The 143,508-nt window shown below is 42.6% G+C and overlaps 2 protein-coding genes across 10 annotated transcripts; both read left to right on the top strand.

The window, feature by feature from the left end:
- Window positions 1-39,414: 39,414 nt before the first annotated feature.
- Arid1a (AT-rich interaction domain 1A) lies at window positions 39,415-116,663 on the top strand. Of its 4 annotated transcripts, none has more exons than XM_020183233.2 (20): window positions 39,415-39,495; window positions 68,111-68,323; window positions 70,533-70,985; window positions 72,659-72,775; window positions 97,527-97,767; window positions 98,005-98,094; window positions 98,625-98,792; window positions 99,570-99,882; window positions 101,313-101,458; window positions 101,546-101,655; window positions 103,482-103,691; window positions 106,310-106,517; window positions 107,796-107,928; window positions 108,085-108,260; window positions 108,671-108,821; window positions 108,902-109,033; window positions 109,115-109,211; window positions 109,664-110,555; window positions 110,879-111,009; window positions 113,582-116,663. In XM_020183233.2, the coding sequence occupies exons 2-20, from the start codon at window positions 68,123-68,125 to the stop codon at window positions 115,307-115,309; spliced, it is 5,697 nt and encodes a 1,898-aa protein (XP_020038822.2). In that variant the 5' UTR covers window positions 39,415-39,495; window positions 68,111-68,122; the 3' UTR covers window positions 115,310-116,663. The 4 variants fall into 4 exon arrangements, with proteins under 4 accessions (XP_020038822.2, XP_073937000.1, XP_073936999.1 ...); XM_074080899.1 differs by lacking the exon at window positions 39,415-39,495 and adding an exon at window positions 39,739-40,926 and having other exon boundaries at window positions 108,088-108,260; XM_074080898.1 differs by lacking the exon at window positions 39,415-39,495 and adding an exon at window positions 39,739-40,926.
- Window positions 116,664-121,535: 4,872 nt separating this feature from the next.
- Window positions 121,536-132,138, top strand: Pigv (phosphatidylinositol glycan anchor biosynthesis class V). 6 transcript variants are annotated; one of them, XM_020183213.2, is made up of 6 exons: window positions 122,215-122,399; window positions 123,307-123,391; window positions 125,048-125,182; window positions 129,108-129,201; window positions 129,829-130,229; window positions 131,785-132,138. In XM_020183213.2, the coding sequence occupies exons 3-6, from the start codon at window positions 125,105-125,107 to the stop codon at window positions 132,064-132,066; spliced, it is 855 nt and encodes a 284-aa protein (XP_020038802.1). In that variant the 5' UTR covers window positions 122,215-122,399; window positions 123,307-123,391; window positions 125,048-125,104; the 3' UTR covers window positions 132,067-132,138. The 6 variants fall into 6 exon arrangements, with proteins under 6 accessions (XP_073936998.1, XP_020038770.1, XP_020038802.1 ...); XM_074080897.1 differs by lacking the exon at window positions 122,215-122,399 and adding an exon at window positions 121,536-122,201 and having other exon boundaries at window positions 129,108-130,229; XM_020183181.2 differs by having other exon boundaries at window positions 122,211-122,399; window positions 129,108-130,229.
- Window positions 132,139-143,508: the final 11,370 nt, after the last annotated feature.

Here is a 143,508-nt window from a genome sequence, read left to right as displayed (position 1 = left end):
ACTGAGGGTTTAACTCAGGGCCTGAACCACTATACCAGCCCTTTTTTGTGTTGGGTATTTTCAAGGTAGGATCTCACAAACTATTTGCCCCAACTTGCTTCAAACCATGATCCTCCTGATCTCTGCCTCCTGAGTATCTAGGATTACAGGCATGAGCCACCAACACCTGGCTTATCTTTTCCTTAGCTTTCAATTTTCAACAGTCACTTAGATTTCTCTCATTTCCTTAGTCTTTTTTTTTTTTTTATCACCATTTTTTTTAGCATATAATAGCTGTTCAGGGGCTACATTGTGATATTTATATATGTTCTTATAATATATCTTCATTAGATTCACCCCCTACATCAGGTCTCTGTTATCCCTTCTCCCCCACTTCTTAGAACAATTTCAAGAGGTTTCATTTTCATTATTCTGTTTTCATACATGAATACAAAATGCATCCACCATATTCATCCTCCTTCACCCTTGTCTTATACCCTCCCTCCTCCCACTGGTACCCACCCATATTTCCTCAGTCTTATTTCCTTATTCAAGAACAGTCTATGCTTGTGTGGTTTATCTTTCTCTGTCCATCTTTGCCATTGGTGAAAAGTGAAAAACATACTTGTATGCCTTGATTTTTACTTTCTGGGATGATGCATTGGGGGAGTAGCTAGGCTAATTCTATTTTAGAAATAACCAGGGCCTGGTACTTGTTAGGCAAGCACTTTACCACTTGTGACACACCTCTAGCCTTTTTCCATCAGTTTGTTTTTTTTAATTTTTTTTTTTTTTTCAGTACTGGGGTTTGAATTCAGGGCCTACAGCTTGAGCCACTCTGCCATTTTTTTGTGATGGGTTTTTTTTTTTTTTCAAGATAGGGTCTCGGGAACTATTTGCCTGTGCTGGCTTCGAACCATGATCCTCATGATCTCTGCCTCCTGAGTAGCTAGGATTACAGGCATGAGCCACTGGTGTGGGCTCATCAGTTTATTTTTCATATGGTGTCTTGTGCTTTTTCTCTGGCCTCAGACCTCTGCCTTCTGAGTAGCTGAGTTTACAGACATGCACCACCATGCCTATCTTGTTTTTTAAGATAGGGTCTCTGGGGCTGGTGGCTCAGTGGTAGAATGCCTAACTACCAAATGTGAGGTCCTAAATTAAAATACTTGTTCTGCCAAAAAAAAGATAGGGTCTCAATAACCTTGATGGTATTGAGGTTTGAACTCAAGGTCTTGTGAATGCTAGGCAGGTGGTCTATCATTTGAGCCACACCCCCCCAGACCTTTTCCCTTTATATTTACTTTTATTTTCATTTATTTTTTTTTTTTGGTACTGGCGGTTGAACTCAGGGCTTTGCACCTGTTAGGCAAGTGCTCCACCACTTGAGCTACTCTACCAGTTCTTTCTGTGTTCGTTATTTTTGAGATAGGATCTATTGTTTATGCCCAGGCCAACCTATACATCTATCCTGCTATTTACATGTCCCACATAGATGAAATGACAGACAGGAGCCACCATGTCCAGCTACTGATTAAGATGGGGTCTCTAGAACTTTTTGCTCATGCTGGCCTGGAACCTCCACCTCTTGCCTCCTGAGTAGCTAGGAATATAGGCATAAGCCATGTGCCTAGCTCCAGTTTTACTCTTAAAGAGAAAGCATGGTGTTTTTATTCTCTTCCTTCTCTGAATAGTGTTTGACTTTTTTTCTTAATCTTTTTTTACTCTCACTGGGCACCAGTGGTACACATCTATAATCCTAGCTTCTTGAGAGGCTGAGGTCAGGAGGATCAAGGTGAGGCCAGCCTGGACAAATACTTTGCAAGACCCTATCTTGGAAAACCCTTCACAAAAAAAGGGCTGGTGGAATGGCTCAAGGTGTAGGCCCTGAGTTCAAACCCCAGTACTGCAAAAAAAAAAAGACCCAATCTTCAAAATAATCAGAGTAAAATGGACTAGAGGTATGGCTCAAGTAGTAGAGTACTTGCTTTACAAGTATGAAGCCCTGAGTTCAAACCCCAGTACCACAAACAAAAAAAAAAAGAAAGAAAGAAAAGAAAAAAGGGCTGACGAAGAGGCTCAAGGTGTTGGCCCTGAGTTCAAACCCCAGTACCACACACACAAAAAAAGTCTAAAAACCAGACACTGAACTTTACTACTAGGCAGGGAAATATAAAATGGACATTTTATTTTGCTTTTTTTTTTGGAGATAGGGTCTTGATATGTAGCCTAGACTGGCCTTGAACTTGGTATCCCTGCCTCAATCTCCCAAGTGCTGAGATTACAGGTGTTTACCACCATGCCTGGACTGTAAAGGATGATTTTTTTAATGTTTCATCCAGCTGGCTTGGCTGTATTCTGTGAAGGGTTGGTTTGAATTACATAGCTTGCCATTATCAGCAATGAAAGTCCATTTGGTTTACTTTATTCTTTTGAGAGAAAAATCTCATTAGCTCTAGTTAAGGACTCATTCCTAGTATTCTGGGCAGAACAGGGTCATCTAACATGCAGGGGATTCAGCATATATTGGCTCTGGGAAGGGCAGGTTTCTAAGAAAGGGATGTTATCATAGGAGAAATTTCCAGCCAGAATTTCTTCCCATCAGTTCACCAGATAAACCCCTATTTCTTTGTCATGACTTTGCTCCAATATCACTATTTATTTATTATTACAAATAGTAAATTGTAATAACATTACAAATAATAAATAAAAATAAAATAAAATGCTTAAATCTCCTGTTTTATCACCTGCAAACTTGCAGAGTTCTCTCCAACTGTCAATTGTTCCTATTAGATAGCTAGAGCTGAAAAGATGGAGTATTTATGTCAGTAGGTATTCATGGTGTACAGTGTTACTGAGATGTAGCAAATGCATTACCAGATGCCTTATCAAATACAAAGGAATCAGTTGCTCATTACTCATGTCTCTATTTTGTAGGTATTCCCTATAAATACAACAGAAATTTTTTAAAATTTCACTTTAGCATATTTTACTAATAGTTGTTTTTATGTGTTAAATTTTCTCTAGGCCTCCAGAAAAAGATCCTTACTAATAAATGTTAACCAGTTAATAACTGGCTGGCAGAGTGGCTCAAGTGGTAGAGCACCCGCCTTGCAATGGTGAGGCCCTAAATTCAAAACCCTGGCATTGCCAATAAAAAAAAGAATAACTCTTTAAGGACTGACTTGCTGCCGATGACTTCTCTTTCAAGTTTCTTTTTCCCTGAAAAGCTTAGCTGGGGAATCTGACTTAGTCAAAAAGCTGCTACAAATTGGGCACTGGTGGCTCACGCCTGTAATCCTGATTACTTAAGAGGCTGAGATTGGGAGAATCACAGTTTGAGGCCCATGGGGGCAAGCAGTTTTTGAGACCCCATCTCAACCAATAGCTGGGCACAGTGGTTCACATCTGTCATCCCAAGGTACTCCAGAGGCTGAGAGGGGGAGGATCAAGGTTCCAGGCCAGTGAGACCCCAGCTCAGTAGAAAAAAGTTGGATGTGGTAGCATGCACCTCTTATCCCATCTATGACTGGAAGTATAAGGATCGTGGTTCAGGCTGTCCTGGGCAGAAAGGGAGACCTATCTCCAAAATAATCAAAGCAAAAAGGTCTGGAGGAGATGTGGCTCAAGCAGCAGGCACAAATCCCTTAGTTCAAATCCCAGTACCACCACACACACAAAAAAAAGCTTGAAATGTACAACTAACCTAGATATGGATAGTAATTGTGTTATATGTATGTGTATGTATGTATGTGTGTATATATGTATATATATATATATATTATACATATATATATGTAATTTTTTTTGTAGTACTGGGGTTTGAACTTTGAACTCAGGGTCTCTACCTTAATCCACTCCACCAGCCCTTTTTAGTGATGGGTTTTTTTTCGAGATAGGGTCTCTTGAACTATTTCCCTGGGGTTGGCTTCAAACTGTGAGCTTCTTGATCTCTGACCCCTGAGTAGCTAGGATGACAGGCATGAGCCGCCAGTGCCCAGCTAATAAATATATATTTTTAAAGCAGAACCTCTCCTACAGAAGGGAAGGTCACCTTGCTGGTCTTTTGTTTTATTTTTTATTTCGTTTATTTTTGGCAGTATTAGCTTTGAACTCAGAGCTCAGTGCTTGCTAGGCAAGGGCTCTATCACTTCAGCCACACCTCCAGCCCTTTTTGCTTTTTTTTTTTTTTTTTTTTTTGGCAGTACTGGGGCTTGAACACAGGGCCTTCATCTTGAGCCACTCCACCAGCCCTATTTTTGTGAAGGGTTTTTTCGAGATAGGGTCTCAAGAACTATTTGCCCAGGCTGGCTTTGAACTGTGATCCTCCTGACTCTGCCTCCTGAGTAGCTAGGATTACAGGTGTGAACTACCAGTGCTTTGGTTATTTTTGAGATACGGTCTCATTTTATGCCTGGGCTGGCATGGACTGAAATCTTTGTATTTATGCTTGAATAGCAGGTGCACCCACCATGCCCAGTTTTTATTGGTCAAGATGGGGTCTCATGGACTTTTTGCCCAGCCAGCCTTGAACCTTGAGCCTCTTGATCTCTACCTCTTAAATATCTGGAATTGCAGACTTAAACAACCACTCTAGCCTAAAACTATTTTATTATTTATTAATTAATTTATTTATTTTTGCAGTACTGTGGCTTGAACTCAGGGCCTACACCTTGAGCCACTTCACCAGCTAGTACATTTTTTTTGTGATACTGGGATTTGAACTCAGGGCTTTGTACTTGCTATGCACGCATTTTACCACTTGAGTCATGCCTCTAACTGAGTAGCTAGGATTACAGTTGTAAGCCACCAGTGCCTGGCTCTAAAATTATTTTTAACAGCAAAAATAGAAGCTTAGGTCCATTCTACTTGTTCAGGATTGACCAATCTGTTCAAAATTGTTTTGCTGGACAAAGTGGTGTACATGTGTAGTCCAAGTTTCTCTGGAGGCTGAAGCAGGAGTATCACTTGACTCTAGGAGTTCAAGGCCATCCTGGGCAACATAGTGAGATCCTGTCTCAAAAATTTAGTAAGGGCTGGCAGAGTGGCTCAAGTGTTAAAGCGCCTGTCTAGCAAGCATGAGACTCTGAGTTCAAATCCAATACTGCAAAAAAGACCCACAAAAAACAATAACAATTGTTACATCTACTCTCATTTTCTTAAAACTCATTTCATAATAAGCTGCCCAAGTATGGTCTGTTCTTCTCCTGTAGCCATCCACTAACATACATACTGGGATTCATTATGATGTTGCTGGACATTCAGGGTGAAGAAAGTTTAGTAAACTCTGTACATTAATTCACTTTCTTTGATATACTTACAACTCACATTAGTATACTAAAGGCTCTCAGAAGGTCTGTAGTTTAAAAAAAAAAAAAAAACCTGCTTAATTTTGTTTAGCCCAGTGTACTTAGTCAATACTTTGTCAATGGAAGGTTGTAATTCAAATGTCATTTTCCACATGAAGCTTTTCATAACTCCCTCAGGCAGAATCCAATGTGTCTGCCACCAAATTTATGTAGCTTAGAGTTATGTTATAAGCACTATAAAATGTTAGTTCTGTTAACATTCCTATGTCATAGTTTGGTTGCAAGCAACAGAAAATTCAAACTGCCTTAAATTAATAAGGGCATTTGATCATCAACTGAAAATTCAGACAAGACTGTGTCCTCAGTGATGCTAACAGAGACTTGGTTTCTTTCCATTTCTCTTAAATCATTTGACATTACTAAGTTTGTTCTTTGATGATGTCAATATGTCTATAGCTATTTCTAGGAGGGCTATATGTGCTTTTCCTCATCTCTGGTAGGAAGAAAACACCTCTCTAGGAAACTACTCAGAAAAATAAGGAAGCATCTCTCCCAGAAGCCCAAGCAGGGCCTTTAATATTTCATCAGCCTGTATTAAGGTCTGCTGTTTGTCACTGATTTAATCAAGGCCCATGGAAATAGCATGTGCTGGGCTTAAGCCAAACTGGGTTTATCCCTGGATGTAGGGCTAGAGTCAGCTTCCTTGGAACCTTCCTTATGTGGTTCCCCATAAGGGAACATGGGCACTATTACTTAAGGGGAAAGAGATGCTGGGCAGCCCAAAGCAACAACAATCACCATATGATGCTACCGTAGTCAACTACTTCCGCATTAATTAATACACTGATACATTAATATCTAATTAGCGCATTCATGAATACCTCTGTATTAATGTCTTTTTCACACAAAAACTTGAATATCCATAGCATCAACATTTATAATAGCCCAAAAGTGTATAAGCCCAACTGTCCCTCAACTGATGAAGAGATAAAGAAAATATGATACATCCAAAAAAATGGAAAATCATCAGCCATGCAAAGGGATGAAACAACTGCAACCTGAATGACACTTTGAAAACTTCAGTGAAAGAAGTCAGTCATGATACACATAGTGTATGATTCTGCTTATATAAAATGTCCAGAATAGGCAGATCCAAAGAGAGAAAGTACATTATCCATCACAAGAGGCCAGGGAGAGGGGGTTTTAGGGTGTGATTGCTTAGGGGATGAAGAAAATGTTTTGGAATTAGAGAGTGGTGATCTTGTGCAACCTTGTGAATATACTCAAAATTGCTGCACTGTACACTTAAATTTAAATGGCAGCTGTTAGGGTATGTGAATTCACACAGCAAGTGCTCATTACACAATAAACTCTGATGGGCTGGGGATGTAGTTCATTGGTAGAGCTCTTGCACAGTAAGTGTGAGGCCCTGAGTTCAACCCATAGCACTGCCCCCCACAAAGGTCTGTAGTATATATAGTGTGTGTATATATTTTCTTGCTCTCTCTGTCATATATATAAAAATATATATATATGAAAGACACTCACATGTTTGTTTATGTATATATATGTGCGTGTATATGTACAGACTACATATACACGCACATATATATTTGGAGAGAGAGAGAGGGAGGAAGGAAGGGAGAGAGAGAGAGAGAGACAGAATATATATTTTATCCAGCTACCTCTCCATGGTAACTTACACATAGCAGGTGCTTAATAATATTTAAATGTATATATAAGTGGAAAATTAAATTAAAATAATTTATTATATTTTTATCATTAGAATCCAGAAAGACAACTAAATAGCTCTTTCCCTCCCTCCCCATTCCTCTCTCCCTCCCTTTCTCTCTCTCTTTCTCTTTCTCCCTCCCTCCCTCTCTACCTCCTTACTTCATTTCTTTCTGACAATGTCTTGCTATGCAGCTCAGGCTAGCCTTGAGCTTATTATCTTCCTGCCTTAGCCTCCTGAGTGCTGGGATTGCAGCCCTACCACAGGTGTGCCCTACCACACCTGATATCTCTCTGTTAAATTAGCAGCACACACATACAATTGCTGAACAACATCTTTGCAACTAAAAGTCTGAATTTTATTCAAAGATTCTTTCCTTCTTCTCTTCCTCCTCCTCCTTTTTTAGAGATGAAGTTGCCCAAATGGGCTTTGAACTTCTGGGCTCAAGAAATCACCCTGCCTCACACTCCCAAGCATTGGGACCACAGGCACACACTTCCTCACCTAGTTTCAAAAATGTTCTTTGATTTAGTTAGTTTATTTTACAATCTGTCAGTCCACAGATACCAACTGGCCAAATATCATTAGAGAAATGATCTGGTTAGTCCATGTTGTCTCATTTCCACAGTATTTATTTTACTGATTTACTTGTAAAAATTGCTTCCATTTCATTTTTAACTTTAAGTAAAGATTTTTACTGACTTTATTTTAACTGGAATTTATTCTGCCTTATTACTACTTATAATATTTACATATTTTTAAACACTATTACATTGGATTTGTGTTTCCACCCCAGAAGATTTTAATCATCTTAGTACCATGAGCTAAAGGTCTCTGTACTTAACACCATAAAAGCAGAATGCGGAGAAACCTCTGTGATGCAAATAATCATGGTTCTCTCTGGCTTTATTTAAACTGCCACTCTCCCTTCTCCTTGACACTAGTTGATAAATAAGATCAATAGCCTGCTCAGCTCCATCATTCTGGGGCATTCTATGCTTCTCACAGCCCTTCCATCTGGAGGGCTGGAATAGGGGTGAGGGAGCAGCAGATCCTGCTGGTTTTGACTTGTTCTTACAGTTTCCAAGAAGCCTTGTGAAATAACTGTCCTGCTATGGAATGACATGGGTGTTGACAGCTTAATATGTGGTCAGGAAAATTTTAAGTTAGGTCAGGCACTAGTGGCTCACACCTGTAATCCTAGCTACTCAGGTGGCAGAGATCAGGAGGATCGTAGTTCGAAGCCAGCATGGGGAAATAGTTCTGTGAGCCCCTATTTTGAAAAACCCTTCACAAAAATGGGCTGGTGAAGTGGCGCAAGGTGTAGGCCCTGAGTTCAAGCTCCAGTACTGCAAAAAAAAAAAAAAAAAATTAAGTTAGACAAAGTCTCTCTTATTTTTTCCAAATTTTTTTTTTGTAAATTTCAATTCTATATAATAATGGAAAGAACAATGCATGAATTTACTATATATTTTGTATATATTTTGTGGATATATATTTATATAATAAACACATAGATAACTTTTTTTTTTTTGCATTGCTGGGGATCAAACCCAGAGCAAGTACTCTACTGCTGAACTATACTCCTAGACCTCATAGACATTTTGGGGGATTGAACTCAGGACCTCTCATTTGCTAGGCAGCAGCTCTAGGCCCCCCAAGCCTCCAGGTGAGATAGTGCCTCACTTATATACCAGGGCTAACTGGACTTCAATCCTCTTATTTGTGCTTCTGGGTGTGGTGGCTCAAGTCTGTAATCCTAGCAATTTGGGAGGCTAAAATCAGGAGAATTGAGATTCTAAGTCAGTGTAGGCAAAAAGTTAGCAAGACCCCATCTCAACCAATAGAAACCTGGGTATGGTGGTGCACATCTGTCATCCTATGTGGTGAGTGTAAATAGGAGGATCATAGTCCAGGCCTACCTGGGCAAAAACACAAGACTCTATGAAAAAAATAACGGAAGCTGGGCACTGGTGGCTCACACTTGTAATCCTAGCTACTTGGGAGACTGAGATCAGGAAAATAGAGCTTCGAGGCCAGTCTGGGCAAATAGTTTACAAGACCCCCATCTCCAGAATAACCACAGCAAAATGGACTGGAGTTGTGGTTCAAGTGGTAAAGCATCTGCTTTGCAAGCGTGAAGCCCTGAGTTCAAACCCCAGTCCCACCAAAAAGATTTGTTTCTTTTGCTACAATTGACCAGTAGTATGATCACTAAATATCCTTTGTATGGAAGAAGAAATAGAAATTCAGATAAATTGGGTGTAGTAGTCTGAGGCTATAATCCCAGCACTGGGGAGTTAGAAGCAACAGGATCATGAGTTCAAGGTCAGCCTGGGCTACCTAGCAAGTTCTAGACCAGCCTGAGCTATGAGATCCTGAATATAGCATGTGCTCTCTCATTTGTAGAACCTAGACCTAAAATGATGATGATGATGACAATGACGACAATGATGGGACAAGAATATATATGGAGGACTGTCTGGGTGGATCAGCAGGAAGAAGGAAGGGGAAAGGAATGGACAATAAGGAGTGAGAAGGATGGAAGTACACTGCATATAAACATATGAAGCCAGCATAATGAAACCCACCAAACACTGTTTGAAAGAGGGTGGAGGAAGGAGAAGGAGAATGGGAATACAATGGAGGGGGTAAAATCATTCATGGTACACTGTATGCATGTATGGAAATATCACAATGAAATCCCCTCATATTATTAATGTATAAGAAATTAAAAATTAAAAAACAAGACATGTGCTGAGTGGCTATAATCTTAGCCACTCAGGAGGAAGGAAGGAAGGCAGGAAGGAAGGAAGGAGAAAGGAAAGAAAGGGAAGGTTAGAAAGGATGACACCATGGAAGGGAAAAATAAGAGATTGTGGGGATAAAGAGGAAAGTGGACAGTGTGAAGTAGCAATAAAGCCAGCTAGTGTGTTTGAAGTCTTGTCTTCCAGGCAGGAAAATAAAGAAAAAGAGTCAGAAATCTGAGTGCTCCAAATCTAGTAGAGTATAAGACGTAAGAAATTCTTTCTCAGAACATTCCTAGTACTGGGTGCCAGTGTCTCATGCCTGTCATTCTAGCTACTTGGAGGATCACAGTTTGAATTCAGCCCAGGCAAATAGTTTGTGAGACCATACCTTGAAAAATCTCAATATAAAACAGGGCTGGTGGAGTGTCTCAAGTGGTAGAGTGTCTGCCTAGCAAGTGTGAGGCCCTGAGTTCAACCCCTAACATTCCTAGTTCCTTTTTCTTTTTTTTTTGTTCCCCTGGTTCTGGGCCTTGCACTCTGTACTCTCCAGGCAAGTGCTCTTCTACTGAGCTAAATTCCAAAATCCCTCAAAACATTCTGTATTCTTTCTTTTTTTTTTTTTTTTTTGCAGTACTGGGGCTTGAACTCAGGCCTTCACCTTGAGCCAATCCACCAGCCCTTTTTGTGAAGGGTTTTTTGAGATAGGGTCTTGCCAACTATTTGCCTGGGCTGGCTTCAAACTGAGATCCTCCCAATCTCTGCCTCCTGAGTGGCTAGGATTACAGATGTGAGCCACCTGTGCCCAGCTATATTATTTATTCTTAGAAAGAAGAGGAAAAAGGTTTTTGGGTTAAGGTCCAGTGGATGACAAGCCATCAAAGTAAGTAATTTTTTGGAGTTAGAACACAGAATCATTGCGTGTAAGGTCTGAGGAAACTCAGAAATTGTTTGGTAAAACTATCATTCTTTCCTCTTATTCATTTAGCAACTATTTGTTGAATGTGCCTGGCAAAATCTCAGGTCACATAACTGAAAAAAACAATTCGTATCCTGAAGGATAGAATAATTGCTATGAAAAGCTGTAAGCCTGGTTTTCTTGATTTGCTTGTTTTTGAGGTGAGGCAGTGATATTGGAGCAAAGTCATGACAAAGAAATAGGAGTTTATCTGGTGAACTGATGGGAAGAAATTCTGGCTGGAAATTTCTCCTATAATAACATCCCTTTCTTAGAAACCTGCCCTTCCCAAAGCCAATACATGCTGAATCCCCTGCATGTTAGATGACCCTGTTCTTCTGCCCAGAATACTAGGAATGAATCCTTAACTAGAGCTAATGAGATTTTTCTCTCAAAAGAATAAAGTAAACCAAATGGACTTTCATTGCTGATAATGGCAAGCTATGTAATTCAAACCAACCCTTCACAGAATACAGCCAAGCCAGCTGGATGAAACATTAAAAAAATCATCCTTTACAGTCCAGGCATGGTGGTAAACACCTGTAATCTCAGCACTTGGGAGATTGAGGCAGGGATACCAAGTTCAAGGCCAGTCTAGGCTACATATCAAGACCCTATCTCAAAAAAAAAAAAAAAAGCAAAATAAAATGTCCATTTTATATTTTCCCGCCTAGTAGTAAAGTTCAGTGTTTGATTTTTAGACTCTTTTTGTGTGTGTGGTACTGGGGCTTGGATTCAGGGCCTTCACTTTGAGCCATTCCACCAGCCCTATTTTTGTGAAGAGTTTTTCGAGATAGGGTCTTGCAGAACTATTTCACCAGGTTGGCTTTGAACCTCGATACTCCTAATCTCTGCCCCCTGAGTAGCTAGGATTATAGACGAGAGCCACCAGCACCAGGAAAAACAAGTTCTTGCTCTGTAGCCGGGCTGGACTTGAACTCTTGATCCTTTTACCTCAGTCTCCTGAGTGTTGGGATTACAGGCATGTGCCAACACACACAGCTTAATTCTGTTTTAGTGTCTGTCTATTTCCTTCACTGGGGCAGAGACTACATCTAATATTTCATCAACCACAACTCCAGAATTCAGGAGGGATTCAAATATTACTTAGTAAATATTGAGTAACAAACAAAGACTCTTAAACCCAACAGTGATTTGCTACCAGCATACTCCTGCAACATGTAATATCTTTCCCCAAATCATCCATCACATGAGATCAGTTATAGTATTTATCACACCAATAATAATAATAGTGAGCAGTTTGTGAGCTCATCAGGACAAGATCTTAGCCCATCATCTTTATAGTTCCATTTATAGTTCCAGCATTTTTCTATGTGCCCACTGTGGAGTGTTCAATAAGTGCTTATTGAATGATAAATTAAGAGAGGTGATCAATTTGTGGAATGAGTAAAGATGGGCTCAGTTTTTTTTTTTTTTTTTTGGTGGGACTGGGGTTTGCAAAGATGGGCTTTCCATGGAACTATTCAAGACTTAAGTTAATGCTATCTCAAAAAAAAAAAAAGTCAGCTGGGCACTGGTGGCTCATGCCTATAATACTAGCTAGTTGGCAGTTTGGGGGATTCATTGTGATGGTATCATCTGTTACATTGAATTAAAAATAAATCCCTCCAGTCAGGCACGATGGCAAATGCTTGGAATCCCCAGCACTCAGAAGGCTGAAGTAGGAGGATCTCAAGTTGGAGGTCAGCCTAGGCTACATAATGAGACCCTATCTCAAAAAAACAAAGCAAAGCCAGGCACAGTGGCTCATGCCTATAATCTTAGCTATGTTGGAGGCTAAGATTCAGAGGATCATGGTTCAAGGCCAGCCTGAACAAATAGTTTGCAAGATCCATCTCCAAAAAAATAACTAGAGCAAAATGGACTGGAGGTGTGGCTCAAGAGGTAGAGTGCCTGCTTTGCAAATGTGAAGCCCTGAGCTCAAACTCCAGTCCCACCAAAAAAAAAAAAACTGTACACTGTTTAAGTAACATTCATAAGTGGCTATGAGTACAAGTACTATGGTGTCAAAGAGTCAACAGATACTTTTTATGAAATTAATTTTTACTTTGTTACTGTGCAAATTCATAATGGAGCTGTTACAGTCATTCTAAAAGTAAAATATACATCTAAAGCATTGTATTATGTTAGGCCATATCAAACATGATCTATTCTGACTTCAACCAAAGCTACTATGTACAAATTATATAATAAGTATACATACTAATTAAAACCGGCAAGAGTATCAAATGAGTTAGGGATAACTTAGAATTGAATCAGTTAGTTTTTTCCTGTTACTTCCACTTCTTAGTGCAGTAGCTACAGAATTAACTAATATATACTAATATACTCATGTAGAGTTCCAGCATCAAAATAATGAGAGCCTGACAGCGTCTCTGACAAGTGTTAAGGATATAGTGGTAAACAAAGAGAACAGACATTGCCTGAGCTGGTGGCTTGCACCTGTAATCCTAGCTACACAGGAGGCAGGGATCAGGAGGATTGCAGTTCAAAGCCAACCCAGTAAATAGTTCTCAAGAACCTATCTCCAAAATACTCATCACCTAGGAAGTGTGAGGCCCTGAGTTCAAACACCAGTTCCACCAAAAAAAAGGACAGAAGTATCTGTCCTCTGTCAATACACATGCAAACACACACACACAATGCGTTGTTTGTTTCCAATGCGTTGGAGAAAAATAAAGCAGGGAAGAGGGATAGGAAATACCAGGGCTCAGAGTCAGGCAGGGTTTCCATTTTAAATAGGATAGCGAGAAAATACCTCAGTGAGAAGGGAACAGCTGAGCAAAGTACTAAATGTGAGGGAGTGTATCAAACCAGCTAGGCCATAACAAAATACTGTAGACTGGGTAGATCAGTCTAGATTCAATCTAGGTCAGGGTGACAACACTGTCCTAGTGAGGACTCCTAGCTGGCTTGTAATGAGCTACCTTTCCTTGTGTGCTCATTTGACCTTTCTTCAGTGCATGTGGGTGGAGAAAGAGAACAAATTCTTTGGTGTTTTTCTATGTGGACCCTGATCCTCTTGGATCAGAACCCCACCCTCATAACCTTATTCAACTTAGTTACCTCTGTAAAGACCCTGTCTCCAAACAGAAGACAACATTAGGGCTTAGAGTTTTCAACATGTTCAGTCTGTAGCAGGGAGTAAGCACATACTGCGGATATTTGGCAGAGGAATGTTTTAGGCACAGTTAGGGCCAGGGATATGTTAGAGAGTTATCCACATACAGATATTTATATACATCAGGGTGGATAAAATCACCAAACAGTGAATATAGAAAAGAGAAAGAAATCCAAGGTCTAATCCTGATCTACTTCAATGTTTAGAGGTCAGAGAGACAAAAAGGATCCACCAAAGGAGGCTGAGAAGGAGCAGCCAGTTAGTGGGGTGAGGAGGAAACCAGGCAAATGTAGTGTCCCAGAAGTCCACTGAAGAAGGGTTAGTGTTTTAAGGAGGGAATGAGAACTACGTCAAATAAGGATGAAGGCTGAGTCTTTACCATTGGATTAACATCAAGGTCACAGATGACTTTACCAGAGCAATTTCAGGGGAGTGGTGAGGGCAAAACCTGATCGGGGTAAGTTCAACAGAAGTTTCAGAAGAGGAATTCCAAACATTAGTACACAGAAAGAAAATAAAAAAATTGATAAATGGACTATATCAAAACTAAGAACTTTGTGTTGCAAATGATATCATTAAGAAAAGAAGAACTGAGGGATGGATTCAACCCCTGAAGCACTAAAAAATAATAGTAATAAATAAGGAAAAGACAAAAGTAAACTGAAAGCTGGGTGTGGTGGTGCAGGTCTGTAATCTCAGCTACTCAGGAGGTGGAGGCAAGAGGAACAGATAGTTCAAGGCCAGCCTGGGGGCACAGCTCAAGTGCTAGCCTAGCATGCTAGGCTTGAGTTTAATACACAGCAGTACTGGAAATAAAAAGGAGTTCAAGAATAGCCTGGGTCTACATAGTGAGACCCTGTTTAAAAACAAACAAACAAAAAAAATAAAAAACAAAAAAGGAAGGAAGAGACTAAGAGAGAGAAAGAGAGGAAAGGAGGGAAGAAGAAAGAGACAGAGGGAGGGAGGAGGGAAGGAGGTAGGGAGGCAAGGAGAAAGGAAGGAAGGAGGGAAGTGAATTGAAGCCAGGCATAGTAGTGTGTGACTATACTTTAGACAACTACTTGGTTGGCTAAAGAGGAGGATTGCATGAGGCCAGGAGTTCAAGGCCAGCCTTGGCAACACAGTAAGACTAAGACCCTGCCTTAAAAACAAAACAAAAATTAAAAAAAACAAAACAAAAAAAAAAACCTACTAGAATAAACAAAAACCAAAACAACAAAAGACAATATTTTCCTCTTTTTTTTTTTGGCAGCACTGGAGTTTGAACTCAAGGCCTCTGGCTTGTTAGACAGGTACTCTACCACTTGAGCCACTCCACCAGCACTTTCCTGGTTGGGTATTTTTCAAGATAGGGTCTTGCAAACTATTTGCCCAGGCTGGCTTTGAACTGAGATCCTCCTGATCTCTGCCTCCTGAGTAGCTAGGATTACAGACGTGAGCCACCGGTGCCCGGCTTACAGTATTTTCAAGTGGGCAAAGGATTTGAATTGATATTTCTCAAAAGCAGATATACAAATGACCAATAAGCACATGAAAAGAGGTCCAAAATCATTAGCCAGCTGAGAAATGTAAATCAAAAGCACAAGGAGATACCACTTCACACATATTCTATGGCTCAAGTGGCAGTGCATCTGTCTGGCAAGTGTGTGGCCCTGAGTTCAAACCCCCCAGTACTGCCAAAAAATAAATAAAGAGACAAAGCTGGATGCCAGTGACACATACCTGTAACCCTAGCTACTCAGGAGGCAGAGATCAGGAGGATCATAATTCAAAGCTAGCCCAGGCAAATAGTACTTAAGACTCTATCTCAAAAATACCTAACCCAAAAAAGGGCCGGCAGAGTGGTTCAAGTGGTATAGCAAGTCTGAAGCCCTGAATTCAAACCCTAGTACCAGAAAAAAGAAAAAAGACAGATAATAACAAGTGTCGATGAGGATATAGCAAATTTGATTCTCTCATCTACTGCTGGTGGAAATGCACAGTATTTGGAAATCAGTTTAGCAGTTCTCCAAAAAGTTAAAAATAATTATCTTATGACCCAACAGTTCCATTCCTAGTATATACACAAGAAAAACACAACATGTGTCAATCCCAGCACCGACAAAAAAAAAAAAAAAGAAAAAAAGCATGTGTGAAACAAAAATGCATGTTTTCAGAAAGTGTACATGAGATTTCACAGCAGTATTATTCATAAGCAAGGCAACTGCTGAATTGATAAAAGAAAGCAGTATGTCCATTCAATGGAATATTATTTGGCAATAAAAATGAATCAAGTGCTAATATGTCCTGCAACATGGATGAACCTCATAACCTTATGCTAAATGGAAGAACCCAGTGACAGATGACCACACAGTGTATGACTCCGTCATAAGAAAAGTCCAGAATAGGCAACCCAATAGAGTCAAAAAGATTCAGGATTGTGTAGGGTTGTATAGGATTGGGAATGACTAATGGGAAGGGGGTTTCTTTTTAAGAGTGATGAAAATGTTCTAAAATTGTGGTGATGGTTGCACAATTATATGAATATGCTAAAATTATTAAATTGTGTACTTAAAAGGAGTGAATTTCATTGCATGTGAAGTATTTCCCAATGAAAATATTAAAACATTGCATAGCAATGACTTAAGGAACTAAAACCCTACAAAATACTTATTCAACCAGTTGGGATTCAATTCTGTGTCTGACTTAAGCATTTGTGTTTTGTTTTGTTTTTGGCAGTACAGGGGTTTGAACTCAAGGCCTCATGTTTGTGAGGCAGGCACTCCTACCACTTCAGTCACTCCATCAGCCTTTTTTTGTGTGTGTGATGAGTTTTTTTGAGATAGGGTCTCAGGAACTATTTGCCTGGGTTTTGGCTTCAAACCTCGACCCTCCTGATCTGTGCCTCCTGAATAGCTAGGATTACAGGTGTGAGCTACTGGCACCTGGCGGCATTTGTGTTCTTAACCACTATATCATATTGCCTCTCAAGGATTACCTCCTTATAAGGGCTGATTCCCGTTAGAATCACAGAGACAAAGGATCTGAACAATTTACTAGAAGGGTTGAAGTCCATGCAGCCATGTGGGCTTGCCAGATACATGTTCTCTTTCTGGCTATTCACACAACCTGTTTTATTTACTTATTTTGTTTTATTTTAATTTATTGTTGTACTGGGGATTGAACTCAGGGCGTTGAATATGATAGGCAAATACTCTACCACTGAGCTAAATCCCCAGCCTTATACAAACTGTTTTTAATGAAACAAATCTTACTATTACAACTGATTAGCCAATGGCTTTCACTCAATCCCAAAGCAACTATATGCAAGCTAGCCAACTGCAGTGCAGTGGCTCAGTGTTCAAAAGCAGCACTCCATACTGAGTAATGGCAAGTCCGTCCCATCAGGCTCTATCTTTAGGGACATATAAATGCCAGGTGAACAATGAGAAGGCAAGTAACTCAAGCTCAAGTTGTCGAGCTTTTAGCAGCTGTGTGGTAAGTATGGAAAATGAATTATTTACGGAGAAGCTTTCAATTGTCAGTCAAAGGGTGAACCCACACACCTCTTGAAAATGAGCTCACCCCACTAGGATCCCAGGTCCAGCATGTTGAGGCCAAGTCGCTGAAACTATTAGAAATTATATGAAGCTCTCACCAAGGATAAAGCAGTTTTCAAAGTGAAACCAAGTCATTCTATCAGATTTGCAGAATTGGATGAATACAAACTTTAAATAAATTATCTTTTGTTCCAAGGAGGGAAAAAATGGAGAGAAGTTGTAACACCTAATCCAATAAGGCCTCTAAACCATCTAAGTCTTCATTTTCCCCTAAACCTTAAGCTTCTTTCCTGTCCTGCACTCTCAGCTAATGGATTTGCCTTTTATGTCACTGGGAGAGTACAGGAAATCAGAAACTTTCTCCTCCTCTAACCCCAAAATTGATCAGTCTGCCTGCACCAGCACCCATAGTCTCTCTTCTCTTTGATGACAAAGGGAGAAGTGTTCCTGTCCCTACTCAAGGCCAATCATTCTAGCTGGGCTCTGTATCCGCTTCCTTCCAGCCTGGTCGTGGCCTTTGCTCCTGAAAATTTTCTGAATCCTTTCTGAACCATCGATTTTTCTTTCTGTTGAAAATATGAAAGCATGCTCTAGGTTTCTCCCTTCCTGTACTTAAAAAACAGTCTAGGGCTGGGGATGTAGCTCAGTGGTTGAGTATTTGCCTAGTGTGCATAAAGTCTAAGGCTCTGGGTTCAATTCCCAGTGTAGCAAAAAAAAAAAAAAACCTGTCTGAGGTGGGGGGGGCAGGGGCTTATCTCAAGTGGTAGATCACCTGCCTAGCAAGCACAGGGCTCTGACTTCATACTGCCAAATGACAAAAAAAACAATTGTCTAGGAAATGAAAAATTTAAAAAGAAACCAAAAAACTTTAGAGTGGAGATAGAATTTCAACTACATAAAAAGAAAAATATTTCCAGAAGGATTCATATAAGCCTAAAAACTAAAGTCAGGTGTGGTGACATACCTGTGTACTCCCAACATTCAGGAGCTGGAGGTGGGAAGATTAGGAATTTAAGGCCAGCCTGGGCTACAAAGTGAGACCTTGTCTCAAAAACAAAACTAAACAAGCCAGGCACTGGTGGCTCATGCCTATAATCCTAGCTACTCAGGAGGAAGATCAGGAGGATCATGGTTAAAAGCCAGCTGGGCAAATGGTTCCTGAGACCCTATCTTGAAAAAAACACTTCACAAAAAAGGGCTAGTGGAGTGGCTCAAGGTGTAGGCCCTGAGTTCAAGCCTAGTACTACAAAAAAAAAAACTTAACAGAAATCATTGAAATTAGGGTGGGAAACACTGTGTGTGTGTGGGGGGGGCGGAGATGTGTGAGTTAAAATTTTGTATCTTTAATATTTTGTACAACTTATATAATCTACTGAAATTTTCGTTTTGGGCTGTGAACATAATTCAAGTGGTAGAGCTGTTGTCTAGCACAAGGCCCTGGGTTTAATGCCCAGTACCACAAAATAAATACATAAAAATAAAATAAAAATAAATTTTGTCTTTATTTAACAATATCTTTTTAAAGATTTTTAAAATTATCATTGTACTGGGGGTACATGGTGACATTTATAAGAGTTCTTATAATATATCATAGTTGAATTCACCCCTCCATTATTCCCCTTTATTCACCCCTCCCTATTTAACAATATCTTAAGAGTTTTCCTTGACCTGCCTCCTACCCCCCTCCACTGCTATTGTCCTATTTATTGATTGGTTGATTGCCATGCTGGGTATCAAACCCAAGGCCTCGTACATGCTGGGCAGGTGTTCTATCACTGAGCTGGACCTCTAGCCCATGTTTGCTTTCTCATGTCCATTCCCTGGTACTGGGGTTTGAACTCAGGGCTTCAAGCTTGTGAGGCAGATACTCTACTGCTTGAGCCATGCCTCCAGCCTTCATTCTCTTTTCAACCCCCTCACACCTCTTCTTATCTCCACCATTCTACTAAAACTGCTGTGTTGGGTTCCTTATAATCTCTATCTTTTCAAATCCTGTGGCTGCATCTCTTCCTAAATCTTAATTTCTCAACAGTATTCAATACTGCTGATTACTCCCCTCCTTGAAATTATTTATTCTCTCAGCTCTAGGACACTTCATTCTCCTGGTTTCCTTCTCGCCTCCTTGCCTACTTCAATCATCTCGGTTGGCTTCTTCTCTTCTTCTACCTAAGTCTAAAGACTGGCTCTGCCTTTAGCTCTTTTCCACTGTATCCATGACTTGCTCTAGGTGATCCCATCCAATCCCTTACCTTTAAGGACTATCTATCTACCATCCATCTGCCAAATTTATAATCCAGCTGTACATTTCCTCCCTGAGCTCCAGATTCATATGTTAAATATACACGTGACAAATACACCATGTGGTCTAGTAGGCATCTCAACTTAACATATCCCTAAAAGGCTCTTCCAGATATTCACACTTACTCAAGTCTAAAACCTAGGCATCATCTTTGAACCCTATTTCCCTGATTATATATCCAATCATCAGCAAGTTCTACCAGTTTTAGTTTTAAAATCCATTCAATTCTTTGGTCTACAACTTTTTAGCTAGGCATGAGCCACTGGTGCCTAGCTATCATTATTGCTAATTTCATGTTTCCAACTCCCTAAATATTCCACAAGCCTCCCCAAAGCAGAACCCATGTCTTGGTTACCTTTGCATTCTGTTATAATACCGTGCTCGCTGTGTTAGCTAGAGATGTTTGTTGAAGGGACCTGAGGGTATAGTTCAGCGATAGAGCACTTGCCTAGCATTTGAAAGACCCTGGGTTTAATTTCCAGTGCCACAATGTTTGTTGAATGAATAAAGTAGTGATGGGCAGACCAACTGAGCGGATAGAGACAAGCAGACATCTGTGGTATGTACATCTACAGTGTACCAGTCACCATTTACTCATTTGGTCCATCTACACACAGATGGTGTACTTGTCACACAGATAGTTAATAGCACAGTCAGTGTTTCTTGACATTTCCTTGAAGTTCTTTGCTGAAGAACAGTATCTTTATAAAACTTCACATAGTAGTCACTGATCAGGTTTTCTGTCCCGCATCTTATTTTCTGAGAGCTAGCTGCCTTCCCCTGCTCACACCACACTCAATTCACTTAATAATGGTAGTAGGACGTTGGTAGCCACTCTGTGTGTGTTATTTATACAAAACACAACATAGACTAAATCAAATGGAAGAACAAGGTATACTGAAAGAAGATGGAATTTAGATAAAGGAAATCTACTTAGCATAAATTATTTTGTATAATAAATTATTCCCCAAACTTGGTAGCTTAAGATAGTAATAGACATTTATTATCTCTTATAGTTTCTGTGGGTCAGGAGTTTAGGGGTGTTCAAGTAGTGTGACTCAAGATCCCTCATGAAGTTTGTATTAGTCAGCTTTTCATTGCTATGACAAAATACCTAAGAAAACAACTTAAAAGGAGGAAAGAGTTATTTTGGCTCATGGTCTCCAAAGTTTCTGTCTATGGCCAATTGGCTTTGTTGTTTCTGGGCTATGGTGAGGCAGAACATCTTGGGGAAGGGGGGCAGAAAGAGGGAGGCAATGTGGGAGCAGACATGAGCATAGGAAAGGAAGATCATTGGGGACCATCTTGGAGAAGGTTTCCACATACATAAATCTTTAAAGTAAGCTTGCTGAAATCAAATTTTTCAGAAGAGCCCAAAGGAGCTACTTTACAAATAGCATCTGATCACATTACTAGGGAAAAAAAATCACATGCAATCACGTGTCAGTAGGGGATTTGTATGGTCCTGTTTCCTGTTAAATAGGATCCCACCCCCTTCTTACTTTTCTTCCCCACTTTCTTCCGGAAATGCTTATAGAGCATAGAGTATCCACTAGGAGCTCAGCTTTGCTCAGTTCCTAGAGATGTAAAGATAGAACACCTCAAGGTGTTCATATTCTGGTGGAGGTAGATTTACAGAATAGAATGGATAACAGAGGCATGAATAATGAGACTGAAGGAGAATGATCTGAGCAGAACAGGGTTAACAAACCGTGGGCCATAGGTGATGGTGGTATAGTGATAAGCATAGTTACCTTCCAAACCGTGGGCTACAAGTAAAATTTAGCTTATAGCCTGCCTTTGTCAATAAATTCTGTTACAGTTGGTATGTGTGGCTGCTTTTGTACTACATCAGTAGAGTCCAGTCTTTGCGACAGAGACCTTTTGTAGCATTCTCATCAATCCTGGCCTGTAAAGCCTATAATATTTACTCTCTGGCTCTGTACAGAAAATATCTTCTAAGCCCAGGTTTGGAGGTATTAGAGTCTGCTTCCAAAAAGGTGATGCCTGAATGACAGACATAGTGGTACACTCCTGCAATCACAGCACATAGGACGCTGAGACAGAACTGCAGGCCAGCCTGAGCAACGTAAGTAAGACTCTGTCTCAAAACAACACAAAAATCAAAGCAAACAAGTTGGGCGTGGTGGCTAATGCTGTAATCCCATCTATTTGGGAATGGAAGCAGGAGGATGGATTCGATTCGGGGCCAGCCTAAGCAAGACCCTCTCTCAAAGACAAAATAAAACAAAAGGGCTAGGGACATAGCTCAAGAGGTTCAAATTCTAGTATCACAAACAAATAAACAAAATAAAGAAAAACAAACAAACCAAGAGGTGATCATCTTTGAGATGAAGTGTGGGGAGCGGTGGATTGCTTAAGAGTTGAGAAGAGGTGAGAAGGGGCAGACTAGGAACATCCTGGAGGAGTCATTTATTGGAGCCAAAACCATGCCAGGTTAACCTCACTCTCAATCAGTGTGATTCACAACTATAGGAACTTAAGGCCCCAAAAGGAAAACACCAGACCCATTAAGGTGGTCCCACAGCTCATGCCCACATCCCCGCTTCCCCTCCCCCTCACATCAAGGCCCAAGCAAACCTTCCAGCGGTGAATTGTTGCCCTTTGTAAACTTTCAGTGCCCTGCATTTTGGCAACAACTGAATTTTGATGCCAACTTTGATGGGCAGAGGGTTTAAAGAAAGGAGAATTCCTCAAATCCCAACCCTGCATCTGGGTAAAAAGGTGGTTGGTGTACCAGAAGGCCAAGTAACAGACAGATTTAAGACAATGAAAAGGCAAGAAAATCTACAAAATTAAAGACTTCAAAAAGTACAATTCTTGGGCTGGTGGAGTGGCTCAAATGGAAGAGGCCCTGCCTAGCAAGTGTGAAGCCCTGAGTTCAAATGTCAATGCTGCCAAAAGAAAAAAAAAAAGTGTGATTCTCTTAGTCATTTATTTTTTAGGAGCTCATGCCAGTGACTAACAGAACTTGTGAATGGCTCCTCTGGTCAAGCGTGCTCATTTTACCAGATCTTTGTTCCATTTTTTTCCCCCAGTACTGGGGTTGTGGTGGGGGTGGGGGAGGTGGTAGTAGGAGCAGGGAGTGGGGGCAGGGACCACTGATCTACATCCCTAGCTCTGTTTTAAATTTTTTCTTGATCTCAGGGCCTCACATTTGCTTGGCAGGTACTCTACCACTTGAGCCTCTGACCCGGTCCTTTTCTGCTTTAATTAAAGGAGAGTTTTTGCTGGGGCGGTCTGGGACAGTGATCCTCCTACCACAGTGACCCTCCTACCTCTATGCCTCTGTGTAGCTGGGAACATAGACGTGCACCACCATGCTTGACTTGTTTGTTGATAGAAGGTCTAATGTTTTGTCCCGGCTGGCCTCGAACACACCCTCACAAGTAGGTAGGATTATAGGATGCACTGTGTCAGGTCCTGAGTAAATTGATTTTCACTTAAAACTACAACTTTAAGCCTTTTCTTATCAGAGTAAAAAACAAAAACAAAACCAAAGCAAAAATCTTGGATTTTTACCAGGTGTCTAAATTACTTAGGCTTTCCTTATGTTTATTGGAAGGACTAATGGTTTGAAATCAGAAATCAGGAAGAGTAGGTTTTTTTTGTTTGTTTTCTCAGAAAGAAAGGTTTTAAAACAAGGAGAACTTTTTTTTGGTGTTACTGGGGTTTGAACCCAGGACTGGCACTCTACCATGTGGTGAGAGAGCTTTGTTTTTTTGTGGCCACTTAACCAACCTATTTTTTGTGAAGGGATTTTTCGAGATAGGGTCTTAGGAACCACTTGCCTGGGTTGGCTTTGAACCTCGAGTTTCCTGATCTCTGTCTCCTGAGTAGGTGGGGTTACAGGTGTAAGCAACTGGCGCCCGGCTAAAAGAACTTTTAATTTAAAAAATAATGTCTGGTTAAACTGTGTTGGCAGAAAGATGGAGAAAAACACCTCAGTTTTCCACAAAAGGTAATTTACTCAACACTCTAGGACATCAAGCAGTGGAGATGAAAATACTGGAGCAGGTGGAATGCTTTTGAAAAGCTAATACTACTCCCTTCTGGGAAAGACACCCAGTTTCAAAACCTATTTGCTCTTACTTTACATACAATGCTAATACTTTGATTATCTGACTTCCTAGACACAGATTAGGAAGTCAAAAGAGTGCTAAAACCAGATACCCAGGAAGTGGCAAGAGGAATTTTCTAATAGCTTAACAAAAGAAGGGGACACACACACACACACAAAGATAATTATTAAAAGGACATAAGAGAATTCAAAACCACACCTGCCTTGGATCATTTTGGCCAAAGCGAAAAACCTAGCCTATATTAATATTTCCCGAAGATGTATTACTTTGTGATCTAGTTGTGAATGCAAGTGACCACCATGAATATACGAAGAGGTTAAATTCTGTTTGATATACAGTTCAAGAAGGCAGAAATCCATTTTATTTAATGTACTAGTTCATTAAAGGCATATTTTTAAACAGTTTGTACCCAAAGTGATTAGTTTCAATTATTTAGAAAATTAGTTCAGGCTTTTCACATTCTCCAATGATGTTAGATAAATGAAGCTTTACTATATTTTAATAGCAAAGTCAAGAGTAAATGCACACCTGTTTATACTGACAGGCCTTCAGGCCTTCTAAATGTGTCCTTAAATCTAGTTGGGTGCTTTGACCCCCAAGCAAGAAAGAATAAATAATGCATTACTCCACAAAGTGACTAACAGTAAAAGTTTAACAAACTCCTATTGGTATCCCAGTCTTGTGGAAGACAAAAGTAATACTTTGTTCTGAGTTCACAGGGTTAAGAAATGACCATATAAACAAGCCTACAAGTAAATTGTTCATATTGCTAAACAATATTTAAAAAATAGGACTGGTACTGGGCACCCATGACTCACACATGTAATCCTAGCTACTCAGGAGGCAGAGATCAGGTGGATCTCAGTTTGAAGCCTGGGGCAAATAGTTCGAGAGACCCTATCTCAAAAAACCCTTCACAAAAAGGTATCTGGAGCCTTAACTTGGAAAGCCTAGGACATGACATAGAGGTACATGTGCTACTTGAGTACAGGGTAGTGTGGAAGTATATGCTCTCAAATGAATTCAGACAAGGTCTCAAATCCAGGCAAAACAGAGAAAGTGTTTTCCTTTTTCTTTCTTTTTTGATGGTACTAAGGTTTGAACTCTGGGCCTCACGCTTGCTAGGCAGGCACTCTTATTACTTGAGCCACTCCACCAGCCCTTTTTAGTGTTGGGTATTTTTTTTTTTTTTCTTTTTTGATACTGGAGCTTGAACTCAGTGCCTACATCTTGAGCCACTCCACCAGCCCATTTTTTTCTTTCTTTTATTTTATAATTTTTACATTTACTTACGTGTGTATACATTGTTTAGGCCACCCCTCCACACACAAAGGCAAATTTGGATCTATATTTATACCTTTTTTTTTTTTCTCTTTTTTGTTTTGTTTTCTTGGTGACACTGGGGTTTGAACTCAGGGCCTCATGCTTGGTTGTCAGGCACTTTACCACTTGAGCCACTCCACCAGCCCATTTTTTGTGATGGGTTTTTTTCGAGATAGGGTCTCACAAACTATTTGCCTGAACTGGCTTCAAACTACAATCCTTCTGATCTCTCTCTGCCTCCTGAGTAGTTAGGATTACAGATGTGAGCCACTGGCACCCAGCAGAGAAAGTGTTTTTCCTGCTATGCTAGTTTTTCTTTGGCACTGATAATACAAGTATATCTCATAACAATGATTTAACTTAAGGAAGAACATCTTGATTTTGGAGAACAGAAAAACTTTGCTTTATTTTTCCATTTAGTAAGGCAGAATGTTTAGACTTTTTTTTTTCTTTAAAATAGAGTAATGTTAGCATATTCAATACCCAAATATACAAATATTATACCACCTGGAAGTGACAAGAAAAGACGATGCAGGTAGACTTGAAAAGGGTGAAACATTCAGGTTCCTGTTCTGTGAAGAATAACATAGGGAAATGAAAGTGAACTGAGGAGAGGAAGAAAAAGGGAGCTCAAGAAATAGTCGAGAGAATCAGGAAGAGACTTTAAGATTGTGTGCCTCTTTAGCCTCACATGCATTCGCACTTGCTTTTTTCTGTCTCTTGGTTGTTTGCAGGTACCATGCATGAGTTCCCACAAAGCAGACCCTCAACCTCTCCTGATCTCACTCTGTCATGAGTCACAATCTTGATTGCTATGAAAATAGGAAACAGCAACGCTCTTAGGGAGGGAGGAAAACAGTGCCTGACCCAGTGTCCACTACTTCAAGACATGGGCATAAGGTGGCAGCAGTGGTAGTGCCTGCAGGTATCTGGAGAGGAAGCTTGGCCAAGGGCCAGTTGCACTTGAGCTGCTAAGTCCCAGGGAAAGATGGAAAAAGAGAACTCTGCAGAAGGCCTCCTTATTAGGGTGGTTAGAAATGAAAAAGGAAGACTCCAATGTGTATTATATGATTTCATTTTTATATGAAATGTCTAGAGTAGGCAAATCTGTAGAAACAGAAAGTAGATTAATTGTCCACTAGGTGTTGGGGCTTAGTAGCATGAATGAGGGTGACTGTTAAAGCATATGGAGTTTCTTCTGAGGATGATGTGATGCTGTGAAATTGACTGTGCTGATGGTTGCGCATCTGAATATGATTTTTAAAAATCATTGAATTATACACTTTCATGGGTGAATTGTAATTATATGTCAAAGCTGTTATTTAAAAGAAGAAGAAGAAGAAGAAGAAGAAGAAGAAGAAGAAGAAGAAGAAGAAGAAGAAGAAGAAGAAGAAGAAGAAGAAGAAGAAGAAGGAGGAAGAGGAGGGGGAGGACTGGGGCTATAGCTCAGTGGTAGAAAACTTACCTAGGTCCTGGATTCCATTCCCAGCAATGCAAACAACAAATAAATAAATTAATTTTTTTAAAATGGCTAATTAACATTTAAGTAGAAACCTGAGAAGAAAGGTTAAAAAGTGAGTGCATTCTTTTTTTTTTTTTTTTGCGGCACTGAGGTTTAAACTCAGGGCCTACACCTTGAGCCACTCCACCAGCCCTTTTTTGTGATGGGCTTTTTCAAGATGGGGTCTCACAAACTATTTGTCTGGGCTGGCTTTGAACTGAAGTCCTCCTGATCTCTGCCTCCTAAGTAACTAGGATTAGGCTTGAGGCACCAATGCTCAGCGTGAGTGCATTCTTACCATCCCCTCCCTCCCTGGTCCTGTGAATGTGAGAGGCATCCTTCCTGAAATCACCCATCCCTGAGACAGTGTGTCAAAAACTTGAACTTGCATACAAATCACTTGAGGATCTTGTCAAAATGCATACTCTGTTTCAGAAGGTCAGAGGTGGCACCTGCAGTTGTGCTATCTTTTAGTGGCTTTCTAAGAAGCTCCAAGGTGATACCTTTACTACTAGTCCTGGGATCACACTTTAATGAGAGGCTCTATGAGATCCATAAAAATTGCATTCTTTAAACTGGGTGTGAGGGTGCATGCCTGTAATCCTAGCTACTCAGGAGGATTGCTGTTCAAAGGAGCCAGGGCAAATAGTTTGAGAGACCCTATCTCGAAAAACCCATCACGAAAAAGGGGCTAGTGGAGTGGCTCAAGGTATAGGCACTGAGTTCAAACCCTAGTACTGCAAAAATAAAAAAATAAAACAAAATAAAAGCTCAGGATAGTCAATGAGAACATATAGTCTCCTTGACTTTCACTGTGAAGTTGAAATAATTTACCAAAAATGATTCTTATTTTTGTTGAAAGTTCTTTCTTACATGGAGTTAGCTCCTTCATTGTGTTTTAGGGCCTATGTTCTTTTCCTTGATATCAGGTAAGTTCCCCTAATGCCTGGGCCTCTAGGAAGTCTTCAGAGTGAGGCAATTTGGAAAACCCTCAATAGCTCCCAACAGAAGCAGGATTTCTGACATTGAAGATGGAAAGACACCACAGGCAAAAGCGTGGCCAGTGATGAAAGATGGTTCTTCCTACCTGAGGCTCTTTGAACTGTGCAGGGAGGTACATGGACTGTAGCACTGGGTGAGATGAACACCTAGCTGTTGTTCTCCCTTGAATATCTGGGCTGTTTTTCCCTGAGTTTCACAAACAGAAGAGGCTGCCCAACTTGTTTGTTTTCTTTTTGTTTTTATATCATTTCAACTTTTAGGCCAAATTCATCTCTGGTTTTCCTGGTCTCTGGAAGAATATATGCAAATGCTAATTGTCACAGGCAAGTTTCTGGCATGCAGCATTAGTGAAATTTCTCTTTTCTCTCTCTCTTTTCTTTTTTTTTTTTTGGCAGTACTTGGGTTTGAACTCAGGATCTACACCGTGAGCCACTCCACCAGCCCTTTTTTGTGATGAGTTTTTTTGAGATAGGGTCTTTCCCTGGGGCTTGCTCCAAACTGCAATTCTCCTGATCTCTTGCCTCCTGACTAGCTAGGATTACAGACGTGCACCATGGGCACCAGCTGAAATTTCTTTTCTTTTCTCTCTCTTTTTTTAAAATTTATATTCTTGTTTTTTTTTAATACTTCCTTTTTTTTTTTTTCAGATTAGGTCTCACACTCTTGTCCAGGCTAGTCTTGGGCCATGAACCTCCTAACCTCTGCCTCCTGAGTAGCTGGGATTATACATGTCTACCAGCATAGCTGGGTTATTTTTGAGAGGGTCCTCCTAACTTTTGCCCAGGCTAGCCTTGAACTGTAATGCTCAAGCTTCTTTCCTGAGTAGCTGGGATTCATAGGTGTGTACCACCATACTCAGCTTGCCAACACCTTTTATCATTGTGTACTCAGCATTACATATAAGAAGGCCTAAGAAGGATGTGAGGGCGATCTGGCTGCGACATCTGTCACCCCATTGATTGCCAGGGTTGATTCGGCTGATCTGGCTGGCTAGGCGGGTGTCCCCTTCCTTCCTCACCGCTCCATGTGTGTCCCTGTCCCTACCGAAGCTGTGAGCTCGGTGGAAGAGGACGACCATCCCCAGTAGAGGAGGACCGTTCTTCGGTCAAGGGTATACGAGTAGATGTGCTCTCCTGCTAGAACCTCCAAACAAGCTCTCAAGGTCCATTTGTAGGAGAAGGTAGGGTAGTCAAGCTTCCAAGACTCCAGACACATCCAAATGAGGCACTGCACGTGGCAGTCTGCCTTTCTTTAAAAAAAAAAAAAAAAAAAAGACCTAAGAAGACTAATCCTAAAGAGACTTAAGAATTTTTTTTCTACTCTACTTGGTTGCTTTTTTTTTTTTTTTGGGGGGGGGTGTTGGTGATCCTGGGGTTCGAAATCAGGGACTCATGCTTGTCAGGCAGGCATTCTACCACTTGAGCCATTCCACCAACCCTTTTTTGTGTTGGGTATTTTCGAGGTAGGGTTTCGTGAACTATTTGCCTGGGCTGGCCTTGAACCTCCATCCTCTTGATCTCTGCCTCCTGAGTAGCTAGGATTATAGACGTGAGCCACTGGTGCTGTCTCTACTTGTTTTTTAAATTATAGATAAGTCTATTGCTGTCAACTAGCAAATATTTATAGTTTAAGGAAAATATCAATCCAGCTTTTACAAATAGTGTAATGGAAAACCAACTTTGGAAATGACATTTTTCTAGTGTTTTTATTTTATTTTATTTGTGGTGCTGAGGATCAAACCCAGGGTCTTAGGCATGCTAGGTAAACACTATACCACTGAGTCACACCCCTAGGCTGTGAGATGCCACTTTAAAAAATCTTTTTTTTTTTTTTTTTGGCGGGGGTTTGGATCAGGACTTCATGCTTGCAAAGCAGGTGCTCTGCTGCTTGAGCCACACTTCCAGATTTTGCTCTGGTTATTTTATTATTTATTTTGTGTGTGTGTGTGTGTGTGTGTGTGTGTGTGTGTGTGTGTGTGTGTGTGAGACTGGGGTTTTGCTCTGGTTATTTTAGAGATAAGATCTCTGAACTTTTTGCCCAGTCTGGCTTTGAACTGTGATTCTCCCAATCTCTGCCTCCCAAGTAGCTAGGACTTCAGGAATGAGCCACCACCACACTACTTAAAAAACTTTTTTTCTTATAAAGAATTCTGTTGAACACATATCTTCAAACTTGAAAAAGAAAACAAGGGGTTCTCTATATTCATTGCAATTTTGAATAGTTAGGATTTCCTTAGTTAACTGTTTCGTTTTGTGTTGCTGCTAGCTGAGGTGCTTACAAAGGTTGAACAAGGAACCAGCCGCTAAGAGGGACAACCACACACATTCATGGAGTGAGGAAGTGCTGGCTGTTGGTCTGGGACTTCCCAGGTCACTAATTTTGAAACCCACCCAACACTGATCTAAAGATCAAATTCTGGTCTTTCAATAGCAAGGATCAAAAGACTGGAAGGCTGTTTTGTTTCTTCCTCTAGCACCAGGATTCTGTCAGAGGGGTACAAATAGACTGCAAGTCAGGCTTGCCTTTTCCTTTCTAGTCCATCCAATTAAGGGCATTATTTGATTTTGTGTGTCTTAGCTATTCATTTTGGTGGACAGTTGTTTCTCTTCTTACAAAGACCAAGGACCATTCTAAACCCAGAGTTAGTCAAATAGGTAGAACAAACATGTAATTCCATGTAGCTGCCTTAGGATCACTGAGTTTCAAACCATGCTGGAATCTCTGTCGGGAACATTGCTCTGAGCAGGAGTCTGAGCTTTGCGAGCACATGGTGTGGTATGAGTTGCACATTGTGGACATTTTTATGCCATTTAGTCTGAGTGCATTCACCCAATGTGAAAGCCTAAAAGATCCTGAGACAAAAAAGAGGAAAAAGAGGGAAGAGAGGAACGAGTAGGAGAAGAGAAGTTACTTTTACTTTATTTATTTATTTATTTTTTGGTGCTGGGGATTGAAAGCAGTTATCTTAATTCTCTTCTCCTCTAGGGGAGGAAAACAAAATAAAACCAACTAAACTTGAACCTGAGTGTAAGAGTAGTAAAAATGTTAATAACAATAATTACACCAATGATCTTGAAGTACTAGCCTGTATTCACCCAAATCTCTTTAAGTTCCCATAGAATGAAAATTGCCATGTCTTCTGTTTTTTCCTTTCTTTGTTCCTCAGTTTTCTTGGAAAATGAAGCATCTGGATCTGAGTCCTAGAGACTTATAAACAATCTTTTTCACTTTTTTTCCCTCTGCTGAGTATGGAACCCAGCACCTTGATCCTGCTAGCAAGTGCTCCACAACAGAGTTACATCTCCAGCCCTGTAAATAAATTTTGAATGAAAAAGTCAATATTGTTTCGGAGGTATGTTTTTTTCCTTTTAAGTAGTCACCCATTTATAATGAAGTGAATGAAAGGATTGACATCCTAAATCAAAAAGTGTAAAATCCTAGGCTGAAGAGATGGCCATTTGGATTGAAGGGGACCTAAGAGCTCTGATGCTTCTGAGCAAACATGATCCTTATGATCAGATTTTTGAGTCTAGGGCTGGGGGTATGGCTTGAGTAGTAGAGTGTCTGCCTAGCAAGTGTGAGGCCATGAGTTTAAACCCAATACCACAAAAAACAAAAGTATATATATATACACACACAGATTTTGTGAGTCTATTTGAAATCTTGGTCATTACAGTTTGGAAATGTAAATGGATATACCATTTGGAAACTTTAGAATGAAAGTTAGCCATTTGTCTCAAATGTTGAGCTAGCTCTCAAACTGTAGGTTCCTTGCTTTAGAACATTAGGTAGCCATAATACATCAACTCTTGTTTTGTCTCTCTTCCTCCCTTACCCCCAACTCATCTCCAAAACACTTTTAATAGAGTTTTCCTGTCTTCCCACTGCTGCATTCCTATAAATTAATTCTCCATGTTTTTGCTCTATTTCATTTAGTTTTGGAAAATGGCAGTGTATATGTTTGGTATAACTTTAATTCTGGCCAGCATCTGTGATCCCTGTTTTTAAAAAAGTGTGTGTGTGTGTGTGTGTGTGTGTGTGTGTGTGTGTGTATAGGTGTGTTCTGGTGTTAGAAAGTATAGAAGCCAGATGCCAGTACTCCTGTGATCCTAGGTTACTAGTAGGCTGAGATCAGGAGGTTCAAGGTTTGAGGCCATCCAGGGTAAGTCATTTTTTGAGACCCCATCTCCAACAATAATTGGAGCAAAATAGACTGGAAGTGTGGCTTAAATGATAGAGTGTCTGCTTTGTAAGTGGAAAGTCCTGTGTTCAAACCTCAGTCCCACATACAAAAGAAAGCATAGAAGCAAAAATAAAATAGAAAAATATGCCCCTTATTATGTAGGTCCTCCTTTTTTTTTTTTTTTAATTTCTTGGAGGTATTGGGGTTTGAACTCAGGGCCTCATGCTTGTTAGGGCGGGTTCTCTACCAGTTGAGACACTCCACAAGCCCATCTATACTTTTAGTTCTTTAGAAAAATGTTTCTCCTATTGTCCCCATTAATTATTTCTCATATTTTTGCATCACACATTAAAATTTAACGTCAGAGGTACGTGTGTATGTGTGCATATGTGTGTAGTAGAGGGAAACTCAGATACCTAGTGTGTGCAATGGTGAACTTACCAAACTAATTAATCTTTAATTAGCAGATCACTGAGGATATGAATCACTCACGGCAGTCAAGGCAATGTCCGTGAATGGCTATGGCTCAGCATGACTGCTCCTGCATTTGGTTCTGGCACTATTACATTGCAGAGCTGTCCTGTGAATTTCATTGTGGAACTTTAGAAATGTCTACTGCCAAGAAATAGCAATAAATGCAATTTCTATAACATTAACAAGTATTCTGGGAGACAGTTAAAGCAAGGAACAAGGTACTTAACTGTTTATAAATATGGCTTTAGTATGATCTTATCAGTAGCAATAGACTTGCTACTAATTTATAGTCAAGAGAATGACATGCTCACAAAATTTCTGAGCCTCAGTAGAAGACTAATTTTGGTGGAAACTGGGTCAGGGCAACACGTGCAACTCAGGATTGCTGAAGATGAGCAGGTGCACAGGGTAAAGTTGCTTCATCATAAGAGAGAAGCATTTAGCATACAGACTGCATACCCTTGATCTACAGTATTTGGTTATGCTTACAAAGTGGTTTCTGTCTAACCTCTGTACAATCAGTGACAAACTGTGCTAATGATGGGTTACTAAAAATCCTCAGTAGCCAATTGGGCTGCAACCTCCTTACCTCTAAGCTTCTTCCTGGAGAGTATCTCTTTTATGAGGCCCATGTGGTACCTCAACTACCCCAGGATTCCAGGATTCCATCTTGGAAACACTAGCTGCTACTTCATCAAAAGCCAGAGGGTAGATGTGGAGTCAAAGAATCTCTCTTTTCTAGAACACTTTGGACTTCTAATTTTATTTATCTGGGCTTAAGTTGCAAACACATCAGCTATAAACTCTGGGTTTTGCTAAACAGTGTCCATATTTTTAGTTAGCTGTGATTGATTGGCGGGAGGGAAGTACTTATATGAGCTATTGGACTTTGTTCTGTGGTCCAAGGGACCACTAAAAGTGTGTTATCAATATCCTGGTTTGGTGTTTGGGGCAAAAATAGTGCCTAATGTTGCATGGCATTGTGTATTCTTGTTTAAGAATATCGTTTGTGGGTGGGCTCTACTAATGAAAACACATTGTATTGGAGTTTATATCTGTGTGCTTCAGTGCTGTTTTTAAATGGCCTGTTGGGTAAGCTAGATGAAGGGTGTTGGGTTATTTCCTCCTTTTGCCTCCTGTTCTCCACCCCACAGTAGGACTGGAAGGGCCACAGTAACACTTCTACAGAGGCCTCCAGTGATCTCTTTGGAGAGGAGGCCAATAAGAACCAACCTGTTGCTCCCACACTCAAACCCTTCTGGTGATTTCTGAATCCAGTTTCCATGTTGTTAAATTTCAGGGAAGAAAGTGATAATGTGGAAAGTATAACACTCGCTGTAATTTTCTGGCAGCTTTCCCTTGGTGTCATTGCTAAGTTCTTCCTTTCCCTGGAGTGGCATGCCACACCACTACTACTGCTACTATGGTGATTAGTTAGTTTCATGACTGGCTTTTTTGTTTGGTCCACTTTGTCTTTGGAAGAATATGTTTTCTGTAGGGATAGATGGATTTTAAACCTGTTAACTCAGTCAGAATGCTTTCCCTGGGGGGCCATTCGCTTCCTGTCTTGTGCTTCATAGATTTCTTTGGGTTTTCTTTGATTCTACCATAAAAAGCCTCAGTTGATCATGCTGGCGGATTCTCTTGAGGGAGCTGAGTTGCAGAGAACAAGCGCAATTGCTTTTCTAGCCACCTAGCCTGTTTTATAGGACCTCGTGCCTGCCTCTCTCCCTTTGGTCTATGTTTACAATGTATTTTTGCTTCTTTTTCTCTTTCTTACAGAATTTGTAATGGAGCAAAAGACTCCATTCCAGATCCATTCCAGAGTTGCTGTGAAAAACTTCTCCACCCTGACTCTTTCCTATCTCAGTAAAATGGCAGTATAAGAAAGCTTTATGCAAGCAAGGGCTGAAAGACCCACCTAGAATAATTGATTTTCCTTCTTTGTCCTCAACTTTCTTTCTTTCTTTTTTTATTCATTTATTCACATTGTCCTCAACTTTCAAAAAAAATTTCATCTACAATCATTTTATATGTGTGTGATTTTCCTAGGTTAGTTTTACAGAGCAAGATAAAACAAAAGCAGCCTATATTGGTTTAATATGGGAAGTCAAAGACAACAGACTTTTCCTGTTCTGGGCAGTAGTCTTCGTTCTGTAATAAGATGTATGACCTTACTTTTCCTGGGTGATATGGTTGGTGCTTAGCCCTCCACATCTGAAAGCAGTACAAAATTGTTTTTCTTTTGATGGACTATGAAGTGGCTACCAAGCTTCTTTGCAAATAGGTTTTTTCAGATACTATTTTTGTATCAGTTGGTGAATACAAATCTTCATGAGATTCAGCAGAAATGAGAAATTCTGCCGGGTGCCAGTGGCTCACGCCTGTAATCTTAGCTACTCAAGAGGATTGCAGTTCAAAACCAGCCCTGAGCAAATATCTCAAAAATACCCTCAAGTGGTAGAGCACCTGCCTAGCAAGTTTGAGGCCCTGAGTTCAAACCCCAGTGCCACCAAAAAAAAAAAAAAAAGAAATTCAAAATCCTGATCTGCCCAGTGGTTATATAAAACCCCAGTCCCTGTTTTTGTTTGGTTTTTAAATATTAGTAGTAGTTTTATTCAGTCTCTCAAGAAAATAAAGTCAGCAAACTCACCAGTGAGTGTGAGAGACTTGGTGCCTTTCTCCTCGCACTAGATTGACCCTGGGAGCCATTTATTTATTTATTTATTTATTTTTGGTGGAACTGGGGTTTAGGACTCAGGGCCTCATGCTTACTAGGCAGGCCCTCCAGCACTTGAGCCACTTGGCCAGCCCTGTTTTGTGTTGGATATTTACAAGATAGGGTCTCTCAAACTATTTTCCCAGGCTGGCTTTGAACTTCAATCTTCCTGATCTCTGCCTCCTGAGTAGCTATGATTACAGGCGTGAGCTCTGGGCGCTCAGCAAGCTATGTTTGATTTGAAACTAGACCAGCTTGGACCTTTAGTTATTTTTTTAAATTATGTTTTGCACTGCTGGGAATCAAACCGAGGCCTCATGCATGGTAGGTAAGAGCTCAATTACCGAACTTTATTTTTGATTTTAGTTTTGGGGGAGGGGATGGTGAGAGTAATAATTTTTACTGAAAAAGAAATCTCAGCTAGAAATTAACATTTTTCAAAATGTGTCCATTATTGTGAAATGTGTATTCCCCAAATTGTTTAAGACTTCAAGAGTGGAAAAAGGATCTAGAAGAGCAGTAATTGAGCCCTCACCAAGTTGGAGGCCTCCTGGTTCCCTCCTTTTGGGTCTTACTTAGGTCCTTGGCAGGCACAATTCCCCAGTAAAAGAGCCATGGAGCATCATTCTGACTCCGTTCCACTTTTCCCGGTGTCGATCCAGTTCGTATCTTACCGCTCCCGTCTGGAAGCCGGGAACATAATGAATTGCCTTGACTCTCGCTTCAATCCACTTTCCTCGCTTAATATGCAGCCCAAAGTTTTGCGGCTCGCTGTCAGATGGCAGTGCTAGACTTTCACACTGATCCCAAAGCCTCCGCTGGGGCTGTTTCTTAACACGGAGTTACAAACTTTAAGAAACAGCTCCAGACGGAAATCCACGCCAGGCTTTGAACTCTGCTTCTGGCTTCCGTCAACTGACACAGTTGCCCTTTTGCTCAAACTCGCAGCTCCGGTTCGCACTCGGGAGCGCTCGGCTGGGTGTCTGTGCGGTGCCACGGCAGGAACGTGCGGGGGCCACAGCCCGCCGCTGCGCGCCTCACTTTCCAGTCCTACCGAATCCTCGCCAGGATCCCTGAGCTAACTAAGAGATCCCTGTGGAGAAGACCTCGGTCTTTTGTTTATTTGTGGAGTTTTGTATTTCAGATATTTAGGGAGAGCAAAACTGCGAGAGAGGAAGGATTGTCCTCCTTGCAAACGCTTCCTTCTCCTAGCATACTCTGCGGGCCCCGCTGCCACATTTTGCAGTTGACTGTGTGGGATTTTCATAGGTTGTTTCTTCATTCTCGGACCCAATCCATGCACGCTGTGCATCCAGAGAAAATGAGAGCACATCCTCTGCCATTTTCAGCCGGTTCGTCCTGGCAGCCCTGCCCCCCTTCCTTGGCTGCCGCAGCCGCTGAAGTTCCTGCGCCCAGAAACTTCGCCCGATCCGCGGGGCGTGGATCCGGTCCGCGTTTGCCGAGTGCCGTCCGGCCCGGCTCGGTGATAAGAACTCTCCTGTGAGGGAGAGCAAGCGAGACTTTAGTCCGGTTTCCATGTCAACGATTCAGTCCATATTTGCCATCAGGCTGTTGGTGGCCGAGGCGCCTTGCGAGAGGGCAGCGCTGTCCTAGTCCTAGTTTTCTAATCTGCGCCGGGATTCCTAAACTGCCTGGGTGTGGGGTTTAAAGGCTTAGGACCGTGGGGGAGAAAACTCCACCGAGGGGAGGACCCACGGCTCCGACCCGGGTCTCGCTGCTCGGGCCAGCCACGTGCCCGGCTTTTCCCCTCCCCCCGCTTCCCCGTTTCCAGTGCCCTAGGGAAAAGCAGATGGGTCAGTTTCTAAGAAAGTTCCCCAGCCTAGGAGTTCCTGGGTTGGTGGCTTGAGTTTCTAAAGATAGGAGTGGAAAAGACACTGACGGATTTAAGATAATTTAAAAAAAAAAAAAAAAAAAAAGGAAAGGAGAAACCCCACATTATCTCTCTCGACCCAGGTGGATAGATTTTGTGGTGTGTGTGTGTGTACTTCACCTTATTGCTAGATTAAAATGGTGACTTTTCAAACCAGCGTGCCCACGTGTAGGGAAAGCGATTTTGGCGCTTTCCAAATTTTGCAGTCGTCGAAGGAGGGAGATGAGGGCATTCGTTTGGAGACAAATCCTTTCTGGCTTCCAGATTTTCACTGGGCTCCAGGTTTCCCATCACACTCCAGCTCTGAGGAAAATGGCAGGGTAATTGCATGTAAAAAATTCCTCATTTGTGTTCAGGACTCAGGACTGTTTGCCAGCTCTGAGGCAGTTGATTAAATAGCAAAGCTCCACTTATGAGGCAGCCTATAATTTGGTTTCTAGGACCTAATGCACCAGGAGAGTTGTTGCCTCTGAGGATTGTGAGTGAAAAAGAGGGCACTGGCCCATACCAGACATTCCCATCTTCTGGGTAGGCTTGTTTGGCTCTTGGCTTGGGGGGTGGGAAGCAGAGGGGCATTTTGTTGTTCTAACAGGAAGACTTTGCCTTTGTAATGCAGAATATTCTTAGTCTTCTTAGGAGCAGAAATGAATTCAAGCTTTTCAGTGACATGGTCAGAACTCCAGGGATATATGCAGAATCTTGAAGTTCTAAGATAATGGTCTGTGGCATGAAATCTCCATTTATAAAATCCGAGTTTAAAAAGAGGTCCTGGTGTCTTGGTGACTGGCCTGGGCCTGGTTGAGCCTGGTGAAAAGCTGGAATCCCCTTTGGTTGTACTAGCTTGTCCTGTTAGAGCATTCTAAGTCAGCAGGAGGAGAAAAGGCCTCTGCTGGGATTTGGTGGGGCCTGGAGATCAGGACAACAGTAGAGTTTTCTGTGAATGCCTTGATCACTTCAGATAAATCTAGCCTTAGGGTCTCTTAGAATGTAAAGGTAAACTTTAAAAGAAGCTTTACACAGGATACAAAACAAATCCTGAGTAGCATCGGTTTTCTAAGTGACCTGTTAGACTATGACTTTTCTTTCCTTCAGAAGAAAATGGGACTGGTGGAATGGCTCAAGTGGTAGAGTGCCTGCCTAGCAAGTGTGAGGCCCTGAGTTCAAACCCCAGTACCACTGCCAAAAAAAAAAAAAAATGAGAAAATGGTTTCTATCTTCCCTATTCTGGATTGGTTTAACACGCAGGTTCCAGTCAGTCCCTGAGGCCTCTTTGGTGGGCTGTTTGGTCTAACAAGGTACTGCCTTTGGAGACTCTGGCTACTGGTCATTTTGGACTTAGGAAGTGATGATAGGGCTTTGGTTGTGTTGGAGTACTGTCCCAAGCCCCCAAACCAGCTTCAGTGGTCACCATTTTTAAGTCAGTGGTGAGGTGATCAGCTTTGATTCCAGACCCCTTCTGACACTCTGATCCTAGAATTTGGATTTGCTCACTTTTTTTTTTTTTTTTTTATTTTAAGGCTAAGTCGACAGGAGGTATCTTTGGGGTACTCCACTTCTTTTCATAGCCATTTTCCTTTGCCCTGTGACCCAGGGAGAAACAGAGCGTTTGTCTTTCTGTAAAATGGGAATAATCGGGCCTCATGCCCTCAGGGCCTTGTCAAGGAGGGCTAATGAGGGCAGAGCAGTGGGAAAACTGATAGTCTGAACAATGATCTGTCCTTTCTGTGGGGTTGCCAAAGGGGGTAAAAAAGCTGGGCTGGTTCAGCTGGGTCTCTAGAGCAGGTCTGTAAAGGCTTTGAAGGAGAAAAGTGCTGTAGAGGTGCTAAGTAGCAGCCAAGAGACCAGGCCCTGTGCCAGGAGTTAGGGCTGGGCCGAGGCGGCCGCGGTCTCGGGCTCAGGCCAATTTTGCAGGCGCGGGTAAAGTTCACGCTGCCTGCTCCCCTCTGTGCGGCCGCCGGGAGGGGACAGGCCAGGATAGGAACGCCAAGAGGGAAAGGGCGCACGCTCCGGAGAGGCGCGAGTTCCGGGCCGGGTTTTCCCCGAAGCCTTCGGCGGCGGCGCTGCCGAGCTGAAGAGGCTGAGGGCCTGCCGCCGCCGCGGCTCGTTCTCTCCCCTCCTCCTTTGTGAGGGGAAGGGAGCGAGTCCATTCCACGGCCCGCGCCCGCTCCGCGCTCCACTCCGGGTTTTCCAGGCTGCAGCGACGGCGCTGGGTAAAATGGCAGTGCTGAGCCTCGTGTCGGAGTGAGGGGGACTCGGAGGAGAGTGGGGCGCTCTAGCCGCCCAGTCCGGCCGCCCGCTCGCTCGCCCGCCCACTGCCGCGCAGCAGCCTAGGCCCGCGCCGCGGCTGGGGAGGGGAGAGGGCGCCGGCCCGTCCCGCGCACCGACTCTGCCTCCCGGCGCCCCGGCTACTGCCGCGCGCCCTCCAGCCCGCCTGTCCCGGGTCCCCCTCCCCCCGCTCCCTCCCTCCCTCCCCGCCCCCTCCCCCTCGCCTCCCTCCCTCCCTCCCTCCTCCTTTCTCCGGCAGCAGAAAGCGGAGAGTCACAGCGGGGCCAGGCCCTGGGGAGCGGAGCCTCCACCGCCCCCCTCATTCCCAGGCAAGGGCTTGGGGGGAATGAGCCGGGAGAGCCGGGTCCCGAGCCTACAGAGCCGGGAGCAGCTGAGCCGCCGGCGCCTCGGCCGCCGCCGCCTCCTCCTCCTCCGCCGCCGCCAGCCCGGAGCCTGAGCCGGCGGGGCGGGGGGGAGAGGAGCGAGCGAGCGCAGCGCAGCAGCGGAGCCCCGCGAGGCCCGCCCGGGCGGGTGGGGAGGGCAGCCCGGGGGACTCGGCCCCGGGGCGGGGTGGGAGGGGGGAGAAGACGAAGACAGGGCCGGGTCTCTCCGCGGACGAGACAGCGGGGATCATGGCCGCGCAGGTCGCCCCCGCCGCCGCCGCCAGCAGCCTGGGCAACCCGCCGCCGCCGCCCTCGGAGCTGAAGAAAGCCGAACAGCAGCAGCGGGAGGAGGCGGGGGGCGAGGCGGCGGCAGCGGCCGAGCGCGGGGAAATGAAGGCAGCCGCCGGGCAGGAAAGCGAGGGCCCCGCCGTGGGGCCGCCGCAGCCACTGGGAAAAGAGCTGCAGGACGGGGCCGAGAGCAATGGGGGTGGCGGCGGCGGCGGAGCCGGCAGCGGCGGCGGGCCCGGCGCGGAGCCGGACCTGAAGAACTCGAACGGGAACGCGGGCCCTAGGCCCGCCCTGAACAATAACCTCACGGAGCCGCCCGGCGGCGGCGGCGGCGGCAGCAGCGACGGGGTGGGGGCGCCTCCTCACTCAGCCGCGGCCGCCTTGCCGCCCCCAGCTTACGGCTTCGGGCAACCCTATGGCCGGAGCCCGTCTGCCGTCGCCGCCGCGGCGGCCGCCGTCTTCCACCAACAACATGGCGGACAACAAAGCCCTGGCCTGGCAGCGCTGCAGAGCGGCGGCGGCGGGGGCCTGGAGCCCTACGCGGGGCCCCAGCAGAACTCGCACGACCACGGCTTCCCCAACCACCAGTACAACTCCTACTACCCCAACCGCAGCGCCTACCCCCCGCCCCCCCAGGCCTACGCGCTGAGCTCCCCGAGAGGTGGCACTCCGGGCTCCGGCGCGGCGGCCGCCGGCTCCAAGCCGCCTCCCTCCTCCAGCGCCTCTGCCTCTTCGTCGTCTTCGTCCTTCGCTCAGCAGCGCTTCGGGGCCATGGGGGGAGGCGGCCCCTCAGCGGCCGCCGGGGGAACTCCCCAGCCCACCGCCACCCCCACCCTCAACCAACTGCTCACGTCGCCCAGCTCGGCCCGGGGCTACCAGGGCTACCCCGGGGGCGACTACGGCGGCGGGCCCCAGGACGGGGGCGCGGGCAAGGGCCCGGCGGACATGGCCTCGCAGTGCTGGGGGGCTGCTGCTGCTGCTGCGGCGGCGGCGGCCGCCTCGGGAGGGGCCCAACAAAGGAGCCACCACGCGCCCATGAGCCCCGGGAGCAGCGGCGGCGGGGGGCAGCCGCTCGCCCGGACCCCTCAGGTACACAGCTGAGTGGGGAGGGGGCTGGGGACAGCGGGACCGGGGACGGGGGGGTGTGGGTGGCGGCCGCGGAGAGCAGGCCACAGCCGTGGGCTCCCTTCAGGCCTGGGCCCCCACTGCCGGGGAGCTGCCATTGTCTGGCTCTTCTCTCTTAAAATGGCTGCCTGTCTGCCTTCCTCTCTTTCCCTCGTTCAGCTTTTGTGTGGGGGCTTTTCCAGAGGTGTTCTGCTCCGCTTCTCCCTCTCCCCGGGCCCCTTCGAAACCCAGGGGTCTTCAGGGGGGTGCTGAACAGAGTGTGCCCGGAAGGGCCCAGCACGATCGAGGGAGTTCTGGGGGGCTCAGGTGAAGGATTTAAACAGTGGTTGGAGCCTAGGAGTTAAAAGAACATTTCCTGGCTCACCTGCCGCTCCTCTGCCCCCTGTGACCTCTTCTAGGCCGTACCCCCCATGTGCTTTCAAAGAGGGGCCCCTGAGGCTGAGGGGACCTCGAGGGAGAGCAGGGCCCTGCTTGAGGGCAGGTAGAGGCCGGCTGTGGTTCACCCAGGGCTGCCCAGACCATCTCCTGTCTTAGTCTCCGCGGCCCAGTGGCCTGGGCTTCTCTCTGGAAGTGCTGGTAAACAGCTGAGTGATTGGAGTAGTAAGTGCAGATTGCTTTGGTTTGGGATTTGAATTATGGAGGTAAAATCCTTCTGTCAAAGCCAGGAGACAGTTGGTCTTAGGTTGACATCCTATCTGTGATCTGATTGGCTCCCCATCTCCTGCTCTTGGCCATTTATAATTGCCTCTGATGTAATGGTACAACAATCCTGATGAGCTCATAAACTTTTACACTCTGCTTTTCTGCCAGTGATAACCCAAACCATCGCTGCCACTATCTGCCTTTTATTCCAGTACTGAAATTGGCTGTGACCTTGAGGAGGGAGGTTTAAGCAGCAATACTGTATCAGCAGGAGCAGAGGCCCCAGACAGGCTGCCCTTGTTACATTGTGCCTGAAACAAAAGAGGAGGCAATGGCATTTTGCTTGTACCTTGGATTTATTTTGCTTGTTATGTTTTATGCAGCCTGAAATAGATGCTGTGTTGTTGGAACAGTAGCTGAGTTTTTCTCTACAATGGGTTTGCTGTTTGTTTTGGTTTTGTGACTTTTCTGATGGTATAAATGACTTCTTTGATGGCTCTGAAGATGCGTTTGTCTTGAGTAATTTTAACACTGTTCACTTTGCAGAACTGAAATTATTTTACTGGCTTATTGAGTGGCAAATGTGGGATCTGTATGGGGGAAGAAAACGTTTTTGTTTATGTTTTTGCCTAGAACTGGGAGCTTTCTGACAGGATTTTATATTAGGTTCAAGTGTTCCCTTTTAAGCAAGGTTGGCCTCATTCTTTGTTTACATGTTGAATCTTGTTAACATTTTCTTTTGTTATTTGAACTTTCAGAGAGCAGCTCAATTTAAAGAGAAACTCATTTCTTTCATGATCTTGACAGAGGGGTTTCCATCTTTCTCCAAAAGTCTTTGTTGGGCGAAGTTTTAGTTTTCTGTTTTGTCATCAAATCATTTTAGATTTTGGAAATAGAGCTTGGCTAACTTTTTATTTGCATTTTAAATTATGTCCCTTTTTTTTTTGGTCTTAAATATAAAGATAGGACCTACAATGAAACTTAAGTTTGGCTTAGAAATTGCAACTTTTAGGTACCTTCCCTCTTCATCAGTGTTTTGGTCAGGTATATTGGGTATTATACACAGATAGAGTCATTTATCTTTTCAAAAGGGGGAGAGGGGAGGAGCTTCCAACAGTTGTACCTCCTTTGTGCTAGGAGGTTTTGTTCACTTAGAACAAAATAATTAGCTATATTCCCTCCCCATCCTAGAATTTCTTTTCTAATGTCTGTTGAGCTGGGAATTTTGAAAATATGTTTTAGACAGTGGGCATAGAGCTCTGTGGCTTGACTCCCATCATCCCTGGGTGAGAAATAGAGAAATGTTAAATTGTTTTTTTGCTGCCTGGAGGATAAGCTTTGTCTTGGAAGACAAAGTGTCCTCAAGTCTCTGGTCATTCTGTAATTTAGCTCTGTTTCTCCTCATTCCCTGTTTTGTTTGGCTGTGGAATTTGCCTTTCTTGAAAACTATTAGAGGAAATAATTTGGGATAAGTCAAGGCTCATTTAAAAGCAAAACTGAGTTGAATTCTGTTGGTTTGTGAGGATATTTAGGCAAAGATTTTGCTTTTTTTTTTAATCAACTTTTATTGAAGCAATTTCTGTTTTTCAGTCATTAAATAAATGAACACTTTCTGTGTGCCTATGCTCTGTTCTGTCCTGGTTAAATGATAGGAAAGTAGATACAGTCCCTGTTTAGAAAGAAACCTGTCTGTGCTGCTGTTGGAAGGATTTTCTTATTCTCTTTTAATATCACCAGACCCCAGCACTCAACACAGCATATTTAATTTTAGTTCATTTGCCTACTCCTGAGACATAGGTAATGAGAGAACACTTGTAAAGACAGTGCAACTTCAGTTTTGTGGGCTTCTTAAGGTGTATGACAGTAGTCTAGGTGAAAATTGTAGAGGGTCAGATTCTGAGGTCCTCTATTACTTGAAGATAATGATCACGATGCCCTGCTTGTCAGACCATGATGCCCTACTCTTAAGCATTATTGAATAAGAACTGGTTCCCTTTTTTCCTAACCCCATCTTACATTAAGAATATTTTTTTGACATATGCTTAGTATATGTTTTTATTTGACTCTGCCTTTATGAAATATAGATTAGCCAAGTGTATTTTTTATAGGAGCTAGGATCATCCCAGCAGACAAACTTTTCCTTTATCCTTTTCATATGTAGTATTGTGTTTCAAGGTGTCGAATCCTGGTACAGATGAAATAGTTTTTGGTTATCTGTGCATTTGAGCTTGATGTAAGGCTTTTTACTTGGGATACTTTTAGCAGTAACACCTTGACAGTAGTCCTAGTTCATTATGGTAAAAATGAAGTACAGGGACTGGACGTGTGACTCACACATGTCCATGAGTTCAAAATTCCAGTACCGCCAAAAACAACAACAAAAATTTTATTTATATATACATATATATATATTTATTTATATATATGTATATATAAAATAAGTAGTTTGGGATCAAGTTGGATTTGATTGTAGAAGTTTGGCAGTTAATTTCTGCTATGGAAATATCAAATAATCTCTACTCCTGGGAAACATACAGGAATCCTCATTTCATTATGGGAATGCCTACTGGCAGAAATTCTGGGCTGGCTGAAATACAGGACTCTTGGAGCTCCCTCAAGTAGGAGGGAGCAGGAAAACCATGCTAAATGGCACTTTAATTTTTGGGACTTCATGTTTCTTTCCTGTTTATGAGAGAATTGAGGATGATTGGGAGTTGGGATGGTGGTGTGAGAAGAGAGAAAGCAGCCAGGTTGGTTTCTTTTGTATTAAGGACTTAAAAATCCTTAGATGTGTGTGATACAAAGTAACCATGACAAGCAGCACCTGGTGCTGTAACAAGATGTCTTGAAATGCATTAAACATTAATATGTTGGATCAACTCCTGCAGGGTGTGATGTTTACTATAGTAAGCCTTTCACAAAGAAGTTAATGAACTTTTTAAAAAATGTGGGAATAGAGTGGTAGAGTGACTCAAGTGATAGCACACTCTGAGTTCAAAACCTAGTGCCGCCAAAAGGAAAAAAAAATTTTAAATGTGGGACTAGGCTAACAAAGGATGGACTGGGTCCTTTCCAGTTCCTCCAAAAGGTTGTCTTGATTGGCTTCAAATGTCAGAATTTTAGAAGCATGCAGATATGGTTAAAATATATTCAAAAGTAAATTGGCACTGAATAGTTCTTTCCTGCCAGTGAGCTTTGATACCTGGGGCTCTGAAATGGAGTCTGGATTCACCTGGCTTTTATTTGTGTTTTTTTCTTGCTTAGATTGGTCATTATCATTACTGATGCACACTAAGTTGTATATTGTATAGTTGTTAAGGATTAAAGAACCTAGGACTCAGAAGAAGAGAAGGCTGCTTTTGGGTTCTGTATGTAACTCCAAATTAAGCTGTGTGACCTGGGGCAAGCCATTTCCTTTCTCTTTTTTTCTCATCAGTAAGATGAAATTGATGGACTGTATGCCATTTTTACTCTGTGATGTTTCACAATCTGTCTGTTCCATTGCAGGCTTATTATGGAGGGCAGTTTCTTCCAGTATATCAGTAGGGGACTTGAGACCATGTTTCTTCCCCTGGGTTTAAGGAATTTAAGGCCATTCCTCAGTATTCACAGGAATAAGCTCTGAATAGTTGGGTGCTACAGTGGTCTTTGGACTTTACAAGAAAAGTCCTACCAGACTCTTGTCTTAAAACTGTTATTCTTTTTGTCATTAGTCATTCTACCTGGCTGGTGGCTTTAAAACACCAAACAGTAATTGAAAAATTAGACTTCATTAAAGCAAGATTTGGAAAACAGTTGCTTCAAGATCCCCAGAAGGCTTTACACTTGGGGTAGGAGAGGGAGGGGCTATTCATAAAATTTAACGTTAACATTCTACGTTCTACTTTTTGAATGTAGGGAGGTAGAAAGGGAGGTAGGTAGCATTTAGCTCTTCAGATGCTTAGTGTTTGGGCAGGTCTGGGTCTGGTTCAGGCAGTTGGTTGTAATTTGAGTGCCTGGACTTGCCCTGTAAGTTTTGCTGAGGAAGGAGGAAAAGTTAGGCATCTAGAACAGGAAAAGCTAAGTGTCTCAGGGTCAGTTTTATAGGTATATTAGTCTTTCCCATAGCCGTGGCTTAAGAAACTGCATGGTGTAGTTTACATACGCTGTTGGCAAAGCTGTTCTTTCTCCAGCACACCTGAATTTCCATTCTTCGTCATCTAGGCTTAGTAGTGTGTTGCACTATTAAGAAGTGTAATTTAGGTATTTTGGAGTTACGCTAGAGGAAAACTTCTTCCATAAAAGAGGAAAAAGAGTAGAAGGAAAGTTGTTTGATAATTCTCTACTTGACACAGCAGCTTTTTCCTCTCTGAAGGAGCCAAGTGTTTCAGAGCTTTGTGTAAATACTTGCTGAGCTGTCAATATGTACCTAGGAGGTTTCTGTAGTAAGATGTAAATGGCTCTATAGAATGTTTGATAGGCAAATTAATAAACAGTTTTCAAGCAAAGATAATGTTAGTCACCTCATGTGGTAGAATAAAATAATATTGGTGAAGGGAAGAGGGTAGTGCTGGGGAGCAGGGAGCATTAAAGCAGAGGTGATCTAAAAGATAGGAAGTAGAAAGATGCTGCCCTGGAATTGAATGGCCCTGGCTCTATGCTAAGTTCAGGTCATGTGAAGCCTTGTTAAAATCAGTTGCAGTTCCATAGTGAAAACCAGCAGAAGTTTAAATAGTATAGTAAGTGTGCGCTAAAAGCTTGGTTTATGAGACTTGATTTTTAAAACCTTGTTCAGGGCTGGTGGAGTGGCTCAGCTGGTAGAGGGTCTGCCTAGCAAGTGTGTGGCCCTGAGCTCAAACTCCAGTTTGAAAAAACAAAAAACCTTGTTAATTTAAAAAAGATGTTTTGTTGTTGTTTGTTTTGTTTTCTTTTTTGTGGGGGGAAGGGGAAAGGCGTAGGTTTGCATCTTTGCAATAGCAGATAGGAGAGAAAAAGATACTGGAAGTAGAGCATCATCCTTACCCGTGTTTGGTTGTGTATTATAAACCCATCACCCAAGGTGGGTTTATTTACATAGTTTCTGAACATCTCTGTATCATTTATATATACTAAAATTAGTGTCCCTAGTTCTTGGGTCAGTACAAAGTTCAAACATTGGGGGCTCACTCGATCCTGCTTGAAGGGCTTATGTGGGTAGATTTAGTTATAAATGCTGTTTTTGAAATCACCATTTTAGGATTAACATTTCTGGGTCCATTTAGTGACGCATTCTTTTTATGGAGGAAGAAGAAGAATCTGAATATATTAGCTGTCTGCCTGTGGTACCCTGCTTTGGTAACAGTAGCCTTGTGAGATGACAAAAACAACTTTCTCAGTCTATTTAAACAAACTTCACTGACTATATAATACCAGTTTTCTTCATGAAAAGTATTTTTTAGGTCAGAGCTCTGGAAGTACCCTTTTGACTTAGCTACTTAGATAGTAGTAGTAGATAGAATGAAATTATTGCCCTGACCATAACATTTAGGTTCAGCTATTTTATCGAAGGCTGTCAGCTTGTTTTGAAGCAAAACACAAAAACTTGGATCAACACTGACTTTAGTTGTTTGGTATTGTCAAGGCCTTTCCCAGTAAGGGTATTAGAACTTCATTCTTATTGTTGAGAACATCATTTCTAGGTCAGGGAGATCTGGAGATTCCAATATAGGTAGGAAATAGCCCTATACAATTATACTACTGACTAGGTTCTGAAGGTAAGGCAAAATCTGCTTCAAAGGAATTTTATCTTGGGGAAGCATGCTATGCACACACATGTGGAAAACTTGGCAAACCAAAGTTTTATAAATGGATAGAGAACTAAATATATGGGCCGGAGTTCTAGAATAAGGAGCAGTCAGAGTTGGGCAGGGTTAACCTGGGACTGCTGGTCAGAGGTAATATTTTTGAAGCTAAATGTTCAAGAAGGGAGATTTAAAATAGATTAATTTGCCTTTTATGCATGATGATACTCTTTAAATTCCATGGGCTTTATAGAATCCAAATTGTACAACCATCCGCAGATCTATAGTTACCTCAGTGTTCCAGAGCCTTTGAGAATTTAGACTCCAACCACAAAATTCCCTGAAAAAGAGTGATTCCAGGGTCTTTGTGGTTTCTGTGACTATCTAAGACCTTTGGTACAAACTGGTAAGTTCTTGGACAGTTCATATACTAATTTGTTATAATTCTGAGTTTGGAAGGTCATGTCACTTCCAGAGTTGTATATTCTGGATAGCTCTGCAGTGATGGTGGTTCAGCTTTGTTGGTAAACCTGGACTTCTTTCTTAGTAGAGTTAATTGACTTTTTGTGGTGTGGGGAATTGAACACAGGGTCTTGTGCAAGTGCTCTACCACTGAGCTGCATCACCAGCCATTGTTGGATATCTTACACTGCTGTTATTTCTGAAGAGCTGGGAGTTGTGCTCAAGTTGAGTTGCTTGTACTAGACTTTATATTGAGGATTGATGGGTTGGATAAACCTGCACATCTGCAGTTTGCTCTTCTGTTTATAGAAATAGCATTTACTATTGTTTTTGGTTAGGTTGGCTGTGGCCAATAAGCTCATAAATGCTATAAACACATGTGTTTTCTTTATGGAACCTCTGAAACGTAGTGACTTTGATTTCTCTTTACTTACTAGTCTATGTGTGATTGGGCCTGGCAGTGGATGCTTAACAGCTGAGGACACATGGGATATCCAGTACCAAGTTGTTACATTGCTTCTTCCTTCCTGGAAGAGGAGAATGGGTTGTATGGACTATGGAGTCTTAAATATTGTAGTATAGAAATATCTCTTCCAACATCTTTGTTGTTTTGCCATTTTGGCATTTTGCAAAATTGAGTTTTTAGTAACTCAGAATTGAGCATGACAGTAGATGTATAGGGTCTTCACATGAATTCCCTATTAATCCCAGGTGGTAGAGAATCCCAAGTTAGGGTGAACATTGACTTAATAGCTTTAATTATTCTTTCTTGAAATTCCCCCAATTTAAATGGATGAAATTATTATTGAATATGAAGGAAGATACATCTGAGTGGTTTTTTTTTTTCTTTTTTTCTTTTTTTTTTTTTTTCTGTTGGTTGCTTGTACATAGCTGGAAGATTGTTTTGGGACAGGTTGAGTATTTCCCAGTGGGTTCTGCATTTTCTAAGGGTGGACTAGAACAGAAAAAAATCTAATGCCAAGAATGCATTCCAACATACTGCAGAGTAAGAAATGTGATCCTTAAAATGTTGGTTTAGTGTTGGCTATGGTACGTATTAGAAATCACCCAGTAATCCAGGACAGATTTTTGTCACCCTTCAGGAAGTTATGTTGATATTAAATACTAGGGGGCTTTGGGTACTGGGCTGTGTGCTCTGCAGGCCCAGAAAACTGCTTTGAATTGCCACCCATATGAAGAGGAAATATGCATGTGCCTTTTTTTTCTCTCATTTGCATTTGGGTTTCCTTATGGCTTTGTTGCTTCTATGTTCCCAAGTCTGCAATGTTAGATATTAGACTTCCTTTTCCCTTGGCAGTGGCACATTCATGATTTTTTCTGGCAGCCAAGATTTTTATATGCTGTTCACTCTTAAACTTGTTAGTTTCCAGCTTGTTTATCTCTGTTAAGGAACCCTACACCTTCCCCCAAGATCTAGCACTAGTGTGATGGCAGCAGGGGAGTGTGTGGGGGGGGGGTCGGTGTGATATCAGTTGTTTTTAAAACCCTTTTGCTGTGTGCCTGGTTGTTTTTATTTTGCCTTCTATTTTCCTTGAGCTCGCAGCTTTCTTGCAGAGCATGAGTGCATTTCGGCCCAGCTGTTTACTCTTAACTGACTCAAGCCTGGTATACTTTGACTTTAAGAAGAGGGTGAATTCAGCCCTGTGGTAGAGGATTAAAGGTTACTACGTTGTACTGGGTACATCCTTTTGGAGGAAACAGACTTGTCTTTGGGTTCTTGTCAAAGATGCCTATGAGGTAGGCATTACAGCTTTCTGTTATACTTAGAGAACAGGTTTCCTGGGCAGAAATGCTAGGAATTAGTTGCTGCTTATTACCATGTTTTCTCTGGCAAATCGGTACGACTTTATCTTTTGTCTTTTGAACAACATTTTGTTCTGGTCCTGAGGTGGTGGAATTCACAGGTTGTCCCAGCATTAGTTTAGGAGTCTGAAACTCTTTGTAATTCAGACTTGGATAACTGCTTTTAGTTTCCAGACTTCTTTAGCATGTTTAGGATTCTGGACTGCCAGAGTAAACTATATTATAAAAGATTTAGGGAACAGTTCTGTAGGTAGTTTGTCCAAAATGTCCTGGGCCAGGAATCCTCACTGAGATCTTTGAAATGATAGCATGAAATGATAGCTACCATGTATTGAATGGCTACTAGTTTAGGTCTCTTATGAGTTTCCTCCTTTAATGTTCAAAACTCTAGAAGAGGTAAGTGCTATTACTCCTCTTGCTTTACAGTTGAGAAACTAGAATAAGAAATATGCTGTAGGGGAAAGAGCTAGTTTAAGATAGAGGGCTGGAGGTGTGGCTCAAGTAATAAGAGTGCCTGCCTTATAAGTGCAAAGCCCTGGATTCATACTACAGTACCACCAAACAGGGGAAAAAAAAAAAAAAAGAGTTGGGATTTGAATCAAGGTTTGTTTCATTTCTTCAGAGCTATGACACTGTAAAATATTTGATTTGTTTTGCAATGCTGGAGATTAAACCATGGGCCTCTACCACTGAGCTACACCTCCAGCCTAAAATACTAATTTTCCTTCTCCAAAATAAATTATTCAAGAACCAGGTCTGATTGGGACATTATTTTTGCAATTACCTGGAACTCTTAAATGAAGTGAAAGACTGAAAAGCCTTTAGTTTCAATTGGATGTCATCCTTAGAAGGGATGTTTCTGTCTGTCCCTTCCATTTAGGTTTTACTTTTTTTTTTTCTTTTTTTAAAAGTTTTTTCTTTCTTTTTAGGTTTTATTATTTTGAGTTTCTGATGAGTAGTCATGGCACTTGGTTCATATCTGCCTTGTGATTCCAGCGAAGAGAACTGGGAGCATTTGGTCTTTAGGTCTCCTTCTCAGGAGAGATCTTTGAGTTGAGGGTGGGATTCAGGCTCTCACATAGAGTCATTTTGGTCTAATTGAATGACTTGCATAATGAGCATGTTTGCAGAATAATTTTCATTTTCAGAAACTTGGAACACTTGCTAGAAAGGAAAGTATTACTATCTTAATTTGCCTCTTGGGGAAAGTGAACACACGAGGCGCTAAGTACCACATACAAAGCTTCATAGGAAGAGTCATCTCTAAAACCTAGTTAAAGTTTCCTTTAGGTTGTGTGACTTTAGACCAGTCACTTTTCTGAATTCCCATCTACATAAGGGAAAAAAAATCTGCCTTGCAAGCTATAGTTTAATACTAAATAAGATACAGAATACAATTAGTTTATCAACAAAATATATATTTTTTTGAGCAGGGTCTCACTATGTAGCACAGGCTGGTCCGGAACTGGCAATGCTCCTATTTCATCCTGTCTCGGCATACTGAGTCTTATGATTGCAGGATTGTATTACTATCCCTGCCTACAAAAACCCCAAATTTTATTTGTTGTAGTGTGAAAGGTGATTTTTAGTGCAGTGGTTCCAGATTACCTGGGCCCTGTTCAGAAATGCAAATCCTGGATCCAAAACTGGCAGTATGTTTTAGAAGGTTCTTTAGACCACTCTGATGCACGCTCAAGTTTGAGAACTACTGGTTTTATGCATTTGCATTCAACTGTACTTCTGGGTATATCTGAAATTACCTTTAAATTTCACTGTGGATTGTGTTTCATGTATGTACCATTCCCATGATGTGTGTGTTTCTGGATAGAGAAAAGACTAAAAGTGCTTGGGGTTATATTAGTTTGCTTGGGCTGCTATAACTAAATACCATAGTCTGTGGGGCTTAAACAGCACACATTTATTTCTCACCGTTCTGGAGGGTAGGAAATGCAAGATTGAAGTGTTGACAGGTTTGATTCTTGGTGAGGGCCCTCTTCTTGGCTTGTAGACAGTGATCTTGGCATCTTTTCATTATATGTTGGCATGCCAGCCCCTGACCTGAAAAAAAAGCCCTCTTGTGTCCCTTTTTTGTGGTTCTAGGATTTGACCTCAGGGCCTTGTGTTTGCTAAACAGGTACTCTACCACTTAAGCCACACCCCCATTCCCTTTTGCTCTTTATAAGGGCACTAATTCTGTCATGGGGCCCACCATTGTGAACTAATTTAAGCTTAATTACCTCCCAGGGCCTCACCTCCTAATACTATTACATTAGGGGTTAGGGCTTCAACAAATTCATTTCAGGGATACCCAAATATTCAGTACATAATTGAGAGAAGAAAGATAATATTTTTCAGCTGGATCTTCTATGCGGTGATGATAAACTCAAGTGACAACACATCTGTTTATTTATAAGACTTGGGTGCTTCCTGCCTTTTTTCTTTCTCCTAGTTCTTTGATGAGATGATGTAAGGATAATCTGGATCTATGGTTCTGATAGTTCGATTAAGTGGGGAAGATTATTTTAGGATTATGATTGATGGTCCAGGAGTATGAAAAGTTCAATAACTGCCTAAGAAAGTGATTCCTGAAAATGCTACCTAAAGGTTAGTATTGGAGCACTAATTAAATGCTATGATGTCTCTTCTGCCTGTGATGGCAAACTGATCTGAGAACAGGTTGTTTGGTGATCTGATGATCTTTCAGTAACCTTTCTTCACCCCCAACTCCCTCACGGCCAGCCTGAGTTTTGCTTTGCCTTTCCTTGTGTCCCTGTCAAATAAACCCTCTAAGTAGAATCACTCCATCTCTGAAGTGAAGGAGATTTCTCTGAGGAGTGGACATTTGAGGCAAGAACTTTCTCCAGTTGAATAAGGATTGTGCTTTGCACAAAAATGGAAGTTTAAAGAGATAAGCAATAAATATTGACAATTCAAAGACCAAGTGAATAACCAGTGTTCTTGTTCTGAAAATCTAATGTTTCTATATCTTTCCCACTAAAAACAAATATCCTAAATCCAGGCTTCTTATTCCCTCCTGTCTGAAAAATGTAGCTTTGATTATTGAAACCTGCAACGAAGGCAAAGGCAGTAGTTTCCAGAAGGCAGTGTGCTGACAGTTTGACCTATGAATTGGTATTTATATATACAGATAAATAATTTAGTAGAGAACCTAATGTTGTGTGTGTATGCATCTGTGTGTGTTTTAAACTTTATCATTTTATCCTTCTACATTTTGTCCTTTTGTTTCCTTATTCATTGCTCACTTGGTGTCTAACTCAGGGTTGGAATGCAAGGGACATGGAAACCTCATTAACTTTACTACAGCAGAGTTGGTAAAAGGCCGGGAGATACAATTTATACCATTTTCAGAGTAACATCATTTCAGTGAAGAATCTTAGTATCTGCTTTACCTCTGTTGGAGAGGCCTGGCTAACTAGAGACAGGACGTGCCTTTGACTATAACAAACAGATGCTCCTAAATTGTCTTAACCTCTTCCCATTGCACACTTTATTGCCTTTAGTCTGGAGACAGATTCTTAGCCCTCCTTAATCTATTTTTTGGGTTCTGTTGGCCCAGGACAGATTTGTAATGTTCTTTTTCTTTACAGTTTGTGATTTGAATTCTTTGCTTTCCCAGTGCAGCTTTGAATTGGCTTCTTTCAAATCCCAGCATAAAACCTTAAGTGACCAATAGTGGTTTCATTATGGCATTTTGGGTTAAAATAAAATGAGATTGAGATAGTTGAGCTCACCCACCCAGACACATACACCAAAGGAAATTTTTTGTGTGTTGAAAAAATAGGATAATCTCAGAAGAGAATGTGACCCTAAGTAGACTGGAGAGGAAAGGAGGGTTAGATGTTGGCTAGATTTCCGTGGCATAGTATACCAACTATCTATCTCAATGTGATTATACTGGTCAGAGTGCAAATAAAGAAGAGGCTTCTCAAAAGACAGCTGGTAACTGGTCTGGTGTCATGATTTTTTGTTGCACATCATGAAGTCAGGGTCTCCTGTACATATCTGTCTGGACAGTAATATAGAGAAGTGTGGCACCACCATACTAATAGAATTTAAAAGATACAGAGAATTTGTAGAAATCTGGTTTTCTATTCTGCAAATTGCTGATCATAAATCCTAAAGATTTGGAGGCACCTCTAATGTTAAATAAGATTGGCTTATGTGGGTTGAGCTATCCTTTTTTTAAATGATTATTTTGGTTCTTTGGTGGTGGTGGTACTAGAGTTTGAACTCAGGGCCTTGTGCTTGCTAGGCAGGCACTCTACTACTTGACCCATGTCTCCAACCCTGGGTTAGCTATTCTTCTAACCTTTAATTGTGCCTTAGTAAGTTAGAGTAGATTTAGGGGGCTCTAGTTGAAAGACTGACATTTTGGGGATGTGGTCCAAGACAGCCATAGGAGTTAATGAAATAAACTCAGTGAAAAGTACAGAAAAAAGCACTTCCTCCCACAAACCATCCTCTACTACATCTACTAGAGAGGACCTTGGTGTGCATGGTTCACAAGCTTGGATGAGTGAGACACCGCAGCTTTTTGGTGTCTTACCAAAATACAGTATTTGTTGGGATTGATGTAGAAAGATGATGACAAAGGAATCCCTGATTGCATGTAAATTAAGTTCTATATTTCAGTGATGTCCTAAATATCTTTTTTAGTATAGAGGTAAACATTTGGCGGAGGCAGAACTGTGGACTTAGAGAAATTCAGTATCTTTTTGTGTAGTCCATACTCGAAGAATCCACATTTGGAACTGTAGATAAAATAAAAAGCGTGGAAGAAATGAGAGGGTGGGTTTTTTTTTCTTGTCATTGAGATAGGGTCTCCCTGTGTAGCTCAAAAGGACCTCAAATGCAGAGGTCCTTTTGCATCAACCTTCCAGGTTTGTGCTATTGCTGCCCAGCTGAAATGAGGGTTGTTTTTTTTTTGTTTGTTTTTGCTTTTTTAAGAGAAAGCAAATGAGGCCTTAAAAAGGGGCAGTTTTTGCCTTTGTTTGGTTTTGAACACTGTCTTCAAATCAGTTTCATTTGGAACATGGAGTATTTTAGAAACTAATCAGAGGAATGCAGGCATGATTGAAAACAATGTTGTCTGCTGAAAAGTTGGAATGTATGCTGCAGGATAAAGCTCCCTTTATAAGGTTACATGACCCTTGCCTCTCTATATTTCCTAACTGTACATATCACTTAGTGAATATGACAAACAAAAAGGGCAGACTATATAAAAAGAACTGCTCCACTCATCCAAGCTTGTGAACCATGCACACCAAGGTCCTCTCTAGTAGATGTAGTAGAAGATGGTTTGTGGGAGGAAGTGCTTTTTTCTGGTGTCAAGCCATGTTACCTCATCAGTTAACAAGGTCTGTATGTAAGTTTTAAGATTTTTAACATCTACTGGGATGTCATATACCAGTTGTATCTGCTTTAGATACCATCAAAATTTTCCAGACTTCAGACATATTTCCCATTTCTCAAGATTTTTTGGGCTAATATTTAATTTGTTTTTTTATTATTGGCAGTTCTGGTGTTTGAACTCAAGCCCTCAGGCTTGCTAGGCAGGCACTCTGCCACTTGAGCCATGCCCCAAGCCTCCCTCCTCCTCCCTTTTTGCTTTATTTATTTTTCAGGTAGGGTCTCACATTTTTGCTTGAGGGGGGCCTCAGACTGTGAGCTTTCTACCTCTGCCTCTTGTAGCTGGGACCACAGACATGTACCAACATGCTAGGCTTATTTGTTGAGATGGGATCTCTGTAATTTTCCCTCAGAGCTGGCCTTGCACTGCCATCCTCTTGATCTCTGTCTCCTGGGTAGCTGAGATTACATTTGTAAACCTTGAGACCTGGCATTTAGGATAGTGACATTTTAAAGGCTCACTTAGTTCTCCAGTCTGATTGAAATGTCTAATTTTAAAGCATAAAATAGTTGGGGAGTTGTCAATGTAAGAAATCTATGTCAAAATCTTTTTTGAATAACCTGTGAGTACTCACCATATGCTGGTTGCTTACATTAATGCAGCAAACACTAATTGAGCCTCTGCAATGCTATCAGGCAGTGTGTTGTGAACATTCCATGGAGAACTTTCTAGTGGGGAAGAAATATGTAAGCAAATAATCACAAGTAATTGTATAATTACAATTGTAATAAATGCACTAGAAGTAAAGGATCACTTTGATAAATTATCTTCCAACTATTGTTTAAAATAAAATTTTATTTATGTTCATCTTGGCTAGTGGATGGCTTTGTGCTATTGGGGTTCTTGGGGTGGTTATTGGTTAGTTCTGATGCCTTTCCCTTCTCTGCTCCAGGGGTTAAGTGTTACAGGAAATTATCCATCTGAGGTGTAATGGGCGAGGGCCCATTGTTTCTCAGCAAGGCTCTTCTTTCTGTGGAGCTGCACTGCAGGACATTTGGCATCTTGCTCCCCAGGTAATAAATGCCAGTAGTATTACAGAGTTGTTGGGACAACTTAAAAAAAGGGCACTTTCATAAATATATTTGCAAATACTTCTCAGTGACTGGTATTGCCCTGGTTGAAAACTATTGGCTGTACTATCAGAATTCTTGGAAGGAGTTACTGACAAATTCCTCTGGGAGAATGGACTGAAAGTAGGTGGTGCTTGAGACTTAGACTGGCAAATCTTGTTGGTGTCTGACTTGTGCAGGATGATGCTAGCTAAGGTTGCTAGAGGATAGAGCAGTGAGTTAAACACACACAGACGCATACACACTTTCTGTACCTTAATTCTAGTGTAAGATACAGCTATTACTCAAGATAAGCAAGTGCACCATACAGTGTGCCAGTGTTGTGTTGGGAGAAAAAGTTAACCAGGGGCTAAGTACAAAAGTGTGCAGAATTAAAAACTGAAATGGGTTCAACCAGGGAAGGCCACATTGACATAAAAGATTTTTTTTTTTTTTTTTTTTTTTTTGCGGTGCTGGGGTTTGAACTCAGGGCCTACATCTTGAGCCACTCCATCAGCCCTTTTTTGTGAAGGGTTTTTTCAAGATAGGATCTCTTGAACTATTTGCCTGGGCTGACTTCAAACCATGATCCTCCTGATCTCTGCCTTCTGAGTAGCTAGGATTACAGGTGTGAGCCACCAGCACCTGGCTAAAATTGAGCTATTTGGGAGAAGAGTATTCCTAGTGGTGAGATTTTGAGTCTGGAGTTTGTCAATCTGGATTGGGGAGAATTTTATATATATATATATATATATATATATATATATATATTTTTTTTTTTTTTTCAATTTTTCACTTACTCCATTTAACCCTGAGGGTGCTATTAGAGTAGGGCTCTTCCCTCTCCTCTTAATCTGTAGATTTGTTTCTGCAGATTCTATATTTGTTACATGTATCTGACCAGAAACACTAAATGGAAAACTTCATGTTTTGAGAGAGACCACATTCATTTAACTTTTATTATAGTATATTGTTGTAATTATTCTTAGTTATCGTTGCCAACCTCTTACTGTGCCTAATACATAAAATTTTATCACATGTATATATAGGAAAAACATTGTGTATACACATATGCACACGCACACACACATATATACACACATACATATGTATGTACATATACATATGTACTGTTATCTCTATTCTCTTGGTAAGGAAACTGAGGAACAGAGAAGGTTGAAGATACTACTCTGCCCATGACTTGGCCATGTAGGTTCCCAAAACACTTCCTCTCAGCATGAATGGGAATAAGAGTTTCGTTTTCTCTTTTAAGGTTGTCTTTCTTTTGCCACTTTAAAGTAGGAAAGCTTGCTGGCACACAAATCTCTACCTTCCTAGAATTTATGTTCTAGTCAAGGATGCAGATAGTAAATAAGTAAAGCATATATGTAATGTTAGTAATATGTGTTCAGATGAAACTGGGTATAGGAATTTGGGAAAACTTGGCTTTGAGGATTTCTGCTCATTTGGAAATCTGGGAATCAGGCAGATTACTTATTTTTCTCTGTTGGCCAGCCACTACATTGTTCAGCTAAGGAAACTGAATATATACATCTGAGTTCTAGAGTCACTCTGTATTGAAATGAGAAGGGCTTTGGAGGAAGGCCATATGTAGCTCAAATGGTCCCTCACTGAGATTAAACATACAGATTTTTGGCCCCATTGTGAACCTTGTGATTGAGAATCTGTAGAGTAGGATTGGATTATGTAGCTGAAGAAGTGAGGTTGAGACCTGGTTCAGTGCCTTGCTTGCTGTCCCAGGAACATGGTCTGAGAACTGGGATTGGAACCCAAGTGTTCTGCTTCACAATTTAGTACTTTCCCTATCCCTCATACTGTTTTATTTTTATTTTTTTATTTTTGGGGCAGTACTGGGGTTTGAACTTCCACTTGCTATGCAGGCACTCTACCACTCCAGCCACTCCCACAGCCCTTTTTTGTGTTGGGTTTTTTTCAAGATAAGGTCTTGCAAACTATTTGCCTGGGCTGGCTTTGAACCGTGATCCTCCTGATCTCTGCCTCCTGAGTAGTTAGGATTACAGGTGGGAGCCACCTGTGCCTGGCTATGTATTCTTTTTTTGAGACAGGGTCTCACTTGTGTAGTCCAGACTTGCCTAAAACTCTTGATCTCTTGATCCCCTTACCTCAGTCTCCTGAGTACTGAGATTACAGGCATGTACCACCATGTCCAGTCTGCCTTACTCTTTTGAGAGCTGTAAAGAAGACAGCATCCAAAAAAAAGAGAGCAGTTAATTTTATTAGATGGCATTTTGGCATTTCAGTTCCTGCTTAATTGTCTTCTTGGAGTCTCACTGTAGTTTTTATAGCTCTGGGTTTTGATCCCCCTCCTCCCCAGTGCTAGGTATTGAACCCATGGATTTATGCCTGCTAGGCAGTGCTCTGCCAGGGAGATACATCCTCCAGCTCTAGCCCTAGGTTTTAAGCAAATACCTGAAGGAAGGTTTTTTGGTTGTTCCTCCCCTACCCCCCAGAGAAGTTGCTTGGTTTTCTTAGAGGGTGCTATAGTTAGTTGGAAATAAGGAGGAAATTGGTTAGCTAAGTTTGGTCTTAAAAAAAAAAAAAAATCTTCACCAGGCAATGGTTCCTAACATCTGTAATGCCAGTTACTCAGGAGGCAGAGATGGTGAAGACCAAGGTTCGAGGCCAGCCCAGGCAAATGGTTAGCAAGATCCCATCTCAACCAATAGCTGGGTGTGCTGGTGTGCACCTGTCATACCAGCTTATTCGGGAAATATAAATAGGAGGATTGCAGTTCAGCCTGACCTGGGCATAAAAGGAGAGACCCTGTTCCCCAAATAACTAAAAAGCAAAGAGGGTTTAGAAGAAGGATCAAGTGGTAGATCACCTTCCTAGCAAGCACAAAGCCCTGAGTTCAGCCCCCCAGTACCCAATACCACTACCACCACCACCATAGAAAAACAAAAGTGATCCTTTATTATTTTGGGAAGAGCCTTCTCTCTGTAAAAGGCGGCTAATGAAAGTGCTGTTGATGAAGAGAAGGATTTTAACATTTCTTGGAAAATTCATTCGTTTGTGCTCTTGCTGCTTTATTTGCAGGGCTCTTTATTTGCCAAAGAAGAAATAAAGAAATATCAGCCACCTGGTTGTGGTTTTTCTGGCATGCCTCTTTTAGGTGGACAGCTGTGAAGTGGTTATTACAGTTGGCTCTTAGAATGTGTTTGAGTTTTGCTAGATTTCAATGACTCTTCCCCTTTTGGTCTCTCTCTTTTTTTTTAACCTTAGTGAGTTTTTTTCTGATCTTCTGGTGTGGAAGGATAGAGCACAGAGGTCCATAAACATCTCTGAGCCAGGGAATGAATGAGGTCTTTTGTATTGGGGGTGTGTGTGTGTGTGTGTGTGTGTGTGTGTGTGTGTGTGTTGTAGTTTGAACTCAGAGCCTTGCATTTGCTTGGCAGGCATTCTACTGCTTGAGCCACATCCCCCAGCCCTTTTTGCTTTAGTTTATTTTCAGATAGGCCTTGCTTTTTTCTGGGCAGGCTTTGGCCCTTAATCTTCCTACCTCTGCCTCCCATGGACTTGCAGTTTCGGGATTTCAGTTGTGTGCCACCATACCATACTTTTTTTTGGTTGGGGACTCCCAATACTTGTTATGTAAACCAGGCTGGCTTGACCTGTACCTCCCATGCTCCCATGTCCTGGGATTTGCACACCTGACTTTTTACATATCATTTTGAGATAGAGTGTGGGTTTGGAAGGTCCTGAGTCTAAGATCCGGTTGCAGACCTTTCTGGGTGTTTCCTCACACTGGTACTTGAGGTGATATTTTGGAAATGGGCTCTTCTTAATCAATTCAGAAACTCAGAGAAACTTGAAAGAATTTAATGCAACAAAACTTGTCTTTTGAGGGTGGTAGTGAAAACTCATGGTTGGTGATCTCTCTCACCAAAGGCTTGGTAAACCAGTTTGTTCTGAACTTGAATGAACTAGAACTAGAGTGAAGGAATTGTTTGCCATCAGTTGTGAAGTAGAAAATTGGGATATGGTTCCCAGGTTATGAGTGATGACAATCATAGGCCAGTTGGGTTTGAGTCCCTGGGTAAAGTGTTGATATATCTGATGAGATTTTCATTTTCCTTTCATCAGTTTAGCTTCAAGAAATCTTTTAAGATGTCTCTGAGGCCAAATAGGAAGTTAGGGATTATTTTATGGTCTTAGGCCCACGTTTTACAATTTTTGTTGTTGTTGTAGGGCTGGGGGTCAAATCCAGGGCTTTGCATGTGCTCTATTACTGAACTATAGCCCTAGCATTTTTTTTTTTTTTTTGTGGGGCTGGGGTTTGAACTCAGGGCTTTGCACTTGCAAACCAGGCATTCTACCACTTGAACCACACCCCAGTTCATTTTTCTGGTTATTTTTGGAGGTGGGGTTTCCAGAACTATTCGCCTGGACTGGTCTCCAACCTTGATCCTCCAGATCTCAGCCTCAGCTCTCAAGTAGCTAGGATTATAGGCAAGGTCCACCTGCTTGTCTTTTTTTTTTTTTTTTTCTTTGATGGTACCATCCTTTGAACTTGCTAGCCAAATGCTTTACCACTTGAGCCACGCCTCCAGCCCTCCAACTGTTTAACAATAAAAATGGCTGGGCACGGTAATTTGTGTTCTGTAGTTCCAGCATTTAGGATTCTGAGGTAGGAGGATCACTTGAACCAAGGAGTTAGAAACCAGCCTTGGCAAGCTAGCAAGATCCTATCTCAAAAAAAAAAAACCCAAAAAACCAAAAACAGAATAAAGGTAGTCTGCGGGTAGAACTAAAATTAGTAGGTTTCTAGACAGTTTCTTTGACTAGTCTTCAAAGTTATGAAGTGCTGGAGGTGTAAAGAAAAGAAAAAAAAAAAGGCAGGATTAAGATGTCTGTGGCTAGGGGAGACAAGGGAATGATTTATACAGATGTTCTTTTGGTGGACATTTACTCTGTCCTAAGATCTTAGTCTTGGGAGCTAAGTGAGCCCTGTCAAGCTAACTGGAAAGTGAAACTTGTTCCTTGAGAGAGGCCTTAACTTATACTTTATCTCTGCCTGGAATGCCCCTTATCAAGGGATGGTCTCCTACAGGAACTGGATCAACAGCTGCCGCCAATCCCTGGAATCACAGGAAGCAGAGGCCTGGTGCCTTTGTATAGGAGCTCTGCAGCTAGACAATAGTTTGTGCTGGCGGGACCATGTGGCGAATCACGTGACCTGGGGCTGTTTTCTGCTGGGGTCCTTACCCATCTGTTCACTCGGCTCTTTCTGGGTTATCAGGCACCATTCCAAGTCCTCCCAGGCAGCCAGCTTCATGGCCAGAGATTATGAGCACTAACCTTCCTGGCAGGGGCGGTGTGGCTTCGAGTTTATGCAGATTAGCCATGTGTTTCTCACTTCAAGGCGTTCCACAGGAAAAGCCTTTTCCTGTGTTTGGCTCTCAGTGGGCGGTTCCCAGCTTACTGTACTGGGACTCAGCAAGTAGCAGGCATGCATGAGAGAGGGATCACAGTACACTGGCCCCCCTCTCCTATTCCACCTCCAGTGCTACGTCACCACAACACAACCACTTGCGCTCTCATACTGTTGGTGTCATTCATTCGGTGCCAAGATTGCTTTAAAAAATTCCCTTGGCCCCAGTTCAAACAGGAGTACAGCTGGGATGTGTTAGATTTTAGGCAGTCTGCCCTCAATTTGAGATGAGTTATAAATAGCAGTGCCGACTTCCTTAACTACCGCTCTCTGAGGTAAAATGCAGGTTAATTACTGTGGGAATCAATTAGGGGGTTCTTTTGGTTAAAGAGCCAGAGATGCATTTTTTTTATTGTTATTATTAAAAGTCATACAACAAATCTGGCCAGGAATAAATTAAAAGCACAAGGAATAAGAAATAGCATTTAGATGTCCGAGATTCAAGGTTGTGGCTCTAGTTTGTACTGGCTCCAACTAATTGGCATTTAGGGTGTCAGAACAAGTAAGCATTGTCAAGATTTCTCCTTGACTCATCCCTGTGTACTCTCACTCTTTCTAGTCCTTGGCACTGTTGGACATTTATTCTGGCCCTTAGGGTTGCTCCCTGGTCACTTCTCTTCTGTATTTTTGAAGTAGTACTGGAGCTTTCCTCTGGTGGGTTATATTTGAAAAAAAGTTTCTCTTTCCTGGTACCGCTAATACATAGTGTGGTGCATTTTAGTGAATGGTATCTCACTGTGCTTTGAAGTTTGAGTGCTTGGCTCTATCTTTTCTCTACTTAGTTATTCCTGACCAGATAGAGAATTTGTAACTATGTTTAATTCCTGAGTATTCTGAAACTGTTTACTTTTGTTTATCTCACACTTAGCCCAGATCCACCTTAAAAGACCAGTCAGTCTTGATACATTACCAACCTCAAGGGTCATTGTGGCTTTATTTGGTACAACAAGAAATTGTGAGGGTTTCTAGTAGTTAGCTATCTGGTCTGAAGGGGCTTGGAAATTCAGAGAGCTCTGAGCAAGCAGTTAGTCTGCAAGCTTTTCTGAATATATTCAGGACAAGTGTGCTAGGGTATACTTGCCTTGATGCCACAAACTGCATCTTTTGATGCATTTCATTTGGCGGTCAGTTTATAACACAACCAGTGATCTGGAAGGAGATAAGTGGTAGGATTGAGATGAAGAGTTTTCTTATGGCTCTTTCCCCCTTTCTTATTTTTATTTTTTATGAATGCAGGAGAGTATATAGTAGGGGCCTGACTTCCTTGATCAAGGGGCAGCATTTTCCTCTCAATTATGTGTCTCCATGGCAGACCCTTCGCTTTTGAAGTGTAATCACAGTAATCTACTCCTGTGGTTTCCCATTGAAAGGATTTCCTCTCTGTCTTTCCCTGAGTGGAATCTCTGGCTCTTTGTAGCTAAGATTTGCTGTTTCCCATCCCTTTCCTTGTGTCTATAGACTGCTGATTTTGGCTTTCTATCTTAACTTGTAGTAGGGATTTTTCTTGTTCTAAAATCACAACTTTCCAATAAAACTGATTAGTGAAGATTGAAGGCCCCTTCTCTGTTATGAGAGATTGAATGATGGCATTTCATCTTAACTGAAAATCACAAACCTTTCACAATGGTCAGAAGTGTGAGTTAGGTTCCTGCCCATCTCCCCTTCTGATGTGAGCAGATATTTAACTTGGACTTGAGACCAGGGTAATTTGATTGTTTGAATATATTTTTGTTTGCCAAATAACCTGCTTTTTTTGTTGATTATAAGCCTTTGATGAGAGGAGTCAGAAATCTGATAACTCGAATAAGGAAGTGTCTTATTGTTAGGTCCCTGTACCTTACACTTACTATTTTTAGAAAAAAATTTCTTTGACTGTTATTTATTGTGGGGTTGTAAAGATTTACTAAAGTTGTGATGAGAGATTTCTTCAGCCCTTTATGGATCCCATGTAAATAGCTATGTGCAAGAAGGTGACTTGTCTTTAAAGCTTTTCCGGACCCCCCAAGGTCCCACTATGTAGCCCAGGCTGCCCTTGGACTTGCAAGCCTCCTGCGTCAGCTTCCCAAGGACTGAGAGGGCATGTGCCCCCGACATGCCTCATGACCTTTTGTTTTTAAGCAGTGTGTTTGAGGATGTCTGTGCAGTTTTGAAATCCTCCCCAGTATAGGATGGTTATTCTCAAAATGTGCTTGTCCTTCCTTGACTGTTCTAAACTTCCCTCTTCTATTTCAGTCCAGTCCAGTTTTTTTTTTTTCCTGCCTCAAGGTCATTACCTGTTTTAGGATTAGGTTTAGGATGTGTTCCTGGCCTTATGGCTGGTTTGATCTGTACTTTCTCCTCCCATAATATCCCTTACTCATTTCTTGGAATAGGCAGCATTGCATTTGAACAGTTAATGAGCCCGATGCTCTGCACTTGGGTATTTGGGGGAACTTTGAAGATAAAAGGCTTCCCAGAGCTTAGTCTTGAGGCCATGAGTTCAAGGGCCACGTGGGGTGACATAGTAAGACACCTTCCTCTCCAATTTAAAAAAACAAAACAAAAAAACAACCAAGCAAAAAACCTTAATCTTAAGAAATGCATTTGGTTAGTTGGAATAGTTAGAATTGTTGACTCTTACGATGCTGATTGAATTTATAATAAGACATTGAGAAAAATGAGAGATCAAAGTGTGCTGAAAATGTGGGAAGTGGCTTCAAGTTAAAAGGTTTGAAGATGGGTGCCTCATACCTGTAATTCTAGCTACTTGGGAGGCAGAGATCAGGAGGATCTAAGTTCGAGGCCAGCCTGGGGCAAAAAGTGAGACCCCATCTCAAAAATATCCAACACTAAAAGGGCTGGTAGAGTGCCTGCCTAGCAAGCATGAGGCTCTGAGCTCAAACTCCAGTACTGCCAAAACCACAACAAAAAAGGTGGTTGAATTTTGCTACTAGAAGTTATGTGGGCTGGGGATGTAGCTTGATGGTAGAGCACTTGCCTACCAATAGTAAGGCCCTGTGTGTTTGATCCCCAGCATGTAGGGGTGGGTAGCCATTCTGGACAGGAAGGCAGAGCAAGGTACCATTGATAGCATATGACTGGGAAGGTACAATATTAGGGAACTGTGGAATGAAACTGAAAAATGTGTAAAACTGAATCACACTGGAGAGCCAACAGAAGCACTGTTTGTCATTGTTGATAATAGCTAATATATATTTGGTACCTGAATACCAAGCACTGTGGAAAGTTTGATATGTACATTTTCGTTAGATGAACTAATGTGTTCAAGATCAAACTGTGAGAATGTTAGGATTTGTACTCAAGTCTATCAAATTGCTATACTCTGCTCTTTCTATATGATAATACTGTACAGGATTTAATAGGTAGGAAGCTTGGAGTTATTATTGAGCTGGGAATGATGAAAATTATTTGAGAACATTGCTTTAGAATTTCACTATGCAACATGAATGACAGCCACTAGTCTCGTGTAATATGAATTTAAATTATTGAAAGTGAATAAAAGGGCCAGGTGTGGTGGCACATGCTTGTAATTGTCAACACTTGGGAGGCGGAGGCAAGAAAATTTGAGTTCAAGACAAACCTGGGCTACATTTAAAAAAAAAAGATAAAAATAATTCAGTTCTTTAGTTATATTTCTTCTCTCTCCCCCCAGTACTGGGGCTTGAACTCAGGGCATACACCTTGAGCCACTCCACAGCCCTTTTTGTGTTGGGTTTTTTCGAGATAGGGTCTCTTGGAATCATCTGCCCTGGTTGACTTTGAGTGGCGATTCTCCTGATCTCTGCCTCCTGAGTAGCTAGCATTACAGACAGGTGTGAGCCACTGGTACCCGGCTTATATTTCATACTTTAAGTACTAAGTGGTCACACATTGCAGAAATTTTATTTTCACTGCTAATCAGGTTCCCAGCTAATAACATACATCAGAATCTTTCATGGGTCTTAAATGGAGGGGCAGAGAGGAGCCCAAGCTCTTCCAGACCCACTAAATTAGAATCTTTAGGGAGAGGCCCAAACATTTGTGAAGATTCACAGAAAATTACAGTCTGCCACCCTTGTTCAAGTCCACTGCACTAGAAGTTCCAAAGTAACTATGGTAATGACTGTCCCTTATGTTGTGGGGAGACTTAGACTGAGCAAGCAGACTGGTATCTCTGTTTAGCAAATGTCTCTTCACTTAAGGGCCACATACATAGTAATTGCAGTCTGGGATGAGATGAGGACTTTAGTATGATATGTGGTATAATATGGCTGTGTAAGCCCTTGAGCTCTTTTCAGGAAAAGATGATATTTTGGTTCCATTGCCTGCTGTATTGGGGAAAACAATATATTTATTACTTAACAGTCCAATTGCTATTAAATTTGAACTTCCTAAATAGTCCCATCTAACTCCAAAATTGTGGGAAATAATGGAGTTTCTAATGTAAATATAGGGCGTGAATAAAGTTACTAGGATTGTCTTTAATAACACTAACATGGAGTAGTAATTTGGGGCACAGCTTTACCTATGATTTCTTACAGTTTGTGAGGGAAGCATTCCCATCATCACTGGCAAACATTTTAAGCAGAGATTTCAGCTATAGTTTGAAAGAACTTTGTTTCTGCCTTTTTGCTTTTGATATTTACAACAACAGTCTTTATAGATTATCATCTTATCTATTTTCCTTCATGACAGCTCTGCATCCTCTGTTACAAAACTCTTGGCATTCTTTAAGAAAAAAAAAAAAAGATAAGTTCAGATAATACAGAGAACCAACTGTTTGAATGCTCTGCTCCCTCATTTTGGAGGTTTCGTTGTTGTTTAAGGTCTTAATGTATCTTAAATTATAGAATAACTTACTATTTTTGGTGATACTGGGGTTTGAACTCAGGGCCTTGCGCTTGCTAGACAGGTACTCTACCACTTAAGCTATATCCCAGTCTTTTTTGGTTTATTTTTCCACTAGGGTCTTACATTTTTGGCTGAGCCACACTGGACTGACTATGATCCTCCTATTTATGCCTTCCACATAGCTGGGGCCACAGACCATACCACTACACTGATTTTTTGATTGAGATGGTCTCAAACTTTTTTTGTCCAGTCTGGCCTTAAACCTCTGATCTTCCTGCTCTCTGCCTCCTAAGTAGCTAGGATTACAGGCATGAGCCACTGTGCCCAGCCTATTAATCACTGAATAATATAACTTAAAAGGGTCCTAGGAATAATCCAGACCAGTAGTTCTTAAAGTGTAGCCTCTAGACCAGGAGTACAACCTTACATGGGAGCTTGTTATAAGTGTGTACGTAGACCTTATCCTGAGCCTACTGAATCAGATCGGTTTCAGTGTCTTCGCAAGCCCTTCTGATTTTCTATGCGTGCTAGTGTTTGAGAACCACTGAACTCCTTCATTTGATAGTTAATGATACTAAGACCTAGAGTACTAATACCTACCCTCCACCTCCAATTTAAGATTCAGTTGCAAGTTTTATATCAGGCCCAAGCCTACCCTCCAACAGGGTATATCTAAGAGATGTTTAGAGAAAAATCTCCCTTCTCCACATCACTGGTAGATATAGGTAGGTATATATCTGGCAGAGGAAAGTGTTCTGGGGAATATCTCATTTGCAGCTCCAGTAGGATAAAGGCATGTCAAAAAGTAAATGAGTTGGAATTGAAGGTGTGGCTCAAGTAGTAGAGTGCCCGCTTTCCAAGTGCAAAGCCCTGAGTTCAAATCCCAGTCACAAACACACCCCCTAAAAAAAAAAAAGAGCTAATTGAACCTGGAAAAGAAGCTGTTTGTAGACAGATATGTATGATTTGAACTTTGAGTTTTATGTTTGTGGTGCTGTATCTTATTCTTCAAAGAGTTCAAAGAGACAGAAGTTTTGTCCTTTTTATACCCTTAAATGTTCAAGGAAATGATGTACAAGGCTCTAAATTCATTTACTGTTCCTCACCAACTGTTATTTAGCCATGTTCATATGAAGAATGCACAAACTTAATAGTGCTTGTGCCATACTGCAAACAGGCTACAAATGTGTAAAGGGAAAGAGTTTCCACTAACGGAGGAATAGAAACACCTAGAGGCTTGTGTATCTGAACTCTCAGCCATAGTATTGAAGCATCAGTTTTGATGTTGTGGAACAAGGTTCAGCAGTACATAACATCACTGTCCTCTCCAACTGAAGAGTCTTTTGTTTTGATTTCCACACCCATAGAGTACATATATCAATTGCTCTATACCTGGCTGATCCCTTGAGTTTCCAGTAATACAATATTTACAAAGTAGTTTTTAGCTTATAAGATGCTTTACAAATAGGTGGTATTTTTGTTTTACATGAAATAGAATCAGAGTCCTGAGGATGGTTAAATGACTGAAGTATTACTGGATCTGTTTCGTTACTTCTTTTAGAAACTGGTTTCCTATGTTCTATACAGACTTCAAAAGACCTGTATGCTTAGGTTGTATGTTTATATTGACCAGAGGCCATCAAAGATAGAGGTTAATGAAATGCTCTTTATTTTGTAGCCTTCCAGTCCAATGGATCAGATGGGCAAGATGAGACCTCAGCCATATGGCGGGACAAACCCATACTCGCAACAACAGGGACCTCCGTCAGGACCACAGCAAGGACATGGGTACCCAGGGCAGCCATATGGGTCCCAGACACCACAGCGGTACCCAATGACCATGCAGGGCCGGGCACAGAGTACCATGGGAGGCCTCTCTTATGCACAGCAGGTATATTGTGACTGATTACTTTGATTCTTGCTGCTGTTCAAGATCTGGTCTGTGAGCTATAGAGTCAGAATGTATTCTTAGCTTCCAGACCTTGATATGAGCACAGGCCAGCTGGCTGGGATAGTTATGGTGTGCTACTAATGAGGCCAAGATTTTAAGCACCATCCTATGTGTATTCTGTTTCTGTCTGTCTGTCTCACTCTCAGTCTGGGGATTGAACCCAAACTACCAGTGAGCTGTACCCCTATCCCCTCATTTATTCTTGACCTGGTTGGCCTTCCTGTACCCACTGAGTGGTGATCTCTGAAGGAGGTGAGAGGAACAGTGGCTGAGCCACCTGTCCACTGCTACTAAAAAGAAATCCATTCATACCATTTGCCCCAGGGATGGAAGAGGCCCTTCATGTTTCTCAAAGCTTTCAACGTATGTTGTTTGGATCAAAATGAATGTTGAAGATGAACTGAGGGTATAAGAAAAATGGACTCTTGAACAATAAAGATGCTAATAATACTATTATAAATGTTAGGATTTTCTTTCATCTCTGGCCATCTGCACTATTATCTTCTTTTTTTTTTGTTTGTTTTGTGATGCTGGGAACCAAACCCAGGATCTGGAGTATGCTAGATAGTGCTCTCCACTGAGGAACATCCCTAGCTCTCTACATTATTGTCTTCTTATTGTCATTTTTGAGATGATAAAATTTTTGCTATTTATATCTGAGTGATACACTGAAAACGGCAAGGGTGCAAAACCTAAAATTATTTCTAAGACTTTAAAGCAAAGGGATGAATGCCCTTAAATAGAGAAAATGAGATACTCTCACTTCTCCCTCCCTCCTCCTTCCTTCCTTTCCCTCCTTCCCTTCCTCTTCCTCTTCCTCTTCCTCTCCCTCTCCCTTTCCTTCCCCTCTCCCCTCCCCTCCCTTCAATGAGAATATTGAAGTAAGATGGGGTGGTTTTTTTTTTGTTTTTTTTTTTTTTTTTTGCAAGGTGGTGCTACTTAGTAGACATTCTCATTGCTTAAAATATTTTGTGGTATAAGGAAGCAACAGGCCAAATATATATATTTGAATAAAGACTAGGACTGGTGGCATGGCTCAAGTGGTAGAATGCCTCGTTTTAAATAAAGACTAAATGAAAGAACCAAAGTAACTTAGATTACTGAAGGATAGGTTTTCAGTTGACTGAGCCAGGCTGCTATTGACTCTTCATTGTGGTTGGGACACATATTCCTAACACTTACGAAAACACTCTAGGTATGATAAAATGAGTAGGCTGGGCCTGGCATGTGGCTCAAGTGGCGGGGCAATGCCCTGAGTTCAAAACCCAAGTACAGTTTAAAAAAAAAAAAAAGTAGGCTCATTGGCATACCTAGCTGTTCTTGAAGTCATGTTAGTTGACAAAATATTAAATGGTGTAAGTTTTCAGTGGATGAATGTAAAACACTTGTAAACAGAACAACTAACAAAGAAGTTTACCATTCTTCCTGGCTTAATGTAGACAGGGATGCTAGACCTGGATCTTCTTACTGTGTGCCTTGTTCTTCCCTTCCTCCCTTCTGTTTTTTTTTTTTTCTTCTTTTATGAAACACTTCCTTTGAAGCCTTCAGAAACACATCAGAAGATCTCAAGTTGGGTAGAAAGAAAAGATAAAAAGAATAATAAAAAAACTAAACTAGAGCCTTTAGTTTTTTGCAAGTGGTAGAGCCTTGCAAGTGTGAAACCCTGAGTTCAAACCCCATCACTGCCCAAAAGAAAAAACAGAAAAACTCCTAAATGAAATAAATTAATGAAGAACCTGCTAATATTTGCAACCATCAAATAGAGCCTTAACCTCAAATAAAATAGATTTGTTTTGCAGAAACTCTTAAAAAATTATAATTTATACTTGTTAATGTGTGTGATTAGTTCCCCAGAATGATTCAGATAATCTGAAGATGTGAGAGAGCATTTTAAAAGAAGAAAACAGAGTCCAGGTTAGGGTGTGAGGAAAGGGATGGGTCAGGAACCTGGAGAACCTTTTAGAAAGGGGATCATGGAAAGAGAGATATCACAGTAGTTGGTCAGTGCTGAGGACAGCTGGCAGCAGCTTGGTTTCCCATTACCTGCTTTCTGTACCCATCCTCAAGGCACAGCTTCTGATAGACTATATAACTGTTCTTCATCTAGAGGGGGGTCAGTGCTAAAAAAGTATCTTTTTCTTTCCTACAGATTCCTCCTTATGGACAACAAGGTCCCAGCGGGTATGGTCAACAGGGCCAGACTCCATATTACAACCAGCAAAGTCCTCATCCCCAGCAGCAGCAGCCACCTTATTCCCAGCAACCACCATCCCAAGCCCCTCATGCTCAACCTTCATATCAGCAGCAACCACAGTCTCAGCCACCACAGCTTCAGTCCTCTCAGCCTCCATATTCCCAGCAGCCATCCCAGCCTCCACATCAGCAGTCCCCAACTCCATACCCCTCCCAGCAGTCCACAACACAGCAACACCCCCAGAGCCAGCCCCCTTACTCACAGCCCCAGGCCCAGTCTCCCTACCAGCAGCAGCAACCTCAGCAGCCAGCATCCTCGACGCTCTCCCAGCAGGCTGCATATCCTCAGCCCCAGTCTCAGCAGTCCCAGCAAACTGCCTATTCTCAGCAGCGCTTCCCTCCACCACAGGTAAGATGGTCCTGTCTCTTGTCCTATGTGTAATTATAAACAGTGTGGAAGTTGGTGTTATGAAAACTTTGCCATACAAATTAGTTCTCTAATGTGCACTTAAAAACCAGTTAAGCTTGGTTGATTATACTAATGAAGCAATAACTTAAAAAAAATTTTTTTTGGTGTTACTAGGGTTTGAACTCAGGGCTCAAGGCCTCATGCTTGCTAGGCAGGTACTACTTGAGCCACTCCTCCAACCCTTTTTGCTTTAGTTATTTTTGAATAGGGTTTCACTTTTATGTTCAGGCTGGCCTGGACTATGATCCTCCCTAGTAGGTAGGATTGTAGGCATGAGTCATCATACCTGACAAGGAATAACCTTAACTGAATAAAGACCTGTAGCTGTCCTTACTCTGAAGAAATAGGGTAATGGAAAGTTGTATAAGATAAAGAATTAAAGGTAATGGTACTGATTTTTTTTTTTTTTTTTAAACCCGTCATTTCAGGACTTGAGCACCCAGGTGACTTTGATCTTTTTTCAAAGTTGTCATTTTGGGAGACTGTATTGTGTGTTATTTTATTCTGTTGCTCAAAATATTTTCAACTTCTTCATTTGGAATTGCCAGAAGAGCTGATATCACATTCTTTAGAATATTATTATTGGTGGCAAGTCTTATTATTTTTGAGGGTAGATTTAATTTTAGGAACTAGAAATTCATTTGGGCAGTCTGGTGAACAAGTTACTGAATCCTAAATGAAATTGAAGCTTAAAAATAGTAATTTGGGCTTTATTTTTTATAGAGCCATATGAGGAGAAATAACTGAGGCATCATTGGAATAAATCTCTCGTTCCAGGCTGTGTCTTTGAAGGAAGCAGGTTCTAGCATGAGTTTTTTGTTGTTGTTATTGTTTCTTTTTCTTTCTTTTTTTTTATTAACTGGGACAGGCACAGTGGCTCATGCCTATAATCTTAGCTACTTGAGAGGTAAAGACTGAGAGGATCACAGTTTGAGGCCAGCCCAGGCAAAAAGTTAGTGAGACCCTATCTCAAGAAATAGCTGGACATGGCTCATGCCTGTCATCCCAGCTATTTGGGAAGCATAAACAGGAGGATCACAGTCAAGGCTGGCTTGAGGCAAAAATGCAAAGACTCTATCTCCAAAATAACTAATGCTAAGAGGATGGGAGGAAGGGGGAATGGCTTAAGTGGTAGAGTACCTGCTTAGCAAGTGTAAGGCCCTGAGTTCAACCCCCTCCAAAATTATTTGATTTCTGTCCTTCATAGGCATTAGTTATCATTAGTCAGATTTTAGCATTTAACCTCATGGTTATTCCCTGTAGGTAACAATAAAGGGTCAATAATTCCATTAGAGTCCATTATTGACATTTTTTTTTTTTCTTCTCATCGAGAATAGGGTCTTGCTATGTGGTCCAAGCTGACTTCCCATCCCCACCCTCCTCCCCCATCCCCTGCCTCAGCTTCCCAAATACTGAAATTATAAGTGTGCATCACCATATTTGGCTCACTGTTGACATTCTTATCCTAAATCATTGCTTGGATTTTTCTGTCTTCAGATAATATTGTTCGCAGTTCCACCGTGTGAGAAAGTTCCATAGCTCTTTCACCATGAAGTAAGCTTGCTTTTTTAAAATCAATACCAGGCCCTTAACAGCTTTTGCTTTTCTTTTAGGAGCTTTCTCAAGATTCATTTGGGTCTCAGGCATCCTCCGCCCCCTCAATGACCTCCAGTAAGGGAGGGCAAGAAGATATGAACCTGAGCCTTCAGTCAAGACCCTCTAGCTTGCCTGTGAGTATTTCTGGCATCTCTAAAAGGTGATGGTGCAGAACAGGCACCAACAAAAACCAGTTTCTTGTTGGATGTTTTGGTGGTGCCAATCTAAATGAATGATAAGCTATTCTTTGAATTTGCACTTATATTCTAAATAGTAATTCATAGACTGAACTTGTAGAATGTCTGTTCTGCCCACCTTCCTAGGGAATAGGTTTGTGTTCTGTTTAGAATTTTTGTTGTGTTGGTTTTTTTGTTTGTTCTTTTAAAAAATCTTGGGTTTATAGGCATGGATTTACGAGAGGGACAGAGAAGATGGAGATGTTAGAAGCACTGTCTGATCTCCATCAAAATTGAAAAGAGTATCTATTTTTTGACCTTCTTGAGGGCTTAAGTTTTAGATTTTTGGTTTAAGAGTTTAAAAGGTAGGATTCTGGAGCCAGATGCCAGTGGCTCATGCCTATAATCCTAGCTACTCAGAAGGTAGAGATCAGGAGGATAGTAGTTCGAAGTCAGCTAGGGCAAATAGTTCTTGAGACCCTATTTCGAAAAAACCTACCACAAAAAAGGGCTGGTGGAGTGGGTCAAAGTGTATGCCCTGAGTTGAAGCCCCAGTACTGGGGGTGGGGGAGGTAGGATTCTGGGGTACATTGAAGCTTGCATTATCACGCTGAGCATGGGTAGAGTAAGTTTTTTTTGGTGATAATTTTGTTTGAATAGGTGCTTTTGTCTACTAGAGTGTTAGTTTCTTAGGTATTTGATTATAGAGTCTGGTGCTTGTTTCTGGAATAAAATAACCATATTCTGAGAAAGGCAGTTATAGCCTGGTAACTAAGAGTCTGGGCTAGAGTTCCTGGGTCTGCATCTTGATTCTGCCATTAGTTTTGTAGCCTGGGGCAAGTCACTTACCTTCTCTGTGTCTTAGTTTTCATATCTGTAAAATGAATTTAAACCACCTTTTTTCAGGAGGTGATAATTAGCATTAAATAGATCAGTAGAGAGAAGAGAGCTTGGTGTATAGTAGACATTCCATAAATATTTGCCATTACAATCATCATCTCAGAGTCAGAGGGACTGATAGTGCCTGAAAGGCAATTAACACCAATCATTTAATAGTAGGTTGATTGTGGGAATGTTTACTCTTAGTTTTAGCTTTATCACTTTTTGTGTACAAACTCTCAGATTAACAATGAAAGTTAATCTGTTGGGCACAGAAATAAAATAGACTACTCTGAAATTTAGTAAATTTGTAGGTAGCAAACCCTTCATTATAAATCTTGCTTCAGTTAGGAAAGGGAAGTTCAGTCACACATATCTTTTAAACTTTTGACTCTGCTTAGATTTAAAACCTGTCTCTAGTTATTCTGACTTGGGAGGAGAACATGGTTTCTGGACCTTTAAGGAATAGATGGAAGGCAGGAATTCTCTTCATCATGAAGTCTCCTATGGCTTACTCCTGAAGACCTCCTGGCCTCAGAAACATACTGAGGGTAAGGTCTGACACCAGGATGAAGAGTTCTTGTCAGGACAGAACTTGTGAGAATGTTTATTTTTTATTTTTTTCAATTGAGATTAGAAGGAATGTCTGAATAAAGTGATCACTCATGTTCCCTTCTCATTAGTGTCTGTTGCAATCCTTTTCTGCATCCTGAACTTCACTCTAATCTGCCTTTTAACCTGATTCAGTCAGAAATGTGTAACCACTCCCTCATCACGTATGGTTTGTGGCTAAATCTGGGTGGTGTGCTATTGTGGCAAGAACCCAAAGTGGTGGATTTCTGTCAGTGTTGTAAGTTGCTCCCCTTCAAAAAGTTTCTTCTTGCTTCTGGTATCTTCCCCCTCCCCCCCACACACATAGGGTTTTGCTATGTAGCCCAGGCTGGCCTCAGTCTGGTGACCTTTTGATCAAAATGTATTTAGTATTTCTCAGTCCTGAAGATGCTCATAAACAGTCATCTTGTGTGTCTTCTAAAGGTGGAGAATCTAAGAGCTCCTAGTTTGACCTACAGAAATGAAGGTGTTGGCAGCTTTTTTAGGCCTAGGGAAGGTATGTTCCTGGGAATCCTAAGAACAAGGAACATTCCCAAGTTTAATCTTCTGTTATAGATTCATCCTAATGGGTCATTCATACTATGGTAAAAGCTCCATGTAGAAGGTAATCTGGCTGAGTTACTGGCATTTTAGATTTTGAACTGCTTTTTACCCTTCTGCTACTTTGACCAAGAAACCAAAGGTGTTTCTCTTTGAAATTTTGCTTCGATGCCAGATTTGCATAGCCAGGCTAGGAAGAAATCACTTCTAAGAAATGAGAAAACATACTCTCTCCAAGACCCCTTTCTTTTCTTAACCAGTCAGGATCACCAGGTTTTCCAGTGCATTCGGTCACTGAAAAAGGTTTTATGGCCACCTGTTTGAGTTTGGCACTAGAGCAGATGCTGGACTGTAAACAGCCCCTTCAGTTTCACTGTCTTCACTCATTCACCCAACTTGCTTGGCTCTAAAGACATAAGGATTAGGCCTCTTCATTATTATTCTGAAGAAGTTTTGCTTAGCTATTAATACCAAACCATTTAGCTGCGGTTATCCCGATCATGTTATCTCAGTATTTAAGAACTAAGTTACTTTTTATTAATCTTCAAGTAAAATCCAAAAATCCCTAAGTATCTGCTTACCCAGGCACATCAGAAATACAGATTGTTATGCCGCCAACCCAACCATTACTTTCTGAGTTAGTAGGTCTGGAGTGGGGCTTGAGAATGTACATTTCTGTCAAGTGCCTTGCTGATTATACTGCTGTCGGACAATCTGTATTTCATCTTTTTTTCTCTCTGTCTGCCTCTCATCTTTCTTTCAGTTTCTCCACGGCCTCATGTATGGTTTCTCCTTTCAGATTTTTGCTCCATTCTTCTCTTTGCTTCCCACAATCCCCCAACTCCTCCTTTTCATCTCAGTCTATATCTTAAAATCACTTCCTCAGAAAACTCCTTCCTAATCAAGCTGCAGGACTCAGTTTAAATAACTTCTGTGATGACTTCAAAAGTGACTAAAGGCAGTTTTTATTTTGCCTAAAAAAAAAAAAGACCTGTAATACTTAATTCAAACCATTATAAAGAACCACTCCAACATAAGTAAAAGCCTTATATAGTCTACTGGAATCCTTTCTCCCTTCCTATACCCAGAGAAGATCTGTCTTATACTTTGAAATTTCTTTGATTCATATTGACAGATCATTTTGCTGATAACTCTGTTTACTTAAATGGTAAGCCCTAGAGTGCAGGCACCACATTACCAGCTTCTGTGCCCCCAACACTTACCACATGATGCCAAGACCTGTAGTTGTTTACCATGGTTACATGTTAAAATTACCTGGGGTAGTGGATTATCTTTAAAAATAGATGCCTAGGGTTCTGATTTGTTTGATGATGGGTGGGGCTTGGGCATTGGTATGCCTAGGAGTTTTCTCAAGTGATTTTGATTTGCAACCCTGATGTGGATACCTGCTACTCTAGATTGTGTCAGGTTTCTTTGCTGTAGTAGACTTTTACCACCCATACTTCTTACTAGGCAGGCGCTTTACCATTCTAGCCACCCCAGCAGCCCCACCCATACTTCTTGACAGTGTTTATCTCATATATCTCAAGTATAATTTAAAGTTCTTATTTAATGCAAGCCCATTGAGGGCTGACTTGCTGTGTCTTGCTTATTGCCATCACAGTGATGGGGACATCTTGGCCATATCACCTGATTGTTGCTGCCACTTCGAGGGCAAGGCAGATATGATAGACTGTTATGAGAAGACCCAAACTCTGTTTTAGAGGATGTGTTAATTTATTTGTGCTTGCTTACAGAGGCCTTAGGGAGTAAGGTTAGAGTTGGCATTTGTCTTATATACCATTTTGCTTTAAGAAGGTTCCTATAAGGGAACCTCTCAAAGTTTCATTAAGGTCTTTAAATTTTCTTCCTTGTGGGGAAAAATCTTGAAGGGACTAACTGGAAATTTAATGTCTGACTTGTGAGGATAGTAATTTTTGAGAATGACTTGGAGTTGTGTCTACTTAGCTAGGTATGTGGTGTATACTTATATAGGTATTGGGTGTATGCCTATAATCCCAGCACTGGAAAAACTGAGGTAGGAGGGGTGGGGGTCGGGGGGAGAAATGACCCAAGCCTTGTATGCACATATGAAAATAAAACAGTAAAAAAAAAAGACTGAGGTAGGAGAATCTTGAATTTGAGGCAGTCTGGGTTACAAAGTGAGACCTCTAAGTATATGTGGTTTCCCTAGAATAATACATACTTTCCTGATTTTTCTTACTAAGGCATATTTGTAAATTTACATTTGGTCTTTTTTTTTTTTTATGGGTTTCATTAGGACTTTTTCATACATGTTTATGGTGTACTTTGATTACATTCCCCCTTCCCTCCCCTTTCTTGCTGGTCACTCCTCCCCTTTTATGTTCATGCACCTTTAAAAAAATATTTGCTCTTGAAAGGATGCCTGTTATAGAGTGATGGAAAATGGATACAAGATTTAGAGCCCTGATGTGGAGAGTTAGCTAGCACTTCTCAGATTTTTAGCATGCATTAAGAATTACCTGGGGTTAGCAGAGTAGTTTGGGTAGTAGAATGTCTGCCTAGCATGCATGCGGCCCTGAGTTCAAACCCCAGAGTCACCACCACCACCAAGAAAAAAAAATGATCTGAGCAGGAGATGATTAATTAGAACACAAATTACTGAGCTCTACCTAAGAGATATTCAGTAGGTATGGGGTAAAAATCCAAGAATTTGCATTTCTCAGTTGGTACTGATGCTGCCAGTTTAAAAGACCATAATTTGAATAACATTGAACTAGGTAGACTTTTGAAAGGGAAGGAAAAAATGTATTAGACCAGGAGGCCACAGTGGTAACTTGGATATTGGTGGTGACTTACACTGTCCCTTGACTCTTGGTGATCTAGACAGAATGCTATGGGTTAAAAATGAAAAGAGACTCAGAAGAAACAGACTTCTTGGAAGTACCTGAGGCCTCAAGTAGTTTATTCCTGGGTTAGGGCATCTGTTGTACTGCTACTGTCACCTTGGGAACACCTTGGGAGTGTTCTTCCTCTCCTGTGGTACTCATCAGTGGATCCTTTCCATTAGTGAGGCTGCTCATCAAATCCTGAAACACATTTTTTTTTTTTTTTTTGGCAGTACTGGGGTTTGAATTCATGGCCTTGCACATTAGGTAGGCTGGTGCTCTACCACTTGAGCCATGCCCCTAGCCCACCAAATCCTAATTTACCTCAGAAATACTATTTATCATTTGAATCTTGGTTCATTTGCCCTAGGTCCTGTTAACTTTTCATCTGGTATCTTGCCTTGGGCTCTTAACTATTCTTTTTTTCCTCTCCTTTCCTTCCAAGTCTGTCCTCAACATAATCACTACGAAAATCACTGGACAAGTTATACACCTGCTTTAAAAACTCTGGCTACTTGTTGTCTACAGGTTTAAGTTCAGGCATGACAACATATAACTCGTTTGTGATCTGAACAATGAGCATAACCCCTGCCCCATGCCCTTGATCTCATGATCCTCCTGTTGCCAGCTTCTTAAATGTTGGCATTATAAGTGTTCACTTTACATCTGGGTATATTGTTTTTACTTCAAGTTTCTTTTTGTTTTGTTGTTTAGGCAGTACTCGGGTTTGAACTCAGGGCCTCACACTTGCTAGGCAGGTGCTCTACCACTTCAGCTACTCTGCCAGCACTGGTATATTGTTTTTAAAAATGTAGGCAAGTTCCCTGTCTCTGGAGTAAAACCTGGCACACTTTGCTACAGATATGATAAAAAGCATTGCACAAGGGTTGGACTTGGGTGACTTCTGAGATGGTTTGAACTGTTAGGTCTATGATTCTGAATATAACTTGGTTGTTATCTTCAAGGATCCTCCTCTATTTCATTAGTATGAATATGTGTCTGAATATGATAATGAATGTTAATCATTGTTAGTGATCCATTTATGTCTAAGTAGTTGAGGACTTTGTGAAAGAAGTTGAGTATGAGATGGACATGGATGGAGTTGAGTGGTTGGGAAGGAAAAGTTCAGCTTGAGTAGAGGCCAAGCAAGGGTGGGGGTAGGGTGCATGCAGACATTTGTGGGCTGGTTAGTCTTCCTGGGGTGGAAAGTAACAGAAAGAAAAGCTAGATCCCAGGGTTTGAAACACTGATGAGTTAAGATCTGATCTGATCTTACAGGTCTGCAGATATTTTTTAAAAATGATCTTTGGGTATATAGTATGAAAAGAGGAAGAGTCTGAAAGCAAGTTAATTGAAAACAGTTAAACTGTTGAACTACTTCTGGCAAGAGATGTGGAGGTCTATCCCTTCTGTCTCATTTGCATAGCTACTTAGTCTCACATACAGTACATGCAGGAGAGAATGTATAGACCTTAAAATAAATGGACTCTACTGGGTAGACAATTTAAAGATACTGGCTTTAACAAACCAATGGCTGGTTTGTTATTAGTGGGGGGGAGAGGGAAAAAATTTCTTTGACAGAAATTGAAATATTAATAGACACACTTCATTTTTGAATGTTAAGTTCAGTTATTTTTTTGTAATAATTGATACAGAAAAAAATGCCTAGTTACTAGTCAGAGATGAAAGACTAAAATTTGAGTAACTGAATCTGATTGAGTGGGAGAACTGTCTATGTGGTAGTTAACAGCTAAGCCATGGAATGAAGTAAACCTCATAGGCTACTGAGCAAAGCCAGTTGGAGCCCTTCGTCCACCGGGTAGATGAAGTCAACAGAGTTGAAGAGACTAGCAGAGGACCAGGATTGTGTGATATTTCCGGAAGCCAAGGGAGAAGGAAAAATATCCATATCTTTTTTTTTTTTTTTTTTTTTTTTTTTGGTGTCACTGGGGTTAGAACTCGGCCTCATGCTTGCTAAGCAGGTGCTCTACCACTTGAGCCACTTCGCCAGCCTCACATTAAACTTATATTTTAAGGAAAAGTTGGACTTGTCCTGAAGCATTTTTATCGGGATCCTTTTTTACATAGGGAAAAGACTGATTTCTAAGGGTTTAAGGAAAGGAAATGAACAAGGGAAAGGTAAAGAGCGCTTTTTTTTTTGGTAGCACTAGGGTTTGAAATCAGTGTTTATGCTTGCTAGGCAGGCAGTCTTACCACTCACGTCACTCCATCACCCCTTTTTTGTGTTGAATTTTTTTCAAGATGGGGTTCTCTCCAACTATTTCCCCAGGGAGATCCTCCTGATCTCTGCCTCCTGAGTAGCTAGAATTACCAGTGTGAGCTACCACCACCCAGCAAAAAAGAGCACTCTTGAAAGGCACTGAATTTCTCAACTTCCTTTTTAGGCCCACATGTGTATACAGTAGATAGAAGAGAGGGAAAGGTAAAGATGCTAGCATATATGTGTAAGGGATAAATAGTCACATCTTTTTGGAATTACAAGAGGGAATCAAATGTACTACTGGGTAAACTTAAAAGGAACACTATACCCTTAACTATAAAACATTCCAAGAGGCTGCTGTTAAAAATCTGCACCCATACTTTTTCCTCTGGTTAAGGTAGCAGCGGATGTTATTGATGATGGGAATGAGGTAGAGAACAGGAATAGGATTTTTAATGTCTTTTAAATTAACCATAGGTATTGTTGTTATCTCTTGGGTTTCCAGGCCATTTTTTAGATTTCACTTAACAATATAGCTGTTAGCACTCACTTTTACTTTTGTGATATTCTCAGATTGAGAGCTTGGATTGTAGTTGTTGAAGAGGACGCTATGCTCTCCTTACAGAATCTGAATCTTAGGGAGCAGGAGTAAGGTCAGAAAACAGCTACAGTCAACACCAGAGGTCCTGGAAGGGCAAAAATGTGAAATGTACTGAGTACCCACTCATGTTTTACATATGGGAAACCAAAACTCAAAATTACAAGATTTGAATCCGGCTCTGATATTTCACGTGAAATATTTCCTTTACCATGCTGTCCAATATAGAAAAGTATGGACAATCTGCTTCTGTATTCATTTTTAGACAAAAGCCTCAACTCTTTGCTATTTAGCATTTACTGAATTTGTCCTAAAAGAAGGAATATGAATAGATTTCCATTTTACTTTTATTTTCATAGATGTTCTTGTAACAGAGGTACAAACCAGATGTGAAAGGGGTGGTTGCAGGGAAGAGCTCCATTACCAAACATACAGGATCTGCTTGGAGGAACCAAATTAGGAAATGGCCTGAGAGAGTAAAATGATACGGATTAGCATTTGGTTCTTTGGTTCCCCCATGTAAAATGGTTGGAACCAGCCCTATTCTGTAGACTTTTCTGCTTCAAACACAGCATCCTATTTAATGTTAACTTAAATCATATCTTTGCTATACAAAATGTGTTTCATTGGCCAGCAGCATGGAAATCACCTGGGAGCCTGCTAGAAATGCAGATTCTCAGTGCCCACCCCTGTGATCAGTTAGATCTAATTCTGTTAAGATCCTTGAGTGATTTATATGTCTAATGGTTTATAAACATAGAGTTAAATTCTGAGAGCTGGGAGTAAAATTCTCAAAGGAAGTATCAGGCTGGGGACATTGGAATGCAATGCATTTTTCTGGCCATGTGTAGTAGAACTTAACAGTATCTGGTATAGACCACCACTAGTTTTGTATTTTTAAAGCCCTGGTTCCCTGTGTCTATCACCAAAGTACACAGTGGAGCTATCCACAGATCCCAGCATACCTCTGCAGCATTATCTCCCATAAACTGTTAAGCCCCTCACAACTCTTGGTCCTTCCTGTCATTGTCCTTTTGCTTTAGATGCTTATCTGTCTCTGTGTGGTTTTTTAATTTGATTGGTTTTATTTGTTTATTTTGAAACAGGGTCTTGTTATGTGGCCCAGGCTGGCCTGGAACTGAAGCTCTTCCTGCCTCAGCTTCCTGAGTACTGGGATTATAGTCATGTGTCAATATGACTTGCTCTCTGTATTTCTGATGCCCAGAAAACTTCTATTTTAGCTTCAAGACTAGCCGAAATGCCTTTTTCTGGGATTTCTTTCTTATTTTTTCCATGTTGGCAGAGTGTAGTGAGCACTTACAGCTATTATTTGACAGCTGAGTGTGGTGGTACATGCCTGTAATCTCAGTACTTGGAAGGCTGGGGCAGGATTATGAGTTTGAAGCCAGCTTGGGCTACATAGTGAGACCCTGTATTGTGTAGGCACCTACTGCCTACACAAGCACAGATGGATATTCAGTAAATCTTTGTTGAATGAGCCCTAGATTCTTGATACCTAGCTGAGCTTAAGGGCCAGCCTTTTGTTGTCTAGGTCTATTGGGAGGAGTAACAGAAATCCTCTGAATGCTTAAAAAAAAAACAAAAAAGTAAGGCTGAGTGTTTTAATGTTATACTATTTTTGTTCTGTTTTCTCCATTTCATGGTAGGAGAGAAAGCCAACAGTTTTTGCTTAGGGTTTTGATGGCTTGTTTTCTAAAAAGATAATAGAAATGCTACCAGCAGTTTTGGTAACCAAAGAAGTTAAATGTTCTGAGGTTGGTGATTTGTTCTCTTTTCATTTGACCATGTGTCTGTGCTTACTCCCCTTGAATTGTATCTTAGATGTTCTCATAGTCTTGAAAAGGAAATCCACACTCCTCCCACCCCCACTACCACCAACTATATCTGCCCAAACTTGTTAGGTATACCCAATGTATGTAGCCGTCCTTCTCTGAAGAATGCTCATTCTCTGGCAGGGCTGACCAATCTTCTTCTCCATCTTAGTCACACTGCTCCAGTCCTGTACTATCTAATGCCTGCTGGAGCCTGTGTTGCTTGCCACAGATTACTGCATGCTTGTTCCTGGGCCCATTTCCTGTTTCTATTCTAGTCACTGGTGGCTGAGCTATGCTTCCTGCCTGTGTATCTCACACAGATTCCTCTTCATGGAACCTTTTGTTTTCTTCGGAACAACTTAGTCTGAGAAGCAGCTGAAATTTACCTTTAGTCTGATGCTTTCTGGAGTCAGTTTTATCTACAGAGGACTGGTGGGAAATACCCCCCTCCCTACCAAGCAAACTATTTGAATTTGATCTTGTTTTTCAGTTTGTCCCCAACCTGCTACAGGAAACTATAGACCAGAAGTTGATATGAGAAGATAAGTTGGAGCTGGGCACCAGTGGCACATGTGAATAATCCTAGTTACTTGGGAGGTTGGATCAGGAGGATTGTGGTTTAAGGCCAGCTCAGCCAAATGGTTCTTGAGACCCCATTTCCTAAGTCACCGGAGCAAAATGGATTAGAGGTGTGGCTCAAGTGGTCGAGTGCCTGCTTTGCAAGCATGAAGCCCTGAATTCCAAACTCCAGTCCCACAGTCAATAAATCAGTCAATAAATAGGAAGACAAATTGGGCCCAGGTTGCCAGAATTGATATGCCTTGGTTTGCCTAGGAGCTTATAAACAAATTTCCCATTGCTGAGGAAGACACTTGGTGTCCTCCCTATCCCAAACCTCCCTTAAGTCCACATGATACTTATTTTGGGTTGGGAAGGTAGTGCTGTCTTCAGCACAGTAATAGTCTGCAGAGGACCTGGGGATGGAAAAGAAAGCATATACTAACTCAACCTTCAATCCTGTGTGAGCCCTGTGCTCCCCTCCTCAGCTTGAGTAGGAGGGAGAAAGTGCAAGGAGGTTGTATAAAAAGGGAAGAAGTGAAAGAGGCTGTCTTAGACAAATGTGTTTAAAGGTCTAAGATGTCCTTCTGCCCCACTTCCCTGCCTTGCCCATTTCTCCCATGAAAAGCATTCCTTTTGAATAAGTCTGTTTGCTTTTCTTTTTTTCTTTTTTGGATGGAACTGGGCTTTGAATTTAGGACTTCACGCTTGTTAGGCAGGCACCCTACCACTTGAGCTATGCCTCCAGACTATTTTGTTCTGGTTATTTTGGGGATGGCAGGGTCTCGAGAGCCATTTGCCTTGGCTGACCTCGAACCATGATCTTACCAATCTCAGCCTCAGGTAGCTAGGATTACAGGCGTGAACAGTGGGCACCTGGCTGTTTGCTTTTTTTCACAACTACTGTTTTTGAATCATCTGGTAATACTGGATCAGATAGAGTGTTTTGAACTGAACCCTAAACCTAGGTATGGTTAATAGAAAGGGATTTAATTTAGGGAACTTGGTTTTACAATGGAAGGACTGAGAGAACATGCCCTAGGGTTAAACTTCAGGAGCAGAACCCAAATTTGACCTAGATTTGACCCACAAGGGTATTCCTACCTCTCTGAGCCACCATCATATTGATTGCTGCCAAATCACCCCTAAATCTGCAATCCAGGTCTCAGTAAACTGGAATCAAGAAGCAGCAGCCGCTGTCCCCAGAACCAGCAAGTTAAGTGGAGAATGGAATGAAAATGCTCCTGTAGAAGCAAGTGAAGGAAACAGAAACACAATTACTGCCACACTTTGATCTTATCTCATGAGTCTGCTTCTAATTAGCTGAATTGTATCCAAAACCCTATCTGCAAGGGTTTCTTGAAAATGTAGTTTTTTAACTTCTATAATTAGGGAAGGAGTAAAATGGAGACACTATGAACCAGCCTAACAGAATATTCAACATACTAACACTGCCGCTCCTATCTCCTCTCCCACCTCCCACTTTATATATGAGGAAATTAAGGTCCAGAAACGGTAAGAGACTTGGCCAAGGTCATTCAGTAAATGAAAACATTGGGTTCCTTGATTTTTAGTACAATGCTTTTCCAGTGCCTTCTTTTTCTTTTTTAAATTAGAACCAACACCTGCAAAGGATCAACAGAAAGATTTTTAAGAAATGGAAGAGAAAAAAAAAAAAAGAAATAGAAGAGGCTGTAGGCATAGTTCATTATAGTTCATAGGTAGTGTTCAACATATAGGAGGCTCTATGTTCAATTTTGTAGCACTGAAGTAAAAGAGAGAAGGAATAATGTCATATCCAAAAATTAAACTTTGCCTCCCATATTCTCTTTGGAGTAAAGGAAGAAGGAGGTTTGGAAGGGACATGGGTAGCAATTTCTAGGCAAAGTTAGTAGTACTATAGCTTCTTCTAGAATTCCTGAGTCAATATATGGAGGAACTCATTTGACTCAGTGACAGTGGCTCACCTCTACCCATTTCCCCCTTCCCTTTTGTCTCCTGTTGGTGATTTTATAACCTCGAGCTGACTAGGAGATTACCCCAGTAAAACATATGTCCTGGCTTCTGCTGTTGTCCTTCTGTAAATAAGACCAAGTAAGTCAGAAAACCAGCGACTAGCTATGTGGTTGCCAAGCTAGTTTTTGTCCATTCTTGGGTCATTTGGGCCAAATCCAGAGCTAGAGGTATGTCTCAAGTGGTAAAGTGTGTGCGTGTTGGGGGTGGAGGGAGGATGCCAAGCCTACTTACAAGTAGTTTTTGCAGAAACTACTAGGTCCCACTAAACCAATCTGAGAATTCTATCAAACATGGACTACAGGGAGGGACCCCTCTCATAAATCAAGTATAAAAGCTCTGCTGTTTTCTTTTTTTTTGCCAGAGAGTTCTGGCATTTGAACTCAGGGCCTTGTACCTAGGTAGGCAGGTGCTCTACCACTTCAGCCATTCTCCAACCCCTTTTTGCTTTAGCTATTTTTTAAATTGGTCTCTTGTATTTTTGCCCTGGCCAGGCTGGACTGTGATCCTCCTATTTATACTTCCTTTGCACCAACAGTCCAGCTTTTTATTGGTTGAGATGGGTTCTCTCTGTTTACCCAGACTGGTCTCCTGATCTCTGCCTCCCGATTAGCTAGGATTATAGATAGGCATGAGTCACTGTGCCTACACCTCTGTTGTCTTTTTGTTAGGTTTCTAAAATATGCAGTGTTCTACCTGAAAACTGTGATGAAATTGGTATGTGTTCTGGTGCCATTTCTTTGGGGATGAGTATTTGATCTCTTGATCTGTCCACTTCTGTGGCCCTAACCTGTTCCATTTTCCTCACTTGCTATTAGCATGGAATTAGCTAGTATTGTGACATAATCTCTGATTACCTTGAAGTGGAGGCCTCCTCCAACCTGCTAACTTCCTTGCATTTGACCTTTCCCAAGGAAACTAAGAAGCCATGCCTTTTTGAAGGTGGGAACTAGGGGTCGAAGGCTTGAGCTTTGAGAATCAGCTGTCCCTTAAGGCCAGCCTTAAGGAATACTGAATATATATACGAGATGAATGACAGTAATTTCCTGACATTTTGGGGAAGGGCAGGTAGGAGAAAAACCAAGTTTCAAATAAAAGGGATTAATGTTCAGAGGAAGCATTATTAAGAATGTTTGTATTCCACCCCCACCCCACATCTTCTAGAAGTTGATTATAGCTTCCTTCTGCTGAGTAGTTCTTTTGGTTTTAAAGGCCTTTGAGGTTGGTGGCTCTTTGCTGCCTTCAGGTTCTACCCATTTCGCCCTCACACCTATTTGTTCTATCCAAATATTTGGGTTTGGTTGGGATGACTACTGGACTAATATAAATTTAAAGCTTTATAGAACAAAGGAGGCCATCAGAACTAGTCTAGTTCTAAGTCATGTTCAGCACAGTGACAATGTTGCCTTCCCTAGTTGACCTTGCTTTCTGGTTGCTACAGTTCTGAGGGGTAGCCAGGCTTTCCATAGAGCAGAGAGCCAGATGACGTGGAAACCGAAAGTAAGGCAAGACCCCTGTTACACCTCTCATAACCAGAACTCTTACTTACATTTCTGTGTTCCTTTTTTCTCATTCCCCTTTTTCCTGCCTTTCTGGCTCAAGTTCTAGGATCAAAGCTGATGATCTTCATCATGGAGTAGGCTCTCTGTGGTTGCTCTTCCTTATAGGGAATGCTTGACTTTGAGACAGTAGTGGTTCTTAACTTCCTTGCTTTCTCTAGCTTTACAGTGCTCTCATTTCCTGCTGGGATTAGAACAGCCCTATTCCATAAATATGCACTGCTCTAACTTAGGCCCAGCTCTGACCTAGTTTCATTTTTTTCAGGTTTGAGTCTTGTTAACTAGTGACCCTCAAAATACTCTGCACATTTTTGGCTCACAAGGTGGTTACTGACTAGTAAGACATTCCTCTCTGACTCAAGTGAGAAGCCTTTGAGGGGCAAGGTACATGTGTGTGTATTGTTGGGGGAGGGAGCATTGGTCAGCTAACATGGCATACAGACATCTTGGGAGACTGTGACAAATTGGAGAGCAGGATTTCGATCAGTTTACCCCATGAGGGTTCATATTTCATATATGTGTATATATATATAAAGAAGTAGTTCATGCCTATAATCCTAGCTACTCAGGAGGCAGAGATCAGGAAGATTGAGACTCAAAGCCAGCCTAGGCAAATAGTTTGTGAGACCCTATCTTGAAAATACCCAACACAGAAAAGAGCTAATGGAGCTGGGTGCTGGTGGCTCATGCCTGTGATCCTAGCTACTCAGGAGGCAGAGATCAGGAAGATCATGGTTTGATGGCAGCCCAGGCAAATAGTTTGAAAGACCCTATCTCAAAAAAACCCTTCACAAAATGGGGCTGGTGGTGTGGCTCGAGGGGTAGGCCCTGAGTTCAAACCCCAATATCACAAAAAAAGAAAAGGCTGGTGGAGTGGCTTAAGTGGTAGAACACCCACCTAGCAAGCATGAGGTGCTGAGATCAAACCCCAGTACCACAAAAATAATTTGGAAGCGTGGATTATATTTATTTATTTGCATGTGTGTGTGTGTGTCTGTATAGGGGTATTGGACAGTGAATTAAAGTGTTCTCTGGTACCGAGTGCCAGTGACTCATGCCTGTAATCCTACCCACTTGGGAAGCTGAGATCAGGGGAAATGAGATTTGAGGCCTCCTGGCAAATAGTTCTCAAGGCCTTCATCTCCAAAATAACCAGAGCAAATGGACTGGGGGTGTGTGGCTCAAAGGGTAGAGTGCCTGCTTTGCAAGCATGAAGCCCTGAGTTCAAACCCCAGTCTGTCCCCCTCATCCCCCCACACCCCAAAGATAAAACATGGTTCTCTAGGGTTTGCCTCATGTAGCTTTGGTTCCTTATCTCTGGCTGGTGCCTAGAATTTCTCTGAGGGTAGGGACAGTTGTGGGGAACAGCATCTCATCTCTCCTTTGCCAACTGTCATTCTGTTTGGTGTTTGTTTTATTGGGTTGGGGGGTGCACGCAGGATATATTGAGCAGAAGCATTCGATATGATTAAACCTCTAACCGAGAAGATCTGTGGGAGCAGGATATCGACCCCTGGAAAATCAATGGCAGCTGCAGTGGCCTAGCTGCTATTTGCAGGAGCTCCCACCACAGGAATGTAAGCAGCCCAGCAGTCTTTCTTCTCCCTCCTTTCCACCTCAGCAACGCCCTTAGCCTCCACCCAGAGACAGTCTGATCTCCCTCAAGAGATTTTGCTGAGGTGGATTAGAATAGCAGGTTCTTGTTTTTTGCAATTAGATTTAAATTTCTTTAGTGACACAGTGCCCTGCCTCCCAACTCCTCCTTGCCAGACATTCCTTCCCTGCACTGCTACAGTTCTAGCAACAGCTTTACCCAAGTTGCCTGGGCCTGTTCAGGGTTGTACTTCTTTCTTATTATAAGAGTTAATGCTCTGGATGGCAGTACCCAAGCCTTTCCCTCAGGAAGGGAGGTCTAGAGTTCAGGTACCAGGTAGGATGGGGCTAGATAGGAAAGAGAATACTGACAGAAATTGGATATAAAGAGGATTCTTTTAAGAAGATTATTCATTGAGTAATATTTATCAAGAATCTACAGGATGCTTTTATGTGACTGGCATTTTTATGGTCATCAATAGCCTGATCCTGTAGACTTACGGGGAAAAGGGACAGGTAGAGCACAATGCCATCAGTCCTATAGCACTGAGTCTAAAGTAGCCTCAGAGGAATGTTGGGCATTGCCTGTAGGGTGATCATAGGGGAATCAGAGAAATTGACCTGTGGTCTTGATTTAAAGTAGGTGCTCTAATAGAACAGCTAGCAGATTCCTGCTCTGAGTGTGGAGGCTTCTTATTCCTTCACTACCCCCACAAAACTTCATATTCTCTCTGTTTCTCTCTCTCTGTTTCTCTCTCTCTCTCTCTCTCTCTCTCTCTCTCTCTCTCTCTCTCTCTCTCTCTCTCTCTCTCTCTCTTTCTCTGTGTCTTTCTCTCTCTCTCTCTGTCTCACTCTTTTGAGACAGTATCTTGCTCTGTTGCCCAGGCTGGTTTTGAACTCCAGTAGGTGGTACTACAGGTGCACACCACTGCACCTGGTTTTGTTCTCACCTTTGAAGTGCCCAAAGCTAAAGAAATGATTTTAGACTATAGTCATTGCATTGGGCAAATCATTTAGCTTTTGATCCTGTCTTGTTATTAAAATGAGGAGCGAAGCTAGGCATGGTGACACATGCCTAAAGTCCCAGCACTTAGGAGGCAGAGGCAGGAGGCTAGCCTGGACTACATAGTTAGACTTTGTATGGGGGAGGAGCCAGGCACTGGTTGCTCACACCTATAATCCTCACTAGTTGGGAGGCCAAGGTTGGGAGGATCGAGGTTCAAGGCCAGCTCTGGCAAATAGTTCTCAAGATCCTGTCCCCAAAATAACCAGAGCAAAATGGACTGAAGGTGTGACTGAAGAGTCCACACCTCCTTTGCAAGCACATAACCCTGAGTTCGCGCTCCAATCCAGCCAAAAAAATAATAATAAAAAAGTAAGAGGAGGAGGCTGATACCTAAATCAGAAGGTAATTTTAACCAAGCACTCACTTTACAGTTAAACAAATGATAGTCACTTATTCTTGTTAATTCTGCTTCCTTACAAAAAGGACAGAGATTTATTAGCCTTACTAACTTCTTTTCAGCATCCTTTGAATTTGGAGATTCAGTCTCCCAGAACTTTCTCTATGAATTCTGACACATATATAAGGGATTTCCTTTGGGAGGTGGGCCCCTGAAAAGCAATCTAGAGATAAAATGTGTCTGACCCTTCTCTGTTGTGCATACCCCACCAGGCAGCCAGAAGGGACCAAGAAGAATGAACCATTATCCTCAGAACAATAGCCCATTATAGAAAAATTGAAGAGGGAGTTTGGTGTGAGGGGGGTATTATCCTATGTGGTGGTTTCTAGGATACAAACCAAGTTTTTGGAACTCATGGGGTGAGTAGAAATAGAGTTCTCTGAGCCTTTCCTGAAGTAGTTGCTGCTGTTTCAAACTGAGAGTGTCATCCAGGAAGGAGATGGTGCTTGAACCTAAGCTAAAAGGATGTTGCCAGCATCTCTGTATCCTTTCCCCTTCCTTACCACCTGCTTGACTCCTGACCTGAAAGTCTGTTCCACGCTGATTCATTCTTGGCATTTTTGCTAGTGCCAGCTAGCCTGCTCTAGGCATAGGTGGTAGTTACTCTTTTGGATCAAGACCACTACTTGAAGAGCCGTACAACAGATCTGTAACTCTGAGTTCTACTCATGTGGGGTGGGTAAGATTGCCTGCCCTTCCTTACATTTATAACAAAGACCAAAGAGAAAAAGGGGAGAACTTATAGCAGAAACTTTATTATACTAAAAAAATTGAAAGTGATAGAATAGTCTCTTCCCTTGCTACCCTTTGCAAATATGTTGCTTAAGGAAGGTATCTCAAAAACTTCTTGGGCAGTATGGGTGTTTGAATTTAGCCTCATGCTTGCTAGGCAGGCACTCTGCCACATGAGCCATGCCCCCCAGCCCATTTTGCTTTAGTATTTTTCAGATAGGGTCTGGAGTTTTTGTTCAGGTCCACCTGGACCACAATCCTCCTACTTTTAATGCTTCCTGCATACCTGAAATGATGGGCATAGATCACCACACTCAACTTTTTTATTGGTTGAGATAGAGTCTTGGTAACTTTTTGTCCACGCAAACCTCAAATCCTGATCCTCCCAATTTCCGTCTCGAAAGTAGCTGGGATTATAGGTTTGAGCCATTACATATGGCATATGACTTTTTTTTGAGACAGAGTCTGGCCTTGTAACCCAGGCTGGCCTCAAACTCATGATCTTCCTTCCTCCATCTCTTTTAAGTGCTTGAATTACAGGCATGTACCATCATGACCATTCCCCCAATTTAATTAAATAATTAATTATCTTAGTCCTTTCTTCTTGGAGTTTGTTAAAGTTACTGTCTCCTTTCCTGCCTTTTGCCATTCAAGGGTATGTTTCCCACTCCCATTGATGTTCTTCTATTCTCCAACCCAGGAACAACCTCTTGCTATGTCTATATCTGTGAGACTAGGCTAGGGTTGGGGAACCTGACAAATTGCTAATATAGATTTGTTGTTTCAGGCTATGCATTTGGACTTTTTTCATTTAAGGATTGTCTTTTTTTTTTTTTTTTGTGGTACTAGGGTTTTGAACTCCGGGCCTACACCTCAAGCCACTCCACCAGCACTCTTTTGTGAAGGGTTTTTTGTTTGTTTGTTTGTTTGTTTGTTTTGCGATAGGGTCCCATGAGCTATTTGCCTGGGCTAGCTTTGATCCACAATCCTCCTGATCTCTGCCTCTTGAGTAGCTAGGACTACAGGAGTGAGCCACCAGCACCCAGAGGATTGTCATTTAAAAAATTCTTTATTTTTAATTATCATATTATTGTTGTACTGGGGGTACATTATGACATATACAGAAGTTCTTACAATATATCATAGTTGAATTTACCCCCTCTGTCATTCTCTTTTATCTCCCCTTCCCCCACATTCCTGGAATAGTTTTGACATGTCTCATTTTTCCATTTTCAAACATGGGTACATATTTCCACTACATTCATCCTCCATTCATTACATCCTCCCCCCTCCCACTGGTACCAACTCCCAGGCAGGACCTGCTTTACCTTCCTATTCTTTGTTTTTGAAAAAAGGCATTTTTGGTTGTTTAAGATAGCTGTACAGGAAGTTTCCTTGTTACATATATTATAACTCGAGTTGGTTCATGCCCTCTGTTTTTCTCCTTTCTACTTTAGTCTCTTCCTTACAGTGATTTCAACAAATTTAAAATTTCTATATTCATTCTTATATAGAAAGTACACCACCCATATTCATCTTCTTCCTCCTTTTACTCTTTCTCTCCCGTTAGTGACCTTACGGGAAATTCTGAATATGAGTTTACCATGAGTTCATTCTTTAGATTTGCCTATGAATTATGAATTTTTTTTTTTGGCTGTACTGGGGTTTGAACTTAGAGCCTCATACTTTCTAGGCAGGCGCTCCACTGCTTGAGCCACTCCAGCAGCCTAGACTTGCTTATGAATGTTATTTAATCTGCTCAGCACAATGAGCTGATATCATTCTCCTGTAGCTCTCTTGGGAGATCATTTATCCTAACCCCTCCCCCCCTCAAAATACACACACACTCTCTGAACTGGTGTCTTACTGCTTGAAAACGTGCTTTACCAGGCAACCAGTTCATGTTAGAGCTTGTGATTCTTCCTGTGAGAGCACAAGCACACACCCTCCCCCTATCCCCCAAATGAGGTATGGACTGTGTGATTTCAGGCACAGTTTTGTTGTGGTGTGAAGAGAAGGTGTTAGCTGCTGAGTTCTGTTTGTCAGCAGAGCTTGACAAACCCATGCTGGCACTCGCTGGGGCTGGGCAACCAATCACAGCTGGAACAGTTATCATCATGGAGTCCCTATGGGCTTCCTCTATCAGGTCACATCCCAAAATAACACTGGGCAGTATTTCAAGTGAAGAAATGAAGGCTTTCAGGGCTGTAGCCAGCCTGGAGTGTGAGATTCTGTGTGAAATAGTTGGACCTGCTCCAGCGCTTTTGATCTGCATGGTAGATGAGCAATAAAACACATGAAACACGTTGGAAACACGTGAGGAAATTCTCCTGGCCCTGCTGCTTCCTTGGAACGGGCAGGGCACTGAGTGGGCTGGTTCTTGTCTCCCATCTCTGAGCAGGATTGTACTTGGAGAAGAGCAAACCCACAAAAAGAGAGCTTTCCTCTAAAGGGCCCCCAGGAGATCGTAGTAGGTATCTCCTATTAGGTGGGCCCTTTTGGTAGAGATGAGAACCTGGAGTCCTAAAATGACAAAAACAGTGCTTATCATGGAAAATGGGGGCTTAGATAAACTTTTCTTTAATAGGTGTTGTAGAAAACTTAACGTGTTAGGCCCATTTAGGTATGACTCAACAACTAGACATCCAGCCTTTGTGGAACAAAAGACCTGAAAAACTGGCTTTTTTTTTTTTTTTTTTTTTTTTTTGTAGGGTAGAAAACAAAGGTGTGTCCTGTGCAGTAAAATGATGTGGAGTTCAGAGCAAAATCTGTTCATGTAGAATGAGAAGAGGGAGGGCATCTTTTGGAGACTTCTGTCCTTACCATTCCCTTTTATTCTCCAGTAAAAATATTTACTGTGATAGTCCTGGCACCCATGGGTGTGTGTTAGATCTTACACTGCTTATATGTTTTTATAGCTCTTATTCCAGAGCATTGCTGCTGGTCTTTTGGCCCTATCCATATGGTGCTAGTGGGTTTCATGAACATACCCCAGAGATGACACAGACTCAGATTTGTCCAGCCCTCTCATTGTATAAGTGAGAAAAATCAAACTCAAATCCAGCTTGTTCCCAGCTTGCCCAAGGTCATAACTAATAATTACAAAGGCTGGGCTTTGATCCTTTTCTTTTCTGTTTTTTTTTTTTTATTATTATTTTGGTGGTACTGGGGCTTGAACTCAGGGCCTCAATCTTATTAGGCAGGTACTCTGCCGCTTGAACCGCTACACCAGCCCTTTTTTGTACTGATTATTTTTGAGATAGGCTTTCTCTAACTGTTTGTCTGCGTTGACTTCGAACTTGTCGATTTCCTCCTCCATAGCATGAGCCACCAACTCCCTGCTTGGGCTTTGATCTCTTAGCTCAAGGGTGTTATACCTTTTTCCTCAGTCCATACACTAACCGAGCATAGTGAAGAGAGTGAAACTAGTGTTGGGGTTCAGTAGATTTGGGTTCAAACTACCACTTACTTGCTCGATGACTTGGGCATATCACCCAGTCTCTGGACATCAGCTTCCTTATTTTCAAAAGAGGTGGTGGTAGTAGAATGTCCAACTAAGAATAATAGAAAAATCACAAAGAGCCTGGCATATAGTAAATGTTTAAATGGTAACTATTGTTAACAGTAACTTTCCCCTTCTTGTGCTAACATTGTTATTCTTAAAATCATTTCAAACTAACAACCCCCATGCTGACCGGTTGCCATCTGATGAAAAAATAAAATGTGACAGCTTGAAAGACTGGCCTCAAACTAACTAAATCAGAGATAAGATTAATGTTGTGCCCTTTTCCAACATTATTCTGTGCCCAAGCTTCCCAGCACAGGTGGGGCTATTGTTGACAGTAGCTTATTTAGTACTTTTTCTCCAAGGAGCTCAGGGTACTTTACCAAAACATTCACAGCTCTCTCCAGAGGGGTCTCTGTGAAGGAAGTCACCTCTTTGCCAGCTACAGATCCTAAGTACCCAGCCCCAAGGGCTACTCCTGGCTCCCTCAGCTGGACTATGAGCATTTACTTCATAGATCTGTGATGAACCTGGCTTCTTAAACAGAATGGTGTGACTGAGCAATCTCCTTCTTTATTCCTTGTTCTGACCGGTAGCAGTAGTTGGTAGTTTTGGTGTTCTATTTTGGTTTTTGTCTCTGTTGACTATTGTTTTCTCAATTCTTCAGAAGGTCTCTGAGTATAAACACCAAATCGAACAGGGGTTCTACTATTAAGGGTAGAAAAATTATAGTTAAGAGGGACTTTAACTTTACCTGAAAGATATTTTCTAAGATGGTGTTTATATTTTATTTGTATGAAGACAAAAATGTTTGAAACAAAACTTTTTTTTTTTTACAGAACTGGGGTTTGAAGTCAGGGCTTCACACTTGCAAAGAAGGCACTCTATTGCTTTAGACACACTTCAAATCCATTTTGCTGTACTTATTTTGGAGATGAGGATTTCACAAACTATTTGTCTGGACTGGCCTCAAACTGCATTCTCAGCCTCCCAAGTACCTAGGCTTACAGGAATAAGACACTAGCATCTGGCAAAACGTTTAATTTTTAAAAGCCATTTTAACTTTTGTGATATAGATGGATCCTTGATTCTTTGTTCCAAAATATACTGATTTCTTCTTCCTATGAACAAACAGCTTTTCTTACCAGAAGCTGGTAGCTTGATAAGGAGCAGAGACTGTAGGAAGGAATTCATGAGGGAATCTATAGGTGCATAAGACAGAGCATTGGACCTTGGGTTCTGTTGCAGACTCCAGGGTCTAACAAGTGCCTTTGAGGCTTTTTTTGGCTGGCTCCTCTTGTCATTTTGCTGTCTCTTTGAGTCTGCTCTCCTTGGCTCAAAAGCCAGATGTCTCTGTTCTAACATAGCTCTCATAATGAAGATGGAATTCCCTTCTCTTGGGGTGAACCCAAGAGGATGAGACCTTTATAGGTCTGTATGCGTTAGTCCTTTGAGAGGGAAGAGGTTTTTTGGTGTTACCTGAAGGTTAGTTTCTTGAGTTTCCTTCTACACTAGAATTAATTTTAATTGCATATTTAAAGTATACTGTATGAGTGTCAGGATTATTACTTATCAGCAAGAAAGTTAGCATTTTCCGATTTCTCAGCTAACAGTGAGAGCCGAGCTCAGACACAAATGCACACCTGCCTTGCCTTCAGCGCAAGCTTTGTTCCCATAGAACTCAATAGAAATACTCATGGCCTAGCCAAGTGGCCAAATGGGTTATGGAAGTCTGATCATCTTAGAACTTGAGGGGCAGTCTCAGAGGGGGCCCTTGGACCTCCAGTGCCATTGTCAAACTTACTTTGAACTGATCTTTCCAAGGGAAGCTCATTTTATGAGTAGGAATAGACACAAATCAGGCTAACTTGGCTCTCCTTCAGACATTTCTTTAAGAGAATTCTTCTTAACCATTTACATATCAGGGTTTTCATCCTTTCTAGTTAGTTCCCAGACTGAAGTGCTGTTGTTAGAGAATGATGTAAAGCAGGCGGTTTGGGGAAGTACATTTCCTAGAGTGAATATTTTTTTTTCTTTTTTTTAGTCAGGGTCTTACTATGTAGTTCAAGCTGGCCTTGAACTTGTAATCCTCCTGCCTTAACCTTCCAATTGTTGGGATTGGAGGGATGCATCACTACCTCTGGCCCTGGGGTGACTACTTTTCATATTGAGCTTCTGATTGCTAATCCTGGAGTTTTTTAATCCAAGCAAATGCTTTACTGATTAGTTCAAAAGAAGCAGAGCCTTCGAATAGTAATGTCGACCCAGACCTTCTTGACATTTAAGAAATTGTCTTTCCCACATACTGTGTCCTATTCTCACCTCCTCCCCCTTATGTTGCAAAGACTTGTAGAGAGGGTAAATGGAGGTTATAATCTAAGGGAAAGGGAATCTATAAATATTGCCCAAGCTTGTTAGCACTTTATTGTAGCTCCTGGTACCCTCTTGGCAACATTTTGTAGTTTCCGCATTGGAAAGAACTAAAATCTCACCAAAATAGCTGCTTTCTTATGACTATAAGAGGGAGTTATAAGAACTATGACTGTGGGAGGCTGGGCACCATGGCTGAAGCCTGTAATCCTAGCTACTTGGAAAATAGAAATCAGGAGGATCACAGTGTGAGCCCAGCACAGGCAAAACATTTTAAGAGATCCCATCTCAACCAATAAGAGCTGGGTGTGCTGGCACGGGCAGATCTAGGCCAGCCTATGCATAAAGTGAGACTATCTCAAAAGTAACCAAAGCAAAAAGGGCTGGGGCATGGCTTAAGTGGTAGAGTGTCTGCCTAGTAAACTTGAGGCCTTAACTCAAATCCCAGTCATCCCCCTTCTCACCCTGCCAAAAAAAAAAGAAAAAGAAAAAAACTATGATTGTGGTGTGGGAAAGATGAGAAAGTACTAGGGTTTTTTTGGTGGGACTAGGGTTGAACTCAGGGCTTTGTGCTTGCAAAGCAGGTGCTGTACAGCTTGAGCTACCCCTCCAGTACATTTTGTTCTGGATGTTTTTGAGATCTCAAACTATTTGCCCCGGCTGTCCTCAAACCACTGTCTACCTGAACTCAGCCTCCTAAATAGTTAGGATTGCAGTTGTGATCTACTAGTGCCCATCTGTACTAGATCCTGGTGGGGAGTAAGACAGGGGTGAGGCGGTGAGGCTGGGAATGTGGCTCAAGTGGTAGAGTACCTCCCTAGCAAGCTCAAAGGCCTGAGTTCAACCCTCAGTGCAACCTAAATAAATAAGTAGGTAGGTAGGTAGAGAGATAGTAGAACAGCGGTCAGCAAACTACAGTTTATGGGTAAGCTACCTATTTTTTAAGTTTTATTGGAACGCAGTTTCACCTACGTTAACATACGGTTTGTGGCTACTTTAAGCAATACACAATGGCAGAATTGTATAGGTTTTTTGTTTGTTTGATTTTCGTTTTTTTGAGACAGGCTTGCCACATAGCCCAGACTGGCCTCAAATTCATGATGCTCCTGCCTTCCTCAGTCTTGGCAGAATTAAATAGCTTTAACAAAGACAATAAAGCCCACAAAGTCTAAATTATTTTCTGTTTAATTCTTAGCAAAAGTTTGCCATATATAAGCTATAGTATCATGACTAAACACCAACTTGTGTAGTGTGTTTGCTCTTGGTTATTTAAGGAAAACTCTGAACAGGTAACAGGACTTTGAAAAAAAAGGATCTTTGCCTCATATTACTAAACCTGTGTTCTTGTGTGTATATTTCAGGATCTGTCTGGTTCAATAGATGATCTCCCCATGGGGACAGAAGGAGCTCTGAGTCCCGGAGTGAGCACATCAGGGATTTCCAGCAGCCAAGGAGAGCAGAGTAATCCAGCTCAGTCTCCTTTCTCTCCTCATACCTCCCCTCACCTGCCTGGCATCCGAGGCCCCTCCCCATCCCCTGTTGGCTCTCCCGCCAGTGTTGCTCAGTCTCGCTCAGGACCACTCTCACCTGCTGCAGTGCCAGGTACCTTCAAGTGCACTTCTTTGGGAAGAGGGAAAGGTGACTAATCCTGGTGCTATCAGGGAGCCCTGGTTCATGTGTACATAATTTCCCCGTAGGATTTGGAGAAGGGAGGTGGGAACCCCTTGGTTGGATATCTTTGTAGATGATACTGGGAGGTGTTTGGCCTCTCTAGCAGCCAGTTCCAGCTAGAATTTTCAGGCTAAGCTATGATTTGCTTACTCTCTGTGTCTGGAGCAGGCAACCAGATGCCACCTCGGCCACCCAGTGGCCAGTCGGACAGCATCATGCATCCTTCCATGAATCAATCAAGCATTGCCCAAGATCGAGGTGAGAGTCTGGACTTTGGGGTAGGAGCAGAGGGTTAAAGCAGACACTTGAGTACCTGGTACATTAGCTCTTGGAGAATTATATGGCTGTGAAACTTAATCTCAGCAGTAAATTCTAAGAGTGGACTTTGCTATGATGATGGCTCTAGAATTGTATTTCCTAATAGTCATTCTTTGTTTCTCCGTGCTTACCTGTGTTTTTGATAGATTTCTGCCTATATCGTGCCTAATTTGGTCAGCAGTTTCTGAAGATTCAGTCTTGAACCTTCACCTGTTACATCATTTACCAATTTATTTTTTTGTCACTGCTCTTTGTTTTTTCAACCTCTATTTAGTATGAACAGCTGTCTTGTCCTATGTTAATGGTATATCACTTGAGGAATCTAAAAGGGCAGGCACATGGCTATGTAGTAAATCAAATAGAGGCTTCATAGAAATAGTTGCTAAAGAAAACATAGATGGTGAAGTCCCACCATAGGGGGAGAGCATTTGTTCCCATTGTACTGAACACGACTCACTACTCGCAAATAGGTTATATGCAGAGGAATCCCCAGATGCCCCAGTACAGTTCCCCCCAGCCCGGCTCGGCCTTATCTCCACGTCAGCCTTCTGGAGGACAGATGCATACAGGCATGGGCTCCTACCAGCAGAACTCCATGGGAAGCTATGGTCCCCAGGGGGGTCAGTATGGCCCACAAGGTGAGTATACTACCAGTTGGGAGTAGGTAAAAGTGAAGAGAACATAGTTTCTGGTCTGATATGTTGACATATGGGTTATAATAGTCAGACTGTTCTTTGCCTTGAATCTACCCAGCCCAGGCCTTGAAGCGTAGGGCAGGGTAGGGTTCCATGTTGTCTACACCTAACTCTGTCACCATAGGAAAATCTTTTAATTATCTGAGCCTGTTTCATCTATAAAGTAGATATAAGGTGTTTAGTACTCAATTGAGCACAAAAATTAATAGATAGTACCTATTGGTTATCCCAATCTTCTTTTTTTTTTAGTAAGTAAGTTCTAAAGAATAAACCTTTTAAAAAAAAATCAGCCTATGTGGGTATACAACTGGATATCTTATACAGAACATGAGTTAAAAAGTAAGATGATTATGTAGAAAGGAAAGAATTCCCCTGAGACTTGGTGGGTCTTAGTAGTAGCAAAGTCAGCCTTGCTTTTTGCTGTCTTTATTAAGATAAGGGAACCCAGGGGCTGAGTTGTAGCTCAGAAGTACAGCACTTGTCTAGCATGCACAAGACCTAGGTTCAATCCCCAGCAAGATGCATATACACAGAGGAAGGGATAATGTATGTTCCTAGCCTTTTTAATCCCATGGAGGTGGAAGCTACATGAAGGTGATCTCTTTCCTGACCAAAGTATTGATTGATTCTCCTTGTTTGAAGTTTTAGAACTGAGAGATATTAGTAAGTTGCCAATCAGTTACTAACCAAGTCTTGTATCTTCTCTCCTTCCTCTTCCAGGAGGCTATCCCAGGCAGCCAAACTATAATGCATTGCCCAATGCCAACTACCCCAATGCAGGCATGGCTGGAAGCATGAATCCCATGGGTGCTGGAGGTCAGATGCATGGGCAGCCTGGCATTCCACCTTATGGCACACTTCCTCCAGGGAGAATGAGTCATGCCTCCATGGGCAACAGGCCTTATGGTCCTAATATGGCCAATATGCCACCTCAGGTTGGGTCTGGGATGTGCCCCCCACCAGGGGGCATGAACCGGAAAACTCAAGAATCTGCTGTTGCCATGCACGTTGCTGCCAACTCTATACAAAACAGGTAAGGCCTAGGAAGTGAAGAGGGGGTCCATGTAAGAAAATCTGTTGTGGTCATTGAAATGCTTTTGAGCCTAAACGAGAGTGTTGTTTGTATGTATGTATGTATGTACGTGTAACCGGTAGATAGCATTTTCTTGAGAGCTCTGTAGAAAATTAGGTTTTCTCCAGGTGCCAGTGGCTCATACCTACAATCCTAGCTACTCAGGAGACAGAGATCAGGAGGATAACGGTCAAAGCCGGCCCATGGCAAATAGTTTGCAAGACCCTGTCTTGAAAATACCCAAACAAAACAGGACTGGAGGAGTGGTTTAAGTGGTTGAGCATCTGCCCAACAAGTGTGAGGCCCTGAGTTCAAACCCCAGCACTGACAAAAAAAGAAATCTAGGTTTTTCCTATGGTGTGAAAATAAAAAAACAACAAAAATGTTAATTCTTAAGCATCCTAGATTAGTATTTCACATGACCAAGTATCGTATGTAAAGAACTATATAAAAAAAAAGGTGTGAGGACCAGGCATGGTAGCCATAGCTATAATCCCAGCTACTTGGGAAATGGAGATAGGATCATGGTTCAAGACCAGTCTGGGCAAAATGACCCTATCTCAGAAAACAAGCCCTGACTGGGGGCATGTCTCAAGTGGTAGAGCACCTGTCTGCTAAGCACAAGGACCTGAATTCAAATCCCAGTACTGCTAGGAAAAGCCAGATGTGGTAGTACATGCCTGTGGTCCCAGGTGCTGCAATAGCAGAGCTAGGAGGATCTCAGTCCGAGTCCTGCCCACAAAGGCCCAAGATCCTGTCTGAAAAACAACTACAACAGAAAGGGCTGGGGATGTTGCTCAAGTGGTAGAGTATTGGCAAGCATGAGGCAACATAGCAACGTTACATCTTGGAAAAAAAGGAAAGCAGATGTGGTAGCCCACACCTGTGATTTCAGCAATTGGGAAGCTATGGCAGGAGGATTTCAAGTTCAAGGCCAGCCTGGGTTACATAGCAAGAGCATATATGGGGGTCGTGGAAGGGGAGAAAGAGAATACACAAAACCACTTCTGGGTGCTATGCAGGAGGAGTCTAGTTTGTTTTGTATTTGGCATAACAAAAAGTGTTACAATTAAGCATTTTATCTCTGCCTTGTGCTACTGAGAGGGCCCTTAAATAAAAATAACAGTGTAACTTTGAAGGAAGGTACTAAGAGTGTACCACTTAAAATTGAGCCTAATGTTTGCTATATAGCGCTCCAATCTTATAAAATCATTTTGTGGGGAATAGAAGATGAATATCTAGATGCTGACCAGCTCTAGTTTGAGAGACTTATAAACATTTTCCATTTAAACCTGACTAGATGATCAAACAACCTTATTTGTTCATGTTCAAATCTGAAAGCTGAGTGTCTCTAGCCCTTTTCTCTCTTAATTCCCATCTTCTTCCCTCAGGCCCCCAGGCTACCCCAATATGAATCAAGGGGGTATGATGGGAACTGGACCTCCCTATGGACAAGGGATTAATAGTATGGCTGGCATGATCAACCCTCAGGGACCCCCATATCCCATGGGTGGAACCATGGCCAACAATTCAGCAGGTAAATCTTAAGTCATTTCATACTCCAGGGATTTCTTCAAGAGTGATCTCAAGCTTGGACTTGAGAATTTTTTTCCCTCTTTTACAGGGATGGCAGCCAGCCCAGAGATGATGGGCCTTGGGGATGTCAAGTTAACTCCAGCCACCAAAATGAACAACAAGGCAGATGGGACACCGAAGGCAGAATCCAAATCCAAGGTAATGATTTTTATCTTGACTCCTCAACCTGATATCTTGTCCCCTTAATGAAAAGAAGAAAAATGAAAAGTCTTAAGATTTTAAGCCTTTTATGCCAACTAGTCTCTGAAAAACTTCCTCTTAGCATAAAGGGCCACAAAATAACAGTTCATGGAATTAGGCTTGAATTTGTCTAAGGAATCTTAATATTAATAATACTACATTCTCACAGCTGCATGTTAACAGGGGAAACAGCGTAGAATTCTCTGCGCTGTTTGGCTGGTGCCCCTGGGAGACTGATCCTCTTGTGTTCATACACTGATAGATATTGTATGCTGTGGGCAACTTGTTGCTCTTCTCTTCCTGGTCTTTACTCATAGCAGCAGGAGTGGTTGGTACCATGTGTTCCATAAAGAAGGAGATAAGCAAGTAGGAATTGGGTCCTTGGCCTTCTTACAGGTTGAATCTGGGTGTGCTCTCTGTTAGGCTACTTGGCAGCCTTAGGACCTGCTCAACATTTGAATCATTTTAAATATCTCTGTCCTTGGCCATACCTCATTTTTCTTATCTGTATAAGTATGGATATCTTCCTCCTCCAGCAACCAACTCTTCATCTACTCTCTTGTCTTAGACAGGCTAATATCCAAAGTCTTTCTACCAGGTGAGAGATGTATCCTTTCTTGACGATGAAGATTTTCTTTCTGTTCTATCTTATTTTATTTGCATTACTAGTGATTGAATGAATCCAGGTTCTAGCACATTCTAGGCCAGTGCACTAGAATGCTATGGCTCCAGCCCTTTTGGGATTTTTTGTTTGTTTGTTTTGTTTATTTTACAATACTGGGGATTAAACTTAAAGCCTCATGCTTGCTAGGCAAGTACTCTACCACTTGAGCCCCAGCCCCAGGCCTTTTTTTATTATTACTTTTTTTTTTTGGTGGGACAGTGTCTCAAACTTAGGGCCTTATGCTTATAAATAGGCACTCTACTGCTTGAACCACACTTCCAGTCCATTTTACTCCGGTTATTTAGGAGGTAGGTTCTCACAAACTTAATTTGCCCAAGCTGGCATTTAACCTCAATTGTTCTGATCTCAATCTCCATAGCTAGGATTACAGGTGTGAGCCACCAGCACCCAGCTGTTACTTTGTTTTTGAGACATGACCTTGCTATTTTCGCTTGTGCTGACCTCAAGGTCATAATCCTTCTGCCTCTGCCTCCCCAGTAGAGGATTACAGGCATGTACTACTATGCCTGACTAGAGGAAGGACGGTTTCTTTTCATTTTAGCTTACTCTGTTGTCTCAAGATCATGGGTTGAGTTTCTTGAGCAAAACAGGTTCCTGGAAAGTAGTATCAGAGGAGTAGTAGCTTTGATGTCAGGTGGGCAAGGTTTGAAACTAAGCTCTACCAGTTAGAAACTGTGAGTTCTAAACTGGGTATGTAGTACCCATCTATAATCCTAGCACTCAAGAAGCTGAGGCAGGAGGATCATGAGTTCAAGGCCAACTTGAGAGGCCTTTGTTTGAAGAAGCTTTGAGACCTTAGGTATTGCCTCTTAGAGCCTGGTTCTTTATCTTTAAAAATAGGGATGAAGTATAATACCAGATATGAAAGACATATAGTCCAGTTCCCAGTACAGTACACATATAGTCAGTATTAGTTTGCTCTCTTTACAATATAAGGCCTACCTGCCTTTTGACCCTTAGCCTTGTGAAGGCGGGGCAGGTATTAGTGACCACCTGTGAGCAAGAAGCTTTTCCACTGCCCTTGTCAAGAGACTTCTTGAGACCCTTAGCATAGACTTTGAATTTGATCCATTCTATGAATTTTCACCTACCCTTCCAGAAATCCAGTTCTTCTACTACAACCAATGAGAAGATCACCAAGTTGTATGAGTTGGGTGGTGAGCCTGAGAGGAAGATGTGGGTGGACCGTTATCTGGCCTTCACAGAGGAAAAGGCCATGGGCATGACAAATCTGCCTGCTGTGGGTAGAAAACCTCTGGACCTCTATCGCCTCTATGTGTCTGTAAAGGAGATTGGTGGATTGACTCAGGTGAGTATATATATATGACAGTTGGCTTCCTCTATAGTTCCCACAAGTCCCTAGCTAGATAACTCACTGGCTTCCTGTGGTATCCCACAGGGACAGCATTTTTCTGCCCTCTGGTCACATACTACTGACAGACCATAAGCACAGGACTTGTAGAAGATAAGCAAAGGCAGGAGGTTGAGACCTTCCTTAATAGTAGGAACTATTAGCAATAAGCTTACCATGTATCTGTGATCCTACTGGGGTTCAAAGATATTGCTCACAGATCTTCCTCTGGCTCCAAGGAGGCAATTTGTCACTGTAGCAAGTGCAGGGTTTGGAGAGATGGGCCTCTTTTAAAATCCTGCCACTTATATTTGATGACCTTAATCAAGGTCTGTAAACCATTCTGAGCCTTAATTTTCTTATTGGTGAAAGGAGGACAATGTGTACCCTTCTGTACTGTCAAAAAAAGTTAAACCTTTCAGCAAGGTTTCTGCCACATAAATTGGTCTGTAAGTTGATACATGGGCAGCCAGAGTTTTTGTTGACCCTCTGAATCCAGGAAGCTTCCCAGTGGATATGGAATTTTAGGAGATGCTTAGTAGAACCAGTTTGTGAAGGAAGAAGTGATAAAAAAAATTATGTATCTGGTCGCTGTATATTGGAGACTTAAGGAAATGAATTAATCCTTGCTGAAAACCTCTGAACTGAAGGTACAGATACTATAGAGTTTTATTTTAGACTCGGCCTAAGAGGTAAACAGGCGAGACAACACTGACAGACAGCCCACCTTGTCTTGTAGGCTTTGGTTTTGTACATGTTTCTATAGTGACCAGACCAGAAACTACTCTTGAATCACTTTGTAGCTGGAGGCTGGAGAGTAGGGACAGACTTACTCTAAACCTTCTAATTCAGAAGAGGAAAACAGCTGTCACCAACAGAAAAGAAAGTGATTGGAATAAAGCCAACCAACAGTCAGTTATGAATTCCTTCTCCCTTCAGGCTTTATTCCCCTCCCCCATAAAGAAAAACAAAACAGGGCACATGCATACTGCCATGTAACTGGTATGGGAAGTCAAGTCAAGCCACGGAAGGCTTTTGAGGTGACCCTGGGTGTATTCCTGCATTTTATTCTGATGTTGAGTTCTCATATCCTGCCTGTAGGAAAAGAGAGCATGGGTTAAGAAGTTTGGTAGCCTTTTTAGCTCTTGTGATATAGGGTAAGGTACTGAGGGAATCTCCAAGGTGAGGCTTGTCAGTTTGCAAAAGATTTGAAACCTTTTAGGTGTTGTGTTGAATTGAATTCTAAAGATAATGAGAATTCACAGGAGAGGGGAGGGAGTACCATTATAAGTTAGTTTGTGAAGCCTCCAAGAAGACAAAAGGTGAGTCCTGAGCTTTTCTAATGGGTTAGTAGAGTTTAAGCAGAGGAAGGAGCCATGCCAATACATTGGGCTAAATGGCATGGGGATGGAAAAGAGTATGAAGTATCACACACAGGCCACCTCCAACTTAAGATGGGTCAGGTCTTAATTCTCTCCATCAGCACCATGAAAAGTATTCCTGGTTACCTCTCTTTGAACCCTGTTGTCCCTGTATGTGCTTCCTTAAATTCTGTGTTATCACTGGTATCAAATCAAAGATTATCACAACCTATTGCACTCCCTTTATGGATTAGTACTAGAAGGCCAGGGCTCCCAACATTTGAGGGGCATGGTTACTATAAGATGTAGGAATAAGCATAAGGAGACTTGCCCAGCTAGTGCGGAAAAACTGATTATAGGAAACTTTTGGGGGGGAACAGTTTCAGTCAATGTGCCCTGAAGCCGGGTGCAGGTGACTCATGCCTGTCATCCTAGCTACTCAGGAGGCATTGCGGTTCAAAGCCAGCCCCAGCAAATAGTTTGTGAGACCCTGCCTCGAAAAAAATCTTCACAAAAAGGGTTGGCAGGGTGGCTCAAGGTATAGACTCCTGAGTTCAAGCCCCAGTATCACCCAAAAAAAACCCATATGTGCCCTGAAGCTATGGAAAGGAGACAGATCTATGGCTGTCTCCTTGGGGTGGTCCAAAAGAAGTCCTACAGTACTCAACATGTGGACAATCAGTGACCTAAAGTTATGTCACTGTGATGCTGGGAAGCAATAACATAAGTCCTTAAATTTGCAATAAGGGAAAAATAATCAGATGTGAAAATCCCCAGTTTGATAAAGTCAAGCACGTGGGTTATTGATACTACCACAATGGTCCACATTTTATAAACTCTTTATTAGGCATTCAAAATAGAATTAGAATCAGACGGTGATTTGCACACCCATTTTTCAACAGTACATATGTATAAAGCCAAAGATAAGACTTTTTGTATTCTTTTCTAATAGTGATATGAAATTTACCCTGTTATAAGTAAGCAAAAAGTTGGAATGGAACCTACAGAGGATAGAGTGAAGTCAGTCATAGGTTAAGTCTATTTATCAATGGACATAAGTCAGTCCATTTATCATGGACTATCCATCCAGCTGTGCTAGCTTTTGTTGGCTAGAATAGTGATGCCACAAGAAATCAGAGTACCTTGCAGCACTGGAACTTGTGGGCAGGAAGACTGGGTGCAGATACACCCTGACTCTCCTCTTTGGTTGTACAGGTCAACAAAAACAAAAAATGGCGGGAACTTGCGACCAACCTCAATGTGGGCACATCCAGCAGTGCTGCCAGCTCCTTGAAAAAGCAGTATATCCAGTGTCTCTATGCCTTTGAGTGCAAGATTGAACGGGGAGAAGACCCTCCCCCAGACATCTTTGCAGCTGCTGATTCCAAGAAGTCCCAACCCAAGATCCAACCTCCCTCTCCTGGTAAGGATGGGGTGAGCAACCTCAAAACAGGGCCTGGATCCTTACACAGTAGTGCCTTCCCCCAGGGATGTTTGCTCTACTCTACCATACTATAGGCCTTAGCAGGTTGGCACACTAAAGAGCGGGCAGTGGCAATTCCCTTGGGAGGTACTGTATAGCAGCTCTTAAGTTTTAATTTTCATTATATATCTGGCATCCTGCTAAATGTTTGTAAACTAGTGAGTGGGAGGAATAATAGAGGAGTGAGGAAAAACTGACAAATAACAGTAAGGCAGAGCCATCTGGGAGCTTTGGCCAGCGGATATCAGCCCCTTAGAATACAGTTCAGACTAGAGCCCAGAATTCCCCAGGGAGCTAAGATGGTAATGAATGGGAAGGAGGGGGTAGAAAGGGTGACATGAATGAAACTCTGATGGGAGTGCCTCTGTCCACTCTCCTTTCTGAGAGGAGGCAAGGGCCTAGGCTAGCATGGGGAGAAAAGAAGGCCAGGGCCCTGAAGGTGGGTGTAAACACATGTGCCCTGGTGTTGACCTCTGAGGGTGTTATGAGTGCCTGAGATGACTCATCAGCTGGGATGGCCTCAGCATTGGGATATCTACTGCTGGGAATGGTAACTAATGGAAACATTAATTACTGGGAGTTCTCTGTTCATCAGGTTAGAGGAAGATTTGAACCTGAGGATGACATTGTGCTGGGTGTTTGAGAATAAGAACACCTAGATTCCTAAACTGCACCACAGATTGGGGTCTAGGTGGACCCTACCACCTTGAATTTTGGGGACACTGACTGGGATCTTGTGCACAATCAATAGTATGTTTAATAGGTTAGATAAGGTTCTTGGAGAAGAGAGAAACTGTCAGTGAGTCAAGAAGTGACTGGCATAGTGATGTCATGACCACATCACTTTAAGTGTTTAAAGCATAAAGGGACAAAACCTATTCCCCTTTTTTAATAACCTGACCTTATAGGTCACCTAATGTGAAAACAGTGCCCTAAGCTTTAATGGCCTTAGGAAAATCTTTATTATAAAGAAGTTCTGAAGAAGTCCTGGAAAGCAAGATACGGTGGTACAGGCCTGTAATGCCAGCACTTGGGAGGCTGAAGGATGAGGATCATGAATTTGAGACTAGCCTGGACTGTATAGTATGACCCTGTATGAAAAAAAAAAAGAGAGAGAGCGAGAGAGAGACAGAAATATCTTGGAGCATTTGGTTGTTTCTGTGAAAGTTAAATATTTTTCTGGTAAGCAAGCTGCTTATCCTGCATCTCTGTCTATAGCAGGATCAGGGTCTATGCAGGGGCCACAGACTCCTCAGTCAACCAGCAGTTCCATGGCAGAAGGAGGAGACTTGAAGCCACCAACTCCAGCATCCACACCACACAGTCAAATCCCTCCCTTGTCAGGCATGAGGTAAGGCCAGGAGCAAGGTTTGGGGGACCCTGGTGACAAGTGTGTGGCAACTCCTGATTAGCCCAAGGGTCATATTTGCCTAGCCAGTGACTCCTGTGTGTTTTCCTTTATATATTTTATCTATTTGGGGTTCAATTGGTTTTCCTCACTCTGGAGCAGGAGCAATTCAGTCGGGATCCAGGATGCCTTTCCTGATGGAAGTGACCCCACATTCCAGAAGCGGAATTCCATGACTCCAAACCCTGGGTACCAGCCCAGTATGAATACCTCTGACATGATGGGGCGCATGTCCTATGAGCCAAATAAGGATCCTTACAGCAGTATGAGGAAAGGTAACCAATTGCTATTGACCTTGTGCCAGGGCTATCTTGAGAGTGGCTCAGGGTTCTATCTGTGATAGAACTATCTGAGATAATGCATTTCCTGACATAACATGCTCTAACTGGTCCCTTTATTCCTTTTTTTGTGGTGCTGGGCATGGAACCCAGGGCCTAACACATACCAGGCGAGTTCTCTGCCACTCAGCTACATCCCCAATCCCTATTTCTTATCTTTTGGCCTCACCCAATCACCTTTTAATATGCTTTTTGTTGAATGGGGCCTCTTTAGATTTACTTGAACTTGTCAGGAAAACAATGAGAATAAATCCAAGCTCTATAAAGGGTATGGGGCTTTGGAGTAGGCAAGGTACTGGGGCATGCCAACCCCCCAGTTTTCTTACTGTCTTCCTTTCTGCACTCAGCTCCAGGGAGTGATCCCTTCATGTCCTCAGGGCAGGGCCCCAACGGCGGGATGGGTGACCCCTATAGCCGTGCTGCTGGGCCTGGTCTGGGAAATGTGGCTATGGGACCACGACAGCACTATCCCTATGGAGGTCCTTATGACCGAGTGAGGTAAGCATGGCCCTTGCACCTGTCCCACCCATGGTATCTTGGAGCTATGTGCACTGAATTCATTTCTCCAATTTGCTTAGGACTGACCCTGGAATAGGGCCTGAGGGAAATATGGGCACGGGGGCCCCACAACCGAATCTCATGCCTTCCACCCCCGACTCGGGGATGTATTCTCCTAGCCGCTACCCACAGCAGCAGCAGCAGCAGCAACGGTGAGTGAAGCTTGGTCCTAACACCAGTGTGGCTCAGGTGTTGCCATTCCCCATGCTGATCCTCTTTCTCTCTTTTTGCAGACATGATTCCTATGGCAATCAGTTCTCCACCCAAGGCACCCCTTCTGGCAGCCCTTTCCCCAACCAACAGACCACAATGTATCAGCAGCAACAGCAGGTGAGAAGGGTAGCATAGTTGGGAATGGAGTGACCTACAGGTCCCCATTTGGAAATAGTGAGTAACCAAATCTAATCTTTGGCAATCTCCACCCACCTAGCCAGTTTTGCCTGGAGAGTCAAGTCCTCAATCTCTTCCTGTTTTAGAGCCCAGTGTAATCTTCTTACTTCTCCAAAAGAGCAAGAACAAACCTTACTATGATTTTTGAGGGTTTTATATGTTTTTCTACTTGGAGCAAGAGAGAGACAGAAAGGAAGAGAGAATAGTGGTTGATCTCAGAAGTAACTTCAAAAGATAATTTGTAAAGTTGATTCCTTGGTTCTTTTGGAATCTATATTCTCTCTTCCAGAGGGGCAAAAGTAGAATAAGCAAGTGCCAGATTTTAGCCATTTTGACATCTGTGGGTTTTCAATGCAGAATACTAACTTTCCCTGTGCTTTCTCTGTCTTTAGAATTATAAGCGGCCAATGGATGGCACATATGGCCCTCCTGCCAAGCGGCATGAAGGGGAGATGTACAGTGTGCCGTACAGCACTGGGCAGGGGCAGCCTCAACAGCAGCAGTTGCCCCCAGCCCAGTCCCAGTCTGCCAGCCAGCAGCAAGCTGCCCAGCCTTCCTCTCAGCAAGATGTGTACAACCAATATGGCAATGCTTATCCTGCTACTGCCACTGCTGCTACTGAGCGCCGACCAGCAGGCGGCCCCCAGAACCAATTTCCATTCCAGTTTGGCCGAGACCGTGTCTCTGCACCCCCTGGCTCCAATGCCCAACAGAATATGCCACCACAAATGATGGGTGGCCCCATACAGGCATCAGCTGAGGTCGCTCAGCAAGGCACGATGTGGCAGGGGCGTAATGACATGACCTATAATTATACCAACAGGCAGAGCACGGGCTCTGCCCCCCAGGGTCCTGCGTATCATGGCGTGAACCGAACAGATGAAATGCTGCACACGGATCAGAGGGCCAACCATGAAGGCCCATGGCCTTCCCATGGCACACGCCAGCCTCCATATGGCCCTTCTGCCCCCGTGCCCCCCATGACAAGACCCCCTCCATCTAACTACCAGCCCCCACCAAGCATGCAGAATCACATTCCTCAGGTATCCAGCCCTGCTCCCCTGCCTCGGCCAATGGAGAACCGCACCTCTCCTAGCAAGTCTCCATTCCTGCACTCTGGGATGAAAATGCAGAAGGCAGGTCCACCAGTACCCGCCTCACACATAGCACCTGCCCCTGTGCAGCCCCCTATGATTCGGCGGGATATCACCTTCCCACCAGGCTCTGTTGAAGCCACGCAACCTGTGTTGAAGCAGAGAAGGCGGCTTACAATGAAAGACATTGGTAAGGAGACTTCACCCATTGGATGCTTAATCTACCCTCTTCCAGATCTTGTCCATTGTTCCTCTATCCTAATATACTAAATGAGGTTATTCTGGTGTAGTATTGACTAAAGTAGAGCCAAAGAATTTTAGGGAAAAAAATGAGCTGATTTCAGGTTTTCTTTTAAGGCATTGCCATGCCTAGAAGCAGTTAGGGGCAAATGTGTTTCGCATTCCTTGGAAATCTCCAAAAGGAACTGCCTCTACCTTGTGTTACCATGAGAGTAGTGAGACTGATAGGGCAACCTGGGTTTGGTGAATGGGTAACACAGAGGTTTATTTCAGGTACCCCGGAGGCATGGCGGGTTATGATGTCCCTCAAGTCTGGACTCTTGGCAGAGAGTACGTGGGCATTAGACACCATTAACATTCTACTATATGATGACAACAGCATTATGACCTTCAACCTCAGTCAGGTGAGTGCAGGTTCCTGGGGGGAGATTGGGAGGACCTGCGATCTTCTTGATTTAGATAGTACTAAATGACACTGAGGATTAAGACATCTTCAGCCAACACAGTTTTCTCTCTTGTATATCTTCCATGCCACTCCGATGCTTCCCTTACCACTGGGCACGGGCCCAGGGTATTGAGAGCTGTAATAACTTGTGGAAGGTGTTCCTTAGTTCAGGATTGACCTAAAAGGCAATTTTATTTTGGGAAAAAACTTTTTGGTATTAGTAAGAAATGTAGACTCCATTTATGTTATAGTGAGGACACCATGTTTTCTAGACTACCAAGAACCAGAGGTCTAGGCAGGCACTGGTGGTCCATGCCTGTAATCTTAGCTACTAAGGAGGCAGAGATTAGGAGGATTGTGGTTCGAAGCCAGCCCAAGCAAATAGTTTGTGAGACCCTATCTTGAAAATACCTAGCACAAAAAGGGCTAGTGGAGTGGCTCAAGGTGTAGGCCCTGAGGTCAAGCCCCAGTACGGCCAAAAAAAAAAAAAAAAAAAAGGTGGTTTTTATGTCAATGAACAGGGCAGTTTCTTTACTTTTTCCTTTCTTGCCAGTTCTTCTCTGAGTAAAAGAGGACTTTCTTGATACCATTATTTTATTGGGAATGAAATGGGTGGGAGTTTTCTCTTTTGCTTTTATTTTTTTGAAATGGGGTTTCACAGTGTATAGCCCATGATGCCTTCAGACTTGTGATCTTCCTGCTTTACCTTCCCCAATCATGGAATTGCATGACTGTTCCACCATGTCTGGTCCGTGTTAGCTTCTTTTTTTTTTTTTTTTTTTTATGGCAGAACTTGGGTTTGAATTCAAGGCCTCATGGTTGCTAGGCAGGTGCTGTTACTGCTTGAGCCACCCTGCCCTTTTTTGTGGTGGGTTTTTTTTTTTTTTTTTTTTGAGCTAGGATCTCACAAACTATATGCCTGGGGCTGGCTTTGAACTCTGTTCTCTTGGTTTCTGCCTCCTGAGTAGCTAGGATTACAGGCATGAGCTACAGGCACCCAGCCCATCTTACCTTCTTTTGATCATCCTTGGAACCTACCAACCTGTTAAGGAAGGAGCTGACTAGGGGGACATATTAATAATATTTATCACTCACAGTGTTATTACTTTGTGCCAGAGCCTTAATATTTTGTTTCATGTCCTACAACAGCTCTCAGAGATAAGAGATGTGGCTATTTAGAGATGAGTAAATATGCATGGAGTCTTGTTCTTGCCCAGGTTCACACAGTTGTCAGCAGAATCTTTCTGGCTCTAGGCCTGACTTTATTTCCATTGCATAACACTGCCTCCCATGAGAAAATAAAGGAACAAATTTTGATTGAGCATTTTCCATATTCCAGGCATTTGACCCTAGAATAATACTGTTGAGTATGTTGTTGTTGTTGTTTTTTTTTTTTTGGTGGTACTGGGTTTTGAACTCAGCCTTGGATTTGCTAGACAAGCCTTCTACCATTTCTTATGCCTCCCCGCTCCCCCCAGGCCCAGAAACAAGTTCCTGGAAATGCCAGAATTTACGTTGATTTTTTTTTTTTTTCTTTTTTGTTTTTGCTGGTACTGGGGCTTGAACTCGGCCTCATACTTGTTTGGTAGGCATGCTACTACTTGAGCCACTCCTCCAGCCCTAGAAATGCCGGAATTTAAACCTAGATCTTTCTAATACTAAAACTCTTGGTTTTGTTTTCTGGGTTTTATTTTTTTTTTCCATTCTGCTGTGCTATTCATCCAAAGAGATGAAAATTTTCTTCTAGAGGTATATGGCCTATATGGGATTCAAGCTGGAGTTTGGTTCTCCTTAGCACCAGCTTGGACTAATGTTTGGAGAGCCAGAGCCTCATCCCACTCATTATGCTGCAAGATTCATAGAGGTCCAGCCTCCTAGCATGTTGAGAAGCTTGAAGAAGAGAGCAGATGAACATTGGTCCATACCACATTCCCTTCTCCTCACTTGTATTAGAAGAGGTCATCCCACCACACTTACACTTGTATTAGAAGAGGTCATCCCACCACACTTACACTTGTATTAGAAGAGGTCATCCCACCACACTTACACTTGTATTAGAAGAGGTCATCCCACCACACTTATACTTGTATACTTGGGCTACGCTTGGGTGGATATAGAGTATCCTAGAAGGATAATGGCACCGACCAACATTTTAGAAAACCAACATTGGTTAAGAAAGCAGAGGCTTGAGAGATGGGTGGCACTAGTGTGTGAGGTACAGAGCTGTGTGTGACTCACATTTCCATCCTGCTGGGGGCAGGCTTTTGTGATAGTTGTTTGAGCAGAAGAAAGAGCTTTGTGCTCTTTCTTTGCAGAGGAAAAGGCATAGGAGAGATGAAGATGAATGACTTATTTATTCTGAGGAAGCTTTTGGGAAAGGATCAACTCTGCATAAGGAGCAGCATCCTAAGTGAGGCAGATGTCTAACTAGAAGGAAAGGGGAGATTGGATAGAGTGTGTGTGTGTGTGTGTAGGTTTCTCTCTTAATCCACTTTCTTCCCCTAATTTCTTTCCTGTTCTTTATCTTTCAGCTCCCAGGGTTGCTAGAACTCCTTGTAGAATACTTCCGTCGATGCCTAATCGAGATCTTTGGCATTTTAAAGGAGTATGAGGTGGGTGACCCAGGACAGAGAACTCTCCTGGACCCTGGGAGATTCAGCAAGGTGTCTAGCCCAGCCCCCACAGACAGTGAGGAAGAAGAACTTCTAGGTCCTAAATTAGAGGAGGAAGAAGAGGAAGACATAGTTGAAAATGATGAGGAGATGGCCTTCCTGGGCAAAGACAAGCCAGCTTTAGAGAATAGCGAGGAGAAGCTAGTCAGTAAGTTTGACAAGCTTCCAGTAAAAATTGTACAAAAGAATGATCCATTTGTGGTGGACTGCTCAGATAAGCTTGGGCGTGTGCAGGAGTTTGACAGTGGCCTGCTGCACTGGCGGATTGGTGGTGGGGATACCACTGAGCATATCCAAACCCATTTTGAGAGCAAGACAGAGCTGCTGCCCTCCCGGCCTCATGCACACTGCCCAACAGCCCCCCGGAAACAAGTCACAACAGTAGAGGGCACACCAGGGACAACAGAGCAGGAGGGGCCCCCACCTGAAGGCCCTCCAGAAAAACGGATCACAGCCACTATGGATGATATGTTGTCTACCCGGTCTAGCACATTGACAGAGGAGGGAGTTAAGAGCGCAGAGACCACCAAGGAAAGCAGCAAGTTTCCATTCGGTATTAGTCCAGCACAGAGCCACCGGAACATCAAGATCCTAGAGGACGAGCCCCACAGTAAGGATGAGACCCCACTGTGTACCCTTCTGGACTGGCAGGATTCACTTGCCAAGCGCTGTGTCTGTGTCTCCAACACCATCCGAAGCCTGTCATTTGTGCCAGGCAACGACTTTGAGATGTCCAAACACCCAGGGTTGTTGCTCATCCTGGGAAAGCTAATCCTGCTGCACCACAAGCACCCAGAACGGAAGCAGGCACCACTAACTTACGAGAAAGAGGAGGAACAGGACCAAGGGGTGAGCTGTAACAAAGTGGAATGGTGGTGGGACTGCTTGGAGATGCTCCGGGAAAATACCTTGGTCACACTCGCCAACATTTCGGGGCAGTTGGACCTATCCCCATACCCTGAAAGCATTTGCCTGCCTGTCCTGGACGGACTCCTACACTGGGCAGTTTGCCCTTCAGCTGAAGCCCAGGACCCCTTCTCCACCCTGGGCCCCAATGCCGTCCTCTCCCCCCAGAGACTGGTCTTGGAAACCCTCAGCAAACTCAGCATCCAGGACAACAATGTGGACCTGATCCTGGCCACGCCCCCCTTCAGTCGTCTGGAGAAGTTGTATAGCACCATGGTGCGCTTCCTCAGTGACCGAAAGAACCCGGTGTGCCGGGAGATGGCTGTGGTACTGCTGGCCAACCTGGCACAAGGGGATAGCCTGGCAGCCCGGGCCATCGCAGTGCAGAAGGGCAGCATCGGCAACCTCCTGGGCTTCCTCGAGGACAGCCTTGCTGCCACACAGTTCCAGCAGAGCCAGGCCAGCCTCCTCCACATGCAGAACCCGCCCTTTGAGCCAACTAGTGTGGACATGATGCGGCGGGCTGCCCGTGCGCTGCTTGCCCTGGCCAAGGTGGATGAGAACCACTCAGAGTTCACTCTGTATGAGTCACGGCTGTTGGACATCTCGGTGTCACCATTGATGAACTCATTGGTTTCACAAGTCATTTGTGATGTACTGTTTTTGATTGGCCAGTCATGACAGCCGTGGGACACCTCCCCTCCCCGTGTGTGTGTGCGTGTGTGGAGAACTTAGAAACTGACTGTTGCCCTTTATTTATGCAAAACCACCTCAGAATCCAGTTTACCCTGTGCTGTCCAGCTTCTCCCTTGGGAAAAAGTCTCTCCTGTTTCTCTTTCCTCCTCCTCCCTCCCCTTCACACCTTTCTTTTCCTCATCCTCACCTTTCTTCCCCTCAGGACCCCCCCTCTATTTGAAAAGACAAAGCTCTGCCTACATAGACTTTTTTATTTTAACCAAAGTTACTGTTGTTTACAGTGAGTTTGGGGAAAAAAAAATAAAAAATAAACATGGCTTTCCCAGTCCTTGCATCAATGGGAAGCCACATTTCATAACTGTTTTTAATGGTTAAAAAAAAAAGGAAAAAAATACAAAAAAAAACAAAAAAAAAAACTCTGAAGGACAAAAAGGTGACTGCTGAACTGTGTGTGGTTTATTGTTGTACATTCACAATCTCGCAGGAGCCGAGAAGTTCGCAGTTGTGAGCAGACCCTGTTCACTGGAGAGGCCTGTGCAGTAGAGTGTAGACCCTTTCATGTACTGTACTGTACACCTGATACTGTAAACATACTGTAATAATAACGTCTCACATGGAAACGAGAGAAGACGCTGGGTCAGCAGCAAGCTGTAGTTTTTAAAATGTTTTTAGTTAAACGTTGAGGAGAAAAAAAAAAAAAAGGCTTTTCCCCCAAAGTATCATGTGTGAACCTACAACACCCTGACCTCTTTCTCTCCTCCTTGATTGTATGAATAACCCTGAGATCACCTCTTAGAACTGGTTTTAACCTTTAGCTGCAGCGGCTGCGCTGCCACGTGTGTATATATATGACGTTGTACATTGCACATACCCTTGGATCCCCACAGTTTGGTCCCCCTCCCAGCTACCCCTTTATAGTATGACGAGTTAACAAGTTGGTGACCTGCACAAAGCGAGACACAGCTATTTAATCTCTTGCCAGACATCGGCCCTCTTGGTGCGATGCTGTACAGGTCTCTGTAAAAAGTCCTTGCTGTCTCAGCAGCCAATCAACTTATAGTTTATTTTTTTCTGGGTTTTTGTTTTGTTTTGTTTTCTTTCTAATCGAGGTGTGAAAAAGTTCTAGGTTCAGTTGAAGTTCCTGATGAAGAAACACAATTGAGATTTTTTCAGTGATAAAATCTGCATATTTGTATTTCAACAATGTAGCTAAAACTTGATGTAAATTCCTCCTTTTTTTTTTTCCTTTTTTGGCTTAATGAATATCATTTATTCAGTATGAAATCTTTATACTATATGTTCCACGTGTTAAGAATAAATGTACATTAAATCTTGGTAAGACTTTTGTGAGGCTTTTTATTATCTTCAAATATGAAAAGATTGATCTTTTGTGGGAGAGTGGAAAGTACTAGTCCTGTTCTCAAAAACCTCCCTTAATGTGCTCTCCCCTCAGTGGTAGCCTCCTTGACCCTGTCATTTCTTTTCCATATTAAGCTTAAAAAACTCTGAGATACTTAGCCTGCAAGAAAAGTTCTGTGTATGAAAAGCATAATCAACGAATTGATAGTCTAGAAAATAAAAACTTTTGGAAATAGGTGGTAATGGGAGGATCTCTCTTTTTTTGAAAGTGTTAACTATAAAATAGCTATTTACCTTGAGGCAGCCTCTATCTCAATCACTTGTGTCTCCAGACTGGCTCTTTCCCCTGACTAGACTATTCAGAGCTGCTCTGACATCTCTGTTGGAAATTTAATTTGAACAAGTACAGGCTTACGTTCCTGTTTCTCCCACAGTTTTCTCAGTAAGTGGCAAGTCCAACCTCGCATTGCTTGGCCAAAAAAATCCTTGACTCATTTCCACATCCATTCTGTTAGCCCTCTTCAGAAAAATAATCCTCAATGCAGACATTACCACTATAGTTTGAGACACTGTCTTATCTTTCCTTAAGATTCCTTCCCATTCTTCATATAGCCACCAGAATGACCCCTTAAAAGTCACAGCAAACCCCGTTAGTGTTTATTTTATTATTTACTTGCTTACCTCGGTGGTACTGGGGTCTCATGCTTGCTAGGCAGGCACTCTACTACTTGAGCCACTCAGCCCTTTTTTTTTTTTTTTTGTGGTACTGGGGCTTAAACTCAGGGCCTACATCTTGAGCTACTCCACAGCCCTTTTTTGTATTGGGTTTTTCGAGATGGGGTGTTGCAGAATCATCTGCCCAGGCTGGCTTTGAACCACCATCCTGATTTCTGCCTCCTGAGTAACTGGAGAGATCATAGATCACCTGGCCAGATCATAGTAATGTCAGTCACCTAACTGGCTACTACCTTTCTGGTACCATAGCTCATGCCCTCTGCTCACTCTACTACATAGGTAGGTCTGTTTCCTCCTTGGAGTCTTTGTATTTTCTGTTCCTTTTACACGGAATTCTCTTTCACCAGATAACTGCATAGCTCAAGTCCTCATGTTAGGTTTTTTCAGATGTCAGGTGGGACTGGGGGTATAGCTCAGTGGTAGAGCATATGCATATTAGCACACACGAAGCCCTGAGTTCAATTCCCAGCACCAAAAAATAAAGTAAGTCTTTCTCTGGCCACCTTATTTAAACTAGTAATCTCTGCTCTCAAGCCTTATTTCCCTTCTCTCCCTTACTTTTCTTATAGTACTTACTAGTATCTAGCTCATTATATTTTGTACTAACCTGTCATCTTCCACTGGAACATAAACTCTATGAAGGCAGGACGGTTTACACAATCCTACAGCAGTCCTGTGTCCAAGGTCAGTAAGCTGATTTGGCTCCCATATTACAGTTGGTCAAAAGTGCTGAGAAAAGTAAAAGGCTTGTCTAAATTCATATGTCAAGAAGGCCCACCTGACCTAGGCCCATGCTTTTCCCAGTATACCATATCATACTCTCCAGATAGAAGAACAAGAGGAACTAAATCTACCTGAGAAGTACAGCAAGCAAGATTTGTTTTTATGTAGCATGAGGAAAGAGTTTCAAGTGCTCATCATAAGAATAACTTAATATTTGGGTCAGAGACAGGGATGAATAATTAGTATATCTCAGAGACTCCTTTTCCAATCAAAATTCTTTCCTAGGACTCTTCTGGAAAAACCTAAATGGGAAGATTTTCATATCTACATTTTGGTAAGCAATATTGCTAATGGTTATTTTTGCTGTGAGTCTCTTAAGCTGTGTTTTCTAATCTAGAAAGAACATTTCTGAGCTGTGAGTGGAGCATTACCTAGGAGTTTGGTTTCCTGGGTTCCTTTCATCTGCTGTCCTGCAATGCAGGGGTTGCCTAGCCTGGTCTCCAGTTTCTGACTGGAGTTACCAAGGCCAAGAGAACTGCTAACCATTGAGCTGTAAGTAATTTGCTTTTGAGAAGTAAATAGAACCTTGCCAGTAGAGACCAGGGGTGTGGCCAGTAGTTCTTTTCCCAGGCTCCTCCCCCCTCCAAATGACCTTAACCTCCTTTCATAGCTGGACTGCAGCCAAGCCCAAACTAAACAATGCTCTCAACCTCATTGGCTCTTTTGCCTCACAGCCACTGCCACCCCCAAGTGGCTAAGGCCTTCCCACCAGGCCTCTCAGTGGAGTCAAGGTTTCCTAACTACTGAAAGAAGAGTGAAAAGTGTTGGTGGGCTTTGAAGCACCTGTATTTGGTTCCTGCAAATGGAGGCGGGGAAGGGTCTTTGACCAGGGGTGAATGAACATCTTTAAGTGACCCAACAGAGGTCAAGAAAACATGCTTTTGGTAACTGTCCAAGACCTAATTGGTGTCACTCCAGATTTCAGGATGGATGTCACCAGCATCTTTGGAAACTTCCAATGGATGCCTTTTTGTCTACAGTGAAAAGAAGTAGCATAAAGTTCTGGTAAGGCATTAACCTAGCCAGCCTGCTAACAAGTGAGAGTGAGGAATCACGCCAGTGTGGTAACTTTTGCTCCATAATGACCCCAGATCAGGGTCAGCTACTCCAACTCTGTAAGATAGGGGCTGGAAACTGAACTACAGAGAATAGATATATCCATTGGGCTTTTCCTTCACCCAGCCTGAAGGCAAGGCTGTCTCCAGATGTGGAGGCAGGAGCAAGGCAAGGCTGCTACAAAGAGTACTAATATTGCAGGGAGGTGAGTGCTTCTCACATGAGAACTACCTAATTTCTCTACCAGTTCAGTGGGAAAATTGCTCACACTTTTGTTCATGGAATTATAACAGCCCTTTTTTACTGAGCACTTTATGCCATGCACCATAAATCCTGTGAGGACAAGTACTGTGTCCATCTTGCTCAGTGATGCATCCTTATCCCCTGTCATATGATAGGCATTCCTATATCACTGAATAAACCAAACAGGTAAAATAGGAATTTGGTGGAAGAAAGAGGAGGTAGGAGCTATTAAGACTTGGTGTGCCCTACATAGGATTCTTAGCACAACCTACAAAGCCTAGTTCCCTCACCTATAAAATACAGATTACAGGTTAAATTGATTTTTTTCATCAAATCTTTATTGAAGATACACAATGTACAAGGCACTGGGTTTTTTGTTTGTTTTGTAGTGCTAGGGATCAAACTTAGGGCAAGTGCTCTATCACTGAGCTAGTTATATGCCCTGCCCAAGGCACCATTCCAAGCCAAGAATACATTGGTGAGTGAGGCCCCTGCTTTTCCATTCTATTCATCTTACATTCCAGGAGAGGGAAGTAGACAATGAAGCAAATAAAAGTTTCCAGAACAGGATAAGTAGGTGGTGTTAAGTGCTATGAAGAAAGTAGAAGAGGGGATGGGACACTACAGTGTAGTAGTTGTGGCTGGGTAGTGGGGGGTGGGGGGGGTGGGGAAAACAGGACCTCTTTGAGCAGGTGACCTCTCCGAATATAGTAGCCTGAGCAAAGAGTGGTCTGGAGGGCTGTGGGCATGGCTCAAGTGGTAGAGCACCTGCTCAGTAAGCATGGGGCCCAAATCCCAGTTATCACCAAAAGAAAAAAAAAAGGTAATCTGGTGGTAGTGTTTCAAACAGAGGAAAGAGCAAGAGCACAGTCAGGCAAGTTCAAGGAACAGAAATGATGTAACCCTCTTGAATTCTAGGATTCTAGAAATAGTGATGCATGCCATTGTTCAGGTTAGGAATTTGTGCTAAACTGTTTTCTTGGTGATGTGCAATATTTGCTTCTTAACAGAAGTGTCTGGGAGGTGTAGAGCCTTTCTGGAGCCCTGGGATATGGCTGTCTCACTTGCTTTCCACAGTTCTGATAGCTCAGCTGGGCTCCCTGTGCTGATGCAGGCTCCATTTTAGCTGCAGACTGTAAAAACAGACTAAAGAGAGCTTTCTCCTTCACCTCTTATTCACAGCCTTGGAGTCCCAGAACCCTCTACCATTCCACCCTGCCACCTTCCAATCTGAAAAGCCAGGGAGCTCCAGCTTAGCAAATTCACCTTCCTTGTTTTCCTGCTTTTACTGTCGGAGCAGGGGCCAGAAAATGAAACAGGAAACAGAGCGGAAGAGGAGGGGGTTGGGTAGCTGGGAAGGAAAGGAAAGAGAAATTGCAGGAAAGTGGAGCTGAAGGTCTGGACAAAGTTCTACCTCTAAAGGGTGATAGCTGGGCTTTTAGAAAATATTCTCAATTGTCAAAATAGACCTCCTGGCCTTTTTACAAATAAGATTTGCGAGAGAATGTGGTGTGAACTGACAGATCCCTGAGAATGCCTATCTTTTTGCCCTCGTGAATTCACAGAGCAAGGACAGTTCATTTCTGTTTTGTCTTTGTAAAGTGTTGCTTGGAGTCTCATGGGCTTCTAGAGATTCAAGTCACAACCTTGGGCTGCACTCACAAGTGTGCCCGGAGGCTTTGCCATTTCACTCACAGGCCTCTGGAGCTGAGGAAAATGTGTGCCACTGAAAAGGCTGGGGAAGTGGCCTTCTAAACTCCATTTTTTCCTCCTTTTCCACCACATGACCATTAAAATGTTCCATGCACTACCTTACACACAACTATGGGGGGCGGGGGGCACGTGGTACACTTTAGGTCTCAGGATCTAAGTGAGTTATAATCAGATGTGGTTCCGGACACGCAGAGAGCTGCCGTGCGCAAGTTTTCTTTGCCTGGAAAGATAGCAACCATCAATTTGTTCCCACCCACATTAGTGGCTGTTGCAAAAGATAAACCCCTCCCTCAGCCAGGGCTGTGGCCAGAGGCAACCCAGACCCTTAGCTGCATTTGGAGGGCAGATAACTGAAACCACAGAAGGCTTTCGAATCCTGAGAAACAAGAAATCCACCAACGGAGAAGGATTTATTATCTGTTTCCTTTAAGGAGGGTGCAGAGTTGTTCTAACAGTTTCCGTTACAGGGTTGCCCACTGGCCGCACCTCCCTAACAGACGGTTTTGTTGAGTTAGCTTCCTTTTTTCTTCTTTTTTGGCCCCACTTCCTACGACAGAAACTGCTTGAAGTGAGAGAAGACAAAAGAGTCCTGGGGGGGCAGGGGTCCTTCATCCTCTGAGGACTAAAGCAGGAACGAGGTCCCCGGTAGCCAGAGGAAGGGAAAGTCAAGGGGGATCCCCCACTTTCTTCACACCCAGGACGCAGGATGCCGCTGCTTGCCACAGAAACCCCAACAAGGCTTCTCTTTGACTATTCAGAGAGTATCTATTGTGTATCAGGTCCTGTGCTGAGCTGTTGTTGCCTGACTGGAGGGCAAGCACGGGTCTGGCTTCTGTGAGGAAGCCGCAGGGCAGCCCCCAACTACGAGCCTCCGCCCACACATGGGGAACGCTGAACGCTTGTGGGATGGAACTAGGGCAAGAGCACAGATCCTGACACAGCAGCCCGGGCGCAATAACTGAAGGTAGAGGAGGGCAAAGTGCGAGAGGTAACTCTTCAGGTGTCACCAAGGCGGGAAGGTGTTACACAGACCGGCGCGGAGCAGTGCTCTCTACCCGGCTCGCCAGGAGTCAATATGGCTGCCGCGGAGGGAGGCGTAGCAGCTCCAAGTTCGGGCAGGAGCGGGGCGGGGCCGCCGTCAGCGGAGACAACGCGCAGGCGCAGGACGCTTGGGCCCCGGATGGAGGTACTTTGGTTCGGGCCCCGTCGGGGAGGTTCAGAGGGGCGAGTGCAGAGCACCCCGCTCCAGCTCTGGAGCACTGGAGTTCTGGGTAGAAGAAGGCTGTCAAACTGAGGCCGAGAGAAATGAGGCGAAGGCTGAGGAGAAGAGCGGGACCCCGCCCCTCCGCCATAGCAGCCTCCGGCGCCGCCTCTTCCTTTATAGGCTCCCGCCCTCTTCTGCTTCCAGCTTGTGGCCTATTCGGGCCCTGCTGGCTCCCTCGGGGCTAACCTTTAGGCTGTGACTCCTTCGGGGCGAGGGTCGATGCCCCGTCCCCGGTAGGGACTGTGTCCGAAAGGAGCAGGGCAAAACGGGCTCCGGGCATGACGGGGGTGGCAGAAGGCGACTCTGTCTCGGGACGGCCCGCGAGGCCTTTGGTCCTGAGTCAGAGCGACTTCATCCCACCAAGGATATCAGCCCTACCCAGAGGGTCCAGGGCTCCAGTTAAACAGGCTTTCCCAAATTCTCAGACAGGGCCCACCTTCGGTAAGCATAGCAGAAAGAGCATGCGCTATGTTTGGAGGAAGTCCCGGACTAGGCGTTGGAGACCTGGGTTATAATCCTGATTTGGGAAGAGGTTTCAGAAGCGAAGAATATTAAACTCTAAGTAGTCTTGGGTGTGTCACTTGGCCTCAGTGGGCCTCAGTTTTCACATCCATAAAATGGCGATGGTAATTATACTAGCTCACAGTGTCTAATGAGATCTCTGCAGCCATTTATCTCATGGGAAAATAAAGGAGTGAAACTAGTTGATCCGTAAGCACCCCAGTAGGTAAAAGAGTCTGTGACTTGGCAAGGGGTTTGATGGGGAGTGAGGTTGGCAAGTAGCTAGAGAGAGAGTTGACTGGCTTTCTTTTGCTTTTACTACTACAAGTGTGGGCAACAAATCTGTTCGCTGAGACTAGAGCTTGACTCTGCAAAGAGGAAAGGAAGAATGCAAGTCTGGTCAAGATGCAGAGGTGGGTTAAGTGCTTTTGTGTTCCCAGCCTCTCTCCTGCATGTGGGTGGGAAGCCAAATAAAGAAAAAAAGTGAATTCACCCTAGTACAGAGGAGTGTGAAGTTGGGTGTGTGTGTTTCTGTGATTTCTCCCAATTTAGCGAGTCAGATGTTGGAGATACTGAATAGATTCATAAAATACCATTGCTCTCTGGGGTTTTCAGAAACTTGCCTTTAAACTGAATTTTCATGAGCAAACCGGTGTGGATTGGGGGCCCCTTCTCTTCCTCCTGGCCTCCTAGTGATGGACACAGGGCGCCCTCTTGTGCCAAGGAAAGGGTACTGTCAGTCTTGTTCCTTTTCTGGAAAAATACTACTTTTCTGTGGCTTCTTTGACTTTGTCATCTTACTCTTATGATGAGAAGAATATTTGAGTGACTTTATATCTAGAATCAGCGAACTGGTGATGCTGTATCCTGTCCCTCATTCATAACACAATGAGGAGCTTAAATGCTTATTTATATGCTAGGCTCTGGGGAAATGGTTGTGTTATAAAACCTGTGTCCTTACAAGCAACCTAAATAAGCAACAGCAATAGAGATGACAAAACAGGGGGCAGTAAGAGTATAGTCTATTGAGAATCAGAGCATTCCAGAAATAAGTAAAACCTTAAAGGTTTGGTAGATGCTAACCCAGCTAAGGGAAGAAAGAAGACTGTTCAGCCGTTTTTTAAAATATCTTAACTTAAATACTTCTTTTTTTTCATTTTAGGCATAGTCCTTCACCCAAATTCTGATGTTATTGCCCTCCTTTCTGATTTCCCAGGCTGATGTTTGAAAGTTCTATAGGAGCATTGCTAACTTTTAACCTAAGGAATTATAAAGTAATACTTAAAAGTGCATTCCTTGCCTCAGAACAGCTTTGAATTGTTTATACATTGCTTCCACTCCAATAGAGATGGGAAATAACAGTTTTCTTCATCCCTAGTAGTAGATTCTGTCTTCCTTCTAAGTTTGTTTTAGCAATGGGAGCTGGCTGAAGTCCTGCTGAGTGGTGGTTTTCTTTTCCTTCTCCACTTAATTTAACAGACCAGCTGAACACACATCAGAGCGCTAAGCTGGCCTGTGTAGTCATTATGGGCTTTTAGTATGGTTCCGTATCCCACTTTTGGGACTCTGGTTTGGGAGCTAGTTTATTATTCTGGGCAAGAGGGAAAGGGCACACACCAAATAATAGCAACCACAATGTAGACTTGTGTAGCACTTCACACATTAGACCATTTCAGCATGACAAGTTTGTGAAGAGAGTCTGATTCCATTTTATGCATAAAAAAATGAGGCTCAGAGGAACTAAATGAGAACATGAAAGTGAGATTCAGGTCTTGAACCCAGATCTTTAGTTCTTACATGGGAGCACTCAGTAGATTCTTACAGGTTTTCTGTGAACTTAGCTTTCCGAACTTCATGCTTATCTGTATGGAACTTGTTCAGTGGGAATACAGTGCTTCAGGGTGATACCCTGTGGTGCCATCTGCCTTCAAGATGCTCTTCCTTCTGGGAAGTAAGGTGGTTACGTTTGCCATAGTAATGCTGAAGAAGGAGGTTCCTATAAAGAATGTTTTCAGTAATTTGCTTTCAACCTATGTGTGATGTTTTCCTCCTTGATTTTTGGAGTTTAGAAGCCTGAGGAAGCTCAGTCCTAATAGCGAATCACCCGGATTCCTGGTGAGGGAAGGATGTGGCCCCTGGATCCATCCCGAAAAGAGGTGCTGAGGTTTGCAGTCATCTGCCGTGTCCTGACTCTGATGCTACAGGTAGTCTCTGGTCCTTTGTTCTGAACATGCCATTCCTACCCGCCTGGGCTAGACATGAAGAATAGTTCACATCTCTCCACTTCTCACATGTGCCTCTCCATATGATTGGAACCATAGCGACATAGACTTTATAGCTAAAACGTGAGCAGGAATCATAGAAACAGTATTAATCCCCTATTTTACACATGAAGCAACACAGGCCCAGAAAGGCTAAATTATTTCCCCAAAGCTACATGGCAAGGTAGAGAAGGGGCAGCATTAGACCCCAGGTTTCCTACCTCCCAAGCTAGTGGTCTTTCCAACAGACCGTAATTATTTAATGGCATTTCCAACAGACGGGGATGCTTTTTGTGTGTGACAACTAAAGTATTGCCCGGGTGCCCTTACCAGGAGACTGAACACTGTGTTAGTCGGCTAAGTAGGAGAGAGGAGGCACTAAATAAGTCCTGAGACCATCTTGTACATTCATTCATCAGTAATGGCTCCTCCTCTTCCCCCAAGTGTCTGGCCTTGCTGCTTCACCCACTCACCATTCTCAGGGCAGTGTCCTTTTGCAACTCCCTTATTCTTGTGGCTGCCCTTGATACATGTTTTCAGATTTATGTATGTATATATATTCAGTGCCTAGCACAGTACCCAGTGCTTACTTAGTAGGGCCTCAGTATATATTCATAAATGAGTAAATGTTGTTGAATGTATATCAACACCCTAGAGATGTTATATTAGCAAAATTATGCGTGCCTTTTTATTTTTTTTTTTTTCACCAGTTTCATTCTGTCTGAGGTATCTTGCTGGTTCCTTGTTGAAACCTGCTTTCCTCTCTTCCCCCACTATATGGTGCATAGCAGCCTCTGATTGGTTCCAACGTTTAGTTAGTGTCTTCAATTTAGAGACTAGGGCTGTTATCTGTGACCGTCATTCCTGTCCCAATTGTTTTCACTGTTTGAAGTTGCCTGATAAGGAAACTGACAGAAAGAGAAAGAGCTTTAAATATGAGGCTATGCTGGCCAGGTGCAGTGGCACACTGTAATCCCAGGTACTCAGGAGGCAGAGATCAGGAGAAACTTGGCTCAACTTGGTTCAAGACTAACTTGCACAAGTTAGTGTGACCCCATCCCAACAAACAAAGCAGGTGTGGTGGCATGAATCTGTGGTACCAGCTACGTGGGAGGCATAGGTAGGAGGATTTTGGTATGAGGCAAAAACTCAAGACCCTACCTGAAAAATAACTGAAGCAAAAAGAGCTGGGGCTCTTTAAGCTGTGGCTTAAGTGGTAGAGTGCCTGCCTACCAAGTATAAGGACCTGAGTTTAAGCCTCAGTACCAGTAAAAAAGAAAAAAAAAAAAAAAAGTGTTCGTAGGGGGCTATGCTCCTATTGCCAGGCTATGCAGATTGCTCTGAAGCAGCGTGAGCTGAGCTATTGACAGAGCCAAAGGAACCATGCAGATCAGCACCTGGGATAGGGAACCAGGGCAGCTGGACTCTCATTCAGTGTGCAATTTTGGAAACAGTGTATTTCTTCAAGCTCTTGATGTTCATTCAACCACCAGCGCTATTCTAAGTACCCATTCCAAGAACTGTGCTAGGTAGTGTGTGTAAAAGGTCATGTTTTCTGTTACATAGCTTGCAATCTAATGTGGCACAAAGACATTTAACATATATCCATAAATGCTTTATCATTCCTCCTTCTTCCCCACTACTTCAGCCTTAAAGCTCATGCCATCAGATATATGCCTAGCTTCGTCTCCATCAATGACAGTTATTTACTGAAAGTTGCCTGGTTCTCTGTCACTCTTTCTGATACCTTTGTGGTTTCAATATTAACAAAGATAATACATGCAACACCCTTGTCTCTCACTCCCTTGTCTGATGATCTTGTCCTTACCATCCAGTAATGCCCTGTATCCAAAACTCTTGCCCAATAATATCAATTTTAAGCATCGCATTTTCTGACCACTGTGTCCTCTCTTTGAAGTTCCCTCATATTATCCTAACTCTAATAGTTCTTCCATACTCTCAGGGTGGAATCCAATTATCCTATCATTATTTCACTGCTCCTCACCCACCTTGTGATTTCTTACCTAGCTAAGAGTCCATGGTCCATCACGATAATCAGTCCCACTCAGCTTTCTTGCTCCTCTCTCCCTATGTTTGTTCGTTTGTTTGTTTTTGCAGACTTGGGTTTGAACTCAGAGCCTACACCTTGAGCCATTCCACCAGCTCTTTTTTGTGATGAGTTTTTTCTGAGATAGGGTCTTGTGAACTATTTTGCCTGGTCTGGCTTGGAACCAATATTTTCCTGATCTCTGCCTCCTGAGTAGATAGGATTATAGACATAAGCCACCAGCACCAACCTTCTGTTTTGTTTTCTGTGGGACTGGGATTTGAACTCAAGGCTTTACACTTGCTAGGCAGGTGCTCTACCACTTGAGCCATGCATCCAGCCTTCTCCCTGTGTTTTATTCACAAGACAAAAGTCCAACATTGGTTAAATCCAATTTTCTGCCTCCTTCATGCTTGTGGCTAACCAGAGAAAAACACACAACTGTAGAAAGTAGTCTTTTTTTTTTTTGTACGAGAGCTTGAACTCAGGGTCTACACCTTGAGCCACTCTACCAGCCCTATTTTTGTAATTTTTTTTTTTTTTTTCCCAGAGATAGGTCTCATGTACTAATTGCCCAGACTGGCTTCAAACTGCGATCCTCTTGATTTCTGCCTCTCAAGTAGCTAGGGTTACAGCTACTACTGGCACCTGCAGTACTTTTTTTTTAATTCCCTATGTGATTCCAGTGCACAACCTATTTTGAGAATCAAGGTCATAGGTAACTTATTTTACATTTTCTTCTTTCTCTAACAAATCTCTAACAATTTTCTCCCAGTACTTCTAATTGATAACTTGCTTTTCTGAATGAAAAGTCAGGAAAATTGAAGGCATCAAAAGAGATCTTCCACATGGCTTCCACCATATCTGTCAACCTACCTGTATCTGCCTGTGTGCCTTCATTACTGAAGGTGGGAGGGACTGCCTCCTCTTCTGTAGGGCTAGCTCTGCCACCTGTCTTGCAGATTCCATCCCCTATTGTTTGCCCAGCTATTACTCAATGGTTTCCTTTTCACTAGATTACTCCCAGTGACATACAAACATTTATTTCCCACCATAACAAAATTTTGTTTTCTTTACTCCATATTGTTGTATACTTTCTACCCCATTTCTCTGCTCTCTTTTACAGCAAAGCTCAGAATCATCGTCTGAAGGTTTGGAATACAGTTCTGTGGTAGAGTTTAGCATGCTGAAGGCCCTAGGTTCAATCCCCAGCACTGCAAAAACAAAATGTCTATATGCATTTCCCTTTTCTCTTCCTTCAACCCAGGCTAAGAGGCTTCTCTCTCCTCCACTCCATTGAAATAGCTCTTGTCAAAGTCATGACTATTGACATTCACATTGAGTCCAGTGGTCAGTTTTCAGTCCCCATCTCACTTGACCTGCCAACAGCATTTAACAGAGTTGCTCACTCTTGATCTTCACTTGGTTCTAAGACACTGTGCCTTCCTGCCCCTGCCCCAACCTCACTGACTGTCCCTTTTTTATTTTCATGCTGGATCCTCACCTCCTTTCTAGCCTCTAATGTTGATGTATCCAGGGCTCTGTCTTTAGATCTCATCTTTTCTCTACCTACACCTTCCCCTTATGAAATCTCCTTCAGTCTCATACCTGTAAATACCATCCTTACACTGAATCTCTCTTCTTACTTGCACAATTATACATCTCACACCTGGTTGACTTTTTGCATTACAGTGTCCAACTTAGACTTAGCTAAAACTGAGCTTCTGATACTGCCCCAATAAGTCTGTTCTTCATTTATTAAGTGGTAATTCTTTTCTTTCAGTCACTCAACCAAAATCCTGGTTCTCCTTCATCCCACAGGCCCTCTTCAATGCCATCATTCCAGATCACCATGCAGAAGCCTTTTCTCCTCCCCGCCTGACCCTCTCTGGCTCTGTGGACCAGCTTGTGGAAGGTCTTCTGGGTGGCCTCTCTCGCTGGGATGCTGAACACTTCCTGTTCATTGCGGAGCATGGCTACCTCTATGAGCACAACTTTGCCTTCTTCCCTGGCTTCCCTTTGGCCTTACGGGTGGGGACTGAACTGTTGAGACCCTTGCAGGGCCTACTAAGCCAACGGAGCTGCTTGCTGATTTCAGTAGCATTGCTCAACTCCTTGTTCTCCGTGCTGGCCACAGTTGCGCTTCATGACTTGGGGTGTCTGGTTTTGCACTGTCCCAGCCAAGCCTTTTATGCAGCACTGCTCTTCTGCCTCAGCCCTGCCAATGTTTTCCTGGCAGCTGGTTACTCAGAAGCTTTGTTTGCCTTCCTGACATTCAGTGCCATGGGGCAGCTGGAGAGGGGCCGAGGCTGGACTAGTGGGCTCCTCTTTGCTCTTGCCACTGGGGTACGCTCCAATGGGTTGGTCAGTATCGGCTTTCTCCTGCATTCCCAGTGCCGAGGATTTTTCCGTTCTCTTGTAGTGCTGAACCCCCTGAGACAGCTCTTTAAACTGCTAGCCTCTCTGTGCTTGTCAGTGCTCACACTCAGCCTTCCCTTTGCCCTCTTTCAGTATTATGCCTACACCCAGTTCTGTCTACCAGGCTCAGCCCACTCCATTCCTGAGCCCTTGATGCAATTGGCTCTGGACAAGGGTTACCGGATCACAGATGGAAATCTGCCGCCATGGTGCTCCTGGGACCTTCCTCTAATATACAGCTATATCCAGGATGTCTACTGGAATGTTGGCTTTCTGAGATACTATGAGTTCAGGCAGGTGCCTAATTTTCTACTGGCTGCACCTGTGGCTATCCTGGTTTCCTGGGCAACCTGGACATACATGACCACCCACCCTTGGCTCTGCCTTACCCTTGGATTGCTAAGGATCAAGGACAGTAAGACTGTCGAGAAGCCCCCTCAGGGCTTTCTCAGTCCACAGGTGTTTGTGTATCTGGTCCATGCTGCAGTGCTGCTGCTGTTTGGAGGTCTGTGCATGCATGTTCAGGTGAGGTGGATTTCTGCCTAGATTAAGAATGTGAATACTGGCAAAACCCCAAGGACAGAGAAAACAAGTAACTTTTTCCATTTGAGTGATCTGTACCTAATTTACTCTTTCAACAAGTATTTGGGGGTTTTCGTTCTGTCAGACCCTGGGTCAGACTTCTGAGGATAGAATACAATAAGTAAGGTAAAATTACTGCCTTAGTGAGCCTTGTGGTATAAACAGGGAAATACACATTCAACAGATAAAAATTACAGTACAGTGATGGAAGGTTTGCCATTTTGAGATTAAGATAAAGTACTCAGTGCAGAGTATTAGCCTAACATGTAAGAGAGAGCCTAGGTTCAGTCCCCAGCATGGGTGGGAGGGGGTTATGAAAGCAAAGAAGTAGTGACTAACTCAGTGAAGTAATTGAGGAAGGCATCATATTGAAGGTGGGTCCTGAAGAGTAAGAAGGAATTCTTCATATAAGAAGCAGAGAAGCAGAGCTGGCACAGTGGCTCAGGTGTGGCTCAAGTGGTAGAATGCCTGCTTAGCAAGCATGAAGCCCTGAGTTCAAACCTCAGTACCACCCAAAAAAGAAAAAGGAACATTCTAGTTATGAAATGACCTGATTCAACAGAAGTGTAGGAACAAGCATTGAGGATATCTCGGAGGACCTTCCCCTAATATACAGGTCTACTCATGTTAGCTTCTGAAGTTTCTCTGAGCTCAGGCAGGTGCTATTTTCAGAAGAGATACCTTATCTAGTATTTGTGGGTGGTGGTGACAATACAAAGGATTAGAAGGGGTTTGATCTCATGTTTGACTTTTTGTTCTTAGCCATGGCTCCAGTTTTAACATCTCCCAAGTAAGTCTTTTGACTCCATACTGACCTGTCCCCCTAGACATGGTCTGTCTCTTGGAGGCCTGTGTTGGCTGTTTGTGAAGTTCTCTGAGCTATGTGGATAATAGGCACAGGAGAAATAGAAAGTAGCATTCTGTTTGTGACTAGATTAGCTAGTAGAGTGAGTGCCAACCAGGCTCAGAGTTTCCAGGTTGGGTGAGGTTGGCCATTTGGCGACTTGGTTCTTAACTCCTCTAAGAGTGAGAAGGTTAGAAAGAGAGCCTTCTTAGGTTTCCAAGCTCCGAGTTATAGTTTCGAGTCCCTGGCCCTGGGCTAACATTAGACCCCAGAGAGTTTTCAGTATTCATTGGCCACTTGTGTGATTAGCCGGAGACTATGTTTATTTGTAACCTGGAGCTTGCCTTAGTGGTGTCACACACATCTTTAAATCTTTATGGTTTTTTTGAGGGAAGGAGTGTTACTGTGGTTTGAACTCAGCCTCTCAGGGTTCTCTTTTGCTAGGCAGGTGCTCTACTACTTGAGCCACACCTCCAGCTGTCACACATACCTTAAAAGACAGATCCTCACTTGTGCTAAATTGCTTTTCCAGTGCAATGTGTTTTTAGTCATGGGGCCATAGTTCACCCAACAACAGAGAAGCCCCCAGGCTGTCCCAGCTTGGGTCACTGACATCCCAATAAATATGTGGGTGTTTCCTCTCATGATTTCTAGGTTCTCACCAGATTTTTGGGCTCTTCCACTCCTGTTGTATACTGGTTTCCAGCTCACTTGCTTCAGGATCAAGAGCCACTGCTGAGATCTCTAGAGATGGTGTCTTGGAAGCCTGGTGCAGAGGACTTCCCACCAGGACAAAAAGTCCCCAGAAATTCTATCATGGGACTCTTATACAACTGGAAAACCTGCTCTCCAGTCACACGATATATTCTAGGTTACTTCCTGACTTACTGGCTCCTGGGACTACTTCTACATTGCAACTTCCTGCCTTGGACATGACCTGGAATCTCAAGAGACAAGCTGGAAGCCAACTTACCCAGACTCAGAAAATTAAAAGACACACTGATACTACCTGCCCTGAGATCATTATTCTACCTAGCTCTCTCTCTCCCTCTCTCTCTCCCTCCTTCCCTCTCTCTCTCTCTCTCTCTCTGTCTCTCTCTGTGGAGGTTGGTTAGGAATGGGAGAAACAGGAGCCACTAAAGAGCCACTTCTGGTCCTGACTGAGACAAGAGCTGGTGACAGTCTACACAAGATAGTGCAAGCCTGTATAGTGTGGTGGTAGTAGGAAAGTAGGATCATGTTCTCTTAAGTGGAACATTGTTTCAGAAGGTTTTTTCCATGATTTACAGATTTGCTTATATGAAAAAATCTTACAAAGATAAGAAAATTAATTAACTTTTAGTTATACCTGTAATGAATTACTTTTTTTTTTTTTTTTTTTTTGGTGGGACTAGGGTTTGAACTCAGGGCTTCACACTTGGAGAGCAGGCTCCCTACCAACTTGAACCACACCTCCAGTCTATGAATTACTTTCTACAAATCACTGGGGAGTTGCAGCCCTACATCACACTAGATCTCATCATCCACAGCATGAAAAAATTGATAATAATAAAAATGATTTGGACAAAAGAGTAAGAATGTGGCTGGAGCCCTGGATCCTAGACCTCTCAGTAAAACTCCATTTATCAGCTGTGGCCACACACCTTGAGCTGATTTCAGAGCCTTAGTTATGTCCTCTGAAACTAGAGAACATGCTGTTATTCCTTACAGGGTAGTTTTAAGTCCTTTTTAGCTCTTAAGATCTTGAGGGCCTCCTTAAACAGAATCATCCCAGTCTAGACACTTCTTTAGAGGCTCAAACATGTAATTTTAGAAGAAAATGTCTCCATTTCTCTTCCTTTCAGTGATTAGAAGAAATTCCTCTACCCCTTGGTACAACACTGAGGAGTAACTGACAAGGGAAGTCAGTGAATATAAAGTGCCTTGCACTGGCAAGGTAACCTTTGGTGACAGGTTTTCCCTGCCCTTCTCAAGTGCCCATGCTTGCTTGGTTGATAGATACGGGTTAGAGGACCTAACACAGCATCATGGATGGGAAAATGTAGGTTAATTCCGAGGTTGCCTAAAATGATATCTGCCCTGCTTCCTAGTGCACATTTGATGGTGAGCCTATCACTAATGGTAGCATGATCACTGACCCTGCTGGGCAATTTTTGCTCATTCCTTAAGCCAGGTAAGAGTGGCTCTGTATCATCATGCTTCTTACTCCCCATTTGAGCCAAAAATTCCAATACGCAGTCTTCAAAACAGATGGGTAATCGGCAGCAGCTTCTGGAGAGCCTGAGAGTTGGAATTTGGACACACTCCCTCTGACCGTGACAGAAAGCTCAACTTGCCAACTGAAGGGAAGCTCCTGGCTGAGGCCCAGTACCCTCTGTGGGAGCCTCTGGCCAGCCTGGCCAATGAACATTCCACCCACTGCTGAAACACAAGCACAGCCAAGCATTTGGTCCAGAGTCAAATGCTTCTGAAAATGTACACACATCAGGGCAGCCGTCTGCCTTCCGCCAAGACACCGACTGCCCTTCTTGGCAAAAGATGATCACCCTTCCCTAGTGTCCCTCCAGCTGGCAGAAACTGCCCTTTCTCCTCAACAGCTGAAATCCAGGGATTTCCAGTCCGTGTGCAGAAGGACCTGGAGTCCTGTCCCAGCTCTCTATTCTTCGCGCTTGGCTTCTTTTTGCCTCATTTTGGGGGATTATCAAGACTGATTGTCCCCTGCTGGTAGAGGTGACTCACACTCCACAGGATTGGTAGGATTTCACTACCCTGGCAGTCTCAGTGTAACCATCACATTAGATCTCATCACCCCCAGGAATCCTACACTGAAGGAACCCAGCTATGTGGACACACCTGGTGCAACTGGAGAAGACTGCAGTTCCCTCTGACCTTGGAAGGAGGTATAGTTGCTGTTCTTTAAGGATCTAAGGGATGGGCTGACTTTATGGCCAGCAGCTGTCCTTTTATCATCCCATTAACAGTTTTTAATAGTCTGGGAGAGGGACATGAAGGGCCCACGGCAGGAAGCTTCCTGTTTACCCTGAAGTCTAACAATGCCGCAGCTGGGTTGGGCGTCTACAATTTCGGAGAAAAGTCATTTCCTTCTGAGACCCTGCTAAAACAGAAACCAGACACTTCATATACCTAGAAGTAGATGCCTTTTTGTTCTTTAATGAGGGTGGAAGGAGAGGGAGGGTTTGACATGTCTTTACCAGTAGTCCCCCTGGAAAAAAAGTCACTTCTTTTCCTCAACAGAACCTCTTGCCTTCATCTAAAAATGTAATGTACAGGCTCAAGAGACTTTAAATTGCTTGAATCTTTCAGCAGTTGTTTATTAACACCTATTTTAGAGGACTAAAGAAGACTCAGCTATGCCTCCTGTCCTCAACTAATGAGTTGCTAGCCGATACACAGAAGCATTAATTAAGGTAGAAAGTGGTAAAATCTGTAGAGTAAAAGGACACTTGAACTTGTTGCTATCTCTCTACTTGAATTTTTTACGATGAGGATGAATTAAAGTTTTGTTTTTTGCGGTTTGGGGTTTGAACTCAGGGCCTCATACTTGCTAAGCAGGCACTCTACCACTTGAGCCATTCCACCAGTCCTTAAACTGCACCATTTTATATGAGGATTTTTTGCTTCCTCAAGAATCCTGGAACCAGACTGAAGGTATGTAGAATACCTGCCTGCAAGTGCAAAGCCCTGAGCTCGAACCCCAGTATCACCAATGGTGACCACATTGAAGCCATGTGAAATAGTAAATAGGAAGGCTATACTCTTAACCTGACTTGTTTTTGAGACAGGGTCTCATTATATAGCCCCCACTGGCCTTGAATTCATGATCCTCCTGCCTCAGCCTTCTGAGTGCTGAGATTACTGATAAGCAACACCGTGCCCAGCTTAACCTGATATTTGTCTTAGATATGATCACATCTTTCAACTCATGTTTTTCAAAACCTTGTCAATCTTACCTTACACTATTTGTTGTCTAGGAGCAGCTTTTCCAACCCTGAGAGGCCTTTGATGTCTAGACTTTTCTCTTGTTTCCCAATACCACCGCCACCTATATTAGAAAACCAGCTAATTTTCACTTAGCTCATCTCTGCTTTGGAATGCTTTATAACCTTGCTGGTTATTAAGTTTTTGTTTCTAAACTCCAACCTTATACTTCTATTCTCTGCTGTGAGTTACTGGAGGTGGTGCACTGCAAATCACCTTTCAGCGTTTAGCGGGCCCTGCATTTGGCTCTGCCAATAGGGGCCACTAGAGGGAGGTAGTGAGGCCAGAGGAGGAAGAAGAGATTTGCTCCTTGTTTGTGTACTATTCTTATGAGGGCCACTCTAATAACACTTCTTCACCCTGGCAGCAGCAAATTCTTCCTACAAGATTCTTCCTGAATCCACTTGGAAGTTTGTTTGTTTTTGTTTCCCAACAACAGAATCAACTCCATGGCGCCTCCCTTGGAGATACCAGCAACCAGCTGGATGATATCTGCTCCTTAGAGGTCTGGGTTCTTCCTTCCTGCAAGCTGACAGACACTAGACATCCACACCAGACTTAGAGGTTTGAGTACTTCTACAGGACCCTTCTGCATTTCACCCTTTCCTCTGTTCCAGCCCTGCGTGTCAGATGCTTCCTGCTGTCTGTTGCTGCCTCCATGACAAAGGGTTTTATTTTTGTTTGTTTACCCTTACAGTTACCTGTTATAGTTAACAATTTTATACTTACTTAACCATTCTCTATATTAAAGTCTCTCAATAACTGGTTTCTGTTGCATTGAATAGATACTGACTAGTAGAGAAATTGGTATTAGGAAATAGATTCCAAAAGTTGAGATTGGAAAATTGGCTTGTGTCACTGAGTTTGAATGTGCTGAGTTCCTTGCCAATGGGAAATGTGATGCTATCAATTCGTGGCATGCCATGGCATTATAATTAATTAAATTATCACCTGTGCTTATTTGTGATGAAGTGCCAACTAAAGCAAGTGCCCTGGGGGCCCAAGTGATTGTTATACTTGACAATTATGGCAGTAATAGTGACTATAAAGGCTATGGTATGGGACAGATTCTTCTAATTGCATCAGAGTCCTTGCAGAAAGAGAGTGAAAAGGAGCTGGGTGTGGGGGCACAATTGTAATCCCAGCACTCGGGAGGCTGAGACAGGAGGACTGAGAGTTGGAGGCCAGCCTGGGCTACAATGGCAAGAGCATGACTGGAGCAGGGGGGAGGAAAAAAGAAAAGAAAGAATGAATGCAAAGAAAAATAAGAGAAAGAAAATTACAAGCTCAGGTTTTTAAATTCTTCAGCTCAAGTCATGATTATAGAACTGTAGAGTTTCCATGTTAGCCACCAAAGAATCTCTTATTTCTTATAGCCTGCAGAGTAAGTAGCTATGAATGAAACACAAAAATGGTGCATGCTGCAGAATTACCTCAGTTTAAGTCTTTCTTGTGATTGGGAAGGACTAGGACCTTAAAAATAGGACACCTGATTTGATTCTGACAAAGCTAAAAATCTTAAATTTCTTTTTCTCTGAGCTTCCCTTGTAAGCATTTTGTCTACTTGTGTTTGGATCTATGCCTTGCAAAGACATACCATTCTACTGAAGATGCACCCAGACTTCTCTTTGTGGCCACTAGACCCATAACTAGGGTTCAATACAGCACTTTAAGAGACAAGTACAGCACTGGAGGTGTGACTTAAGCAATAAAGTGCCTTCTTTGAAAGTGGGAAACCCACTCCCCCCCACCACATACACAAAATTACTGAAGCAAATACAAAGTCCGACTCATTAGGAAATAACTTCACACTAAAATAATTGCAAGATTTTGCTGACATGTAGACAGAAATTTGTGGAATACATGTGGGAATGGATTCTTAAGAGTGTTAGACCTATGAGGATGGAACACAATACTGGACTGAGCCAGGTTTATCCATGTGTACGCACTTAGCAGAGATTCTGAATTTAAAGTGTTACTTTATGCAGCCACAAGTGGCTCTAATGGTTTACTTGATTGGTTGACCAAAAATTTGACTCAATGGTATAATGTTTTATGAGAGGGATGGGAGAATGTCCCTGGAATGATGTAGAGAATGAAATTCAAAGAACTAGAGAGAAGGGGATGTTTTAATAAATTTATCATATGTGACCTAAACATATATCCCCCAAGAGGGCCCAGAGGACATTCTGTTCACTACAGCATTGAGAAATGCATTGGAGGCTTGGTGCTCTCCTCTGTAGTTCAGGAAGGATAGTTGGAAATTCTCCCATTGAGATGGGCCCCCTAATTTCAGTGGAGATGATAGGATCCCAGAGTAGCAGAGACCAAGTAGTAGTGCTTTACTGCCAGAGTTAAGGTGGGTATATATGCCACCAAGAGGAAGATTTTTGTGGTCTAGGAGTCTTGTGGCCAAAAATATGACTTGAATCACCATAATGGAGGGTCAATTTCTTATTCAGTTTCCAGACCTAAATAAGGTAACAGATCCAGAGCCCACTAATTGAAAAGAAGACCAAGTCCCCTTAAGAAAAGACCCTGCAGGGCTGGTAGAGGGGCTCAAGCAGTAAAAGCACCTGCCAAGCAAGAAAGAACCCTGCAGCACTACCTAAATATATATATGGTAAATTTTTCTTCAAGTTTTCCTCATAGACATATGTGGTCCTCTACTAGAGCAACCATGCAGTGGGGAATGAGAAATTCCCAGACCTTTAGGGAATTGCTAAACATTGGTGATGAATTGAACCCAAAATTTCACTGTGGCCTACCAGTCAAAGTAAGGACTCTTTGTGGCCTCTCTGGACACGCTTCAAGGTTATTTCCCCAGTTCTTGAATTGATACTAGGAGTAGATGCATAGTTATGCACTACATAATGACATTTTAATCAATGACAGACCACATACACAATCATAGTCCCATAAGAATAATGGAGCTGAAGATTCCTATGACCCCGCTATCACGTGTTTGTGGTCATGCTGGTATAAACACAAACCTACCTTGCTGCCAACTGTATGAAGGTACAGTACATAAGATCCATAAGATCATGTCTAGTACATGATACCTGATAATGATAAGAAACTACTCTGTTACTGGTTTATGTATTTACTATACTCTATTTTTATCATTATTTTAGGCTATATTCCTTACACACACACAAAGTTTAGTGTAAAACAGTATGCTATGTTATGCCAGCTGCAGCTTCATACTATATTTAACATGGCTCTTTCTTTTTTTTTTTTTTTTTTTTTTTGCTGTACTGGGGTTTGAACTCAGGGCCTACACTTGAGCCACTCCACCAGCCCTTTTGTGATGGGTTATTGGGTTATTAGGGTCTCTCGAACTATTTGCCTAGGCTGGCTTTGAGCCAAGATCCTCCTGCTCTCTGCTTCCTGAGTAGCTAAGATTACAGGTGTGAGCCACCAGCACTCAGCTCTCTCTCACTTTCTTAAAGACAGAGTCTTTTTCTGGGACAAGACTCAGTGGTAGAGCACTTGCCTAGCATGCACAGAGCTATGGGTTTAATTCCCAGTACTGCACACACATATACACACTCAAAAAAGTGAGAGAGAGACAGGGTATCACTATGTTGCCCAGACTGACCTTGAATTCCTGGGCTCAAGTGATCCTCCTGCCTCAACCTCCCAGGTAGCTGGGATTATAGATGCATGCTACTGTGCTTGGCATGATAGTTCACACCTTGAATCTCAGTTACTTGAGAGGTAGAGGCAGGAGGATCTCAGGTGAGGCCGGCCTGGGTACAGTTAGCATGAAACCCTATCTGAAAAACAGACTAGGCTGGAGACATGGCTCAAGTGGTAAAGTGCCTGCCTTATAAGCATAAGACCCTAAGTTTAAACCCTAATAATGGAGAAAAATAAAAAGCTTAAAGACATGGACCCTACACTGAAAGGTTTCCATTAGTAGAGAGGAATGTTCGTGGTGCATTATCTGTTTACATCAAACTTAAAAATTAAGAAAAGAAACAACCAAGCCAGCCACCAGGGATATACTATGAAAAGAGTGATGCCTCTTTGGGAGGTGTCAGCCAGCCCTTCCAAAGGATTCCAGAGGAAGGCATTGTTATTTCAGGAGGGGGCAGCTCCCTGCGTGCGATTGGCCCTGAAGATCTTCGGGTGGAAAGCTATAGAGATGGAACACGGTGAAATTAATTATCCTGACCATGCATGGGCTAAGCTAATGAGTGTGCTTTAAACAAAAAGTTTAAAAAGTAAAAAAAAATTAAAAATTGAAAAAAAACCTCATAGAATAAGAATATAAAGAATGATTTTTTTTTTTTTTGAGACATGGTGTCACTATGTAGCCTAGCCTGCCTAGCAATTGCAACTGCTCTTCCAATTGTAGTAGTGCTCCTGGTGTTTGGGACACAGCTATTGGCCTGACAGGTGATTGTTTCGCTCCATATAGTTTGTAAGAAACACCAGAAGCAGTTTGCTTTTACCTAGCAGGGCCCAAAGTGCTGCTTTGTACTCAGGGTTGCATTAAGTTTTCAGTTATCTGTACGCAGAAATCTCATTTTGTTTCTCTTGCAGTTCTAGGAGAAAAAATCCAGGTCTCATGCATGCTAGGCAAGTGCTCTACCACTGAGCTCCATCCCCAGTCCTTACTCTACATGTATCTTCATCATCTTGACCTTGCACATAATACAGCATCAGGACATTGATGTGATTTTGCTGACTGAATCTGACAAACTGGAAATACCAAGTATCTTAGACGCCTTAGTAAAACGTGAAATAAAGGGTGGGAAATAAACAGCACAAAATTTCACGGATCTTCTACTGCAGACAAGTATCTGGGAGTCCAAAATTCTGTAAGTCCAGGCTGCAATACAAGCTTTTCTTCACTTGCGCCTATGAGTCAACAAATTTAATGATATTCAAAGAGTTGTGTCAGAAATGTTGTATGGAGTTTGTGGCAAGCACCAGAAGGTGAATCACAGAGCAGACAGCTAGGATTTTAGATATGCAGATAACCGTTCTCTTTTTGCTTGCTTCTGAGCCCTAGTAGAACTTGGAAGCCTAACCACAGGATATTAAGTAACCATGTGGCCTGAGCTTCCCATGATGAGTTAGGTGGCATCTTGACTACCAAGCTTGAGGATGGGCATCCACACCAGCAATTTCTCTTTGGTATATAAGAAATGAGCATCCAGTGGCTCATGCCTGTAATCCTAGCTACTCAGGAAGCAGAGATCAGGAGAATTGTGGTTTAAAGCCAGCCCGGGAAAATAGTTTGTAAGACCCTATCTTGAAAAAAAACTCACCACAAAAAAGGGCTGGTGGAGTGGCTCAAAGTGGTAGAGCACCTGCCTAGCAAGTGTGAGGCTCTGGGTTCAAGTACTGCAAAAAGAGAAACAAAAAAGGTAGGAAGGAAGGAAAGAATAAATAAGGCTCAGCTACATATGGTGGCTTGTACCTATAGTCCCTATTTATTATAATGCCTTTAATGCTGAGGCAGGATGATCTTGAGTTCCAGGTCAGCCTGAGCTTTATATCGAGTTTGAGTTTGAGAGTTTGAAACCCGCTGGGGCTGCCAAACCCTGTCACAAAAAACCAACAAAAAAGAAGCCCAAGCATGTCTGGATGGTGAAGGCATAAGTGAGTTACATGAGCAGGTCATTTTCCTTTGACCTCAACTATTGTTCTACTGCCTCCTCATGGGGAGTTCTTTATATCTACAGCCTGGTTTCAGACAGTCTGTACCAGATACTGGCACCATATGGGACTGGATGGCTGACACATGACAGCTCCACTCAGAGGTGGCCCCAAAAGACAGTAGTGTACTTCCATTGAAGATTAAAATCCTTCACAAAAGAAGATTGGGGTCACCCCACCAGGGAAAGAACTCTAAACAGCTGAGATCCTAGCAGAGAACAAAGGGAATATGAAATGACTAGTAAAAAAATAAAGCTATAAATATCAACTATTGCTTTGTGACCAGTTACAGAAATAAGAACTGTTAAAGCAATGCAAATTTTCTTTTATTGTTGTGCATGCATATATAATTATAATTTATAAATCCTATAATAATTATAAAATAGATAATTATAATTTGTAATTATGCACATATATATAAGTAAGGCCTAAGGGCATAGCTCAAGTAATAGAACATTTGCCTAGTAAGCATGAGGTCCTGGGTTCAATCCCCAGTATTGCAAAAAAAAGTATATATACATAAAGTATACATATATTATATACATAATATGTATGATATAATAATTTTCTCTCTTTTCCTTCCTATTATTATTTTTCCTTCTTATAATTTTATGCAAAATTTTTCAAAGTTAACTTTACAATTCGGTTTTCAGGTAATAGAATGTTCACATCGGAATGTGACCGATTTTAAAGAATTATTAACATAGCCCAGAGAGAGATACAGTGACTGTTAGAATTTTCCATCTCCTCATTTTGGGGAGTAAGTGAGAATGCATTTGTACAAAGAATAGTTAAACCTTGTTACGTAGAAAAAGTCTTGTGTGGAAGTTCAAGTGTGGGTACAATACACATGGATGCTGAGCAGCCAAATAGGAAGACTGTGCTGATACTAAGTCACTGTCTTTCAGCTCCAAACCATTTGTTTACACTCTGCTTTGACTTTTTTTTTTTTTTGGCAGCACTGCGGTTTGAACTCAGGGCCTCACAGTAGCTAAGCAGGTGCTCTTACAGCTTGAGGCACTCTACCAGCCCATCTTGAACTTTTTTATTTTATTTTTTTGATGGTACTAGGGTTTGAATTCAGAGTCTCATGTTTGCTGGGTAGGCACTCTACCACTTGTGCCATTTGCCAGCCCAATGCTCTGAGATATTGGAGCTAGGACTGGCCTATTGGCTCAAGTGGTAGAGTGCCTCCTTAGCAAGCATGAGGCCCTGAGTTCAAACCTTTTACAGAGAAGAAAAAAAAGAGATTCTGGAGCCAGTATTGGCTATGCCGATAGGGGGCACTAGAGGGAGACTGCAGAACTGATATGGAAGAGATTCACACCTTTCTGGCACTTTATCTTTTTATTTACTTTTTTGCAGTACTGGGGTTTGAACTCAGAGCCTACACCTTGAGCCACTCCACCAACCTTTTCTTTTTCCAAGATAGGATCTCGGGAACTATTTGCCCAGGCTGGCTTGGAACTATGATCCTCCTGATCTCTGTCTCCTGAGTGGCTAGGATTATAGACATGAGCCACTGGTACCCTATCCCACATCTTTTAAGATGAGAGGAAAAAGCAGATGCAAATAGACATTATGTATAGAGAGGAAGGAAACTGAGAATCAAGTAGGCGAGCTTTGTTTTCTATAAAGTGACAAGGAGCAAGAAAAAGTTTAGGGTTACAAGAAGACCCAGTTGAGGTAGGACAACAGGTATCAGTTCTAGAACCAGTATGTCTAGAAGTTTTTTTGTTTTGCAGTACTGGGGCTTGAACTCACGGCCTTCACCTTGAGCCACCAGCTTTTTTATGTGAAGGGTATTTTTGTGTTAGGGCCTCACAACTGCTTGCTGGGGCTGGTTTCAAACCATGATCCTCCTGATCTCTGCCTCCTGAGTAGCTAGGGTTACAGGTGTGAGCCACTGGTGCCTGGCAAGTATGTCTAGTTTTGTGACTTTGTTTTACAGTCCAGGAGCAAAGGGATTCACAATAAGGTTCACTTCAAGGTAGGGCTCATCAAATACAGAGCCTTGGGCACCAGAGGTTTTTGCATGTGTACCAATTAGTGATCTTTGAGGTCACTGCTCTCAGCTTCCTACCCTCCCCATTGTGTATTTTGACTTTCTTTCTTAGTCCTTTCAGTTCTAGTCTCCAGCTTTCTCTTTTTCTGTATGTTTCCTTATGTTTTACAGGGTTTGACCTTAGGACAAACCCTAAGGTCACCCCCAATGATTCCTCCATCTTGATATTCATACCTTTATTTGATCCCCTTCTTTTTAGTGCAAGTGGCACCTGTGACTTGCTTCCAACCAAACAATAGAGCAAAGGTGATGGCATGTTATTCCTGACTTACATACAATAAGCTACATAAAGCTCAGTCTTAGGGATGGGGTGTAGATCAATGGTAGACTGCATGCTTAGCATTTGAGGCTCTGATTTTGATTCCCAGACCACAAAACAAAACAAAACACTGTCTTAGCAGATGGGATCTAGAGACTCTCCTTGTCAGTTTCATGAAGGGAGTGGCCCTGCTGGAGAAACCTCCATAGCAAGGAACTGTGGTAATCCCTACTAACTACAGGTGGAACTTGAGGGAGGCCTCCTACAGACAAACAGCAAAGCCCCCAGACCCCCAGTCACAGTCACAGAAATAAGTTCTGTCGACAATCTGAATGGGCTTGCAGGTGGACTCTTTCCCCATTTGAGTCTTCAGATGAGGATA

Source organism: Castor canadensis, chromosome 7 (genome assembly GCF_047511655.1).
Source record: "Castor canadensis chromosome 7, mCasCan1.hap1v2, whole genome shotgun sequence".
NCBI classification, from domain to species: Eukaryota; Metazoa; Chordata; class Mammalia; order Rodentia; family Castoridae; genus Castor; species Castor canadensis.
This window is presented reverse-complemented; position numbering and strand designations above follow the sequence as displayed.

What these genes read in the sequence shown, in the direction of transcription:
- Arid1a (XM_074080898.1), top strand. Translation starts at nt 39,799, where the DNA reads ATGGCCGCGCAGGTCGCCCCCGCCGCCGCCGCCAGCAGCCTGGGCAAC. An exon ending in CAAGACCCTCTAGCTTGCCT is followed by an intron (nt 72,776 to 97,526) that starts GTGAGTATTTCT and finishes TGTATATTTCAG; the next exon opens with GATCTGTCTGGTTCAATAGA. An exon ending in CTCACCTGCTGCAGTGCCAG is followed by an intron (nt 97,768 to 98,004) that starts GTACCTTCAAGT and finishes TGTCTGGAGCAG; the next exon opens with GCAACCAGATGCCACCTCGG.
- Pigv (XM_074080897.1), top strand. Translation starts at nt 125,105, where the DNA reads ATGTGGCCCCTGGATCCATCCCGAAAAGAGGTGCTGAGGTTTGCAGTC. An exon ending in TCCTGACTCTGATGCTACAG is followed by an intron (nt 125,183 to 129,107) that starts GTAGTCTCTGGT and finishes TTCATCCCACAG; the next exon opens with GCCCTCTTCAATGCCATCAT. An exon ending in GTCTGTGCATGCATGTTCAG is followed by an intron (nt 130,230 to 131,784) that starts GTGAGGTGGATT and finishes CATGATTTCTAG; the next exon opens with GTTCTCACCAGATTTTTGGG.